At 32.9% G+C, this 138,496-nt stretch overlaps 19 protein-coding genes and 1 pseudogene across 39 annotated transcripts; 15 read left to right on the top strand and 5 right to left on the bottom strand.

Moving 5' to 3' along the window:
* The first annotated feature begins 4,464 nt into the window (after positions 1-4,464).
* Positions 4,465-7,016, top strand: LOC105765393 (hypothetical protein). 2 transcript variants are annotated; one of them, XM_052624894.1, is made up of 3 exons: positions 4,465-4,622; positions 4,874-6,298; positions 6,401-7,016. In XM_052624894.1, the coding sequence occupies exon 2, from the start codon at positions 4,953-4,955 to the stop codon at positions 5,391-5,393; it is 441 nt and encodes a 146-aa protein (XP_052480854.1). In that variant the 5' UTR covers positions 4,465-4,622; positions 4,874-4,952; the 3' UTR covers positions 5,394-6,298; positions 6,401-7,016. The 2 variants fall into 2 exon arrangements, with proteins under 2 accessions (XP_052480854.1, XP_052480853.1); XM_052624893.1 differs by having other exon boundaries at positions 4,494-6,298.
* Positions 7,017-8,344: 1,328 nt separating this feature from the next.
* LOC105765392 (chloroplastic import inner membrane translocase subunit HP30-2) lies at positions 8,345-10,619 on the top strand. The gene is made up of 6 exons (XM_012584462.2): positions 8,345-8,755; positions 8,973-9,088; positions 9,543-9,669; positions 9,920-10,068; positions 10,171-10,233; positions 10,316-10,619. Exons 1-6 carry the CDS (start codon positions 8,474-8,476, stop codon positions 10,353-10,355), a joined length of 777 nt encoding a protein of 258 aa, XP_012439916.1. The 5' UTR covers positions 8,345-8,473; the 3' UTR covers positions 10,356-10,619.
* Positions 10,620-11,335: 716 nt separating this feature from the next.
* LOC105765391 (autophagy-related protein 13a) lies at positions 11,336-14,734 on the top strand. Its single transcript, XM_012584459.2, has 5 exons — positions 11,336-11,476; positions 11,564-11,583; positions 11,689-13,213; positions 13,317-13,495; positions 14,138-14,734. The coding sequence occupies exons 3-5, from the start codon at positions 11,840-11,842 to the stop codon at positions 14,451-14,453; spliced, it is 1,869 nt and encodes a 622-aa protein (XP_012439913.1). The 5' UTR covers positions 11,336-11,476; positions 11,564-11,583; positions 11,689-11,839; the 3' UTR covers positions 14,454-14,734.
* Positions 14,735-20,576: 5,842 nt separating this feature from the next.
* Positions 20,577-25,951, top strand: LOC105765389 (membrane protein of ER body-like protein). Of its 5 annotated transcripts, none has more exons than XM_012584451.2 (8): positions 20,577-21,075; positions 21,752-21,901; positions 22,448-23,083; positions 23,351-24,025; positions 24,257-24,478; positions 24,685-24,918; positions 25,081-25,142; positions 25,292-25,951. In XM_012584451.2, the coding sequence occupies exons 1-8, from the start codon at positions 20,748-20,750 to the stop codon at positions 25,745-25,747; spliced, it is 2,763 nt and encodes a 920-aa protein (XP_012439905.1). In that variant the 5' UTR covers positions 20,577-20,747; the 3' UTR covers positions 25,748-25,951. The 5 variants fall into 5 exon arrangements, with proteins under 5 accessions (XP_012439905.1, XP_012439906.1, XP_012439909.1 ...); XM_012584452.2 differs by having other exon boundaries at positions 20,579-21,075; positions 24,688-24,918; XM_012584455.2 differs by lacking the exon at positions 21,752-21,901 and having other exon boundaries at positions 20,584-21,075.
* Positions 25,952-27,558: 1,607 nt separating this feature from the next.
* Positions 27,559-29,388, bottom strand: LOC105765388 (probable receptor-like protein kinase At4g10390). The gene is made up of 2 exons (XM_012584450.2): positions 28,598-29,388; positions 27,559-28,496 (listed from the first exon to the last, which is right to left on the bottom strand). The coding sequence occupies exons 1-2, from the start codon at positions 29,262-29,264 to the stop codon at positions 27,790-27,792; spliced, it is 1,374 nt and encodes a 457-aa protein (XP_012439904.1). The 5' UTR covers positions 29,265-29,388; the 3' UTR covers positions 27,559-27,789.
* A 10,000-nt stretch (positions 29,389-39,388) lies between these two features.
* On the top strand, positions 39,389-42,082 carry LOC105765387 (hypothetical protein). The gene is made up of 3 exons (XM_012584449.2): positions 39,389-40,883; positions 40,967-41,518; positions 41,608-42,082. The coding sequence occupies exons 1-3, from the start codon at positions 39,936-39,938 to the stop codon at positions 41,716-41,718; spliced, it is 1,611 nt and encodes a 536-aa protein (XP_012439903.1). The 5' UTR covers positions 39,389-39,935; the 3' UTR covers positions 41,719-42,082.
* Positions 42,083-50,398: 8,316 nt separating this feature from the next.
* LOC105765386 (trihelix transcription factor GTL1) lies at positions 50,399-55,024 on the top strand. Of its 2 annotated transcripts, none has more exons than XM_012584448.2 (3): positions 50,399-51,573; positions 52,298-53,990; positions 54,099-54,244. In XM_012584448.2, the coding sequence occupies exons 1-3, from the start codon at positions 51,191-51,193 to the stop codon at positions 54,108-54,110; spliced, it is 2,088 nt and encodes a 695-aa protein (XP_012439902.1). In that variant the 5' UTR covers positions 50,399-51,190; the 3' UTR covers positions 54,111-54,244. The 2 variants fall into 2 exon arrangements, with proteins under 2 accessions (XP_012439902.1, XP_012439901.1); XM_012584447.2 differs by having other exon boundaries at positions 50,403-51,573; positions 54,095-55,024.
* Positions 55,025-60,312: 5,288 nt separating this feature from the next.
* Positions 60,313-64,792, bottom strand: LOC105765385 (uncharacterized; annotated as a pseudogene).
* A 2,209-nt stretch (positions 64,793-67,001) lies between these two features.
* LOC105765384 (hypothetical protein) lies at positions 67,002-68,717 on the top strand. Its single transcript, XM_012584446.2, has 2 exons — positions 67,002-67,335; positions 68,211-68,717. Exons 1-2 carry the CDS (start codon positions 67,117-67,119, stop codon positions 68,442-68,444), a joined length of 453 nt encoding a protein of 150 aa, XP_012439900.1. The 5' UTR covers positions 67,002-67,116; the 3' UTR covers positions 68,445-68,717.
* Positions 68,718-73,981: 5,264 nt separating this feature from the next.
* On the top strand, positions 73,982-76,467 carry LOC105765383 (probable cinnamyl alcohol dehydrogenase 1). Of its 3 annotated transcripts, none has more exons than XM_012584443.2 (7): positions 73,982-74,131; positions 74,461-74,557; positions 74,665-74,778; positions 74,869-75,099; positions 75,364-75,649; positions 75,744-75,894; positions 75,965-76,467. In XM_012584443.2, exons 2-7 carry the CDS (start codon positions 74,469-74,471, stop codon positions 76,159-76,161), a joined length of 1,068 nt encoding a protein of 355 aa, XP_012439897.1. In that variant the 5' UTR covers positions 73,982-74,131; positions 74,461-74,468; the 3' UTR covers positions 76,162-76,467. The 3 variants fall into 3 exon arrangements, with proteins under 3 accessions (XP_012439897.1, XP_012439899.1, XP_012439896.1); XM_012584445.2 differs by having other exon boundaries at positions 74,013-74,131; positions 74,465-74,557; XM_012584442.2 differs by lacking the exon at positions 73,982-74,131 and having other exon boundaries at positions 74,161-74,557.
* Positions 76,468-76,844: 377 nt separating this feature from the next.
* LOC105765382 (60S ribosomal protein L9-1) lies at positions 76,845-78,473 on the bottom strand. Its single transcript, XM_012584441.2, has 3 exons — positions 78,003-78,473; positions 77,259-77,381; positions 76,845-77,163 (listed from the first exon to the last, which is right to left on the bottom strand). The coding sequence occupies exons 1-3, from the start codon at positions 78,375-78,377 to the stop codon at positions 77,077-77,079; spliced, it is 585 nt and encodes a 194-aa protein (XP_012439895.1). The 5' UTR covers positions 78,378-78,473; the 3' UTR covers positions 76,845-77,076.
* A 2,414-nt stretch (positions 78,474-80,887) lies between these two features.
* On the bottom strand, positions 80,888-87,763 carry LOC105765380 (nuclear pore complex protein NUP98A). 3 transcript variants are annotated; one of them, XM_052625668.1, is made up of 11 exons: positions 87,628-87,763; positions 87,180-87,244; positions 86,811-86,843; positions 86,233-86,517; positions 85,533-86,063; positions 85,173-85,376; positions 84,642-85,079; positions 82,701-82,883; positions 82,168-82,605; positions 81,808-82,011; positions 80,888-81,712 (listed from the first exon to the last, which is right to left on the bottom strand). In XM_052625668.1, the coding sequence occupies exons 2-11, from the start codon at positions 87,196-87,198 to the stop codon at positions 81,057-81,059; spliced, it is 2,991 nt and encodes a 996-aa protein (XP_052481628.1). In that variant the 5' UTR covers positions 87,199-87,244; positions 87,628-87,763; the 3' UTR covers positions 80,888-81,056. The 3 variants fall into 3 exon arrangements, with proteins under 3 accessions (XP_052481628.1, XP_052481629.1, XP_052481630.1); XM_052625669.1 differs by lacking the exon at positions 86,811-86,843; XM_052625670.1 differs by lacking the exon at positions 86,811-86,843 and having other exon boundaries at positions 86,233-86,409.
* Positions 87,764-93,860: 6,097 nt separating this feature from the next.
* LOC128035531 (ethylene-responsive transcription factor ERN1-like) lies at positions 93,861-94,344 on the top strand. Its single transcript, XM_052625316.1, has 2 exons — positions 93,861-94,248; positions 94,301-94,344. Exons 1-2 carry the CDS (start codon positions 93,861-93,863, stop codon positions 94,342-94,344), a joined length of 432 nt encoding a protein of 143 aa, XP_052481276.1.
* On the top strand, positions 94,336-95,597 carry LOC105762544 (ethylene-responsive transcription factor WIN1-like). The gene is made up of 3 exons (XM_012580301.2): positions 94,336-94,814; positions 94,909-95,010; positions 95,133-95,597. Exons 1-3 carry the CDS (start codon positions 94,356-94,358, stop codon positions 95,538-95,540), a joined length of 969 nt encoding a protein of 322 aa, XP_012435755.2. The 5' UTR covers positions 94,336-94,355; the 3' UTR covers positions 95,541-95,597.
* A 5,343-nt stretch (positions 95,598-100,940) lies between these two features.
* On the top strand, positions 100,941-103,177 carry LOC105765377 (WAT1-related protein At3g30340). The gene is made up of 6 exons (XM_012584433.2): positions 100,941-101,227; positions 101,352-101,414; positions 101,494-101,610; positions 101,696-102,110; positions 102,590-102,741; positions 102,850-103,177. The coding sequence occupies exons 1-6, from the start codon at positions 101,037-101,039 to the stop codon at positions 103,025-103,027; spliced, it is 1,116 nt and encodes a 371-aa protein (XP_012439887.1). The 5' UTR covers positions 100,941-101,036; the 3' UTR covers positions 103,028-103,177.
* A 641-nt stretch (positions 103,178-103,818) lies between these two features.
* Positions 103,819-104,307, bottom strand: LOC105765378 (hypothetical protein). Its single transcript, XM_012584436.2, has one exon. It carries the CDS (start codon positions 104,305-104,307, stop codon positions 103,819-103,821), a length of 489 nt encoding a protein of 162 aa, XP_012439890.1.
* Positions 104,308-106,925: 2,618 nt separating this feature from the next.
* On the top strand, positions 106,926-110,378 carry LOC105765374 (uncharacterized). 2 transcript variants are annotated; one of them, XM_012584429.2, is made up of 8 exons: positions 106,926-107,193; positions 107,551-107,949; positions 108,698-108,832; positions 108,917-108,959; positions 109,419-109,475; positions 109,580-109,694; positions 109,807-109,933; positions 110,205-110,378. In XM_012584429.2, the coding sequence occupies exons 2-8, from the start codon at positions 107,633-107,635 to the stop codon at positions 110,218-110,220; spliced, it is 810 nt and encodes a 269-aa protein (XP_012439883.1). In that variant the 5' UTR covers positions 106,926-107,193; positions 107,551-107,632; the 3' UTR covers positions 110,221-110,378. The 2 variants fall into 2 exon arrangements, with proteins under 2 accessions (XP_012439883.1, XP_012439885.1); XM_012584431.2 differs by having other exon boundaries at positions 106,928-107,193; positions 109,807-109,937.
* A 6,939-nt stretch (positions 110,379-117,317) lies between these two features.
* Positions 117,318-121,665, top strand: LOC105765373 (NAC domain-containing protein 14). Of its 4 annotated transcripts, XM_012584425.2 has the most exons (9): positions 117,321-117,729; positions 118,033-118,310; positions 118,490-118,771; positions 118,882-119,280; positions 119,463-119,999; positions 120,075-120,281; positions 120,416-120,622; positions 120,757-120,957; positions 121,115-121,665. In XM_012584425.2, exons 1-9 carry the CDS (start codon positions 117,564-117,566, stop codon positions 121,415-121,417), a joined length of 2,580 nt encoding a protein of 859 aa, XP_012439879.1. In that variant the 5' UTR covers positions 117,321-117,563; the 3' UTR covers positions 121,418-121,665. The 4 variants fall into 4 exon arrangements, with proteins under 4 accessions (XP_052480947.1, XP_052480946.1, XP_012439881.1 ...); XM_052624986.1 differs by lacking the exon at positions 120,075-120,281 and having other exon boundaries at positions 117,319-117,729; XM_012584427.2 differs by lacking the exon at positions 120,416-120,622 and having other exon boundaries at positions 117,319-117,729.
* Positions 121,666-121,807: 142 nt separating this feature from the next.
* Positions 121,808-125,589, top strand: LOC105765376 (heavy metal-associated isoprenylated plant protein 30). Of its 2 annotated transcripts, XM_052624988.1 has the most exons (4): positions 121,808-122,346; positions 123,858-123,926; positions 124,975-125,050; positions 125,126-125,589. In XM_052624988.1, the coding sequence occupies exons 2-4, from the start codon at positions 123,897-123,899 to the stop codon at positions 125,446-125,448; spliced, it is 429 nt and encodes a 142-aa protein (XP_052480948.1). In that variant the 5' UTR covers positions 121,808-122,346; positions 123,858-123,896; the 3' UTR covers positions 125,449-125,589. The 2 variants fall into 2 exon arrangements, with proteins under 2 accessions (XP_052480948.1, XP_012439886.1); XM_012584432.2 differs by having other exon boundaries at positions 121,808-123,926.
* Positions 125,590-127,581: 1,992 nt separating this feature from the next.
* Positions 127,582-131,907, top strand: LOC105765372 (uncharacterized). Of its 6 annotated transcripts, XM_052625641.1 has the most exons (6): positions 127,592-127,713; positions 127,935-128,408; positions 128,778-128,960; positions 129,096-130,405; positions 131,049-131,200; positions 131,324-131,907. In XM_052625641.1, exons 2-5 carry the CDS (start codon positions 127,985-127,987, stop codon positions 131,187-131,189), a joined length of 2,058 nt encoding a protein of 685 aa, XP_052481601.1. In that variant the 5' UTR covers positions 127,592-127,713; positions 127,935-127,984; the 3' UTR covers positions 131,190-131,200; positions 131,324-131,907. The 6 variants fall into 6 exon arrangements, with proteins under 6 accessions (XP_052481599.1, XP_052481601.1, XP_052481603.1 ...); XM_052625639.1 differs by having other exon boundaries at positions 127,582-127,713; positions 127,960-128,408; positions 128,778-130,405; XM_052625643.1 differs by lacking the exon at positions 128,778-128,960 and having other exon boundaries at positions 128,961-130,405.
* The last annotated feature ends 6,589 nt before the right edge of the window (positions 131,908-138,496 follow it).

Raw genomic sequence — 138,496 nt, 5'->3', positions numbered from 1 at the left:
TGCATATTGAAAGTTCAATTTTATAGCATAAATTCTACCTTTAAGATAATGGTGTTAGGATGCATTCAACTTAATTCTGTATCAATGTTTTTTCCAGTACAAAATTATAATTTCTCCACTCAATTTTATATCATAAATTCCACCTTTTTAAGATAAGGAAGTTAAAGAAGGATTTTGAGGTGAATTCGGCTGTGTCTGATTAAGGCTTAATTCACAATTTGATTTTTATTTTATATATATATTTATTATATTTTTAGTACATTTTTGATAGATGTTAAAAATAATTTATAACTAATCATAAATTCCCACGTGGTGGCTTTATGTCAAAAACATATATATATATTTATTTTATAAAAAATATATATACACATTAAAATATGAAAATACAAATGAAAATATAAAAATTCATAATAATATATACAAAATCTAGAAATATATATATATATATATATATAAATTATAAAAATTATAAAATAAAATTTACAAAAACATGATAATTGAAAATAAATTAATTTAAATTAATAATACTATTACAAAAATGTAAAAAATTGTAAAATTATTTAAAAAAGTTTAAAAACACTTTTTTTATAAAATTCTAAAAAGTATTTAAATTTTTTTTTGCAATTACTTGAAATTTAAATATATTTTTTTAATTTCATATATTATATGTGATTTTTTTACATTTTTAATCGATATAACATATAATATTTTTTTAAATGACACGTGGCGTATTCTAATAGTGCCACGTGGTAGGTCAATGCGGATCAATGGTTAGTCAACGATTGGTCAATGTCAAATTTTTTATAATATTTAAAATTATAAATTTATTTTTTTAATTTTATTTTAATATTCATATTTTAAATAAATTTAATTGCTACGTGGCATTTTTTGTTAGCAAAAAACAAGTCACATGACACATTTCCATTGGCCAAAGTGGCCTAACAGATTTTGTTTAACCGTCATTACAAAATGGACCAAAAATAGAGGAAATTGATACTTTAGGTATCAAATTGAGACAAAAAAAAAGTTTAAGTACCAAAGTGGAAAAATGAGTATACTTTAGGGGCGAAGTCATGAATTAAGCCATTGGTTAATTTTAGAAAAGATAAATTTGTCATATGTTCTTGTACTCTTCAAGATTTTAGAATTTAGTCTCTATATTTTTATTTCTATGGATTTAGCCCCCTACTTTCAGCTTTTAAAATTCAGGTCAAACTGTTAACACTTTTTTTTTGTGTTAAATTCAGGTTAATTACAACTCATTTTTTAATTACATTGCTACAAAGTAGTAATTTTTATTTTAAAATGTCATACCAATAAATTTAACAAAAAATCTAATAATATTAACAGTTAAACATAAATTTAAAAATTTAAAAATAAAAATAAAATAAAATAAATAAATTCTAAATTTTGGAAAATAGATAAACTTCCAGCGTTTTCTGAACTTAGGATGGATTTAGATGGTGGTGTGTTTACCTGTGGTTAGTGTAAAAACAGTGGTGACGGTAAAATTAAATACTATAGCAATACTGTAATATAAGACTAAAGATAAACTAAACATATCACGTACCTAACCGTCCATCTAAACTCACCCTTATAGAAAAAAAATTATACAACCAGGCCTTTGTGACATTGATAAATAAAATTGAATATATAATATTTATCATCATTTTCATAAACAAATTGGTGTTCAAAGGTCAACGTAAAGAAAGTGAACGTTAGGTTAGCACTTTAACCAATGGTTTTCCTTTTTTATATTATAAAATATCTAAAAAAGGGGAAGATTCCATTAATTATCAAATCCAAGTTAAAAAGAAAAGAAAAGCAACGTCAATATTTAATTATCATAAAAGAATATGCTTTAGTTAAAGGGTTTTGTTGGTTTAATTAAAAATGTATATATATTGCACGGATATAAAACTATATTTTTGAAAGATTAATATTTTAATAATCGAGCTGTCTTATTTCATATTCTATTCATAGCTTAAATGCTAAGTATAAATATTTAAGTTCGAGTCTTATTTTTTGTAGGACTGACAAAATAATCACCAAATTAAAAAATCAATATAATTAAATGAGAGACTAGCGACCAAACACCGAACAATTATTGAAGTAGTCGAAAGATTAAATATAGATACCCAAATACGAGTCTTATTTTGCACATGGTCACTTTTTTCTCTTTTACAACTTTAAGCCATTTTACCTCCATCAAACCTAACTAAACCCATCACATGAAGATACATTGATTTAAATATCTGTACTTAAAAAATTATTTAAATAAGGAAGTTAATTACCAAATACAAAATTATTCATCCAAGTGTACCCAATCTAGTACTTTAATAATTAGATTGGATGAACATGAAATATCGAACAATTTGTTTATTCAATAATTGATTTACAAAGTCTACTTTATAAATATCTTATTTATACACAAAAGATTTTATATTATTACCCTTATAACCACATCTAAAATGTTTTATTAATTTAGGAAATAAAAGTAAATTCTGCAGATCATTGAACAGATTTAGGTGGATGGTGGGGCAAACAAAGTACTGAAGTAGCCTACCTAATCATTAACTAAACCGTTGATGCTAGTGGGAGTGGACAATGTCTCCTTTGCTTAAATTTTCTATGAAAAATGATCCCTCATTATTATAAAACTAAAGCCAATCTCTGGTTGGTGGACAGTGGAGTAGTTTAAGTTTTGGGTATAAAGACAACACCCTAAATTTTATTGAAATCAAGTATAACTAGTAAATGATCCGAGAATCTTGGAGAAACTGTTAATTTAATTTTGGTCACCCAGTTTGGTGACTGAATTCAATTTGGTACAACCCCCTCTTATTGCTGATTGATTTTGGCAACTTTTTTGAATTTGGATTTATAAAAGTACGATGAGAGGACATTATGTTATCAACTGATTTTAAAAGAAAATTGTTGATACATGAGTGTCGACGAGAGTGGAGAAAGAGGAGAAGGGGTGGTGTTGAGGAAGGTTAGTTCACTCATGCCAGGGTCGATAGCCCAATGACCTAAATGAAAATTTTCGAACAGTTCAATGACCATTTTGTAACTTATTGAAGTTGAGTGAGTAAAATACAAACTTACTAATAGTTTAGTGAACTTGGTGTGGTATCTATACTATTAATAAAACCCTTGACGGAGTTAGAGTCACGAGTCAACCGAGCACCAACTTAGTTAAGGAAATTACAAAAATGACCTATCGTAATTAAAATAAATTATATTATTTGAGGGTACTTTAGTATTTTTTATTTTAAAAAACCAATAAAGATATACATATGATGAGATTTGAATTCATGCCAATTGGATTAGCAAAGTCTCAAAATTTATACTCAAGTTATATTTTAATATTTTTTATAGATTTTAATTTTATTATGTATACTTTATTACCTCCATAAACTATATATATATTTACTTACTATTTATAAAGCCATTTCTTGAGTCGTTGTCATCCATCAATTGAGTATTAACTCGCTTAGGAAATTACTCTAGTGTCCTTTTGCATTTAAAATAAATTATATTATTTGAGGTGAACTAAAAAATGCATATGATAATATTTGAACCTATACCAATTAAATTAGCAAAATTTCAAATTTATCATTCAACTAAAATTTTATTTTGATATTTTTATACATTTTAATTTTATTATGCACATTTTTCTACATACATCAATTGTATATATCTATACAATATATAAAGTGGTTATTGAGTTGGTGTAAGTCATGGAATTACTAAAATACTCTTACTTTGAATATTATATTGTAAAAATATTTTTATCTTTTATACTTTTATATAATCTTTAAATAAAACAACTGAAAAACATTATTTGAGAATTAAACACAAGACCAACAAATTCATATAAAAAACCTTTGCCACCCTCTACTTTTATCTATTTATTTATATATGTTTAGTATGAAAATATTTTCACACGCAGGTACGATAAAATCTAGTTATAATTTACCTAAATTATATTAACCCGAAAAATAATAAAAATAAAATTTGAAAAAAGAACAAGGGAAAACTGCGAGGAAACCGGAATGAAAAGTCAATGGAGAATAAGGAACAGAAGGCGACAAAAAGTGGGACAAAGAAGCGTTAGACACGTGATAGTAGTGAAGTGAACAGTGGAAATTTAAACGGGTCTTTCTTTTGAGTCTTCTTGGTTCCCATAGAAATTTCATTTACATTTGACATGTGAATTTGTGAGGCATTTGAATTTCATGCACCCCCACCCCGACCCCCACCCACACCTATAACCTAACGTTAATAAAACACCATTTCAATTTGCTTGCGTGTTGTGTCACCAATAAAATCCTCTTTTTTAAACTTATTTTAACCAAGGGTGCGCCGCGTCAACTCAACCTCACTCTTCGCCCCTTCTTGCTGCGACCCATCTATCTTCCACTTATCCCCCCCTCCTTTTTTTGTATATATACCCCCCACCCTTCCCTTCTTTCCCCCATTTTTTTTCTTACCCTTTCTCTTTCTTTTTTAGGTTGTTGCAGCTTCTTCTTCAAGAGACAGCTCTTTTTTTTTTTTTCCTTTTCTTTTCTTGTCTTTCTGGGTTTTCGTTTTTGTTCCTTTCACTGTCCCCTCGCCAGGCGAGTTTTCTTTTTCCCCATCTCTTCTTGTTCTTTCCTGTTAAAGTTTTGTTCTTTTCAGATCTGTTTACAATTTTATTATGTATTTTCGTGTCACTGCTTTAAATCTTTGATCCTTAGCTGGGTTGGTTCGTTTTGACCAAAAAAAAAAAAAAAAGAAGAAGCCATATTAGCAGTAGGTAGTAGCTAGCAAGAGAAGAGAACCCTTAGGTGTATGAAGAATTTGACCCTATTTCTGTTGGGATCTGCAGAAGGCCGGTTGAGTTATTTACACGGTTGGGAGCTTTTGGAGGATTCTTCATCATCTTTAAGGCTTTTTGTTTTCGGTCAATGGAGGTATACGGCAAAACCATGGCTGTTGCCCCTGCAAATGTTATTTATTTGTCTACTATTCTGGGCCGTGATGGTCCTATCCCTGTTCACAAATGCGATTGGAAATGTCAAAACGAACATGTTTGTGGCAACATGTATCGCTGCAAACTAACTGGAATTACACACATCTGTGACAAGAACTGTAACCAGCGAATCTTGTATGATAACCATAGTTCCCTCTGCCGGGCGAGCGGCCAGGTCTTTCCCCTCACTCAAGCCGAGGAACAGGCGGTCAGAGGCGTCCGGAGGAAGTTTGATGCCGACAATTCCCCGTCCTCTGATAGCTGTGGTTTTAAGCGCAGACGCGATGCACAGTTCCACCCTTCTCCGTTCGAAAGATCTTTCTCTGCTGTGAGTCCGATCTACAGCCGAGTCGGAGATGGCATGGATACTAGCTAGATTAGAAATTTACGTTACGTATAATTATAGTATCCTATTATTAACCATAAAAAGACTCCTATATTTCCCTTTAAGTTTTCGATTTTCTCATGGGACAAATATGGATAATTTGACTTTGATGTTCATCGACGGTGGACCGATGGGGTTCTACCTGCCTGTAGGAAAAAAACAGAACACTTTTATTGCTTAATGCTATGTAGTTCCTCCTAGCTTCGTTGTGAAACTTAAGTTCAATTCTGTTTCTTTCTAACTCTTCTTATGTTATTAACTTTGACAGCTACAGGGTTCTTGTAGGTTCTTAAATTAGGAGTTGAAATGTTACCATGTTTTCGTTTCGTAGTTTCTGATTTATATATGTTCATTCTTCTTTATTTATTTGTGGATGTATGGTGCTTTAATTCATTGCCAGCCTTGCTCTGAATTGTATTTATAGCCTGGAACCATATCTAGTTTCATGGTTTTTTGGCATATTTTAATGTGATTCTATTTGTTGTTTTTTTGTTTGCCTAGTTGAATGCAGGTTGAAGAGGGATGTCATGTTTTCCATATATATATTCTAGTTTATTTTATCCTCTTCTTGTCCCTGTTTAATTTCCTAAAGATCCTGAAGTATATGTTGATTTTGCAGGGCTTGAAAGTGTCCAATTCAGGAAGTTTAAATATGCTTTTGCAATATTGAATGAATCTCTTCTTTTCCATTTCTAGGTTTTGTGAATTTAAATGCCTGACTTATTTTCAATCATTCTCATGCAGGTAATTTTGTCATTGCTTGCGATGGATAGCGGAACCAATGTGAAGGTGCCATCTTATGCTTGTTTCCTACTAGGGATTTCCCATAGGTTGCAAAGTGGTTCAACCATACTCGAGTAGAACATGTATCATTGCTGACTTCAGACGGCAACCAGGTAGAACTATTGCTACTGCCGTATGTAAAGATGTACTGTTTGAGCTTTGCTTGTGGAAGAACTGCTACATGCTGATGCATGTGAGTTGCCATGTTCTTGCAGCTTTGATGGGGTGAAGAAACCAATGGGGAACATCCTTCTGTCTGGCTGGTTGCAGAAATGAGTTAATGATGTCGACTTTCTCAACGGTAATAGACATTTATGAACTGAAAATGGAGTTAATAGGCAAGTTGGTTGATCCTCCTACTGTTTAATTGCTTGATCAAGTAGCTTGCTGTCATCTCTATCCTTAGAAAATAGTAACATACTGTCTGAATTGTACTGAATCAGCTGCCCAAAACCATGAAGAACTGAGATGGCCAGTTATGGACCTGTGAGAATCAGATACTGCTTACCAAAAGGCTTATTTGTCTGGCTAACAATTATGGGGAGTTCAGTTTAGCCGGTGAAGTGGATCTTGTTTAGCTGAATTGAAACATTCATGTTCTGGTCCCACAATGGTGTCTGTTCCATTGTTTGCTCATACATGTTGATCATTGCCAACAAGTTCTTGTCTTGGCTTAATGACAAAATTGCAATTCTGGTTCAGGTTTGAGTCTCATTTGCGGGTTCTTGTTTAGGTTAATTTTGATCATAGACTGGAAATCTGTTGGTTATGTTTTTTGTAATGTTTGATTTATTTTTATTATTAAAAATATTGATTATCATTTAAAGTTAAGCTGGGGATATTTGTATTTTTGGCCCTTTGCTAAAGAAGCAAAATTATGCTATTCACTTTGTGTAACTGATTTCACATATTTTGTGGAAAGTGCTAATCGTGTATGCTAAATAGGGACTCGTTCGGAATTAAACGTCAACATTTTACTTCTATTTTTATCAAAAAATAAAAGAAAATTACCTCCCAAAAGTAAATAGGTGTAAGTTTTTGTTGTGTTATTAAATCAAAAGAGAGATTTATACTAGGACTGGTACCATTCAACGCCGCCCTCCCATTCTGCATCGCCGGCTAATGTTCTTTGGCCAATCGTATCCGTTACCTCGGGTTTTTTAGCCATCGATATAGGTTTCTCCATCCACAATCGACTAGTTTATAATTTATGCTCTTTTCCCCTTTTGTGGCTTCGTTTCTCAGCATCGTCTCCGATCTTGAAAGGCTCAGGTAGACTTGCCTCACCTTCCCCTTCCCCTTCGCCTCCTTCAGCTCTACCCTTGTATCAACTCTTTCTTCGGTTGCTGACTTCAATAGTTAGATTGCTAGCATCCCTCTCGACTAAACAAGTTTTTACAGTTCAGATCTCTATGGCAAGAGATTTCAAACAATGAGGATGGGTTTACGGCGACCAACTGTTTGGTTTTTGAGCATCTCCCACCGTCCTTGGAGATACATCTTTGATGTTGGTCATCGGCCATTTTCTAACATGTTATGACAATCCCCTCGAAATAATAAAATTTGTCAATGGGTTGGGGTATGATCTGGCATCACAATTGCTACTTGTAGCTCTTTTGAGTTCTTTGATACGTATTTTTAATTGGGGATCAGTGTATCTGTTGTTTTGGGTCAAAAGGTTTTTTCACTACCAAGATGACAAGAATTTGCATAAAAACTCACCGTATAAATGAAGAGTGTGGTGATGATCACTACGGTCTCTCCACATTCCCGTTCTACTAATATGGGAAGCTTGATTCGAATAATAGGAGCTCGTTTCTGTTTCATAGAGCAATAGATTTTAGTTTTAAGAAGCAGATCTTCTATTACTTTTCCCATTCCGTGTAGCCGAGCATGTAACTTTTTTTGGGCCTATGTTTGTATGGGATATTAATCATGGTTTACTGTAATACCTTCTTTATGAAAAAAGAAACTAGGGCTGGCATCAGGCAAAAAATATTAAATGGGCTGAAAGAGGTGTGGGCCAAATTCCCATTCAAGAATTAAACCTAATCCAAAAGAAAATTGAATTACCAGATTGAGCTTTGTCGATAAAAGATTCTTCACTCGATTTCAATTTTTTAGATAAAAATACGGATTGATTCGGGTGGAAAAATATTAGGGTCGACCCAGTCCGTGCCAAAATCTGATATATCTATATCCATTTCCAGCGGCAGCACACCCAGCATTCAAGCATCTCTTAAGCCTCCCTCTCCTATCCTTTGAGCATAAGAAAATTATACACAAAAATGGAGCGAGGAAAAGAGCAGGGAATGGTGGTGATGCCTCAGCAAAACCCTTTGGAACAGTTGCAAGCTAAGTTCAAGGAAGTGGAGACCAGTTTCAGAGGATGGCTAGCCAAGCAGTCCTTGCCCGTCGAGGCGGCTGTTGTAACCACCACCAGCGCTGCTCAGGGTGCTGCTATCGGTGCTTTCATGGGTACCCTCACCAACGATGTCTCCTCCTCTCTTCCAACTCCCCCTCAGGCTTCCCTCGATCCTCAAGCCATGGCTTCTCTCAAGCAAGCCCAGGTCTTGTCCCCCTTTTTTTTACTTGCTTTCGTTCTCATCTACCACCTCTCGATATTTGTAGAGAGCTGTAATCCTCCTTTTTTTTTCCATTGCGTTGACTGCAATTGCTGGTTTTAGTTAGAATTTACAACTGGTGAAGGGTTTTTGAAACAGTATCGAATCATTCATTGGTAAATGGAATTTATTGATGTATGGTAGGTGTTTTACTTTATTACAGGCTCTATCAGGAGGCCCCCTGATACAAGCTCGGAATTTTGCTGTGATGACGGGTGTGAATGCAGGCATATCTTGTGTTATGAAAAGATTGAGAGGAAAGGAGGATGTCCAATCTAGGTGAACCTTTTTATCTCCGTTGATCTCCTTATGTTGTTTTATAGCTAGAGGAGATTGCTAGTAGTCATAGCTCTCAATAAACCCATAAAAGATACCAATTGATAATTGCTATAAGGGACTTGTTTTAATTGGTAACAGTTGAAAGGGTGATTAACTCATTATATCTCATGTTGAGTAGCAAAACAGAGAACAATTTTTGCTTATTTCCCCGTCATTTTTGAAGCTTGGAGCTACTTTTACATCCTGCTCTCAAGGGGGCAATCTATTTTCTGTACCTCCACTGAGCCTGTCGTAAATTAGAATTGCTATATTATATGTGGAGAACATTGTATGGATAATTCAAGCTTGTTTCTGACTAAGGAATTCTAGACTTCATTATTTATCTTTTTTGTATTAGTTGACCTTTATACTTTAGGTTTGCACTATTGTTTAAGATAAATACTGTATGTTGCAGCATGGTGGCGGCTTTCGGCTCTGGGGCAATGTTTTCTTTAGTGAGTGGTATGGGTGGCCCAAATCAGATTGCAAATGCAGCTACATCTGGTCTTTTTTTCGCCCTTGTTCAAGGTGGCCTTTTCCAGGTGATATATTATCTCATTAACCTCTCCAAAGTCACTGTTCTATATAATATCTGGTTATTGACTGGTTCGGTAGCTATATGTACATGATGCAACTAGCGTAACTGCAAATGGTGTGCTAAAGTTTTAGAATCAATTCCACGAGTTTCTCGATTGAATTTCCCCTTCCAACAGTTGAATATTCTGAATGCATAAAATATTGCTCTACTGGCCTGTAGTTTCATATCTGACAACCCTTATTTTGTGATTACAGCTAGGTCAAAAGTTTTCTCAACCACCTGCCGAGGATATATACTATTCCAGAACAAGATCCATGTTAAGTAGTCTTGGCTTGCAGAACTACGAGAAAAACTTCAAGAAAGGCTTGTTAACGGACAACACATTGCCTTTGCTCACTGATAGGCAAGCAATTTGATTTTATCTTCAATTCAACTTCCAAACTAATAGTTTACGAACTGTTTAGTTATAATCTGATGACCTTTAAATCGAAACGATGTGTTTCAGTGCTCTTAGAGATGTGAAAATACCACCCGGACCCAGGCTCCTTATTCTCGATCATATTCAGAGGTTTGATTCAATCTTCCATATAGGATAATCATACATTGCCAGTTTCTACCATCTCACCTTCTGGTTTAATATTTGTCTTTAGGGACCCAGAATTGAAAGAGAAGCAAGGGCGACGCCGGTGAGCTTCTACTATCAAGCTGTTTCTCCATTAAGGGGCATTTTCCTATCCATCTGAAACTAAAGAACAGGAGCCAGCTTGTATCATTTCCATTGGAAATGAATTTCTTTTCTTTATTTCATGCTGTCATTAGGATCCAATTTGGATAAACATGGTTGTTTAGGATTCTTTAAACAAGTTTTCCTTCTAGCTTTAATTTGTTAAGTAGTTTCAGTTGGTGTTATACTAAATATCTTTATAAAAATCCCATATGCATGAGGTTAAGGCATGAGTGCAGTTATTTTGGTATTTTTGCCTGTGCTTTTGTAGCCAAAGCATTAAAGATTACCAGCCAATGTGTTCTTTTGGTAGCATCTAAATGCAGATTGATAGCTGTAGACTGCTATATCGGGAAATTGGATATAGGCGGCCTTTTGAGATTAAAAACGACACGGTGGGGATGAGGTTAATTACTAGTAGTGAGAGTGGGCAGCGAGTTGAGTTCAAAATTAGGCGATGTTGTTTTTTTAAATTTTGTTTATTGGTCTGATTTCATTATTTATTTAATATTAAAAAAGTTAAAAAAGAAGATTTATATATTTTTAGAACTCTGTTTAAGTTGATATCTATACTAATTATAACTTTCAATCACCAAATATTGTTTTTAAATAAAATAATTGTACTTTGATGATACTTTTCTAAAAAATTTATAATGTTAAGATCAATTAAAAAAATTATACTTATTTACGTAATTAATATAAAAGAGAAAATTATCGGATCAACCAAAAGAAACAAAACCTTGTCGTTTGGTCCACGTCTGAATTCCATTCATTATCAATCATTTTCATAAAATTTTATACGCTATAATGAATAATGCTACAAAAAATTTAAAATTTAAACTTAAAGAACAACTTTTTATTACCACATATATATAATATTTTTACCACAGATCTGTTTTATCTTTTTATTTTTCATTCTCAGTCAAATCATATTCTAAAGTCTAATAATCCTTTAATTAATTATTTGCGTTGTACGCCATTGTTGATGTTTATGATTTTCACGTCTCTTTTAGCTTTGACTGCATATCTCACGACACCCAGTTTTTGGCCCATAGTCAATCATCTTCCCCACTCTTCTCCTGTCAAAGTAAGTTGATCTATTTTCTTATACTACTTATCTCCTTTTTCTTTGATTTTTTTTTTGTTAACTTTTGCCTTTTGTCCGATTGTCCAGCTCCTATTACAGATCTGCAGGTAAGGTTTTTTTTTTTTTTTTTTTGAATTCTTGAATCCTTAGATTTACCGCCTGATTAAATTATTTAGTAACGGATATTATATGAATGTTTTTTTTATCATCAGTAATAGGTAATGATCAGTGAAATCGTTGGTGGGTTAGATTTGAGAGGGAGATTCCTTTCTCCAATTCCATTGTTGTTGATTAATTATAGCCATTTTCGTTATACATCCCAATAATTGTCTGTTTGTTTTGGGGATGGACTGATTGCTTGCCATGGAAATGGATCGAGAATCGGGGAAATTGGAGCAAATTGTTTCCCAATTTCGTTCCAAGATCTTGCACGTTATTTTGGACTCTAGGGTCCCTTCTCTTCACCACCACCACCACCAGCAACAGCAAGAATCGCTTTCTCATTCTCGGGTGAGAAAGACTGACAAATGGTTCAATTTAGTATTAGGAGACCGTCCCCCAGCTCTGGAGAATCTCAATTTCTCCCTTAGGAATCTCTTTGATCCTATGGTAATAGACATAATATTGGTTCACCGTGGTTCTTGTTCCTCATCGGTGGACAATCTTTATAGTCCTTCAGCTCCAGCTGCGGGACCTGCTGATGAGACTGTTATCGAAAGATGGGTTGTTCAATATGATTGCCCACGGTTTATTGCTACTCCAAGCGGTGCTGATGCTTCTGTTTCTTATAAGAAGATTTACAAGAAGTCAATCATACTTTTGAGATCACTTTACACACAAATGAGGCTTCTCCCTGCATACAGAATCTTTAAGCAGCTAAGTTCGTTGAGCCAAACATATAATTTCGATCTTGTTTACAAGGTTTCATCATTTAGTCATCCCTTCTCTCGGGAAGAGGAGAGTGGAATGAAAGAATATATTTTTGCACCTGTTGAGGCTCTTTCAGGTTGCCTTTCTGTGTCGGTGACCTACCGTGCAACTCTATCTGATTTCAACCTTGAGCCTTTGGTATCTTTGCCACCGAAAATTATAACAGACTATGTTGGCAGCCCTACGACGGACCCTATGAGATCCTTTCCTTCATCAGATAAGGGTGCTCATGCTACATCCTTTCCTTTAAGAGGAGCACGACCTCCATCTTCGTCTCCATTTCAACGTCCGCACAGCTGGTCTAGTGGTTTTCACAGAGGATTCCCTTCTACAAAAACTCAATCTCTTGCAGGATCTCCACCTGTTTATCGTACATCTCCCAAGCCGTATGATATTGCATCTCCACCTACTGATTTATATGGTAATAGAATTCAAAATCAAAGAGTGTCAACTCTACAACAGGTTACTGCTTATGATGAATATAAGTCATCACCCCCGTTCTCACCATCTGCTTCTCCATCAACTCCATCATACTTATCTGGTACTAATCCTTTGCTTACTCGTCATTGTTCTGAGACGGCTCCAGTAACCATTCCACTTCCACTAACTGGCAGAAGTACTAGATATCTTTCTCCTAACTCTTCTGATCCAAGTAGGCATTCCCTTCCACCTTTGTCTCCTAGAAGCTCAAAGCACGATGCCTCATCTCAGGAATCTCCTTCTGGGATTCGGTCATACAGGAAAATAGAAGCTCTAAGGGCAGGAGAGTCTCCTTCTGGCTTATCGAATAATTATTCTGCACAGAAGGTAGTCTTAAATTTCTGTTCCTTTAAAAGTTCTGCGCTCCAACAAAACCTTGTATCTTTATTTATATGCCAGCTGATGAGGCCAATACTCATCTGTTTCACAGGTGGTTAGAGATAGTAAAGATGACTCGGGTCGATTCTCTGCATTGTTGTCTTCTAGTGGATCACCTCGTATTGGATTCTCTAGAAGCTCTAGTAGATTATCTTTCCAGGATGACATGGATGATTGTGAATTCTCTTGCCCTTTTGATGTTGATGATGTCGATGTATCTGATTCATCCAGGTACATACCTTATTCCTTTTTTCAGTCTCTCTGCCTGTACTGCTTTCCTTAAAGAAATATCTAGAATTGGTTCTGATGTCTGTTATTTTTTCATTGAACTAGTGCTTATTTTTGAATCGCTTCTCTTGTGTGGCAAGACCTTGCATGATATGAAAGACTGGACCTGAACTGATATCTTAATGCTGCATTCATCTACTATGTCTAATTCTGCCTCAAGTCTGTCTTACATAGAGTACATCTCGGTTTTGTTAGTTACTTGTCATGGAGGCAACTACTAGTTAAAAGTTTTAGATGCTTATGTTGAGCCATTTGATACCCTTGTTCCTAAGCTGAGAATATTATATTGATAAAGATAAAGGTTTAATTTCTAAAGTATGGCCCTGCTTAAAACAAGAAGGAAACTGAAAGTGTAGAATTAGGTTAAGGTTCAGAAGCTGTGAGCCTGATTAATATATTAATTTGGCTTATAGGCCATTTTTGTCATTAGAAGGAAGAATCCTTGGAGAGCAATGAAAATGAGAAAAATGTTTTTTGGATTCTCACACGAACTTACCCTTTTACGGATTTAAATCAATTCATTATGGGACTTGCAATTTGTGTTTATCTTTGCATTCTTTTCATGCTTGCAATGTGTGTTTACAGTCAAAACACAGAGGGGAAAAAGGCTTCAGAATTCACTGCACAGTCAAATCTGGTTGGTAAAAAATCACAAGATGCTGCTGTTGGCATTCTTGTTCACATGCTTAGAACAGCACCGCCTCTCCGACAAGACTCGAGTTGCTATTCGACACATTCATTAAGGACTGAATATGAGGGAGGTGTCAGTATCGCTTCTGGATTTTTTATGCCGCGTAAAACGGCAGATGCGCTCGAAGAGCTCAACAGCTACAGAGAAATGAAGGATCTACTACTATCGAAGAGTGGAACTCGGGTTGTTCGGAAAGAGGAAATGAAGTAGCTCTGGGTTGAAGATGATCATATGACTGTCAACTGTTGTTAAATACAGCAGCAGCTAATGCATTTTAGCTTTAAAATAGAACACATTTAAAAAAAAGAAAAGAAAGGATTAACAGTTTATGTACATATTTATATTAGTTACTAAGATTGAATCAGTCACTAAAATTTGCTAATGCAAAGAAAATATCTCACATGTAGATACTGCTTGTATGTTTTTGGGAGTTCCCTTGTGAAATCAATTCAATATAAAAAATGTACCTGGGCTAACCAAAATTCAATTTACGATAACTATTTCATTCATAGCTATTCAATGTTACAGTTTTCTTTTCATTACTCAAAGAAAATTATACAGTAGTCGCTTAAATGGCACTTGTTGTAGTCTAGAAGGATGTAGATTTTAAGTGAATAAATTAGATTAGTGTTGGGAATTAAGAGTTAAAATTGGAATTTAAAAAGAAATATTGGGAGTAAATTAAAATTTTCAATAAGCAAAAAGAAATTTTGAAATTGCAAATTCGTATGTAATATTTTGAAGTGAATCGAGGCAATAAACTAGACAAGGTATTAGAGTTAAAAGGGTAAATTAGAATTCTTAAAAATAAATTTTGATTTACGAGAGAATAAAAAAATAAAAGATAGGAAATTATATAACACTATTAAAATTATTAAAATAAACTTTTATTACGAATACATGATAATTTAATTTATTTGAAAAGTTGTATCATAGTCAACTATGTTCAAGATTACTAAACCATTAGTAATTTATATGTTGATCATTCAACTTCAAAAAGTTATAAAAAGGTTATTGAATTATTCGAAAATTTTCATTCAAGTTATTAGGCTGTTATAACCACTGTTATGTAGCCTTCACAAATTTGTCAACCAAAATCCAAACAATTTTCTTCGTCGATATCTGACACTAACCATCAGATTGACTTGACTCCGAGATATGTTCTACTCGTCGATGAGTATTAACTGATCCACCATAACAATCGCCTAATCGTTGTTGGAGCTCGCTAACCGGACTTAAGAAAAAAATTTTAATAACTTAGTGACCTAAACAAAAACTTTCAAAGAGTTTAATGACTTGAATTAAAAACTTTCAAATAATTCAACAGCTATTTTATAACTTTTTAAAATTAAATAACTAAAACATAAACTTATTAATAATATAATCAACTTACCGAAATGATTATAAATAAGGGTGTCAGCAGATGAGTTAAAAATAATTTAAAATAGATTGGCGTGCAAATAAAATGTTGCAAGAATCATGATGATGAAATGTGTTACAAATATTTCATTTTCATCATCACGGTTGCCTTCCTATTCTCAACAATCTCTTTTATATAAAAGCCATCACATCTTATGGTGATTCTGAAAATGATTGACCAATTTTTTAACATCAACACAACGTGGATATAAATATTTAGTTAAATTTTATTATTAGGTACAAGCTTTTATAATTTGTATTCTAATTCAATTAAGTTTAATTTATAATATTTAAATTGGTTTAATCAAATTTTGCAATTAGTTTTGTGTAATGTTATTCTAGAATTTTTTCTATCAAAATAAATAAAAATAGTTAAATTTTTCTAAAATAAAACAACCCACAAGATGGTTTGAGTTTCCCCCAAACCAATTTCATCGTTTCTCAATAAATTCACCGATCTCAAAAGAATTTTTGTAGGAGACAAAAAATTGTAACAGGTGTCAGAAATTCATATAAGAAAATATGTTTGGGGTAGTCCTTACTTTTTTTTAAATTTAAAATTTAATCCAAATTCTTTAAATAAAGCTATTTTTTATTATTTTTTATATTCTAAATAAAATATAAAAATTATAATTTTTTAAAAATAAATAAATTCATACTTTTTAAAATTAAAAACTATTAAAAAATAAAAACTCTTTAAAATTTTAAAAATGAAAATGATTTTAAAATATAAAAAATCTAAAATTCAATGTATTTTAAACTGGACCAAACCGATCAACTGGACGGAGAATCGAATCGGTGAGAGGTAAAAAATCAGCTGACCTGCAAGCCGGTATGGATTGATTGAATCGAGCTAAAACAAAAATAATTTTAAAATATAAATGTGTTACTATACCAATTAGAAAAAAAAATTTCGTTATCAAATTAACAGAAAATGACCAAAATAAGAATGAATTCAAGCGTTAGTGTCCAAGTTAAAAATTTTTAAAGTTTGGTGACCCGCAAACAGGAACGCACCTAATGACTATAACTCCAAGATCAATCAAACTAGGATCTTTTCCTACCGCTTGGATTCACAAAATTTTCTATGATGATATTCGAAATTCTGATACTCATTATAGAGAGATTTAGAAATTCATTTGCCAATTTAACAAGGTCATTCCATTTGAAGTATGGCCTCTTACAGATGTCACTGCTCCATGGGATACTTGGTCAGTTCAGCATAAACCTTATCATGAAGAAATTCTAAAGGCCATTCAAGAATATTATGAGAGTATTCCAGATCCAATGGAATGGTCACAAGACTATCCTTGGTACTGCAGCCAAATCAATCTTGACAGGATAAGGATTCAAGATTCTCAGTCACAATATGAAGATAAGGATGAAGATTTTAATCCAGATGCATACCATGATGCTCTCCAGCTAGAAATTTATCAAAAAAGAAGGAAAAGCAGGATCGTATCATTGATCTTAACCTCACATCAGATGAGTCCACCGACTATGATTAAAGGAGGAATCTTACTGTTTGTTTTCAATAAAGATGTCCTGTACTATTCTTTTGATGTAAAATATTTGTACTATAGGTTTGTTTGTGTGTAAGCCTCTTCATCTATATAAGAAGAAGCTATCTCCTATTGTAAGATAGATCGGAAAAATTCAAAAAAAAAATAGTGTGTTTGCTATCTAAGGCTTTCTAAATTCTCCTACTTTCTCTCTGAATTTCCTTCTAAGATAAGTTCAAATTATGAGTTACCAATGAGTTTTAATAGAGTATGCTCTGTGCTTGCCATACATATGGATCCTGCACATCAGAAATATTAAACTCTAACCAAAGATGTTAATGCTGTTGAAGATTTAGGAAATTTTTTGGATTAAGGCTTTGTAGCTGAAAGGTAGTGTCTATTTTAATATTAAATATTGTAAAAAAAGTCAAAAGTGTCTAATTTTATTATTGTTTTATTGTTCAATTAATTATATTTGATTGTTGATTTTTATGCAGATAACATATATATATTTATTTAATTACTTAATTGCTACCATATGACTTTTTTTCATATTTATAAATATTTCTCCATATTATTTTATCATCACATTTAGCTCTGGTTGATTTACTTCCTAGGTAGGCTCCTATATATATCAACATGTATCCTATCTTAAGATTAACACATGTTTTCTAAGTCTAAATTCACTTGTATGATAATGCAAACTCACCATGTGTGAACTCATATTGACGAACTATTTAATCCATCATTATAGGAGCAAAGGAGATCAAGTCAATCCCAGTTGGATAATCGAGTAGCAGGTTGATAATGGCAAACACCATAACAAGTATAAACATAAAATGTTGATGTTAATTTATACCATTACTTTTTTTATTAAATAAATATGTTACAAGTTAATTACACACTTAGGTTAGTTTAATTTTGTATTTATAATTTCGTCCTTTGCAAGTTGTATAAATTTATCTTTTAGCCCTTAATATTTTAATTTTGATTCAATAATGTTTACTATAAAAAAATCTGTAAAAGAAATTGTAATTGACGTTAATCAATGTTTGAAATACTAAGGTAGGAATATTACCTCTTTAAAGATTTCCATATATTTATAGTGATTAAAGGGATGTTTTTGAATAAATAATTTAAAGAATGTCTCTAAATAATATAAGTATATATAATGGTGAGTTTATTATATGGACATAACTACTAATAATTAGCTAGGACAATTATGTTTTTTTAGAAAAAGAAAACTATGTTATAAATACAATTTTATTTTATTTAATATTATTGAAATATTTAACACAAAATTTATGGTAAAAGCTAATTTTGTGTCATTTATTCCGCAATTCATATTGTAAAATACATTTCTAAATTGTTTATAAACATTTTCTTTAAATTTATTTATTGCTTAATATTTAATATAACTTTTGTATTGCATCTTTCTTTGTACATATATATTTAAAATTTTTATGTATTTAATTATATTGTAAGTAATTATCAAAAACAAAAATAATATCGTAATTTTATTTCAATCTTCTCATGACGTATGCTTTCTTTTTTTTTGTGAAAATATAAATAAATAATTACATCAAAATACTATGAAAAACGAAATCAATTTACTAAATCAAACTTTTAAAGCTATGAGCTCCTCGAGAGCTTCGTTGAAAACCTGAACACTTCCCCTACAAAAGCAATGCCAACACCCGACTTAACCGCTCCATCGATATTCAAGTGATACCAAGTACCTGTATAGGAATGGCCTGAATCGGTTACATGCTGTCCAGATGGGTTTTTCATATAAGCCAAAGCATATTATTTCGCCCAACTAATAGAGACTTTTACAATCTCACGAAAATTCCAAATTATTTATTTTTCTAGATGCGCCAAGTAATCAACCCAAATAAACAAAGATTAACTAATCCCTACAGTAAGGAGAGGAGAGGGAATGCTCACAATTCTTAAGATTCTATGTGTCCTCTGCTGTAACCATTTCATTAAGCCGACAATCTGATATAATATTTCCATGATAAGGTATTTATTTAAACAAATACCTTAAGTGTGGAATCCAAGAATCCTTCCAACACCAAATAGAGCGACCATCTCCTACAGACCCATTAAGTTTTCACAAAGTAGAGGCCATACATTAGAAAGGACTCTCCAAATTAACTTAAATATAATATACCATAACATACAATCACCACTACAATATGGATTACAATTGATCCGTGTATCGCACGAGAATGCACAAAAGTTAAAGTTTTCAGAGTTTATCATACTAAAATATTTTTTTCCTCTTATTTTGCTTTGAAAGAGTTTTCGAAAATATATGGTTTCAAATTTATATGCTCTAACTCATTCAATTTAATTCAACTCGAATTTCATTTTACTCGACTTGATTTGAAAAAATTTCAAATCAAGTCAGGATGATAAAATGAGACTCGTCGACTTGGTTAACTTAAAATTTTTTTACTCGATTCGATCGAACACTCACCCAAATAGAGAGTATTTAAATTTTTTTTTGGTTATTAACAAATATGTAACTAATAAAAGGTAACTACTGTTTTTTTTTTAAGTTAACTTATTTTCAATAAAGACAAATAATTTATTTATTTTAAACAAAATATTGTTTTCTATTTACAAGTAAAAAATCTGGCTTCTCAGTTCTCACCCACATAAACGAATGGAAATCTAGTTATATATAATAATCTTAAAAGTACATTATTGATATAATAATTAAAAAATAAAACATTCCTGGTCAAAAGACACTACCATGTGAACAAGGCAACAATTAATCACCTCACAATTACTACGAATTAATTTTTCAAAATTGGGAATTTCATTTTGTATTTATATTTTCAGAAATTTAATTTCTTTAATTTAAAATTTTTAAAATTTAGATTAATTAAATATCTTTTCTAATTAGATGGTTATTAAGTGAGTAATTTCTTTTAAAATATTATAACAATAAATTTAACAAAAACAATTAAAAGGGATAATAATTACACTTGAATTTTGGAATTTGAAAGGTATAAAAATAGGTACCAAATTCTTAATTTTTGAAACGTACCTAGAATTTATTAGCAGGAAAATCATAATGAAGGCAGAGACAGAAGAAAATGGTGGATTGAAAGGCTGGCAATATCCAGTGAGATGGGACCCTACTAGATAGGGTTTTCAATAATCCAACGGCTCATAATTTAGGATCTAGATCAAGTTCATTATGAAATAAAAAAGTAGGTGAGTGTGGCTTTTGCAAAAATGGCTGCCATCTTATGTCACGGTTATAAATATAAGCAAATAAATAAATAAGACACGCGATCCAGGTGGGTGAAAGACCAGTTAAGTACCCCCCCCCCCAACCGTAGACTTTTCTTAAAGTCATCTTCCAATAGCCTCAATCTAGCTTACCCCACTTTAATTAATTTCTTTAATATAATGTATTAGGATTAACTGTTTTTCTTTGGCTATATAAGTCGTAGAGATAAGTATTTTGTTTTTCACAAGTACCAACTGAGGAAATTACTAGGTGAGGTGAATACTGTGTGTGAGTTGTGGTGGGCTGTACCATTGATCACTTGGAAGTGAAAACATGGACATGGTGGTGGAACCACAACAGCAACTTGACACAGAGTTAGTCAATAAGAGTTCGTGGCTAAACCAAGAGGATGAAGAAGAAGAAGAGGTGGGTGTGAACCTGTTAACAAGGCACTCTAGCTCAAGCCATCCACCGCTCAATGGAGTCGGAGCTGGGGATGAGTTTGAGCCTGAGCCTGAGCCTGTCCCTGTCTCCGCCCCTACCAGTGGAACCACAAGTGAAAGCTCTGACCAAGAGGAGGAAGACAAAGGCGGTGTTCGAAATGAAGAGATGCGTGGTGAGAAGGGAGATGGAAACAGCATTTACTATGACAAAATTGAAGGTACCCCATTTTCCTCATAACCATTCTCTGTGACCATGAATATTTGTTGGTCTCATATACATAATCATTCTCATGCTTATTCCAACATTGGGTTCATCTCTTCTCCTTCCCCTGTTTAATTTTTAAGTTCTTCAATTGTTGTCATCCTTTTTGTTCGTTGATTGTTGTATGCCCACAATTAATAAAGGTTACCTTGCCATTTTACTAGCAACCTGTTGTTCACTGGTCAAGTTGGTTTTGGTTTCTTTTGCCTCCTCCTACACGTCACTAATACTGACGCTCAACCTTCACATTTATTCACCATTCACGGTTAAATTTTCATTTTCAATTTATCACTTCATTTCCCAGAGGAAGTAAAGGAACTAGTTCTCAGTATCATTGGAAATTTGCATAAAGGTCATTGAAAGGTAGTTAATTGTTATAAGTCTTTGATTGGTGATTGAAGAGCTTCACTATAACATATTGCTACCATTTCTCTTTGTTTCTTCTAGACTCTGATGATAAAAACAAAAGAACTTACCTTTTACTAGCCATCTTATTCTCTTTGAGTTCACTTCAATTGGATTTTTTCTCTTTTTGTATTTATCTTATTCCGCCACTTGTTTCACCATCGTTATCCTCTCTTATATCTGTTATTAGTGAGAATGCAATTGGTTTTCATTGTTTGTGGCTGAAGGAACATGGAAATGTCGCCATTGCAATTGGACCCATCAAAATGGAAGTCCTTCTATAGTTGATATCGAGAGTCATGAGGGGTACTTCCACAAGGCAATGAATACAAAAACGTTAAACCAGTGGGGACCCTGTTTTAGTTTAGAAACTAAAGGTCAGTAGACTGTAGATGCCAAGATTAATGCAGGGATTGTGACTGGTAGCTGCTGGTCAAGATTCCATAGACTGAACTGAACCTCGTCAATTGGGTTATTGTAGTGATTTGTGGTTAGATATTTTCTTTCATTATAGCTTAAAACTGGACCAGTTGCTTTAATTTTCCTGATGTTGGGTATCTCTTGTTAGATAATATTCCCGGATTAAGTTTATCCGACAACAAATGTCGAGCTTCAGTTTATAATGTTGTGCTGATTCTGTGTGTTCTGCTGTGTATGAGTTTTTTGTTTTTGTCATTGCTGGCTGGTAAATTCCTTTGCACTTTTGTTGTGTGTAGATATATTTACATACTTCACTTTGCATCTATAAAATGTGACTTTTGGTGCACATTCTAATAGTCCAATTATCAGTTGCAAGTTTAGAAATTTAACTAGATCATGGCTTATTATCTGGACATTTTTGTTCAAACTGAATTGTTTCTTTATATAGAAGGTGCTTGACTGGAGTTGCATAACAAAGTGTTCATCTGCTTTCATGTTTGCAGGCGCTGAATCCATCAATGAAACTTATGAAATGCAATCTGAAATTACAAAAACCTTGACCATGGAAGTCAGTCATCAAACGGTGAGAAATGTAGAGGATCAGAAAGGCTTTGGTTTGAGCCCTGCCCCGGTTGAACATTTACATGAAGAAGCAAATGGAAGCTTCAAGCATTTTGAAAAAGAGGCCAAAGTAGATGCCAATGTTGACTTAAATGGAGAAATCAGAGAGGATTTGTACTGTCCAAATGGAAGTTTCAAGAACATTGAGGAAGAGACCAAAGATGCTAACATTGACTTAATCGGAGAAATCGAAGAGGATTTGATGGACTTAGATGTTGAAGGGGTTTTAGAGAAACAAAATACACATGATTTGTACTGTCCAAAATGCAATTCTTGTATTACAAAAAGGGTGATCCTTGTTAGAAGAAAACCTAAAGTTTCAATACGCCACAAACCAAAGCGTGGCAAAAAGCCGGATCTGATTCCTACTTCTGCAGGTTTTATTGTCAGTGGTGACACGCCTGAAATACATTCAGATCCTAGTCCAGCAGCAGCACCTGACGAGCAAGATGCCAGTAGAGAACAAGAACAAGAAGCATTCAGCTGCTTATCATGCTTCAGCCTTTTCATTCCTATAGGTATTACATTACTTATGTCACATAATCATCTAAGTATCTTACTGATCATTAGAGTAGAAACAACCAACGAAGGTGTAGATGCATTCAATGGTAACCTCACATGTGTGCAATTTCTATTTTCACGCATGCTTGTATGTTACTTGTTAGTTCCTTGGTATGAGTTTCGAATCAAATAAATTTAACTTTTTAACTTGACAAATTTTAGATCATTACCATGTAGGGTGTTTTATGTGCATGAAACCTAATTCCATTCTTTAAATCTTGAAGGAAATGGTTGTTTCAAGATCTTTCAGTTCTTCAGAGGGGGGAGACAGACTGAACACACCCAAAGTCCACAAGAGATAAGGCAGAGGGAACACTCAGAAAGTACCGAAGGAACCAACCTGAGTGAAAACAATCTAAGTCCACAAGGAACAAACCTGAGTGAGAACACACCAAGTCCTTCAGAGATTAACTCGGAGGGAAAAACACAAAGTCCTCTAGAGATAAGCCCAGAGGGGAAAACACAAAGTCCTCAAGGTATTAGCCAGAACGAGTACCCAGAAACTCCTCAACTGATAAGCGGCAATGATGACACACAAAGTCCTCAGAAGAGAAGCCATGATGCAAACATGAGTAGTCCTCAATGTATAAACAATAATGAAGATGCACAAAAACCTCAAGATATAATCTGGAATGGAGGTACACAAAGTCCTCAAAAGAAAAACCGCGATGCAAACATGAGTAGTCCTCAACATATAAATCCTAATGAAGATGCACAGAAAGCTCGAGATATAAACCGGAATGAAGATACACAGAGTCCTCAAAAGATAAGCCGCAATGAAAATGCACAGAATCCACAAGATGTAAACCAGAATGACAGCAAGCAAAGACCTCAAAAGATACCTACAGAGAAAACAAATTGGATTTTATCGATTTTTGGATATTATAAGAGCAAAGGAGGTATGGTTAACTTTACAATCATTAAAAGATGAAAATCTGTTATGTCTATTTGCTATTGCTGTCTTTGTATGTTTATTGTTTACCTCTTTCTCTTTGCTTGGAGTTCATAGTTACTTTCAAGGTTTTAGATTGCCTTGGAACGGTTTAGATGAAAGCCTTGACCATCTTGGCTATCACCATCTTATCATTCTTACTAAGAGTGGTCTATTTGTGCTTGATATGGAATATTAGAATATCCACCTGTTCAAGCTGGTCATGCTGTATCAGTGCAAAGTGCTGCAGTGCCAACCCCATCAGTTATCAACGGTGAACATATAGATGCGACAGCTATAAAACTCAAAGAACCTGGAATAAGTGACATATTTTCTTCGACAGACAGCTCTCTACTTGGCAAGCTGAAAGGTGAATCTACTGTGCAGAAGCCAGATGCTGACTTGTTTCAGAGAAATATTGGTATGTGCATGTTTGGGTGTATTTTACTGCTAAACCATCCTTTTCACATTTGATTTTAACTCCTTAAATTGTTTCTTTTAAACTGGAAAAGGATTGATTTCTCACTTGTATCGACTCATATACTTGATTGTCGTGGTGCAATGTATTGCATGTTAGATTCGCTGAAGTTTCTAATTTTCTGCATCTTCTGCCATTGCAATATGAAGCAGGTGAGAATGACATAAAGGATATTGAAACTGGGTTACTCGAGCCATTATTACATCCCAGTGTGGAAGTGCCACCTTCGTCTCAAACAATAACAGAAACTGAATATAGAGGTACTGATGCTGGTGAAGTTCGTGAATGGGAAATTCTGAAAAGTATCGTCTATGGTGGATTAATTGAATCAATCACAAGTTTAGGGGTTGTGTCTTCTGCAGCCGGTGCTGGTGCCGGTACATGTAAGTTTTCTCTCTTTTTCCCCTCTCCAGATTATATCAAATAGTTCGAGTAGATGCATGTTTTGTCATATTCTCTCATCCCTTATCATCACATATATATATAATGTAGAATATTTCCTTGCATGGAACATACTAGACCCAGTTTTTGCTTTGATATTGCAGTGAATGTTTTGGCTTTGGGAGTGGCAAATCTGATTGGAGGACTTATCGTCATTTGTCATAATGTGAGTATTTTTTCCCTTATGAATAACATTCCTTGTTTACAATGATGCTTGATAAAAGTTGTCTATTAATATGTACATTGTAATCTGTAATAAATGCCTTTTAATTAATATATTGTTCTGCAAATCTCCTTTCACTTATAACTTTACAGCTTAGGGAACTGAAAAATGACCAACCTCGAGCTTCTGATGTTGAGGAAGATCGGTACCAAGTGCTGTTAGGACGGAGACAGAATTTCAAACTGCATGCATTTGTAGCTATTTTATCATTCCTCATATTTGGCTTGGTTCCTCCTGTCGTCTATGGCTTCTCGTTTCGCAATAGCGATGATAAAGACTTCAAGCTAGCAGCAATGGCCGGTGCTTCTCTAATATGCATCATTTTGCTTGCACTAGGGAAAGGTCATGTTAGAAAACCAAACCGAGCTTATTTCCGAACTGTATTTTATTACGTCAGCCTTGGGATAACGGCGTCTGGCATCTCATACGTAGTTGGTCAACTGTTGAAAAAACTCGCCGAGCAGCTCGGTTTGTTTGACTCGAGTTCAACTGTCAGCATGCCGTTTTTGGAGACGATACCAATGGAGATGGGAAGGGCATCCTATTGAAAGTTATGGGATTGGATTCCGAAGGAATTTTGAAGAGAATGATGGCATGAGAGCATCAATTCTCAGTGAGTCACATAGCATGTTTTTAGCTTTTTTCTTTTTTGTTGGTACATTTTATATTCTCTTCAGCGACTTGCATTTTTAGCTTTGTGGCGACGAACAAACTTATTGAAGAAATAAGTAAAATTTCCCGAAAGTTCTTCACGCCATTTTTTGCACTCTATTTTTTTTGGTAACATGGCTTATATTATTCGTTAATAAATTATAATAAATACTTATTTTTCTTTTAATTTGCTATTAGGTCCTTTTAAATTTGGGTACAATAGACTGATATAATAACTCTTAAATTTTAAAATACATTTTCATTTCTTTTTTAACAGTTAATGTTTTTACACGGCATCACGCATTTCACTTTCAGTGATTTATAATATAAGTTTTTCTTATATTTCTAATAAAGTTATATATTAGAAAAATTTATTGACATACATATTGTTGTCGAGGGAGTGAGTTCGAATGCGTTGAAATGTATTTTACTTCTATTAATATACTGAAGAGTAGTAATTTTAGATATTTTATAAAAAAATAGATATGAAATTATTAAAAATTTTATTTGATTAAAATCGATCAAATCTTTTCCTTATCTTCGGATAAATAGGCACGCATTCCCGTAAGGATTAAGGACCGTAACGTCCCAATCTCTGTACAGCCAAACACTAAAAAATTAAATGTTTAATATATAATCTGGTATTTGAGTTTTTGACATTTTTTTTAATATGGTACATATAATTTTTTAATCAATGTGGTACTTATATTTGACAAAAGTTACACGTATTGATACTTGGAGATAATGATGTTAATTTTTAATATTTAATTAGGGTTTTAGAGTTGATTTGATAAAATTTACAATTAACTTTCATTAAATCAACTTTAAAATTTGAATTGAATCACATCCATTAGACCGCATTTGACAAATTAAATACAAATTTAAATAAATTCATAATTGACATTAAATTTATTCTATTATCAAAATCATGATAATTTCAAATTTAATAATATTAGCAAATAATTTTATCAAATTAACTTTAAAACTTGATTAAACAATTTAAAAAGTTAACACTGTTATCTTTGAGTATCAAAATATGTAATTTTATCAAGTATAAGTACCAGGCCAAAAATAACACAAGTATTATGTTAGAAAAAAGTGTTAAGCTCGAGTACCAAATCATATATTAAGCTAAAATGATATCATTTATACCAATAAATTAAATAATAATTTTAAAAATTAAATAAATAAGATACATGATAAATTTGTTTCAATTTTGCTTATGGAAATAAAAATTTTCACTACTAATATATTAAATAAAAGCGTTTACAACCATATAATTAGATAATATGGCAAATGTTTCTCCTACTTTAACCAATGGTCGAGAGTCCTTCCTCGTTTTGAGCATAAAGTAACTTTAAAACTCATTTTCTATAAAATGTAGAAAATAATAAGTACATAAGTGTTACTTATCATTTACTATTAGAATTTTGATTTAGATTTAGATTACGATGAAATATTTAAAATTAAAAATAAAATGTAAAACATTTTTAAAATTTAAAATATACATTTATCAATAATATAATTATATTTAGTAATTAAATTTAAATAATATATTAAATAATTTTAATTTTCAATATTTAATTTTTCAATTTATCACATAACTTAATTAAATTCGATAATTTTAAACAAAATTTAACACTTAGAATTATACCAAATGGATTTCAAATTTAGTAGGGATTGAACAAAAATAAAAAATTTAGAAAAATAAAAAAAATAGTTTCCAGTTGCAGTAAAATTAGTGATATGAAAATTTGAACCATCTTACATTTACTACAATAAAATAGTTTTTTGGTCTAATTTAGGGGCACACATTCCAGACCAGGACAGGCCCTAATTATCCTTTTTACCTACGCAAATTTACTTACAATAAAAAAAGACCAAAGTATAAACAATTTTCACTTTGAACCCAATCGACAACTATGTTTGTCACCATCAATTAGTTTTTATGGCGGCAATCTTTGGCCGGCGACAAGAGTAAGTCAATGGAACCCATTTTCTCCTTCATTATTTGCATGATTTGCGAAGCTGATGGCCTAACAGTCGGCGACTGGTGAAGGCAAAGTCCAGCAATTGAAACCATAGCCTTAGCTTCATCCAAGTCAAATTCTGCACCCAAACGTGGATCCACCAGCTCCGCCACGTCCACCGCCGTCCCAACTTCACTAATGGCTTTTAAATTGGGCGCCATTATCGACGTCAATAATTGTCCCCTTTCGGGACAAAAAGCTTCCATCCCAGTAACAAGCTCTAAAATAATAACACCCAAGCTGTAAACGTCGTTCTTTTTGGAAGCCAACCCGGTTCTCAAGTAATGAGGGTCGGTATAACCCGGTGACCCTATCATCACTTGCTTCGTCGTCCTGGAACACGACGGTGGCATCACCGTCGACGAAAAACCCATCTTCGCCGAACCGAAATCACAGAGCTTACAATTAAAACGCTCGTCCAACAAGATGTTTGAAGCTTTAATATCGCCGTGAATGATTTGGAGGGTACATTTTTCGTGTAAATATTCGATTGCTTGAGCGAGTTGATAAGCTATGGCCGTGCGGGTCTTCCATGGAAGTACTTCGTTATTCCTTTCGTGTAACTTTTCTTGTAAGTTTCCATTAGGAATGTACTCAAACACCATGGCCCCTTCTTCTGAAAAAATATTAAAAAGTTTTCAATTAATCCAAAAAAAAAAAAAGAGACTTGTCCTCTTATCTTTTTGAAGAGTAAAGCAAAAGACTCACGCAACGCACCTAGATCATTGCAGTAACCAAGAAGTTTAACGATGTTGTCGTGTCGGAGCCGGAGCAAAATATCCAGTTCTTGTTTAAACACTTGGTTAAGTCGATCACCGCCGATGTGGACTTTAACTGCACCTTGTCTTGAATTACCAGACAAGTTAGCCAGGTAGACATTGCTAAACCCTCCTTGACCAATCACAAGTGAGAAATCTTCAGTAACATTCTTAATCTCATCCCAACTGAATTTCCTAACAAACCCTTCACCGCCGCCGCCGCCGCCGACCGAATCTTTTCCCTTGCTTTCGGTTTCTTCAGGTTGAGCGGCTGATGTGGGTTTACTTCGTCGGAGTTTCCTGAGTTTAAGGAATCTGAACAAGAACCCCATGGCAAACAACAAGGCTAGAACCAAGACAAGAGAAACGGTGATGAGGATGTCGATTTGAGGGTGAGAGTGGGGTTGGGTTGTTTTAAAAGAGGGTGTGGGTGGGTCAGTGCCGGAAGTGTGGGGAAGAGTGGAAGCGACGCAGAAAGTGAGTGGAGAAGATGAAAGGAACAATGGTAGTAATAAGAAAATGGATGGGAAGAGACAAGAACGGTAGTACCAGCAGACAAAATTTGGAACACATAAAATCCATGTCCTTATAACCTTAGATTTGTCAGTAGTCAAAGATGTAGCCATGGAGACGTGCACAATCCGACAAAGCTCGATCTAATATTCCGATCTAGGACGAGGGAAAGAGAAGAGAAAGAAACAAAGGATGAAACCCAGAGAGAGGTTCTTCTTTTTCTGCCTAATAAACCATTTGAGTTTGACCGACCGCCTATAAACATATTTTTTTAATTAAAAAAACACAATTTTTTTCCAATATTTTTAAAGATTGAGAATTCCTTTTTCTTTCATTGGTTTAATTTATAATTTCAAAAAGTTAATCTTTTATTTAAACATTTAAATTAAAGTGTTGATTTTGCTAATTTATCGTTTCTTGACATACAATTTAATAATAGCATTTAAAGTTTTTATAGTATTCTTATTATTACTCATAACCCTAAACTATTAAATAGGAAGACGATTTATGTTGAATTTTTTTTATGAGCACAACAACACTATCAACTCAGATTAAGGTAATTAGATTAAATTTTCAAGTATTTATAATTTTTAATTTCTTTTTTACATTATTAATTAAATAATTAAGAAGAAAATGGCATACCAATCAAAGTAGTCAGGATTGCATCGATAGGTATACCGTCTTCTCTACTAAAATTGGTACGTATCGATATCGGTCTATTTTGGTGTACCATTTTAGACTTATCGATATTTTTAAAAAATATTTAATATATTCAAATAAATTAGATTAAATAATTTTAAATATAAAATATTAATTTATTATATAAAATACTCATCAATAAATTTCACAAATAAAATTTCATCATTTAATAAATCTAAAATAAATAAAGAAAAAAACAACCCACACATTAAATAACAAAATTATACACAACATTATTTAAAAAACCTACGATAAAATCACCTCATACTAAATATATAAAATGAAAACTTAATAAAAAGATAAACACAGAGTTATGTTCGAAAGTTTTAGAATTTTTCTTTCTTGAGTTTATTTGTTTTAAATTTTTTTACTAAGTAATTTTCGTTAACCTTAGTTAAAATTAAAGTTTAATATTTAAATTTTAAATTTGTTTAATAAAAAGGCTTTAAAGTTGGTAAGAAATATTTTTTTAGTATTATTTATGCATTAGTCGGTGTGAAATGTTTTAGTCAGCGTTAACTATAGGAATTAAAATTTAAATCGGTGTAAGAAAAAATTTTAGTTATTCTAATTTATTATTCAAACAGCGTCTACCAAGAAATGCAACCAAAACCAATGTACAACCTACTACATTAAGACCAAGGGCTAAAGATGATTCCCGCGTTGCCGCGGATTAAGAATTAAAACGTTAACAAACCAAAATATTCAATCCATTAAAGCAAGATTTATCAAAATATAATTAATTTCTTTTTAAATTAAATGAAAGGATAATTAAATATAGAATAAAAAGAATCTTATATGTTTGTCTAACGGTTAAAGTGTCTATCGTGTTAAGTATAATTTAAATTCAAATCGTACCAATCGTGTTGCTGTATAATTTATAAAAAGAACCTTGTTAAAATGAAATTCAAATAATCATTTAATCTATTAATTCACGTAAAATTAACATTAAATCTTTTATTTTAATTAATTGAAAATGGAAACCAACCCCTCTACTCCGTGTATTGTTGTAATCCTCAATCAGAACAAAACGTGTTCGATTAATAAAATTTTGTACACCTAACCAAAAAAAATCAAATCAAAGCTTGCTTAGGAAAACAACTTTTGAAGGGTTTGTGTTAGACACTATAACTCATTTTTCATGTGTGTATGTATGTGTGTCTATGTTTTTTCTTTTTTCTTTTTCATTTAATTGGTATTTTAAACTCAAACTTGTTGAAAAAAATTAACTATAAATGTTGTTCATGCTTGGTTATTGTGTCGTATGATATAAAATAATAGAATCAATGTTAAATCAGTTGTTACGAAAATTAATTTAATCAAAGATTTCACATAAGTGTCCTTATCAATCTAACAACCCAAGCCTTTATTTATTTTTTAAATAATATCATAGTGTACGCATTATTTATGATGTCAATGGTCGCACGGGGGAATTGGTCATATTGTTTTCCCTCAATCATTTGGTTGTTGTCTTTTATAATGAAAACGCAATTAGAAGTCACTATTTTCCCAGCAGCCGTCCATAAGAGCTAATTCCAATAAATGTCCTTTATTTATGATTCCCATTCTAAATTCATCCTTAATTTTCAAAACATTTTAATTACATGTATAAGCTATGACCATTTAGGTCCAGAATCTCTCTTTTTGCTTTGTTTTTAGTAGTTTTAAAAGTTTTTTTTAATTATTTCATTTTAAATTATGTGCATAAGATTTGATGTGTTGTTTAATTGTTAAATTGAAGATTTTAATGATGGAAGGACTTAATTCATGTAACCTTAATAATTTTAAGATGTAATTAAAATGTTTTTGAAGTTCGGGGGTAAATTTAAAATAAAGGTTGTAGTTTGAGAATGCTAAATGCAATTAACAACTTCTTCTTTTTTTTGGACAAATCACCACTTTAAAAATTCTTATAATTATTAAACATATTAGGTACCAGCAAGTGTTGGGTGTAATGGTAAGATACATTGCACTCTCAATGAGAAAATACAATTTCAAACTTTAGAGACAACATTACTAAAAATAACAACCTCGAACATAAACAATAAAAAATATTTTTAAGAAAAACATACTAATAAAAATAAGTATTAATCGTTGCAAGATTCAAATATGGTATAAAGCTCATAATAAAAATGACATTTATTTTGAAAATAAAAAGAGAGCATAAAATAAAATAATGGATAATTTAATAACAAAAATTTCGTCAATCAATGATTACCATGTTCAATTTATTCCATAACAATATCATATAATTTTATTAAAAGTAATTGGTTGGATAAAAAGAAGGATAAACTATAAAAATAGTCACTTTTGTTTGTTTTATATTATATTTTAGTTGTTTACGTTTTAGTCACTTACGTTATTGTTTTGTTACTAAATAGTCACTCTACCATTAAACTCCCTAACGTAGTCCTACGTGGCAGTCTAAATGGATTTTAAATACCAACTTGGATGTCCAGTTTCTGGGATGAAAATAGGTTTTTAATTTGGACTGCTACGTAGGACATCCAAGTTAACATTTAAAACCCATTTGAACTGTCACATAGAACCGTTATTAGGGAGGTAACGAAGCTTAACAGTAGATTGACCACTTCATAACAAAACGATAACATAAATGACTAAAACGTAACATTTCAAACATAAGTAAATAAAATATAATTTGAGGCAAATAAAAGTGACTATTTTATAATTTACCTTAAAGAGAAACATATGATAGAAACCTAATAAAATGGTTGAAATATTTCAAAAAAGCAATAACATGGTTGAAAAAGTTACTCTCTATCTCAATTCTCAAGCATTTATTTTCTCCCTTTTAAATTAAAGAAAATTATTCCTTCCTGTTTAAATTTAAAAAAATGTAATAAGCCTTTTTTTTTTCTTTAAAAAAGAAGCAAAAAGATAAAAGCTCTCTATTAAAATAATATTATCACAAATAAAGTTAAACCTTGAATTGTTCAAATTAAAATATCGCTTATGTATTTTGATGGTGACCTAATACCATACACTTCCGAAAGGCGCAATACGGCAACGTTTACGTTTACCAACCAAATCCCTACGAAGAGATAGCTGTTTGGCTTCCCACTATCCTATAAGACCACCAACAGACAATAAATAAGGCAGGGCGCAAGGGACCCTTTTCTTTATAATTCCCCCATTTACTTGAAAATGTTCAATGTACGTAATTAATAATAATTAATTTAGAAATTATCCCCAAATCCATGGGATAGCTCCATTTAGAAATAAAAGACGTCGATGGGATTTTGCTAATATAACGAAAGGTCGAGGTTCTACGAATTTAGATACCTCGATTAAAATCGTAACACCCATAAATATTATATCTAAATTATCTCATATTATTTTAAATTTAAGATTGATCATGTCACCATCATTCCCGGTGTTCATCTTTATTGCTTAAGTTTTGTTGTTGTTTTCCTTTTAATTGTGGATAATTAAGCATATGAATATGAGCACTTAGTTTCTCCATGATGTTCTGCTAATCATTGTCTTTTAAATGTTCCATTGTGGATTTAGGTGGTTAAGTGTTTTCTTAAACAGTATGATATTGCTATTATCATTTTGCATTAATCCAGTGATGCGCATCACTCTAATTGGACTACGATATTGTTCCATTATTTCATTTTATTATTTGTGTTTTTACGCAATTAAAGTTTATCATATCAAAAGTGTATCTTAACCCTCTACTATAAAAAGAAAATTAGTCCTTACATGTTAATTTTAACTTTATTGTTAATGAAGTGACATGACTTAACCGTAACTAACTCGATAGTAAATTAATGATTAAAATCAATTAAAAAGCTAAGCAACAGTTTTGATTCAAAATATTCTGTTTTCGATTCAAATTTTTATACATAATTGTTTGTACTTTGGCAATCATTTGTTAAACCATGTTATATAATTAATGGTAAAATTAACGTGCAATGAATAAAATATCGTTATTTCAAACGTAGAAGGACTAGAATGAATTTTATAATATTATATAAGTACTTGTATTAAACTTTAATCATTCTTATGTTGTTTTAACTTGCAATTATCTAGGTAATTCAAAATTTAATTAGAATTATTTTTATTGAAATATATAAAGTTAAAGGTGTCGGCCCATTAAAATATTAGGTCGTTTGATCCTGATGACAAGCGTTTAAGCTTAGATTTTCTTCTTTGGGTCTCGGCCCATTAATATTAGGCTATGGTTTACCATATAGATCGTGTATAATCGAGATCATCTAGCAAGAAATTTAACATTCAGTCCAACAACTTCTTATTTAGTAATAAGAGTAAAATATAAAATTCTGGGTTGAAACAAAAAAAGAAAACCAACATTTAGATTTGTGCAAAAAAAGAAGAAGATAGAAGTAATGACTTGGAGAAAAAAATTGTCATTCAACTTGTTAAATTATTTTATAAAAGTAACCCATTTGAAACCGCATTCCATTCTCAAATTAATTGGATTTGTAAAATTTAAAATATACCAATCGAATACTAATTTAATTGATATGGTTGCTATTACAGTATCAATTCTCTCTGTAACAATCACATGTTATAATAGCATTTCGTTATAACACTTAAGTTTCTAGAAAAACCAGTTTTTTATGTTTTATTTTAACATCCATAATTATGAAGTGTGTTCTTTATTAAATTGGTTTTCTATAACAACATATGCTCTAAAATTTTAAGTAAAATTATAGTTATTATTTATTAAATAAAAATTATCTTAATTAAAATATTATTTCAATAAAATGGTTAAATTTCATGTGAAGAAATATATTAATCATATTTCATTAATTGAAAACAATCTACAATCAGTGAAATTAAAGATATCAATTCAAGAAACTATTAAGTTCTCTAATTAAATATTTTACCATGAATTTGGAAACTTATAAATTAATTACTTGACTTTACTAATTCACTATAAATTAATTAATTTAATTTGATAACTCATATTCATTAATTAAACTTATTAGATTTATGAACTTTATAATTAATCACGTGAAAGAACGTAAAATAAAATATGCATAAAAGCAATAATACATGCGCATGATATGCATCTTTGAATTTTGTTGATTTGATTCTTACTTCTTCTTTTTAACATAATTCTTACATTCTTTATTTGATGAAGATTCACGAAATGAATTCTATAATAAACTGACTACGATTATCTTTTTATTATGCCATTATATGTGTATAACAACTACATTTTTTATAATAGGTAAAATCTGAACAAATAAATGAAACTGTTAGAGAAAATTTTTTTTGAAGGACAAGGATTGAAATCTGCTTTAATGAACGATAAAAGATTGGATTAATGAAATAAAAACAAACTCATTATTACTTGTTTTTTAATAAATTATTTTTCAAATCTAATTAAGTTTTATAAGAGAGACAAGTAACATTTTAGGATAGGGCTGGCAGACTTGCGGGCCTTGTCATAAAAGATGATGGGCTTTGGAACCATGCATATATATTAGGGCTTTGGGCGACACAATCCCTAGCACGTGACTCTACCGAGAAAAGGAGTAAAAGGCCACGGGGAGCAGCACTGACCACTGACTCAGCCTCATGCTTCAGTAAGTTTATCTTTTCTATTTTTTTTGTTTGGGTAAATTCCAGTTCCAGTCATTTAATTATGTGAAGGTTATGAAATAATCCCCAAAATTTTCTTTGTTAATTCGAAGTAGTTTTTGTGACACAAGCTGTGTGTTTGGAAGGAGTGCTTAAGGGAGTGAACACCTTGTTCAAGTGCTGCGATAAATAGAAATAAAATAAGAACACAAACGGAGCCTAGTTCAATGAGATATAATCTATCTTGAACACTTACGACAAGTCCTGAATTTATCACCCGTGGCAATTTCTTCACTTTTGCACTTTTAAGATGGATACTTTCACCACTAAATTTACCCCATGAACTTGACAAGTAAAATTACAACACAAAATGTTTTACCATCAAAATGCAGTCATAAAATGAAGTTCATCACAAAAACAATTAATGCTCTATATACATTTTCAAAACATTATCTATTGATTATATAGAATATTTCAAGACTTGCTAACATAAGAGGATTTATCACAATACCTATAAAGCAATAATAAAAAAAGATCTATCACAGCCCGTATAAAATAACAATAAGATAACATCTATCACAATCAATATTAAACAACAATAAAATAAGTTGAATATAATAAAATAATAATAAACAAGCTAAATATGGATTCTTGGCAGCTAAGAATGTAACGTTTCAATTCAATCCAATATCCACAATTCAAGAGATTAGATAAGGGTGATATATTTTTTTTCTGATCGGGCCCAAAATGGACTTTAGCTCAATAGGAAATATATTTTTTTTCTCAGCAAATATACAAAATTTGATTTAAAAAGACATATATCTCGATTTTATTTGATTCCAAACAATTTGATTTAATTACTCATTATTTAGAGATATTTTCAAATCGAATCAAATCAATTTGAATAAAATAAAATCATATTGTTTGGAATCAAATAAAATCAAGATATATGTCTTTTTAAATCAAATTTTGTATATTTGCTGAGAAAAAAAAAATATTTCCTATTGAGCTAAAGTCCATTTTGGGCCTGATCAGAAAAAAATATATCTCGTCCTAGTTATACATCCAAGTTAGTATTTAAAATCCATTTGGATTGCCACGTAAAATTGTCGTTAGGGAGGTAACAGAGCTTAACGGTAGAGTGACCACTTTGTAACAAAACGATAATGGAAATGACTAAAGCGTAGCATTTCAAACATAAATGACTAAGATATAATCTGAGGCAAACAAAAGTGACTATTTTTATAGTTTACCCATATTTTTTTATATAATTCACGCATTTTATTTCTATAAAAATCAGAGTCAAATCATGGGAAAATTTACATGTGAGCATAAAATTAACAGCGGAATTTGCATTCCGTAAGGAAATATTTCATTTTCATGGGGAAAAAAAGAAGAGCAAATTGCAAAATTTTCCGATCAAAGCATGCAAAATGCATATAAATATATTGAAGGGATTTCTAGTACTGTATTGCTCTAAATGCTCGACTTTAGTATGGATTATTTTATTAATAAAATGGAATTTACGAATATTAAAAAATCTATGGGATAATGATAAAATTTATCCTTGTACTTTAATAAATCTTTCAATGTGGCACCTCTATTTCTAAAATGTTCGATCTTGAATTCCGTCTATTAAACTAGTACCTCACTCTAACGGTGCTAAAATCTTATTTCATTTGGCATGCGATACTAGGTCAAGTATTAAGCCTCTTCTTTGCATGACATGTGAGATTTTATTAGGTCCACTCAAGTGATTTAATCGTTACCTGGTTGTCAGATCCAACAATCCAATCGTCGTTTGGCTAAGAAATCTTTACATACACATGTTAAGACTTTGGGGGTGATAGAAAGCATTATAAGAAGTATGTTGAATGATTGAAAGAGGAGGCAAGCTAGTAACCTAACAACCTAGCTTTCAAGAAACGAAATTGTAAAGAGACAATAAAGATAGTTGAATGGTAGAAGAGAAAAGATGTATGATAATAACAAGGTTGAATCGTAGAAGAAGAAGAAAAAATGGAAGAAAATGAGAAGCAAGGAATCTCTAATGGAACTACTGATTGGTAAGAGCAGTTTCTTTGTTATTTTCATCTATAAATGCACCAAATAGACAAGGTTTAAGAATAAGCTCAAATAATAATATCAGAAAGACATCCTTTCTTTCATTATTTCTTCAAAAATTCATTATCATGGATGAATTCTCACATGAGGACACTTTATCTATAAATATCCCCTCTTTCGTCATAAGAGACAATACCTTTTTTTTATGCCAAAAACACTGCTCAACTGTCTCAAATAAGTCTGACTTTCTGCATTATCACTTCTCTTCGCCATGTGATCTGTTGTTCTCTCATTCTTTGCCTCAATAGTAACAAATTTAAAACCATTGCTTTACTAGGATTAAATTAATGAAAAAGAACTAAAAATACTCTTGAATAACAAAATAAGGAAACCCATATGTTAATTTCCTACCTAAAGAAAGACAGGCCTAAAAAAAAAACAGTACCTTTGAAGGTCCTTACATGCTTAGCTAAAAATATGGTTAAATGGTTCAAACATAAAATATAATGATAATACCATAAATGGACCATTTCGAAACATTAACAAGTTCTTAAGAGATTTTTCTCGAAATCAAAGCAAGTAGCGAGAAGTAGAGGAAAGGGGAGAGACGTTGCGGGGAACAATGACGGGAGAGCAAAATTGATAAGAAAAGGAATGATTTTGTTTTTAATTTTTATATTTTTCTTTTTCAAAAAAATGATAAATATATGTAAGGTATAAATGCTGAGTGTTGTTTTTTATAATTAAAATTGGATCGATATAATATGTAAATATTAATAGTTAAATTTACTATTATATTAATTAAAAGCAAGTCATGTTTCAAAATATGGATTGAGTTATAAAATAGATAAAATTGAGAAGATGAACAAACATTTCATAATTATATAATTTAAAAAATATTAATAATTGAGGGACTATTTATGTAATTTGTTTTTCGATAAATTAGGCCATTAGATACTTAGTAATTTACACTTTAGTCACTTAATTTAAAAAAATTACAAAATGATTCTTGAACTATTAAGATTTTTATTTAAGTATGAGGATTGTTATGTTTTTCTTTTTAAAGTTTGATTGGTAAGTTTCAAGTAACGATTTGATGATTAGTACGATAGAACAATACCCACTAACAAATAGATAAATATACCTTAGGTTAAAGTCAATATGACGATCGACATTGAAAACGGGATAAGGAAAAAGTCTTTCAGAGTTTGGTTAATAGATTTGTGACGTTTAAGATTGTTTCATAAAAAAAAAAAACTAAACCGTAAAAATGGAGTGAAGTAGAGCTTCCAATGGTGCCAACAATGCAAACAGAGAAAACCATATGATAATAATTTTAACAATTTAATAATTTAAATAGAAACTTTCAAATAATTTAATAATATTTCATATCTTTTTAAAATTAACCAAAATGTAAATTTATAGTAACGTTAGATGTAATTTATTATTTATTATTGAAAAAATCTTTGATAACAAGTAGGATTTAGATGATGACAAATATATTATAAAAAAAATTAAAACACATTATAATTTTTTAACTCTTTTCTCGTGTTAGTACCAAATATATATATATATTTTTTCTATTATAAATCTTAAAGAAAAGTTTAAGAAAAAAAGCTTGTCACAACAACCGAGACCAAACTAGGGTATTGGGGGATATATTGTAGACGCGTGTCTTGGCTGCGGTCAGGGGTGGGGCCCATTTCTCGCAGTTATCCCGTTGAAAAATTCGAATTTGCATGGGTGGGAACTGTTTTTCCCAACTAAGAATTCCGGAAAGAAACCAAGTCCCTCGATATGCTTTGCTAAAGACAAAATGAATCACACAAATTTCTTGTTTACCATTGTACAAGAATTGGTTCTTTGGTAATTACAAATATTTTTATACATAAAAGAGCCAGCTACACCCAGATAAGATCGAGGAAAATAAGCTTGGATTCCAAGAAGAATATTTGGAAAATGATTTCCTATTCCTAAAGAACAACAATGGACAGCCAAACCAACAGAGTGTAAAGCTAAGCAAAGAAGCTTTAACTTCCAGTATAAATTAAAGCTTACAAATACGCAACGGCTCTTTCCTAACTATTTTTTGTTCGACGGTCCATTTCCCTTTGTGCGTTTTTGTTTTTGTTTTTGTTTTCGTTTCAGATTTTCAAATTAGCGTAGAACGGACTCTAATAATTATTTTCAAAAAAAAAAGAGAGAGTAAAGTGCGGAGGAGAGAGAAGAAAACCCTTAATTGGGGATTTGGATTTACCTTTTAGATTCAAGTTCAATTACGCCCCCTTTCAACTGGTCTGCGGCATCTTTTACCAAATCTTAAACCCTTTCAAGTACGTAACACTATTGCTTTCCCGCTGCCGTTTTACTCTTTTTTGGTCTTGCCGTTTTGGATTAGGCGGTGGCGGAAATGAGCGTTGAAGGTGAGGCAACTCAACTTCGCGATGCTGCCTTGCCATAATAATATCTCAGTAACCAATGAACGATCTACACGTCTCCCTCGAAGTCGATGTCGTCGTTGGCGTCAGAGCCGTGCCGGTATTGCCTTCGTTGCGGTTGCCGCGTTGCTTATCTCTACTGTCGCTTGGCTTTCTCTTGTTTTCTCCGGCACTACCACTCATCGGTGGCGTCGTTTGAAGTACTGGGAAGGGAGTCCACATTCCCTTTCAGGTTCCATACCCTGGTCTTCTTTTCCTGATCGGTTACCGATTCCTCCTCTTCCTCCTTGGTTTGATTCGTCGCAAGACACTCCTCGTAACCGCAGTCTCTCTGAGCGTGGAAACGGAAAACGAGAGATTTCGTTAAACGACATCGTATTCGGTATAGCGGGATCCTCGCATCTATGGAAGCGACGGAGAGAGATAGTTCGGCTTTGGTGGCGACCTTTGGAAATGCGAGGTCACATTTGGTTAGAAGAGCAGGTCCCTACAGAAGAAGCCGACGATTCGCTTCCTCCGGTCATGGTTTCTGAGGACATCTCGCGTTTCCGTTATACTAACCCGACGGGCCACCCCTCCGGTCTCCGAATCTCCCGCATTTTAACGGAATCCTTCCGCCTCGGTCTGCCCAATGTCCGGTGGTTTGTTTTGGGAGATGACGACACGGTTTTCAATGTAGACAATTTGGTGGCAGTCTTGAACAAATATGATCATTCGGAGATGATGTACATTGGATCGCCCTCGGAAAGTCACTCCGCTAACGCGTACTTCAGTCACTCCATGGCGTTTGGCGGCGGTGGCATTGCCATCAGTTATCCTCTCGCGGAGGCGCTCTCTAATTTCCACGACGAATGCATTGAGAGGTATCCGAAGCTTTATGGAAGCGATGATCGTCTACACGCCTGCATTACTGAACTCGGTGTTCCTTTAACTAGAGAACATGGTTTTCACCAGGTAATCGGAGGATAAATTTTTAGAAATTCTCCTAATTGATCTACTTAAATATGATAGACTAATTGCTTTACTTGTTTTGATAGTGGGATATTAGAGGAAATGCGCATGGTCTTTTATCTTCTCATCCAATTGCACCATTCATTTCAATTCACCATGTGGAATATGTGGATCCATTTTATCCTGGATTAAGTTCGTTGGACAGTTTAAAGCTTTTTACGAAAGCTATGAAAACTGAACCCAGGAGCTTTCTACAACGATCAATCTGTTACGATCGTGAAAGGCATCTCACCTTTTCGGTTTCTCTTGGTTATGTTGTTCAAGTGTTCCCAAATATCGTGTTACCTCGTGAGCTAGAACGTTCAGAGCATACCTATGTTGCCTGGAATAAATTAGGACATCCCCAAGAATTTGATCACGACACTAGGAAGTCGTACAAATCTGTTTGCAAAAAGCCAGTTCTGTTTTTTCTCAAAGATGTAATGAAAGATGGTAATGCTACATTGGGTTCGTATTCCCGGGCCAAAGCCAAAGATGATCTGAAAAGGAAGGTTTTCTGCTTTCCGCATCCGCCTCCATTGCAGTATGTGCAGAACATCCAGGTTTTAGGGTATCCTCTTGGAAAGAATTGGCATCAGGTGTGCTATATTCTCATACATGTTTTCTAAGTTTTCCCCCCTTTAGGTAGCCTTTTCGGTTTCATGATGCTTTGTATGTACTCTGGCAGGTGCCGCGTCGGTTATGTTGCAAGGTAAACAATACTGGTGATGAAGCCTTTCAGTTGACGGTTGGGCAGTGTGAAAAGGGAGCACTCAGTTCTTTTACTGATTCTCTGTGAATGATTGAGTTATGCTGTTGATTATGTATATTCAGGCTTCAAGATGGGACCTCAAGCTATCTTGTGCATTATGCCTTTTAGCTGCATTGAAGTTTTGGGCTGTGCCTTGAGATCAACATTTGGCTTTTTTCTTATTTCTTACCTCCTATATCAACTATTGGAGTGGTTTGTTGTACACACTACACAGTTGATAGAGTTGAAGATTTAGGTTGCAACTTCAACTCAGTCATTCAATTCTTGCCTTCATTTTTGTTCAGAAGGTAATTCATCCTATACTGATAGCTAACATTGTGAGCTTGTTGATGTAGTGAAACTGGTAGTTATTTGTGGATAACAAAGATTAAAGTAGTTAATTTTATTTCCAGTGTGCCTCAAGATCCTCGGTGTTGTGTACAACTTCATTAATTTTTATTGTTTTTGGTTGAACTTGCATGAATTGAAAAGAGTTGTTAGTCTGGAATAAACCTAATCGCCCCATCTAGGTGATTGGTCTTGTAAACTAATTATGATGGCAGAATGACTAGCTCTGAAAGTGAGGAATATTCCATTCAAAATGATCAATCTTATACCAAAACAGAATGAACAAAATTTATCAGTAAAATAGTTTTGATTTCCTTGTCTATTTTAAATTGTACGCTTATGGATCTCGAGCTCGACTTTGCTAAGAGCATTCTCTGTTTGTGGTTAGCTGCACATCTCTGTTAAGTTACTCCTAGTTTACCATTTAAGGCAATTGTATTGAACTAATACTTAGGTATATCCTATGAGCTTTTTGTCTCTCCACCAAGCAATTCCTTTCCTTTCTCTATTTCCATTGTTTATTGTTTTACCATGACCAGATATTTCCATTTTATTTTATATCGCTGTTGCAGTGCTTTTTCAAATATGAATTCTGCATTGCTAGTATTTGGACTGTGAAATCCTAGATTCTGTTAATTTCTTCGTTATCGTATTACGAAGTTGCATGTTGAGAGGAGGTTAAGAAAGGTACAAAAAAGTGTTTTTAAATTAAAATTGGAAATATGTAGCAACTAGGATCAGGGCATTCTATATACTCGTCATTTATCAAGGTGAGCCTTTTAGTTGATCATGATTGATTCTATGTGACTGAACTAATGCTTCGTTTACTTGAATTACATATCATATCCATAGTTGCATAATCCCTAGCCCTGTGGTTGCATATTGAGAGGAGGTTAAGAAAGGTAGAAAAATATGATTCGTGAACCATCTTAACTTTTTAAGCTGCGCATGTATGATTTCTGTGGATCTATTTGTTTGCCTTTTCTTCTAGTGATGTCAAGTTCTCTTTTAAAGACATTCCACTTGATCTACTATTTTCTTCTAGTGCTGTGTGATTTTCAAAACTGTAAGAAACATTTTTCCATTTCACTTTTCTATTTTCTCAATCAACGGTTGTTATAAATAGTTGAAATGAGGACCATGGGTGGAAATGAAACTGCAATGTCTATCACTAATATTATGCCATGAAATGTACACCAACGGACAATCAGTTTCTCTGTGCTGAGATCATCTTGCTTGGTACAACGCATTCCTTTTTCACTATTTTCTTCTAGTGCTGTGTGATTTTCAAAACTGTAAGAAACATTTTTCCATTTCACTTTTCTATTTTCACTGCAGTTCTATACTTTCCTGTGGTCTGTGATATGCATGATCTGGCATTCTAATGAAAGAAACCTTTTGAAAATGTGGCATTAGTCAAAATATTCTCCTTTTTCCTGTATCTTTTTTTCTTTGTATTATATATCTCGTTGATACACTGTTTGGTTGAAAAACAAGATTAGCATATACAATATATGAAGGTAATAGAACAAGTATAGCATATTATCGACCTTACTGCATCAACCCCTCTAAACAGTAGGAGTTTATCCTTCTCAGATTAGTAACTCTATCAAAGTTAACTGATGGTGACGACTTGTGTGTGTGAAGATGGGTGAAACTAGGATTTAAGAAGTCAAGCTATCTAATCATTGCACTCGATCGCACATTTGTGAAACTATAGGTGTGTAACTTGGTCACTAGCTAGAAACACTAACAACTGCATATTAGATGCACCCTGTTATGTTTGTCTCTTGGATCATAGTTCCTTATGCTTTTGTTATGAACATTTTAGGACATGCTGAGAATTTTGATTGCATCAAAATAGGATTTTTTTATTTTATTTCCTTGTTAGAAAGAAATATGCCTGTTTTTGATCTTATGGTGACTAAAAGGAGCGAGTCTTTGATAGCTAGGATTGCATTTCTCACCTTTATTTTAAGGAAAAGATTGAGTTTGACTCACTGTATCTGCTACTTCTCTTTGTCAATGCATATAGAAGGCAGAAAATTTTGGAAAAAGATAGAAGTATAGAAATATTAGTTATTGTAAGGAAAGCTCTGATATCCTATGTTGCTTCGACTCTTTTTTTTTTTTTTTAAATACATTTTTGCACTCATTCCCAACACATGCAGACACATAGGTACAGGAATTTAAACTTGTATGTAAAACATACTTGCATCCGATATTCACACCCGTACTTGACATCTGAAATTTTCTGATCTTAACCAACCCTTGAAAACATTCTTTCAATGACCCCCCCCCCGGAAAGAATTGTACCCTCCATTTTACAGAAGTCACAGGGAAGCAGCCATTATAAAGGTGTACTTTTAGCTGATATCATTTCCTTTAAACACTTGTTAGATCCTCTGGAGGAAGTGTTCCAATATTCCTTCCTCTCCACATTCCACCAAGGTATCAAATTTTCTTTGAAACATAACTTGGTTTGACATATGGTCCTACTACTCTGCCTGTAAATGTTGACTTCAAAAGTTGTTGCTTAACGTTGAGGCAATTATTTAAAATTTGGGATTTTTGACCAAAGGAACCGCCCATCTCATTTCTTTCCCGGTTGCCAAATATTACTATGATTGATTTAAATTTCAAGTGTTTTTTCTTCCTTTTGCTTATTATTACTATCACGCGGTTATCTATTGGCCAACCATGTGATTATCATGGAATGAAAATAACCCCCCCCCTTGCCCCCCTTTTTTTGAAAAATATGAAAAATAAGATAAATATATATATTTATAGTTGGTACTTGGTATATACACTGACAAGTCAAATATTATTTTTATTGTATAGCATAAATATATAAAAAAATATTTGGTACATTATCTCGTAAAATCAAAATTCAACAAAATTAATGTTTACTGTTTAAAAATATTATTTATTATTTAATATACTTTTTAGAAAGCATTTTATGATTTTATAAATAAAATATTTTATTCGGAGTTGAAATATAATTATAAATTTTAAAAATAATAAATGTTAACTCTATTATAATTTAATTTTATTTGAGTTTTAATAATTAATGATTAAATTGATTTTTTTAATAATAGAAGATTTAATTTACTGCGGTGCATATAATTTATTCAAAATTTCATAATTAAGTAATTATTTTATTCAAATAAATAATATGTGACTAATAATAATAGATGTAATTTTAAAAGTGAAATTCATAAATATGTTACTGATTTTTTTCCGTTGTGTGGTTTATAATTGCGTTTGAGACGTTGAAAGCACTCACACTGTTTACAGTTCACGCCACCTTTTGATGTTTAAAGTATTAGTGACATGCACCTTGGTTTTTATGATATTTATTTTTTTGCCATACCATTTTTTTTTAAACTGTTGCTTTCTTTAAACTTGTTTCAATACCTTACAAAATTCCCACTAATGGTTTTATCTTTCTCTTTCAACAAAAAAGAAAAATAAAAAAAAGAGGAGGAAATTTTAGTGCAATTATTCTAAATTCCCAACTGACTATTTCAACCCTACCTTGTATCAGAGAGCCAATGGCTAGGGAAAATACCTGTTTTCAAGTGGCGGGCCAAAGTCAAAAGTTTTTTTCAACATTAAGTTATATATTTTTAAGAGAGTTAAAATATAATACTTTTTTAATGGATTGATATATGTATTTATAGTTTTAAAAATATGAGATCAAAATTTTATCATTTTAGAGAGGTCAAATTATTATTTTATTATTTATTTACTTAAAATTTTATAAATCTTGTAAAATACAATTTTTATTTTAAGGAGGTAAAGGACATATAAGTCAGACGAGGCAACATAACGATTTAATTAAAAAAGTTTAGATTTAAATTTAGTAAGATATGAATGGGATAAACTTATTTATCAGTTTATATATTAACAAAATATTAGAAACATATTTGATATTAATGATTATATGTTTTTATGATTAAATTTAAATTTAAATTGAGATATTTCTAATTATTTAAATCAAATTCGAGCAACACCTAACTGTTTGAGATGAAATTTTTTTCACCTGAACTTATCTGAATGGAATTGAAACTCCAATCCATGAATAAATCTAGGGTGTATTTGGAAAATCACCAATTAACTCGATTTGAGTGTAATTACTTGTAATTATATGTTCGTGGTATATTCTTTGGCAACCATTGTAATTAGTTGAAAAACTTCAATTACGCTTTCCAATTAATAGCGGTTAGAGTAAGAATTGAAGTAATTATGCAAATAATTACAAATAATAATACTTAAATCCAATTGCCCTATATTTTTTCAAACATGACGTACATGATTTAAGGGTCTGTTTGATTGAAGGAATTGATTTTCCGGAAAATCATTTCCAACTTTTCCAGCGTTTGATTGGCAGAAAACATTTTCCATTTGGAAAATGAACTCCAAAACAAGGGAAAATGAGTTACATTTAGGAAAATGTCTTACCCTTTCAATTTCAGTAAGACATTTTGGTGCTCTCCTCTCTATCGCCTCCTTCATTCCTTCCTTCATTTCCGTAGAAAATTGCTTCATTTATCGATTTTCCAAGAACTTGTTTTTTAATTATTCAATACTTGTTTTTTAACACAATTACAAACAATTTATTTGATATTAGTTTTTTCAATTTATAACGATTAATATTGTAGCTTAATAATTGAGTATTATTATAAATAAATCATTGCAATACATGTAAAAATAATTTAAAATATAAAATTTATTAATATATATCAATATATGTAAAAACAATTTTTCGGAAAATATTTCAGAAATCTTCCAAACAATGAAAATATTTTACAGATTCAATCAAACACCGTAAAATATTTTCCAAGAAATCATTTTACGAGAAAAGTAAAACATTTTCCGAAATCATTTTACGGAAAATATTTTCTGGCAATCAAACAGACCCTAAATAAAACTTATTTTTATACAATAATAGTATTTTAATTTTAAGACATGTTTTTATTTTCAGAATATAATTATTAGTTATTTTACTGATATTATTTAAATAATCTAAAAATTTTAATGACGACAAATAATTTACTATACATTTTAACTAAATCAAATAATATTTATGATTAAATGATACATATAGTTTTTAACCCGAAAAATATGAAATGCTCGAATAACTAAATTATATAGAATATTTATTTTTGTTGCTAGTTTATTATAATTGAATGCTTTCTTCTACTAATGTATTATGTACGATGATTTAACCGATTTAATTCAATTGTAGAAAAAAATAAAAAATTATATTTTCATTGTTGAAGCACATTAGTAGTTTTATAATTGTATTTAGTGTGGGTTTGGATGGGCGATTGGGTGCGGTGCGGTGTGTTTAGCTTACTTTTTGTCTCACGCTACAGTATCGCTACAGTATCTAGTCTCACCGCCACCGCTGTTTTTACACTAACCACAAGTAAACGCACCGCCCATCAAAACTCACCCTTAATTTCTTCAGTGGCTGGCAAGAAGTTACTAGAAGAAATCAACAGTCTACATTTGGAACACATTTGATTTCACATTGCTTTCAGGCTATCCCTAATTTAAACAATAAAAATAATAATTAAAAAAAGAAAAGAAAAGGGAGACACCATCTGATTCAGATGTACTGGCATCAATAAAACTTTAAATAAAGTCTAAAAAACTCACCACTTCCCACTTGGAATCTATGATATAATAAACCCCTTGAATAAATTACTTCTATACATGTACATATACATTATTTGCAAACTACGGCTACCATTTTAATTAATTTTTTAAGAAAAAAAGTGGACATATACCATTACCAACAAGCAAAGAATAATTATTGTTATTATCATAAATCAGAAACCCAAAGTGTGTACTTTCTTCATCACCTGTCTTTTCTTTGTTTCAGTGTGAGTGGAAATTGAGCTGCAATTTAACTAATGACAAAGAAAGATCAAATTTCAGGGTTTAAATCCCAAATTTTTTTTAAAAAAAATTTAAAATTTTAGTATCTATAATTATTATTTCAATTTATGATTTTTTTTCATAAGAATTTTATATATATGAAATGATTGGGTTAGTGTGAGACGCAAGTAACTACATGTGAAAGTGAAGAATGTGTGAAGGGATGAAAATGAAAAAAAGAAAAAGAAAGAGAGGCGAGGGGCATGTGCGACTGTTTGGGCATAATATAACGGGGGTGGATCAAAGGATTAATTGCAGCCGACTTTCCTCCTAATTTTTTATTTGGTTTTTAAATTTTGAAATATTTTAATTCAATTTCTAAAATTATCGTTTTTTCATTCTCTTAATTCAGTCTTCATCTTTAACCTTAATTATATAATTATTGGTTTGTATAATAATAATTCGTATAATTTTTTTTATAAAAAAAAACTAACATTAAATCTAGAAGTGCACAATGGGTAAAATGGGATAATTTTATGCTTACCCGACTTTGATCCGTACTCCGAACTTTATATACTATTTTCATCTCTGACTAAGAAATGATTTACCCAAACTCATCCTGAAATTCTAAATATTATTTTGTGATATACTAATCTTTAAAACTTTAAATCAAATATATATTATAAAAGTAGACAATATAACAAAATATATAAATATTTTTATAAAATTAAAATATATATATATATATATATAGATTATAGATTATTATAAAATAAAAGAACTAATTTAAATGTATAAAAATAGTTATGAAATTATTATAAGAGTATTTTTGTAAATATATCAGGTAGGTGGGTTAATATCACCTAAATTCGACCTCAAAAATCTTAATAGAAAAACCACATTGCATTATTTCAGAACTCGATTTCTAGAAGAAAAAAAAAAGCTGCCTCTAACAAGTTGGGGTAGATTAGAATTCATTGGGTTCGGTCTTTCTTTTACCATCCCTAAGTCAGAGGCTGGGTCATACATGGTATCAGTACCATATATAGTTGCCCAAGCACTCAACCCAACTTGAAATATGGATTTTAAATTTTACCTTAACTTGACAATATATTTTAAATGACTAACTTAAGCTTATTTTGGTTTGCCCATACTATAATTTTTATTTAATATTTTTAATTATATATTTTACTATCATTATATATGTTTTTATTAAATTTCTAAACATGAACATCTTAACCTACTTTTAATATTTACATTATAATGTAACATAATTAATTTTCATATAAAATTAAAAACGAGTTGGGCTGGATTGTGCTTGGGTTTGAATTTTACTTACTACTCAAGTTTGCCCATACAATGAAAAAATATTTTTTTGCCCGAACCCCTCTTTCGAGTCTAATATTATTCTCCAAACCTTCCCATATTTCTATAATCCTTGAATCAGTCTAATCATATCCAAGCTAGCATTTAACGATAAACCCGATTAGACTGATAGCTTAGCTTAAGGATTTAATTGGACCGTTTTGAAATTTAAGGATGAATTAAAAATCAAAGTCATTGTTTGGGGAGGTATAGTGGAGTTAAGCCGAAAAACGAAAGATGGATGGGTGGTGGGCTAATGGGATTGGCTGGCAGATGGGGGAAAAACGCCACGCACGTTCTTACCTTAGCACCTCATATGTATTGGGGCCTTTGACAGCTGTGTCAATGTGATCCTGTCCTGTACCTTATTATCCTCACTTGTAACTTCATATCAATATATTCAAATTATTACATTATACTCTTCGCTTACTATTTTTATGTAATAAAAAATCTAATTAATTAATTTAAAGAAAAGATAGGTAGCTTAAAGATGGAGATTAGTATCTTACCAGCAAATATTACACAGATATTTGAGGTTCATGTACTTAAAAAAATAAAATGAAACAGAGTGGGAGGCGATCCTTCAGGGTGATTCTTAATATTTTAATTAATAATAAAACCAATGGCCCCAATCACATGCAACTTACTAACACCGGACCCACGCCTTTGTTTAACTAAAGTAAATATTGTCTTTTTATTACCATTTGCCCACAAGGTAGATCTATTGCTTTCCTTCCATTTTTCTTTTTAATTAATTAATTTTTTTAATCAAAATTAAAGTAGCAATTAACCCAAATTTAAAAGCGCAGCACTAACAGAAGCCAAATGAACGTAGAAAGCATGCAGACTCTGCTTTAACAACTTCAAAAACCTAATTTTTCTGTTTTCTTTTTAAAAAAATATTAATTATAAATTCAAAGAAGGGATACTTCGGAGTGTATTATTATTTTAAAATAATACATGAATTAATGAAAAAAAACCTAGAGTAATAATTTTTTTAATTTAATAAAAGACATATTGGGGAGGGCGGGGGGGCAAAAAGTGGTTTTTAACAATTATTAGCTGTTACTCAAAAAAAAAAAAAAAACAATTATTAGCTGCAAAGTGAAAGCGGCTGACAACACAGCTCTCGCCTTTGTTTTATCATTTCATATTTTTTCATCTCACCATCTTTCTTTTCTTTCTTCTTCTTCTTCTTCTTCTTCTTCTTCTTCATATCTTATTCTCCCTCTCTCTTAATCATCATCATCATCATCATCATAATCCTCAAATCTCCATCCATTTTTTTATCTATAATTCTCTCTCTCTCTCCTTCAATCCCCTTTGCTTTATTCTGTGTAAAATTTATGCAGAGGGGTACTGCAGCTGTTTTTGTTGATAATGATTATGCCCTTCTGTTATTTGTTTAATTTTCTCAGAGGAAAAAAAAAAGCTTTTACTTTATAAAGAAATGGAGAAAACAATAAAAATCTAAGCACTAACTCGTAGGAATTCTCTTTCTGGCTTTCAGTCTTTCCAGTTGTCCTTCTCTTTCTCCCTCTCTCTCTTTCAGTTCCTTCTTTCTTTTTCTTTTGATTTATTTTTCAAAAGAACAAAGAATTCTTCAATCGTATTTAACATCAACCCATATTTCACCAAACTTTCTCGAACTTACTGTTTTTGTTTAATTTCTCAATTATTAGTCTCCATTTTCTTTGTTTTTTTTTTCAACATACCCATCACCCCCAAAAAGAACACCACCGATCCCTCCCTCTCGGTGTGCGGGAAGGACGAAATACAATTCAGCTGAATTGTGTACTAACCATTGATGAGGAGGAGGAGAAGAAGATCTTGATACACCATTGATCAAAGAAAATTAAATCGAAAGATCATTGTTCTTCAGCTTTATCGACATCACAATTAAATTATTGAAGGGGAGATGCAGCAGGAAGGTGGTGGTGGTGGTGGTGGAGGAGGAGGAGGAGGGCAGCAATCTCAATACGGTGAGATGACGACTGGTCCTCCAACGACTGGTGCAGTAAGCGAGGCGTCGGAGCAGTTAGTGGAAGCGGCGTCGCCTATAAGCAGTAGACCACCAGCTGGGAATTTAGATGAGTTCATGAGGTTAGCAAGTGTTGGCGGTGGAGACGAATTAGGATTAGGGGACCGACATGGTAGTGGCGGCGGCGGAGGAGCCGGTGTAGCAAGTGGCAATCGGTGGCCACGTCAAGAGACTCTTGCTCTCCTCAAGATTAGATCAGATATGGATGCTACTTTCCGTGATGCCACCGTCAAGGGCCCCCTTTGGGAAGATGTTTCCAGGTAAATTGAATTAACTAAAACCCATAGATCATTTCTTCTTCTTCTTCTCCAATTCAACAACAAATAAAAATCATATAATCATTATCACAGATTCATAACAAGCATTGCTTGCTGCTCCCACTGAAATATTAATGGGAATAGTTATTTTTTTCTCTCTCAATCTGAAATCTGAACTCCAAACAAACAAACGCACGCACGCCCATGGTTTCTATCTGTTTCCATCACGAATCACGAGTTGGGGGCATCTTCTTTCTTACAATTAAGAAATGGCCCAGATCCACTGCAACTACTCTCTAGCCAATCCTATCTTTTCATTTTTCCCCCTTTTTTTAGACATCTTATTCTCCTTTATTTATTATTTACTACTACTGTACCCATCTAAGTGATTTAAATGCCTATCTTATTTTATCACTTTGAAAATCCCGAGAGGAATTCTTTTTTTTCCCCTCTACTTATTAAACTTATCAGTCGCCATGGAAGAAAGGGCCTCCCACACTCTCCCGTTTCACCCCATCAACCATTTTTAATTTTATTCCTTCTTTTCTTTTTTGGGTTTTTTTTTTCAATCAATAATAAAGGTTACCATTGATTATTACTATGGAAAGTATAGATGAGGTCAGTTGGTAACTGTGTGAGAGCATTTTCATATTATATATATAACTTGTTCCATTGAGAGTAGATGAATTATATGAAAAAATAAATAACGACGGGCCTGGTTTTGCAGGAAGCTGGCGGAGCTGGGTTACAAAAGGAGTGCTAAAAAGTGTAGGGAAAAATTCGAGAACGTCCACAAATACTACAAGCGAACGAAAGAAACTCGTGCTGGGCGTCAAGATGGTAAGAGTTATAAGTTTTTCAGCCAGCTAGAGGCGCTTCAAACAACTTCCGGTGCCGCTCCTGCCAACGTGTCAATACCGGTGATTCCTGCTACTGTCGCCGTTACCGCCACCAGCTTGGACGTGGCTCCTGTTTCGGTTGGGATCCCAATGCCTATTTCTTCTGCTGCCAGAATTGTTCCACCTACAACAGCTGTACCAATGTCTTCTTCCTCTTTCTTAGCCATGCCTGGATCTGCTCTTGCTCCAGTACCTGTAGCAGTGCCAGAGCCAGCGACGGCCCCAGCGCCAGCGCCTCCTGCTGCCACCACGGCGGCTCCATTTGGAATTAGCTTCTCTTCTAATAGCTCTACCTTCTCTCAAGGCTTTGACGATGATGAGGAGGACGAAGATGAAGTTGGAGTTGGAGGAGAACCGTCAAGCATGGCTGGCACTAGCCGTAAACGTAAAAGGTCGTCGTCAAGAGGAGGGGGTGGTAGTTCGACGAGGAGGATGATGGAGTTCTTTGAGGGTTTAATGAAACAAGTCATGCAGAAACAAGAAGCCATGCAACAAAGGTTTTTAGAAGCCATGGAGAAGAGGGAGCAAGATAGGACGATAAGAGAAGAAGCTTGGAAAAGACAAGAGATGGCAAGGTTAACTCGTGAACATGAACTCATGGCTCAAGAACGAGCCATTGCTGCTTCAAGGGATGCTGCTATTGTTTCCTTTTTGCAAAAGATTACTGGCCAGACCATACAATTACCCACCACCGCAACTGTTATTGTACCCGCAGCACCACCACCACCTCCACCGACACAACCGACCGTCTCCGTTGTTCCACCAGAGGTCCCTATTGCTCCACCATCGCATCAAACACCGACATTACCACAACAAAAGCAACAAGAACAACAACAGACGCATATATCTCACCATCAACCACCACCACCACAACAGCAGCCACAGGTTGTTCAACAGCAGCAGCAGCTTCAACATATGGAACTTGTGAGGCATCAACAACAGCCCATTACTACAGAAATAGTAATGGCAATCCCGGAACAACAGGTCCCACCACAAGAGATTGGTGGGAGTGGGAGCTTGGCGGAGCCAGCCTCGTCTAGATGGCCTAAAACTGAAGTTCTTGCACTTATAAACCTGAGGAGTGGGCTTGAATCCAGGTACCAAGAAGCTGGGCCTAAAGGTCCTCTTTGGGAAGAAATCTCTGCTGGTATGTCCAGGTTGGGTTACAAGCGAAGCGCCAAACGATGTAAGGAAAAGTGGGAGAACATCAACAAGTACTTCAAAAAGGTCAAAGAAAGCAACAAAAAACGTCCCGAAGATGCCAAAACTTGTCCCTATTTTCACCAGCTCGATGCCCTTTACCGTAAGAAAATACTTGGTGGTGGGACTAGCAGTGGCAGCTTTAGTGACCATAATAGACCCGATGAAGAAACGTCACGGCAGCATCATGACCCCACACTAAGCACGGCAGCACCGCAACCATCCCAAAACGAAAGCGGAGCTACTGCTGATGTGGTGACAAGCAAAGAAGGCTTACCTAGTCATCCCTTTGGAGAAGGATACGGTGGAGCTGCAAAGAAGGTAAATTCATCTTCACATTGTTCATTAATTAATAATTATCATTGCATTTTGATTAGCAATCATTGTATGATGCGTATTGATTAATTGTTGGGTTGGTATTGAAGCCAGGAAGTACCGTGAGGGAGCTGATGGAGGAGCAGAGGGAAGGGTTACACCACCAACAACATCACCATCGAGGACAATCCTTGTTGGTAGATGGGTATGGTAGGATCGATGAACCTGATAGCGATATTATGGATCAGGAGGTTGATGAAGATGACGATGAGGAAGACAACGATGACGATGATGATGAAGAATTGGAAGAAGAACGAAAGATGGGTTATAAGATAGAATTCCAGAGACAGAATTCAAACACTCCCAATGGGGGAGGGAATGGGGCACCCTCCTTTTTCACCATGGTTCAATAACAATGGCAAGCAGTGATCAGTGTTCACCCCATCACAACAAAAAAAAAAAATGTACCATATGTACCCCCGCGAATGCAGAAGCTCAACCAAAATACCCTAACAAATGTGTCCTTTTTCCCCATTTCTCAGTCCTTTACCTCGTATACCCTTTCTTTTCAAACCATTTCATTTCAATAATTCAGTATCACCTTCTTCGTGAATCTCCTCATTGTTTTCAAATTAGCTCCAGTCCCATTAGCTGACATTGGCAGAGACGCAGTTCCGCTTTTGCATTTATTGATTTGTTGGTGAATAAGGAAAATCCCGTTTTCAAAGGAAAAAAAGGGGATCAGAGATTGAATTGAGCAGCGAGAACAAAAACAAAATAAGCTTGGGTAAATTACCAGCAACACCACCAAAAAGAAAAAGGCACAAACAAAGCATAGAGAGAAAGAAAAGATATTAAAAAAAAAAGAAGAAGATATTTTTATACATTTCTCTCTTACTTTGTTTAGTTCAATTTAAGAGTTTCATGTAAGAATATGAGTTTGTTTCCTTCAAAAGTTTCCTAGAAAATTCTTTCTTTTTCCATCAACTCTGTACTGACTTGTTTCTCCTTTGTTATCAAATTCTTGATTTATAATTTTATATCCAGGTGGTAAGGTTTTAGCAGTTTCAGATTTTCTTTTTCTTTTTTGGTTTCTCAAAAGAGAATCTCACAGAACAAGTACCGATGGAATCAGTTAAATAGTTACTACTTATAGGAGAAAGGGTTGTAGTTTTCATCCATCGTCATCAATCCCTTTTTTTCTCCCACTTTTTTCTTCCATAATTTATACATAAAAGTCTTTGCTGTGTCAAGGTATTAAGTGTTCGTCTTCGTGACCATGGAATTCAGTGACTGGTCGCCCCTCGCCACCTTGTCATTTCGCTACTGTGACTGTCAACTAATATTATGCTCGCGTTTTATTAATTTTTTTTATTTTTTAATCGAAAAATCCCTAAATCAAATCCGATATTAATGTTATAGTAACAACTTTAAAATTTATGGTAAATATTTATTTTCTTAATAAACTTATAAAATACGAAAAATTAATTATGGTACTCGAAATGATAAACTCTTCCAGAAATAAAAAAAATTTAAAAAGACAAACGTAACAAACTGAAAGAAACATGACTAACTGTATTGGTATTTGGTAATCATAAATAATTCTTTCCAAAAGAAAATCATAAATTATTTGGGAAATGGGACCACTCGCCGCTGCTCTGTGCTCACCACTCACCAGTCGTTTGAAGAGAAATTACAAATAATAACAGAAAAAGATGTCATTTATAGCCGTTAGATATACATTTCAATCGTATCTATAATATTTGATTGTCAATGAATAATATCATTAAATTAACATAATTAAACATTAAATATATCTATTATAAATAAGTATTAATAAATTTCATATTCAATATCTTGAATAAGGGTTTAGGGTCTAGAGCCTTAACATTTTTATAATTAATTACTATTTAATTATGTTCAAATAAAGTTATTAGTATTTATTTATAAATTCTCTATTATTTTTTATTTTATTTAATGATGATGTGTGATGTCATTATTCATCGATAGTGTATGGAACTTCGATCGACAACGCATCAAATATTCTCGCATATATTAAATTCATTGTTGAATTATTGTTACAAGCTAATCTAATACCAACTTGATTAAATAAATTTATTTTTATATATTTATATTTATATAAAATAATAAAAAATATGGAATTTGAACATAAAATATTATATTTTTCAAGTTTTTAACTTTGCCATTTTAAACTGAATTCTATTTTGTTTCTATGTAATTTCTTTTTTCAACCATAAGTCGATGTCACGCTCTAAGCTTTGGGAATGTTATTTTGTAATTAAAATATGTAATATATTTTAAGAATATTATAGTATTTTCATTTTAAAAAATTAATAAAATATTCATAAGGTACAATTTAAACCCACGCCAATTACATTATAATAAAACCTTAAATTTACCATTTAAGTAAAGCTATTTTTATATGTTTTTATACATTTTAATTTTATTATCCACACTTTATTACCTACATAAGTTGTATATATATTATATTAATAATGTATCTGATTGAGTTGGCGTCACAAGTTAACTTGGCACCGCCTCAAGATTGATGACAATACCATAATAAACAATTTAATATAATATTTTTTTATTTTAATAGTGTACATATTCCAGATGTTATTACTAAATAGTTTCAAACCATACGTTTTATTATTTATTATATATAATTTTTAAATAAAATATATTTATATCCAATTTGTAATTTTCACACTCATATATATATACATATATTAATACGATGTCTAGTATTGTACTGTACATCTCAAAAGGAAAAGGAAATTTCTTTATTATTGGTATTAGTTGCCATTTATTTTATTCTATTTTTGTATTTAGATTTTTCGTCTAATAAAAACAAGTTTCATTATAATTTAAAAAAACTTAGGGTAAATTAACAATATTATTTAATTTGTATCAAACTCAATAAATTAAAGTTTTAAATAATTTAAAAAATTCTAATTTTTTAAGTTTAGATCAACTAGCACTTACCAAAATTAAATTTAAACCTAATTCCTTTTCCAACTAAAACCCCATTTGAAACCCTAATCTACCCCCAAAAACCTCAACATATGCCCCCCCTAACCATGTGCATGTAATTTTACTACCACCACGAACTCCCCCCTCCCACTTGTTTTCATTTTTTTATTTGCTTTTTTTTTTTTTAATTTCCATCTTTATTTATCAACTTACTAGTAATCCTATCATGTGCCTCTGTTTCTATAAAGGAAAGTATTATTATATATAAATAATATTAACATGCAAGTATATGTATGTGTATAGTATTAATGGAAATGCGTGGCCCAGCAGTGCTAAGTGAGTGACCAATAAGAATACGTATATCATGAATTAATAATAATAATCATATGATTATTGATAGAAGCTACAGCGTAACAGTAGTTCCATGTGGGTGTGGGTGCCTTTTTGGTTGGTGATGGTAAAAAGAGAAGGGGAATACACATTGGGCTGACGCCAATGCCAGCAAATATACTCTTTACTCCAACCCGAATTATATAATGAATACGAATAAAAATCGAGAAAATTGGACATAAATATTTATATGGAAAATTTTTTCCGGAAAAGATAAAAAATCACGGGTAAGGATAACTTCATTAAACCGGCAAAAATCGAAAATGGGAGTACAAGTTGGAGAAACAAATAAACCCTAAACTCCGAAATATAAAATTTTCTCGAGATTCTCACAAACCCTCCTAATTCTGTTGTTATTATTCTAAACTATCTAGGGTTGCTAAGAGCCCTATTTATAGGTTGAATTTCTTGTACAAATATGACTAAAACATCCCTCGAATCATTATAGTTAGACTAGGAAAAGGTAACAGAGTTTAACTAGGAGAAGAAACCCGGTTGAGTAAGGAACAAGTCGCCACGCCGCTATCGACTCATTAGGACATTGTGGTCGCATCATCGGAATAACGACTCTTCCTCGGTATGACATCAACTCTGTTTCGACCAAAATGTGAGACACACTCCATATATATTGCAATTTACGCTCTTAAATTCATATTTTACAGTTATATATCGAGAATTTACATGTATAAATATCCAAACGATGCACAAAAAGACAAATAAAAAAGTGGACAATTTTTTTTTTCACGATAATTATGTATAATCAGACTAAAATTATACATACGTCGATTTTATATGGTATTACTCAAATTTAAATACTTACAAAATTTAAGATTTCAACCATTATAGAATGTGGTTAGGAGGGGACATAAATTGATGCAGCCATCAAATCTCCCACTAAATAATTATATCTTATTCTCTTTTTATTTTATCCTTCTTTCACTTAGCTTTTGAATTTGGGATTGGGAAATGAGAATCAAAAGCAAATATAACACTGAGCACATGGGGAGCGGACAATGGGAGGACATGACGCATGTGCAATGCGCTACTGCCCTTATAATGCGATTGTGAATGAATGAAAGACACACACCCTTCAATTATACCTATCCATCCTTCTTCCTTTTTCTTTTTTTTTCCTATAATTAATATTATAAGTAAAACCTCTATTTTACATTCTAACTCGCTAAAATTTAATTCACTCAAGTCTAAAATAATATAATCTTAAAACAAATCGAAATAATCCAATTTCAAAATAACAATTGAAATTAGTCTAAATATTACTCTACCGACTTGATTCAAATTAACTTAAACCTTAAACTGATTCGATCTTTGTCACGAGTTAATTAAAACAAATATAACTCTATAAGTCTACACAATAATATTTAATCTTTCAATTGAGTTGATGTTATGGGTTAATTAAAATTAATTTAATTAGAAAATATAAAAGATCTATTTTTAGATAAAATAATAAATATTTTTTTTGGATTTTTATAGTTTATATATTTTAAAAAATCAATTTATAATTAATTTAGAAATATAAGTACATATGTGAATATGAAAACCATAAATTTTAAAGTTCAATTGTAACTATATTTAAATTTTATATAATTAATTAATATAAACTAATCAAACCAAAGTGGAAAATCTTAATCTCAATTAACCCAATCAAAAAAAAAAAACATTCACAGATTTTATTCCTCTATAATAATTTTCACCCACCACCACTTCCCTGTCGATTTTAATACCAGTTTTATATCGATGTTTATGATCTCCACTCATGTATTTTCTTTTATCTCCTCTAAACATTATGTTTCATAATGTCTAATTATTTAAATGATTTTCTCTTATCTTATACATTATAAAAGCTGCATTTGCATACCAACTAAAACCCAGCTCTACAATAATATTGATTTAACCTCCAACAAACAAAAACCTTCAAATTTCTAAACTTATTCTTTAATTTAATCAACCAATAAAGACAATCTCAAAAATAACTTACATCAAGGTAATTTGATCTTAAATATCATATACAATAAAAGAAAAAGTAGACCTAAAATTTAAATGCACCTAATTATAATCGAAAACACGTCTGTCAATTCATCACATTCATAACAACTATGGACCAAAAAAATATATAGAAAAGAAAACAGTAGAGAAGTACTGGCAAAAAGAAAAATGTAGAAGACAACTCAAAAGGGGTTGATTAAGTTGCCCCACCTCTAAACAGTTGTGTATTAATTAATGTATGATGTCCATATACTATTGTAATAATAATAATTCATCTCCATATGATGAATCTGGGGATCCAACATTTAATAATGGAACAGTGACGTGTGAGTTAATGATTAACACCACCCTTTTAAGGTACCCAGTAATTGCTACAGTTACCCAATTTTACAGATCGGATTAAATTAAACTTCACGCTTCTCTCTTTCGAGTAATTATACTTATTTCCAATTAATTTAACACGATTTAAATTATGCATTAATATATATATATATTTAATCCACTTTTTTTTTACTCCAAACATGTGAATAACAATTAGAATTGTTGAAAATCAGGCCGATCGCGAAATTGTTGAAAATCTGTGAGTCATCTCTGTTCATTCCATAGAATAGGATTGTTTAGTTAAAATTTATTAAATATATTATTTTGATAATTAGATAGAGTACTTAGTTAATAAAAAGTATGGATTTGACTTAATGGTATTATTTTTAGCATATAGATAATTAAGGATAAAATATTAAAATTTCAAATTTCATCATTAACTTTTAATAATAATAAAAAACAATACAAAGCAATGTTTTTGTTTCATGGTTTGATAAATTGTAATAACGATATGACATTATTTTATACATTGGACACATTTTTTTATCTATCTTTTTATTGATTGGACAACTTTTCAACCAATTTTATGTATGCATTAGCCTAAACTCTGAACCAGTCCTAACACATAATCAATGTTTTATTTTATGCCCTTAAAATCCTCATTAACAAAACTCATGAAAATTAGTTGCATTACAAGCCAATTATTTGTGCCCAAAACAGAAGCCAATCCTTGGACTTGGCAATATCTTATAGAGTTACAAAATGGTGAAGAACTTCAAGCCCAATAAGGGAAAAAAAAAAAAAGAGGAAATGCCAACAAATATGGACTGACCTTCATCATTTTTGGGTCCAGGAAGCTCCCAGATTTGAGATTCCCTTCCTGCCTTTTCGCAAATTTAAGTGAGAGTTCTAGGCATTGCCCGTTTCCATTTACAAAGGTGAACTGGCCATTGCCTCATTTAAACAAACATGTTCAAGACACCGTAAAACATTAGAAACAAAATGAGATCATAAACGCTATGTTAGGATTGAGCTAACAATTACAAACACCCCCTCTACAACTCTTGCTTGCCCTTTGTTTTTTCCATCTTTGCCTTAAACCTTGACTTGGCAATGAGTGTCTGTACCGTGTTTATAAAGTTCCCAACAGCTATAACAACCAAAAGTACGCCACAAAAAATTATCTACCGAAACCCACAGTTTTCTACCACTGATTACATTATTTTCTAGCATATATACAGCAGTACTACTTGTTTTCTGATTTTGATATGTGTTTTTTAACAGCATAAATGAATGAAGAGAGAAGCTTTGAGAAGTGAACCTACCTGCCATTCAGGAACAACCCAAAAAAATGCTGTCTTGAGCAATAGTACTCCAACATATGCCTCGAAACCCTAAAATTATGTTCACAAGCACACAAGAAAATGATAAGGTTTGATTGATCCAAAACTGATCAATTTATGAAATGCATAGAAGGCAAGAACGTACTCCACCTCAAAGTTGTATGGCCACTTCAAATAAGTTATACAGATTACTTATTAGTCAAAATACCGACTTATTTGTTGACTTGAACCATATTAATTTATGGAAATCATAAGGACAGTTTCTGAAGGTTTTAGACCCTTTTAGTAGAACTACATAAAATGGAAAATTTCCCATCTAGACATTCTTACCAATTAGTCAAAAGTTTGCTCATATTACCTGCATAAGGAAAAGTACTGGACATAAAACCCACAATTGACCATCTACACCAGCCGTTTCTCCCCAGACAACATCCATTCTCTTAGCCTGAAATCAACAATGTTAAAGATTAGAACCCAGAATCGGCTCTCCATATTGCAAGGATCTGACGGAGGGATAATAGCTACTACTCATGGCCAAGATTTTGTAACATGTAAAAACAAAAGAGGATTCAGACCAAGGTTATAACTAGTATGCAAAAACAATTAATGTTGATGAAGGGGAAAAAGATGTTCTTGATGCAGAAAGAGCAATAGCACCTTTCCTAGGGCAATACGAGTATAAAGTCTTTGGCGCTGATATCTATTTTGAAGAAGCATGGCAACCCCTTGCATCATAGCCCATTGAAGGAAAAGTTCTACACCCCTCTGCACAGGATTGAACAGTTCGTTAATCGATGACACAAAATATAATTACTGAAAAATAGTACAAGAAGGACCTGCTTCTGAGTACAATTAGGCTGTCCTTTAACCTCCCAAGCGATACTAACTACGGCCATAGCAATGGCACAATAGTGATGGTATATCTACCTGGGAACGTGTCACAGTCAACAATTCAATTGCAAGACTAACCAGGAAAATATGATTCACAAACACAAATTACAGATAATAATCGAAAATGAACTTTAGACGTTCTAGAATTGATAACTAACACATGGGAACTTCATAATGTAGGTAATAAATTTAACTGCAAGCTGTCATAAGCCACAATCCAAGAAACACGTATCCGCACAAAACTGAGAACATATTAAATCTAGACTAGATAAGTAATTTCCAAAAAATCATAAAATCATACTGATAGAGAAGATTCCACAAGGTACTGGAGGCTTCATGGCTAGACCCAGTTACTGAGTGGATTCAAACAACTTCAAATAACCCAGATAAAACCATCATGGACAAAACCTCTTTCCCACTGATTTTGACATGTTGAAGTTGTAATTAATGCAATTCAGCCCAATCTAGAAGGGTTTATATAGCCAAGCAAAATGCACGCACACAATCACAAGCAAGTCTACACACTCTCACAGACAGATCATGCAATGTAACCAAGACAATAAATCAAGAGGTTTACAGGAAGAGCAATAAGAGACTGTTCCAAGCACTAACAGCAATCGATCTAAAACCAATTACCTACTTGAAGGTCTAAATATTTGATTCCAACCAGGCAAGGAGTAAGATATAGATAAACCATCTACAGCACAAGAAATGGTTACAAGTTACAGCCAGTACATAGCATCAGTTCTGATGAAGTAAACAAAGGAGAAATTTAACATTGAAATAGGCACCATCCATCTATGTCCTAACACAAACAAATAAGAAAATCCCACCCCATACTGGTGACCTCTCACCATCAAACTCTCCTGTGACGATCTTAGGACATCTTATTCTCCCTGATGCATTTTACTCACTAATTTCTACTTCTCCATTCACCCAGGTACTCACACACAAGCAGGAACTCTGTAGAAAGCAAATATCTCATCCAAGTGGTCCTATACAATAGCACAAGTTCACCAACCTAAGCATGGGAGAGAATTACAACATGAATTTGATTACTCCAGAATGAAAATGTGATACGGCAGGACGATTGGTGTTAGTGCATAAACATGAACCAGAACAATGACACCAATTGCTTAAATCTTTCAAGCATCGTACCTTAGATAGCATTACATCAAAACTACTAAGATTTACTTAAAAGCTTGTTAGTCACCCTTAAATGGGAAACAGGAAAAAGAGAACCATCTGATAGCTAGGAAATGAGCTTATCTTCAAATATAATCTTGGCCACAAGTCGCCATTTGCCTGAACTTAAACTCACCTCCCAGGTTATTTTAATCTCAAAAGTACTGCATATCACAATCACATTTTTCATGACAAAGTCCCATTTTGACAAACAAAATAAACACTAGAGAGCAAACAAGCTTTGCTTTGAGGAAACTCTAGAAAGAAGATGACATGCAATTACCATGGACGAATATCACTTCCATTTGACCGCAATATGTTCTCTCGTAAAGCCAAACCAGTGTAAAGGAACAACTACCATGCCTGACAAAGCCTACACTTGGCATTAAATCACAGAAAATAAAAAGGAACTTGGATTAGAAGCAAGAAATGAACAAAATCCCTGAGAACAAATCAACAACCTAAGGAAAAACATGTATAATACCCGGTACAGCTGAACTGGAAATGCAGGCAAGCATCATTCCCAGATCCAAGATCTTGAAATAAGCAAAATTAATGGGAAGAGAAGAAACAGAAAGGCAGTCCTATCCTGTTGAAGGAAATAGTACTTGGTAAGTAGAAATACTTAAATTTCAAATATTCCCAAGTTTTTTCCCTTCAAAAAGCAATAAAGAAACCATGAATCCAGGAAATGCTACTACTAAATTTTGAAGTGTAAATATAAAGTGGTAGGCGGTGACTGAAATGTAAAATCCGCATGCATGTGCATATCGGGGTAATGACATGCGATTGTGAAATTGAAGAACATATCGAATGCCAAGCAAAACACAATCAAATAAAAGAACTTCTTTAAAAAAGAAAAAGAAAAAAAAGAGTTCAAGAGCAGGATGCTTACTCTGTAGCTGTTATATTCCTCTTTAACTTTCAACTGGACGTCTTTGCGAGATGCACGCACATTTATTGGTCCCAGAAACGTCTTCAAAAATTCTCCTGTCATCCCCAACTACAAATTCATAACATCAGGAACTTCAAATTACTTCATTCAAAGTACAAAAAAAGAAAAAGAAATTACAATACCCTGATATTTGGCAGGTAGAAAAGCAGCGGCGTCTCCATCGGTTACAAAGCATCTGGCTCTCTCTAAATCCTCTTCGAGCTGTTTCAAATCCAAAATTTAATTAATTTTATTAAAAGATGAAACAATAAAAAGGAAGGTGCAAGCAATGTAGGGAGTTTCTTTTAACCTTGTCGGCGAGCTTGAGATCCAAAAGCTTTTGAGAGAGTAGGGAAGTGATCAAGGAACGGAGGCGGCGAATAGAGGATTCGAGTGAATTAGCTCTTTGACGAAGGGATTGCTCCTCATTGGATAGCCTCCATAAAAGCGAAGCGCCTGATTCTTGCAACTCCCTCGCTTGCTCCAGCACTTGCCCTACTTCTTCTTCCACGTTACTCGCCGATTCCTCCACCTTCTCCATTTTTTAAAAACTTATTTTCTTCTCAGATTTTCAATGTAAAAGAACAAACACATATATATATACACACACACACGAATAAATAGTTGGATGCTTTACTCACTACTGTACTATGATATCACTCCCCACTTCTCTGTTTTTTTTTCCTTTAAGCTTTTATTGAGGAGAACGAAAGAAAAGAAGAAGATACACTATGATAGGTAATAAATCTCTTAATCTAATATTGTTAGAATATGCTATATTAACTCCCTCAACTCTTTAAATATTTGGAATTCGTCTTTATATTTTTATTTTTAAAATTTTATCTTTCTATTTTTTAATTTCAAAAAGAAAAAATCTAATCTACCAATTACACTGAATTAATAAGTATTCTTACACCAAATTATTCAACTAAATAAATAAATAATAATTTTGAAACTGAAAATACATGTTTAAAAAATTTAAATTATTAATTTATAATAAAATTCAAATTTTATAATAATTTTTATTGAGTTAAACCATTATTTAGGGTCTCAACTTAACTATTCTTACATTAGAGTTTAATTTTTTTAAGTTAGACCTTGATTTTAGTAATTGTTCTCATATTGGGACCTATACTAGACAACTATTTACACGTAGGGTGAGCAAATTTTGATTTGAATCGAAAAGCTCAATAAAAAAATTTAAATTTTAAATTAAATAGTTCAATTATTCAGATCAACTCAAATAAAAATTAATTTTTTATTTAACTCGAACATGAATTACAAAATTGAGTTATCGAAAACTGAATAAGAAAAGGTAAAACTACATCGTTTTGATAAATGATTATCTTTTCTAAGGTTAAAAGTCAAAGCAATTAAGTTAAAAGGGAAAACTACGTCGTTTTCATAAATGTTTACCCATATTGTTTATGTAGTTAAATAATATTGTACTTTATCTACTAGTTAAGTAATCGGTTTATGTAAGCGCAATAATGAGTATAAATAATAGGATTAATTAACTCGACTCGATTCGAAAAAATTCAAATTGAACTCAATTGTCAAAATAGGATTCGTCAACTCGACTAACTCAAAATTTTTTAACTCAATTTGGCTCGATCGAATATTCGCCCCCAGTTTTCACATTAGGGCTTGAATACTTTTTTGTCTAAGTTAATCCCTAAACTTGGTAATTGTTCTTATATTGGGGCTTGAACTTGACAATTGTTCCCACATTAGGGTCTATACCATGCAACAAATCTCACAACAGGGCTTGAACTTTTTTGGGGTTCAAATTAATCCCTGAACTTGGTATTTTTTTTTCCATATTGGGGCATGAACTTAACAATTATTCTCACATTGGGGCATGAGCTTAAACAAAAGAAATTTAAACCCCAATATGAGAACAACTGTCAAATTCAAAGCCTAATTTGGACAAAATAAAATTCAAATCCCATAAATAAATTCATGATTTAACTTTAAAAAAAAAGTTTAGACGCAAAAAATAATTTAACCCTTTCTATATAGTTGAATCATTGTTCACTATAGTGGCGTCCTGTGCTTTCGTTGTCTTTTCGAAAACATATTCTTTTGAGAGTGGGGGCCTTTTTTCTATTAACGGTATTGTTATACGGATCACATAAATGCAATATGAAACATCATACGAGAAAATGATGAAAGTATACAGAATTATAGAATATTTTTCTAATTTATCAAAATTTATATATGATCTTATAAATATAATGTAAATACATAATATTTTAATGTTCAACATCGCACAGATCATTTTTTTTTTGTATTTATTAATTTATAGATGATAATAACAAATATTTTGTATTGTTTTTGTTGACATGAGTTTAAATTTGGACCATCTCTTTAGTTATTATTGGTAAAAGTATGATTGAGAGAGGGGCAAGGACCACCTAAACTTTCCCAGGTTTTCCAATTGCCAATTCACATTTATATAAACAAACAAATGCTTTACTGGGTGTAGATTTTACGTATTTTCAATTTTGTTACTATTATTAGTTTTTGGGTTGGGGGCAAATGCAATAAATGGAAGGTAGAAACTAGTCGAACTTGATTATCATGTATTCACAACGGAATAAGATAAAGTCGAGTGAATCAGAATCAATTGAGGTATTGATTTGATAAAAGATCAATTGAATCGGATTAAAGCATTGATTACATTGATTGAATTAAAAAAAACGATAATTTAATATGGTGTGATTTCAAAAATATTGCAGACAGTAACCTTATATCCTCACCCAATGCCAACAACCTGCATAAAGTGAGTTTCGTTGAGGGATAAAATTGATTTCGATGAGATTAATGACGATAGAATATATATTTAAAACATTGCTGGTCTCTAATAACCCACAAGTGTGTAGAAATTTTCAAGTTGATAAAGCCCATTTAAATTAACACCCAAAGGCCCACTAGTTCCACGTAACAACACTGCCGTCTTCTCTCTGGGTTTCCTAAAACCCTTAAAATCAAATTGGGGAAGGACAGAGAAAAGAAGACTTTGGGGAAGAAAGTTAAGCTTTGAATACCCAGAAACAGAGTGGAGAATATGTGGTTAGCGGGGTTGGTGAAGAACAGCGTAAAGGGAGGGAATGGCGGCGTTGGGAGTCTACTGGTTCGATACATGTCGAGAACTAGGGCAGTAAATGTGAGAAAGATCAATCCAAAAGTACCCATTCCGGAAGCTAAATCCATCGCCAGTTCCCTTTATGACCTCATCAAGCAACGTGGTCCTCTCACCGTTCCCAACACTTGGACTCTCGCCCAGGTCTTCTTATTCTTGATTGTAATTTTTTTTTTTTGTGATTATCATTTTTTAAAAATGCCGATCGCCTTCACTAATTTGTATTATTTCTCCTTTATTCTCATTTGTTTCTGAATACATAAGTAAAGGTCTTAGCTTTTCCTTCAATTTCATCTTGCATTTGTTGCCTTGTTCTTACAGTATTGTCTTGTAGGTTTAGTTTATGAACTTAAAATCTGTTTTTAAATTATCATTTCATTTATTGATATGTCAAAGATTTATAGAATTATGTGTACAATTCCATAGGGTTTTGAATTAAAGAGGAAAAAAAACCACTTTAATTTGTTAAAATGGATTATCAAAGCTAGATTAGATCACTGCATTCATTTTCTCAATATCTCTTTGCCATTTAGTTGCATTTTGTTTCCGATGAATCTAAATGAATTGCCATAGTATTTTTTACACCTATTACTAATAAAGATGTAATTTTCCTTTTTTTTTTAGCTCTAATTTGCATTCTGTTCTATCGATCAAATGGGTTATGTCTCTGAACATTTTAGCATGAATATACTGGTAAAAACAGTGAGAGCTCTTTAGATAGTCAATATCCTTTAATGCCTTCTACATGCTGAAAAGGCTTACTATATGTGCTCCACAATGCCAAGCAACACGCACCAACTCGACAATTAGACATGTATCATGATGCAGTACTACGCATACTATAAGTAGTTGTCTTCATTTGGATGTCATGCTATAGTTGATGGTTTCTACTTAGGCGTTCTTTGTGCTGGTTTACTCAGATTCTGCATTGCATGGCATTTTTTTTTGTCAACTTCAATCTTGGTGTATTTATACTACATTCTTGTTTCTAACTTTGGTGCTTTTCATTCAAATGAAAGGAAGCTGGAATTGGTGGATTAAACAGCAGAACACACATGAAGATAATGCTCAAATGGATGAGGGGAAGAAAATTGTTAAAGTTGTTCTGCAACCACGTTGGGTCCAACAAGAAATTTTTGCACTGTACGCTTCCAGAAGAACCTCAAACTGAACAATTAGAAAGCCTTCCAGAGCCTGTACTGCAAACAAAGAAGAAGCCTTCTGCTAAGAGAAAGAAGAAAACTAAAAAATGATTTATAATGGTTCTTTTGCATGCAATCAAATTTGCTGCTATACAAAGATCCTGTGGGAATTCGAGTCTTACGTTTTGGCTGAATGCCTCTATCGTATTTTATCTGCTCCTTTACCTTACTTAGGCATTTATTTTGCAGGTTCCTTCTTCCTTTTTCTCATTAGAATCATCTGAAAACAACCATGATGAGTTTAATCGGATCTGATGGACTGAAAGATGTTAAAGCATGTTTGCCTGGTTAATAATGTTTATGTGCCTGCTGACTGTTATTTGATATTGGGTTGCCTATGTTGTCTTTAAACATTAACTGTATTTTATGACAGGTTTGTAGCTGGAGGTTTTAGACAACAATTTGATCAGACAACATGCTGAAAATTGTGTTGTGTTGTTAAGAAGGATACTAAGAATCTCAACTAGGAATTTGTTATCAACTTTGGTTGATTTGTGAAGATATTTGTATTCCAACACTTGATGATGCTTAATTAGAGTGCAAGAAACGATGCCAAAGTTAGTACATAATTATATTAACCTTAATTCCCACGGTTGTCTGCGTTTAGTTCAATGGTCTAAAGGGCAATTTATTTTTATTTTTAGGGGGCGGGGTGTTGAAGAGAACTGGTTAGTTGAATCAGGAACCGATATTCCGAAATAATTAGAATTGTTTCGAGCTAGTAAGAAATCAAAATTAAGAACTGGGAAATTTTGTTTAAAAAAAGTGATTGTTTAATTTTTAATATTTTATTTGTGAATATTTCATTGGATTGAAGTGAAAGCTGGAAGTTAGAATTGATTTGATTTTCATTGCAATTCCTAAAAAGGGTCAATGTATTTGCAACAACTCCAAAGCAGTAAAACATGATTTTCCATCTCTGAATCGAGCTCTTTGGCTAGCTTTATTTATTTATCATTATATCTTTAAACTATTTTCTCATACATATTTTTCACGATAATTTGTTTTTTGGATTCGATTACTTTTCAATGACTTGCGTCATAAATATACTGTATATAATGTGCATACAGATCTTAATATGCTACAAAGATCACTCAAATGTGCATCAAGTTCTTTTAGAAGGGGAAGGATTCTGCAGCAACTGGTGCTAGAGTTTGTTGGCAATTGATCTGTTCACCAAAGGCAAAAGGAGGCTTGGGATTGAGAAATCTGGTTGACTGGGATAAGACTTGTATATTACATAAAATCAGAGCCATTCTTGTTGGAGAAGGCTCCCTTTGAATTTCATCACTCAGAGTATATGTTTTGAAGGGAAGGAGCCACTGAGATGCTACTTGTCATTCCATAAGCAATTGGAATTGGAGGAGATTTCTTAAGCTAAAGGAAATTGTTGCTAGGTCGTCAGTTGGTAATATCATCACTTCAAAGATTTTAGAGGACATTGGAGTCAAGAATAGCAAAATTTCTTGGCACAAACTGGTTTGCTTCACCTTACATATCCTAAACACTACATCATTGCTTGGTTGGTTGTGTTAAATCGGCTTCCAACTAAAGATAGACTTATTTCTCAGGGGCTCAACGATGATGCAACATGTTTGTTTTGCGACAAGGATGATGAAACGAAGGATCATATCTTTTTTGAATGCAGCTATTCTAAAAAGATCTTAGAGATGGTTTTACAACTTTGCAACATTGGTAAAGTTGTTGGATCTTGGAGTCCAGAACTGGCGTGGGCATTTTTACAGTTGAATGATAAGTCTCTTATGGTTGCTATACCCAATCTTGTTTGGAATGCTTATATCTACACTTTATGGAGAGAGCTAGGGGGAATAGAGTTGTTAATGAAGTAAAAGATTTAGGCCCACGGTAACAACCCCATACCCGGTCCAACTATATGGATCCAGTATATGACTATTACATTTGGTGCCAAAGCGATTTTGGCTAGATACTTTATAATTCAATCATTCATACATTGTGTTTTAACTTATTTAACTAAAAAAATTTTATTAATATAAATATCCAAGGTTATTAATGAATTTGTTTGCGTTTGGAAATTATTTAAAATTTTGTTTTTCCTCAAAACAGGGGCAAAATATCTGTACCTCTAAACAAAAACGATACCAAAACTACTCTCTATTTCTCAAAAAAAAAAAATTTAGATCAATGTATCGATACCTTTTTCCTCAAGTATCAATAACTTGGGTTATGATGACACAAAAACAGTTTAGAAAAATTGCTAAAAAGCCCCTTGCACCAATTCAAAGCATTCAAACACTTCCAAACCAATTCAATTACCCTCAAACTCATTAAAATTCCTCACAAAATCTATATAATAACATCATATATGCGTGCATATGTTAAGCTATTATAAATTACTTTCAAACGCTAACAAAATATACCATTAGATCACCAAAATAAAAAGGTTTCCAAAATTTGCATTTTAGTCCATCTAACATTCACCTATACCAAAAACCTATGTACATGCTATACTAACCCCAAAATTCATACATACAATCTTGCATCTTGGAATGGTGATGAGATGAGATTCACACGACCTCAATATTAGCCGAAACGGATCTACCTCACCTACGCGTTAGAGAATTAACGCGGTAAGTCTGTGAAGACTTAGTAAGTACTTCAAGATTTTTAAAATCTACTGTTATTAATAATATAAAATAAATTTTTTTCCATTTTATATACATATAATTCTCATCAAATTAGTCCCTAAAGTTTAATATATTTTTCTTAAAAATCACACTTAGCATTACTTACAGTAACCCATTAATTGATAATAGCAGAAGTACGACACTGTAGCCCAATGTAGACTAGCTAAACACTTAGGATATCCGGAAATAAATCGATAATGCATTATTAATGCATGTCACATATTACTAAGTACGAAGTGCAAATAACGATAAGCACCAAAGTGCATATTTTACAACAATAAGCACTGAAGTGCGAAATAATATGATAAACGCGCTATTTTTCCTTAATGACATGCCATCAATATCCCAATAGTTCGGGACTCGTCTATATGAGCTTTTCTTATTATTAAATCTTTTTATTCATTCACTTGACAGAAAATAATATAACTTTGTATTTTTTACAATTTAGTCCTTATCATTATAATAACACTAAAACTTGTAAATTCTCTTCATTTTTACCACATACAATACTATAATATTTTACATCACTTCATTTAAACTCACTATCTATATATTCATAATATCATAACATATTTTAATTTCTTTCAATTTAGTCCTTTTCATTACCACCACAATACATCATATAATGGTACACTAAAATCAAAATTGTAACATTTACATTACTTACCCTACTAAATACTTATTATGATATCATTAATTTAATAATTAAACTACTTAATTAACATAATTATTTAATTAACATAACTTAAACAAAATTACTACTTGAAGTACTTACAACCAATATTTAGATGATGAGTTTTCTTCTCTTCTACTCATTGGCCACTTCTTTTCCTTTCCCTTCACTTTTGTCCTCAAACTTTTCTCTTTTCTTCAATTTCATAACAACATATAACATTTATAAGTTAAAATTAAAAATCAAATAACTTTTCTATGCTAGATTATGATAATAAACATGTATCTTATGAGAATTTCCATCATCCTTACTTTGACTTTTTGAAAACCCAAAACCCTAACTCATGTATTTATCTCTTTTAACCCATCTATGTAAGTTCCCTCATGGAATAAAGTTGCTCACTAGTCTTCTTTTTAGCTTTACTAAAGAAATTTCAAAGAAAATAAAAGTTTGGAGCTTGGATGGTTTAACAATGGAGGAAGGACATAGAAGGAAATAAAAGAAAAGTTGGATGGATTTGGGGGGAAAGTGAATGACGGTTGGTGTGTTGGGAAAATATGATATCTTTCGATCTTTTCTCCACTTTTCTACACATTTCCATTAAAAATATCTCACTTTTTTTATTAAATGGTCAATTTGCTAATAAGTCATCAAGCCATCCATCTTTACACTTTTACCCATCATCATTACACCTTAAAATATCTACTTGACTATTTATCATTTTATCCCAACTCATCTTTTATAATTCCTAGGATGACTCACATTTCACTTTGGTTAAATTTCTTTTTAATCCTTCATTCCTTTTTACTACCACTATGTATCTCCTAACTTTCTAAATTCCTACTTCCACCACAACAATTCTTATACCATTTCAATTTAGTCTAAGCTTCTATTTAAATCTTTTCTATTTCAGAAATATTTTCTAATCTCCTATCGGGTCTAAATACTTCCTAATTTAATACTAAAATCTCTATTTAGTAAATTTCAAAATTTATCTACTATTTCCTGACCCTGTCCATCACTATACCTAACTCCAAGCCAAAATGTGGTCGTTACACCGGTTTTCTCGACCTGAACCTGAAAAATGAGCCTAGAATTTTACCCAAATTTAGTCGAGATAAAAAATAAAACCCGAGCCCGACCCAACCTATCTGTATTAAATTTTTTTATATTATTATTTTATATAAAATTAAAATTAAAAAATATAATACATTAAACAAATTAAAATAAATATTTTCAACAAACAAAAAAATTTGCTGGTGTCATTTTTTATCTTTAATTTTCGATGCAAGATAATTGAGTTTTCTAAGAAAATAATAAGAACACGATGAAAGATAGCAAAAGGAAATAGAATATAATTCAATCATCGATAAAAAAAAGTAAATCGCGTTTTTTTATTTATTTAATGTATTCATTTCATATGAGTTTAGTATTACGATTTCTAATTTTTTTATACAATGTTTAAAATTATCCATAGCTCTTCCCTAATCATTAAATAAAATGATAATACGCTTCAGCGCACTCGAATACAGGTCTTCTTGTATTGAAATATTAAAAAGGTATAACTTTTTCCAAGTCCCTCTGTTTAAATAGTTGATTTTTTTTCGATTATGACATGTGGTAATTCATGATCGAGTCACGGGACAAATAAGGCCAAAATTTAACACCATTAGTCAAAAGCATCATATTGATAAAATTTACACTTATCCCTACAGATATTTTGACTGTTCTCCGAAGATTTGATAATTTGATGACAGTGACGATGATAGATAAGAGCACCTTAGCAAATATCTGCATGAGTCATGCTTACGAGAGTATAGTTTTGGTTTAATGGAATTAAGGATAGAAAGAGTCAACATACATTAGATTACAATATACTTATTTATATATATTTATGAAAATTTTATGTAAAAATAATGAGGTTGAGTTTAAATATATATGTATATCTATATATTATTATTGTGTTTATAACTTAAATATATATGATATTATTTAAATTATTGGTTAAGTTAATTTTACGAGTCATTTGATTAGAAAAATAATAAAATATTTTTTGCAATTAAATTAATATATATTATTCAAGAAAACTGTAATCTTTTTATTAGGGTGTATACGTTATTATTAATTAATTAATTTCAAATCATATTTATTATTATTTATTATTTTTAAAGACATATGTATATTTTAAACACTTAATTTTGATAAAATAAAATTTTAGTTGTTAAAATAAAATTTTTAAACACGGAAAGGTTATTTATAAAAGGTTATTATCACTGCGATTTTGGTGGAGAAGAAACAAACGGGTTACAGATTTAAAAAGAAACCAGTGGAGGAGATTTTCTCCTTGGTCTTTGCTCTTTGGACTTTCTACACTCAGATTTATTCTTGGAAATAAAAGGGTAAGCTGCTTCTTCTTTGTTCTTTTCCTTAAACAATCCATTCATAGTTCATATGTCTGTACGCTGAATCCCCACACGAATTATCCATTGTTTCACTTTGTAACCCAAAACCATAAACTTCATGTTCTCCACCCATCATCATTCCTTTTTCTGAATGTCAAAATGGAAACTAAATTAATTCATCCATCCATGGATGCGCCCACCTGGAATCTGGGTTTTGGATTCTGATCGAGCACCATCTAACACAAGATTTGTTCCCTTTTTTGTTTCTTTTGTCATTTCATTGGGGAATAGAATACTGAGTTTGTATTTGTTCTATGATGGATTAGTTAGACCAATGGATTCCCAGACCAAAACAGAGAATTGCCTTGGATGGGCTGCTACAGATCCAACTGGTGTTCTATCACCATACAAATTCAGTCGCAGGTGCGTTTGGATTCTTTTTTTTTTCTTTTACCCATTCCACCGCACCATTCATTCATTGGACTATCTTCAATATCATCTTTTTCTTGTTGCTGGTAAACTGTATTCAGGCCTCTAGGAAGTGATGATGTTTCCATAAAAATTACTCATTGTGGAGTTTGTTATGCTGATGTTATTTGGTCGAGGAATATGTTTGGAGATTCAATATATCCTTTGGTGCCTGGGTATGATTTTTCTTTCATTGTGAATTTATGAATGCTTTCTTAAACTTGATCTTATACTGATTTGGTTATTATAATTTCCTTCTGTATCAGTCATGAGATTGCTGGTATTGTGAAGGAGGTCGGTTCCAATGTTCAACGCATCAACGTCGGCGATCCTGTCGGAGTGGGAACTTATGTCAACTCATGTAGAAATTGTGAGTATTGCAACGATGGCGTTGAAGTTCAATGTGTAAAAGGGCCGGTTCTCACCTTTAATCATATTGATATCGATGGAACAGTCACAAAAGGCGGATATTCTAGCCATATTGTTGTCCACGAAAGGTAAGCATTTCTTGATGCATAAACCATATGGCCTCTAAACCCTTGTAAAACCCTTGTGTGATAGCTTTTAAGGATAGTACTTGCAATGTATACCCTTGTAATTTGGAGGCTTTTGCACCTTTACATGATAGTGAAGTTGAAACTTAAATGTAATCATCTTATAATTGCTAAGTAAAAGATGCTATAAAACCAATGCTGGATTTGATGGTGTATGATAGTTTGGTTTCTTCTTTTTTTTTTCCTGCAATTTTGATGTTTCAACAGATACTGCTTCAAAATACCAGACAACTATCCATTGGCTTCAGCAGCACCTCTGCTTTGTGCTGGGATCACTGTTTATACACCAATGATGCGCTATAACATGAACCAACCTGGCAAATCTTTAGGGGTAATTGGGCTCGGCGGTCTTGGTCACATGGCAGTGAAGTTTGGGAAGGCTTTCGGGTTGTCAGTAACAGTTCTTAGCACGAGCATCTCTAAGAAAGAGGAAGCTCTGAGTCTGCTCGGTGCAGACAATTTTGTTGTCACATCTGACCAAGAGCAGATGAAGGTATAGACCTTAAGGAATCTCAGCATCTTAGAAGCTAATATTTATAATAATTCTGATCATTGACCTTGTTCTGGGGCTGATGTTTTCGGTGCAGGGCCTATCAAAATCATTGGACTTTATAATCGACACTGCATCTGGTGATCATCCATTTGATCCCTACTTGTCTCTCCTCAAGTCTTCTGGTGTTTATGCCCTCGTTGGGTTCCCGAGTGAAATCAAATTTAGCCCTGCAAGCCTTAATCCGGGTACGTAACAGTATTCAAACCTGTCAAAGCGTAAACTAAGTTGCTTGAAAATGACCATTTGGCTTGGCAGGTATGAAAACATTCGCAGGAAGTGTAACAGGGGGAACAAAAATGATTCAAGAAATGATAGGTTTTTGTGCTGCTCGTAAAATATACCCACAGATTGAGGTAATCCCTATCCAATACGCCAATGAAGCTTTGGAAAGGCTGGTAAAGAAAGATGTTAAGTACCGATTTGTGATCGACATCGAGAACACCCTGAAATGAGATCATGCCAAGAGAAAATGAATTTGTTTTCTACGATACATAGCTTTTAGTTCCGCCTATTGAAGAACATACCATGACTAGCATAGATCTTGGATGGTGGGCAATGCACTTATTATACAAATATTAAGGCATATTTGTTGAAATTTTAGACCTTTTCCTTTACGTTCTTTGTTGCTCTTTGTACTAGTCTTTCTGGTGGTAATAATTAGTAAAATAAGTTGAAATTTTAGACCTTTTCCTTTACGTTCTTTGTAGTAGTCTTTTTGGTGGTAATAATTAGTAAAATAAGTTGATTTACTTTCTCAATGTATCGTCTTTCTTGTTACAGTTTGTTTAACCACTCTTAATTATTTAAATTTTTCTGTTTTGATTACTGACTATTAAATTACCAAGGAAAAGATAATTTGACAGATTTTAAAGTTTGCATAATAATTTTAGTTCTTACCCTTTATACATGGGTTATAATTTAATTATTTCTCTTTATAGATTATTTATATATCAATTTTAAAAGAATAATAAATTATAAAAAATATTATTTTAGATTTTTGGGAGTTCATTTTTGGCTTTTTTTATATTTGGTTGGAAGGATAGATATATAATGTTGAAGCTTAGTTTTTCTAAAATCAAGATTAAATTGATACAATATATATAGATGTTGAGGGCTAAAGTGACTATTATACCAATTTTAAAAGCAAACATATTTGATAAAAAAAATTAAATAGTTGGGTGACTACAAATGTAATTTACCTACCAAGCTAGACAAAATTTTCCAACACAACAAATAAAGATAAACATCCTTCTACTCAGCAGCTGTAATCCAAATAAAGAGGTAAAACAACAAAAAACCATGGTACCAAAGAAATTACCATGACAGAAAAATAACATGGCACCCATAACTATGACTTGAGATAACAATCATTCCTCTTCGGCGATCCTGCCCTTTTCGCTAACATAGATACCGTCGAGAAACTTTCTAATATCCTTGTTCTTCACATGACATTTCTGTTCAATAATGAAAGGTCAGACAGTCAGGTCATAAAACATACACATTGGTTAAATGTTAGCATAAGGTGGGCAAGAAGAATGTTTAAACACACCTGGTTTATCAAAGCTGCTGAACGAGACACGAGTTCAATATCATTACCATCCAAAACGATCTCATCCTTGACCTTCTCGGATCGAGTAATGGCAACCCCTTCCAACATATCCACCTTACGCACCTGATGTTTGTCAACAAGAGAATGGAGCAACATAAATATAATGTTAAAGAAATATCAGAAACATCTTGACCTTCTTAAATAACAACAGGCATACAAATCAAGAGTGAACATGGTTCCTTTTAACCCCTAAACAAGAACAATTTGGTTGAAAACACAATACCTGACAATTTCTATACATCACTAAATCAAAATCGTGAAGAATTTCGAGTTTTCTTAGCAAGTTCTATACTAAAATTAAAGCAAACTTGAACGAAAAAGATACTACCTTCTTAGTTCATTTGTTTGAGCATAAGAATGTTCTATATAAGTTACATTAGGCATCCAAAATGATAAGTTTCTAGTGGAATTCATTGGAATTTGTCATTTTTCAACAATTTTCTAAACTATTATACAACGTCATACACAAGCAGAAGAAACTTTAAACCCTAATACCGAAGCATCATCCAACAATCATTTAACAAATGGAGATCAGATGTTCATACCGTAACAAAAAAAAGTACATTCCTTAAATCAAATGGAAAAAAAAGATGAAACGAGTCGGTAACAATCAGAGTTAGATTCACTAAAAATATGCAGCAAAATATATTAAACAAAGCAAGGAACGAGATAAAGATGGGGGACCTTCTTCTCGCCAAGGAAGTTACGGATCTCGATGGACTTGTTGCCGCTAGTGATAGAGGCGTTGATCGGAAAGTGAGCGTAGACGAACCTCATCTTGTACCGGTAACCTTTGGTGACACCGGTGATGAGATTCTCGATGTGGCTGAGGGCGGTACGGATGGCAGCACTGGTCTTCCTGGTACCGAACCAGGCCTCGATCCTGAGCTTACCCTTGCCGGTCTCCTCGTCCTTGGTGAGGTGGAAATCGAGGTTGAGGTGCTTGAAGTTACGAGTGAGCTTACCCCTGGGACCTTCAACCTCGATCATTTTAGCCTTCACTTTGATATTGACCCCATCGGGGATATCCATGGTCTCTGATGAGAGTATGGTCTTCATTTTCTCTTGCTCTCTGTTTCCCTTTCTCGACTCTCTCTTCGGCGGCTTCGAGGGGAGGAAGAATCGAATGCTCTGTAACCCTTACTTAACCTAAATGCCTCCCTATAGATACGCACGTGTAGTTGGAGTCCTGAATCTAGGGTTTTGGTTGGGCTTCTCCTTGGGCTTAAAAATAAAAAGAAAATGGACCTCAAGATATAGTGAAATGTTAATTAATAATTAATATTACTTTTTTAGGCTATCAATATATATTTCATGTATATAAATAGGGTTAATTTAATCAAACGAATTATGATTTATACTTTAAATTCGTGTGTAAATTTTATAATATTGTAATTGATTTTGTAAAATACCAATATTATTATTATATCAATTAGGTCATTTTATCAACTTAACACCGTTTGGACATTAAATGCTTACTCGAACATGATATACAATATATTTAAAATACGTGATTAAAATTTAAACAAATTTATATTTACTCAAACAATTTAAATCTAACATGTTAAAAAATATGATTTTATTAAAGTTTAAAAGGGTTCTTTCTTCTAGATTTTAACAAGTAAAATTGTACATACGATAAATACAAATGTGTTTAAAACTTCAGCAATATGATTTATGCTCAGTCCAATTCTAGCTAAAATCTGATACTTGAACCGATAGCTTAGCTAATAAATTTTTTATTGATATGATACTAATACTTTAAGGATTCAATTAAAATTTCAAAGTATTATAACCGATTTGAATATCAATATGAGTTAACCTCTATAACTATTTATTAATTTTAAAAATCCAATTTTGAATAAAAATGACTGGTAATAAATATATACAAATGCAGCATTTAAACTTTTCTCTCCCAATATCAAGTGTATTGCAATTTTTTTAATTAAAACTCTCAACTATTTATTTTCCCTAAAAAAATCCATATAAAAACTTAATGAATTTTAAAACCTAAATTTTTATTGGATCCTTGAATATAAGTTTATGGATGATAATAAGTCGATGGAAGACGAGAATTTTGTACTGTCAATGGGAAATATCATGCATAATGCAGTATTAAATTATGAACAATGTAAAAAGACAATAACATCCGATCTCCCCACCGGCAGGGACTTTCCCATTACAAAATGATATATATGCCAATTCAGAAGTTACATGTCCAAGGAGTAAAAGAGAATACTGATATTCAGCAAGAGAGAAAAATAAGTAAAACCACGAGGCATTAAACAGAATGATGATCATCATGAACTCCTTAGCTTTTTGGTGACCTCTGACTGGATGAATTCGTTCTATCGTATCACCATTTTCAGCTGGATTTTCCGCAACGGCCATATCGATAAAAAGAAATTAAACAGTGGAAGAGATGCTGCCCACAAGCCGATTTAAAATGATCCTAAGTTGAGCTGGTAGTTGTAACCAGATTTTATCTTCTATAAAAATCACAAAAGAAAAGGAACAGATAACAGGCTACCATGTTTCTGTTTCTGATTGCCTAGCAGAGAGTTATAGAAAAAATTAAACTTCACAAGCTATAAATAGTTCCTAAATGGCTAAGACAAGAAATAACTCTTATTTAACTGATTCAATTTTCACTAAGCAATACTGGTGATATAAATTAATTGAATGCCAAGACGAGAAACTTCAGGTAATGATAAGTTCTTGTAAAAGATGGTAGTTTCTATCTTTATCCTTGGCGTTGGAACCATCACCTGAAGTTTTGCCTAAATGAAAAGGTTGTTCCAAAGAGTCAGCTACGAGCAATCAAAAAACAAATGCAATCAGACCATTCAAAAAACTAAATAAGTACAGAACTCATATATTTGAAAATAAAAATCATCACAGCATTTTCCCAATGCAATATTACAATTGCACCAGAAAAGTGACTTCCCATGAGATGGCAATAATAATCACAGCATTTCCTTGCAGGCAATCTGATCCACCTTTGGGAAAGGTATTGAGAAGTCAATAAGGGTGACATTCTAACAAGAGGAGGTTTGTCAACGACCTGATATATTTATTACCAGTCACCCAATTAAAACTATTATGTCTTAAATTACAACAAATCATTGAAGATACTAGCATGAAGAGAGAGATCTAAGTAAAAAACAGCTAATCAAACTCGAAACAAGGTAAGATAGTTACAGGTATGCTAGAAATCCCATAATGAAGTGATGGTGCAGTCCCAGCTCAACCAATCGACATTTGAGGCATTGCAGGGAGTTTTCCATAAGGGTTTGTAATAGATGGGTTGTACTACAGCAGCACTCTGTATAGCAGACCTGTCAAACACATTTTTCATAAAGCAATGCATTTTTTTTTCATTAAATATCTGAAACACATTTCAATCAACTAGTTTCCAACCTTGACATTTGAATATGCAAAAAGCTATCCTCGTAGAAATATCAATTATGATTGGCATCTAAATCCAAGAATAGAAAAAAAAAACTCTTATCCGGATTTTAATAATCAAATGATAGAGTCTACTTCTCAATCAATCATGGGCTCAGAAGTGAACAATTAGCTTGAATTCTCGATTTAATAAAAGAAAGAAAAAAAATGCAATTCAGCATCCCTGCAGCAGCATATGATGAAAATGTACAGAAATAGCGATCAAAGTTGAAGGCTAAAGAAACAAACATAATATCCATCATTCTATAAACAAATTACATGAACAAATGGTCATAAGTATGATAAAAAGGAAGAATGATAGTAAAGATTTCCAGAGCGACTTGCAGTTGCCGGGCCAAAGGCAGCTGGGTTGTTAGCTGGAGCCAACAGTAGAGGGCTAGAAAACATATTCCCACAAAACCTAGTTGAAGATGTGTTTAAAATGCTTGTTTGGTCAAAGCTACCAGTATTCTGTCCAAATGTAGAGGTCACCTGCCCAATTGCAGGGGTAGAATTGAACAAAGGGGATGCTTGGCTGCTGCTAAAATTTAAACCGGTAGCAAATGCTGGAGTTGTTGCAGGAACTGCAGCAGTACCAAAAATGGATGGTGAAGATGGAAATGGAGGAGTGACAGATGAACTAAAAAGAGATGAACCAGTTCCAAATGTAGGAGTCAAAGATGAAATAGATATTAAAGTTGTTGAGGAAATTGGGTCAAAAAGGCTTGATGATGTTGATTGGGAAGAGTTTGAGGTAGTAGTCGAGGTTGCAAAGCCTACACTGCTGAAGGATGGAGATTTTAGACTAAATGGATTGGTACTTGTGATGGAATGAGGATTTACAGATGTTTGGCCAAATGTTGGAGAAGAACCACAAGGACTTGTAGGTGCAGTTGACACACCAGAGCAAATCTCTCCAGAAGGCTGAGAGGTTGGCTGCAGTCCAACTGACAGTCAAATTATTACAGCAAGTTAGTCGATAATGAACATGGGAAAGAATAATGAATAACTTCCAGGTTTTCTTAATATTTTACAAAGGTACCTTTATCTCCTAATTGATAATCCTCCCATCTCAGCTCCTCATGACTTTTATCTTTGTAAACAGGCATAGCTGAAATTGACTCGAACATCTGTGTACCAATGCTACTATCAGCGTCAATTGTAGGCATGTAAGAAGCAACTCTTCTTCCCCCACGTTGAGCCCCAAAAGTTGACTGTCCAAATGCTGGTGCAGAAGATCGGGGTCCTACATGAGAACTCAAAGAATTTTAAATAATATATATATGTATACGTATACGAACTCCCTTGACCTTAAATCATGTAAGGCCCATGAAAATATATATTTCTGCCTAACTGTACAGGTAGTTTCGAAGTCTATGATCAAGTAGGCTTGGTTACTCACCAAAAGAACTCTGTGCTCCAATTGTAGTTGTTCCAAAAGGACTACTGGCAAATGCTGGTGTTGATTGGCCAAAAGCAGCGCTAGACCCAGAGCTGAATGAAGGAGTAGAAGATGATCCAAAAGTAGGAGTGTCGGAAACGCCAAAAGCAGAATTTGACACTCCAAAAGCAGGAGTCTTGGAAGTGCCAAAAGCAGAATTTGATGCTCCAAAAGCATGAGTGAGAGAAGTGCCAAAAGCTGGTGCGCTTGATGCTCCAAATGTGCCTACTGTTCCAAATACCGGGGAATTAGACACACCAAATGGATTGGTACTTGTGATGGAATGAGGATTTACAGATGTTTGGCCAAATGTTGGAGAAGAACCACAAGGACTTGTAGGTGCAGTTGACACACCAGAGCAAATCTCTCCAGAAGGCTGAGCGGTTGGCTGCAGTCCAACTGACAGTCAAATTATTACAGCAAGTTAGTAGATAATGAACATGGGAAAGAATAATGAATAACTTCCAGGTTTTCTTAATATTTTACAAAGGTACCTTTATCTCCTAATTGATAATCCTCCCATCTCAGCTCCTCATGACTTTTATCTTTGTAAACAGGCATAGCTGAAATTGACTCGAACATCTGTGTACCAATGCTACTATCAGCGTCAATTGTAGGCGTGTAAGAAGCAACTCTTCTTCCCCCACGTTGAGCCCCAAAAGTTGACTGTCCAAATGCTGGTGCAGAAGATCAGGGTCCTACATGAGAACTCAAAGAATTTTAAATAATATATATACGTATATATGAACTCCCTTGACCTTAAATCATGTAAGGCCCATGAAAATATATATTTCTGCCTAACTGTACAAGTAGTTTCGAAGTCTATGATCAAGTAGGCTTGGTTACTCACCAAAAGAACTCTGTGCTCCAATTGTAGTTGTTCCAAAAGGACTACTGGCAAATGCTGGTGTTGATTGGTCAAAAGCAGGGCTAGACCCAGAGCTGAATGAAGGATTAGACTAAATGGATTGGTACTTGTGATGGAATGAGGATTTACAGATGTTTGGCCAAATGTTGGAGAAGAACCACAAGGACTTGTAGGTGCAGTTGACACACCAGAGCAAATCTCTCCAGAAGGCTGAGAGGTTGGCTGCAGTCCAACTGACAGTCAAATTATTACAGCAAGTTAGTCGATAATGAACATGGGAAAGAATAATGAATAACTTCCAGGTTTTCTTAATATTTTACAAAGGTACCTTTATCTCCTAATTGATAATCCTCCCATCTCAGCTCCTCATGACTTTTATCTTTGTAAACAGGCATAGCTGAAATTGACTCAACATCTGTGTACCAATGCTACTATCAGCGTCAATTGTAGGCATGTAAGAAGCAACTCTTCTTCCCCACGTTGAGCCCCAAAAGTTGACTGTCCAAATGCTGGTGCAGAAGATTGGGGTCCTACATGAGAACTCAAAGAATTTTAAATAATATATATATGTATACGATACGAACTCCCTTGACCTTAAATCATGTAAGGCCCATGAAAATATATATTTCTGCCTAACTGTACAGGTAGTTTCAAGTCTATGATCAAGTAGGCTTGGTTACTCACCAAAAGAACTCTGTGCTCCAATTGTAGTTGTTCCAAAAGGACTACTGGCAAATGCTGGTGTTGATTGGCCAAAAGCAGGGCTAGACCCAGAGCTGAATGAAGGAGTAGAAGATGATCCAAAAGTAGGAGTGTCGGAACGCCAAAGCAGAATTTGACACTCCAAAAGCAGGAGTCTTGGAAGTGCCAAAAGCAGAATTTGATGCTCCAAAAGCATGAGTGAGAGAAGTGCCAAAAGCTGGTGCGCTTGATGCTCCAAATGTGCCTACTGTTCCAAATACCGGGGAATTAGACACACCAAATGGATTGGTACTTGTGATGGAATGAGGATTTACAGATGTTTGGCCAAATGTTGGAGAAGAACCACAAGGACTTGTAGGTGCAGTTGACACACCAGAGCAAATCTCTCCAGAAGGCTGAGCGGTTGGCTGCAGTCCAACTGACAGTCAAATTATTACAGCAAGTTAGTAGATAATGAACATGGGAAAGAATAATGAATAACTTCCAGGTTTTCTTAATATTTTACAAAGGTACCTTTATCTCCTAATTGATAATCCTCCCATCTCAGCTCCTCATGACTTTTATCTTTGTAAACAGGCATAGCTGAAATTGACTCAACATCTGTGTACCAATGCTACTATCAGCGCCAATTGTAGGCGTAAGAAGCAACTCTTCTTCCCCACGTTGAGCCCCAAAAGTTGACTGTCCAAATGCTGGTGCAGAAGATCAGGGTCCTACATGAGAACTCAAAGAATTTTAAATAATATATATACGTATATATGAACTCCCTTGACCTTAAATCATGTAAGGCCCATGAAAATATATATTTCTGCCTAACTGTACAAGTAGTTTCGAAGTCTATGATCAAGTAGGCTTGGTTACTCACCAAAAGAACTCTGTGCTCCAATTGTAGTTGTTCCAAAAGGACTACTGGCAAATGCTGGTGTTGATTGGTCAAAAGCAGGGCTAGACCCAGAGCTGAATGAAGGAGTAGAAGATGATCCAAAAGTAGGAGTGTCGGAAACGCCAAAACCAGAATTTGACACTCCAAAAACAGGAGTCTTGGAAGTGCCAAAAGCAGAATTCGATGCTCCAACAGCATGAGTGAGAGAAGTGCCAAAAGCTGGTGCGCTTGATGCTCCAAATGTGCCTACTGTTCCAAATACCGGGGAATTAGATACACCAAATGGATTGGTACTTGTGATGGAATGAGGATTTACAGATGTTTGGCCAAATGTTGGAGAAGAGCCACAAGGACTTGTAGGTGCAGTTGACACACCAGAGCAAATCTCTCCAGAAGGCTGAGCGGTTGGCTGCAGTCCAACTGACAGTCAAATTATTACAGCAAGTTAGTCGATAATGAATGGGAAAGAATAATGAATAACTTCCAGGTTTTCTTAATATTTTACAAAGGTACCTTTGTCTCCTAATTGATAATCCTCCCATCTCAGCTCCTCATGACTTTTATCTTTGTAAACAGGCATAGCTGAAATTGACTCGAACATCTGTGTACCAATGCTACTATCAGCGTCAATTGTAGGCGTGTAAGAAGCAACTCTTCTTCCCCCACGTTGAGCCCCAAAAGTTGACTGTCCAAATGCTGGTGCAGAAGATTGGGGTCCTACATGAGAACTCAAAGAATTTTAAATAATATATATATGTATACGTATACGAACTCCCTTGACCTTAAATCATGTAAGGCCCATGAAAATATATATTTCTGCCTAACTGTACAAGTAGTTTCAAAGTCTATGATCAAGTAGGCTTGGTTACTCACCAAAAGAACTCTGTGCTCCAATTGTAGTTGTTCCAAAAGGACTACTGGAAAATGCTGGTGTTGATTGGCCAAAAGCAGGGCTAGACCCAGAGCTGAATAAAGGAGTAGAAGATGATCCAAAAGTAGGAGTGTCGGAAACGCCAAAAGCAGAATTTGACACTCCAAAAACAGGAGTCTTGGAAGTGCCAAAAGCAGAATTTGATGCTCCAAATGCATGAGTGAGAGAAGTGCCAAAAGCTGGTGCGCTTGATGCTCCAAATGTGCCTACTGTTCCAAATACCGGAGAATTAGACACACCAAATGCAGTTCCAGTGCTCCCAAATGCTGAACTTCCAGTTGAACCGAAGGCAGGAGTGCTTGTGACACCGAAAGCAGGAGTGCTTGCAGCACCGAAGGCAGAAGTACTGGAACCGAATGCAGACTGGGAAATGGTATCGGGGAACCAAATGCAGGCTGTGATTCCAAAAGGACTTGATTGAGTGGGGGTAGACCCAAAGCCAAATGCCGGCTTCTGACCAAAAACAGAAGATCCTATCCAAAAAAAATAAAAAGGAGTCATCGATTTAAAACCAAGGAAAAGACACCAAGTTGCCCAAGAATAAATGGATAGAAAGTCAAGACAAGCATACAATTAAAAAAAGAGAAGGCTACCAAAACCTAGCAACTTCAACAAGAGTAGAAGTAGAAGAAGAACAATTACCACCAAAAGATGCTGATGAACTGCCAAAAGCAGGAGAAGAAGAAGATCCAAAAGCAGGCACAGAACTTCCAAAAGCCGGAGATGAAGAGGCACCGAAGGCTGTGGTTGACAAAAAGGGAGAAGAAGACTGGGCTGCACCAAACGCTTCAGTAGAAGAACCCCCAAATATTGAACTCCCTGTTTGGGAAGCAAAAGAGGGTTGGACTACCAAAGGAAGGTTTAGGTGCAAACTGATTGCTACTTGCATTGTTGGTCTCCCCAAAAACAGACTGGGATGCAAATGGGCTGTTTGATGATTGCCCACAAGTTGTTTTAAGAGTTTCCAATAGTTAATTTAATTTTCCAAAAAATTCAGCAATGACAAAAAATTTATTCTCAAGAAAGGACAACATGCAATATGTATGTTAAAGATAACAAAAATCTGAAACACGAATGAAAAGATTTCAAGCATATATATCAGAAAAAAAAAGGAAGAAAAAAAAACACCAATCTTTGACCAGTAACAAGCACAGCTAATTAAAACTATTGTAACTAATAGCATATCAAGAAGGTAAACTATTATAACTAATAACAATTACCACAGAACAAAGCATTATCAGGATGCACTTTTTCTGCGACCAAATACAAGGCAAGCAAAAAAGTAAAAAAAAAAAAATTTTATTAACTTTAGAAGGATACTGCCATACTGGTAAAAACTCAAAAAAGAAGAAGAAGAAGATAGCAATAATTCATTGGTATCAAGGCATGCAAATTATGAAACCTTTTTGAAAACTGAAGTCATTCTTCGATATAAAATACCAACCAGAAACTCGGAATTTCACAATGCCTATATACAAGTAATAGCACCAACCGCAAGCTTCCAGTTTCAGACAGGACTGGAAGCAATTATGCATTCATGGAACCGAATCAAAATATGATTTCCAGTAAAGTGTAAGAAAAAGACTTACGGCTAGTTGCACCAAACATCTTCGTTTAAGTAGTTGTTCTAGCACCACAACTCTTTGATCTCAAACTGAGGCGGAAAACAAAAATGAACCGAAAGTAAATTAAACAAACGAGGAAACTAAAAAGAAAGTAACAATGCAAAATAAAATAAAACAACGTAAACATGATGCCATGGACCAAACTTAGTGTCCATTTTATGATTTATTTGCGCACCAAACAAGCAATTACTCAGTAGCGATCAAAGCCTTTTTCCTTCCGATGCATTTACTTAAAAACTTAAAAAAAAAGTTACGCAAAGAGAAAAAAAAAACATCGAATATTTCAACCTAGATATTACATGTACTTGAAATTTTGATGCCTAAAAAAGAAGAAAGCACTAGCAAGTGCTATAGAGCAGCGAAGCAGTGGGAGTGCCAGAGAAAAGTTAAATAAAGAGATGAGAGTTCGAACCTTTTCGGACCGATCTGAATCGGGAGGGGGAGAAATAATGGAAGCTTACTGGTTCGGAAAAATTCAAATTCGTAAAAGGGGAAAGAGAGAAAGACCTCCTGCTGGAGAAAAAAGAGTCCCAAACAGTAACGGTAGCGCAAAATGGAGCGAACGGACGGCTTTGTAGGGTCGGGTGAGATCCGCGTAGCGTTGTTTTAACTTTACGGGCTAGTAGTGTTTGATGGGTGACTTCGAAAAGTTTGGTTTAAAATTTGTCTGTTTAATATTATTATTTTTGAGAAATAAAATATTTATTTTAAATATATTATTATTAAGTAATAAATATGTATTTAAATAATATTTAAATTAGTTAATATTATTATATTTTAGTAAGAATATAAAAATTATTACTTGTTTTTAATATTTTAATATATAAAATATAAATTTTAAATATTTTTAAGCAATAAATATTAATTATTTATAAATTTTAATTAAAATATATAAACTATATTTTAAATATTTAAATATAACCATTAAATATTTTTAATTAGTATTTTAAAAATAATTTTTTATTTTTAATTAATGATTTTAATATATTTGTAATTAAGCATGTCGAAACTATTTTTTTTATAAAAGGGGTTGACTTTTACTTTGAAAACGAAAATGAAAATAGAAGTCGCCTCTAATCTTTTTTTTTATGAGGTGTGATCGGATCACCTCGTAATATGATCATTTTAATAAGAGTTTTAATTTACTAAAAAAATGATTTTTGGTCTACGAAATTCGAGAAAAACGGGTTCGGGAGTCGATTACGTGTGAGGAATGATTAGCACTCTCGTCACGCCCAAAATTGGTACCTAATTGATTAATTAATGTCTTAAAGTTGAATGTCGAAAATTCGAAAATATTAAAAGTGATTTCCCCATTTTATTAATGTCATATTTTAAAATAATGTTTGGATAGATTTGAACGAATATAAAAGGGTTTCTCATCCCGAGGCAACAAAATGTCGTATCCCGTAAGTTAGGATGCAACGTTTGAATTCCCGAGCATAAGCTAACCTTTAAAAATTTTTATTGTGTATTCAAACTAAATGTTTGGCCGTTTTAGTTTGACGAGAAAATAGAAACCCCGTAAGTTAGGGCACGATTTCTTGAAGTTCCAAAGACGACATACAACTTGCTTTTAATCTTATTAAAAGGAACCATATGTTTTGAAAATTAAAAAACTGGTCATTTTGGATTAACGAGAAAATCGAAACCCCGTAAGTTAGGGTATGATTTCTCGAAGCTTCGAAACGTGAAATATGACTTTATTTTAAGAAGATTTCAAATAAGAGTGATTATAAAACTGCCTTAAAATACATTTATTTGGTTTGTTTGAAGAAAAAAGAAGCAACAACTAATATCGATTATCTACATTGGAATTTGATTCACGATACGATAACAAGAAACAAGAATATATTTGCAAGCATGACACAATAATACATGGAAATAAAATTATATAGATGAATGACAATAATGTGAAAACACAAAGAACAAATTAAAATACACATAATAGCAATAGTTTCATATCATATATTATGCAAATACTAAAATTAATATTCAAGGCTAATGAATTAAAAGCCAATTTTGAAAGAAATACGAAGCAAATTAACACAAATAAAATGTAACAAGTTTTAAAATAACCAAAAAAACATGGAAAAGAAGAAATTTGGAATTACCAATGTACCAAAAATAAATTATATGTATAAACATTTTAGAAAGAAGTAATTAATATGAAACTTGGAATAGTTTAAAAAGTAGAATTAAAAATAAATACTATATGAAGTAGTATAAATGAATTTTAAAGCAAATATTGAATAAGAAGAAGATCCAAATAAGTAGTATACAAGATAATATATATATATTAATCTAAATAAATAATACATGAAAACTTAATATAAATAATAATGTATGCATATAATAACATATATAAAAAGTTGAGATAAACAAAGTATATAATAAAATAGGGTTTAAAAGAAATAAATTATATATATAAATAGATTTAAAAGAAGATATATAAACATATTTAAAAGAGAATTTAAACGTAATAACTAGAATAATATGAAATCAATAGTATAGAATAAAAATAATTTAGTATAAATTATGTATGTATATATAAAATAATAAAGTCTAAGGGTATTATCCTATAAATCTTTAAAACATAGAAATATATAAAAGTAAATTTTAAAAATATATTATAAAATAAAACCATAAAATGTGTATAAATTATATTGAATTTACATAGGAAATATATAAAATAAATACACAATAAATCTAAATAATCATAGACGATAAATTTTAAAATAATAATACATGATGAATTTAAATAAAAAATAAATGATAAATTTAAAATAATAATATATTATAAATTAAAATAATATCGATGATAAGTTTAAAAATATATTAAGCTGAAACATAAAATAATGTTAGATGTAAAATTAAATATATTTAAAACAGAATAATGAAATAAATTTAAAAAAAGAAATAAATAAAAAAACCAAGCATATTAAATAGGCAAGCATTAAATTAAATTAACAACAAAATTAAAGGAAAAAATGAAAATAAAATAAAGCAAAGAGGCCAAAAAACCAAGCATATTAAATAGGTAAGGATTAAATTAAACTAACAACAAAATTAAAGGAAAAAATGAAAATAAAATAAAGCAAAGAGGCCAAATGTAATACGTGAATAACTTGGGGGACCAAGTGAGAAATAATCCCCGTCCCTCCAAAACGCAACGTTTCAACCTGGGCCGAAATGAAACACAAACAAAATGCAGAGCGAAATTTAAAAAAAAAAGAAAAAAACTGATTTGAACATGCCACAAAAGAAGGAGGACCAAATGCGAAATTGACCCTTGAGACAAAATAGGCGGATCCTTCTCTCGGGTCGGGACACCTCGCAGATCAGTGCCAAAACGGCGCCGTTTTGAGGCCACTGAAACAGACCCCAAACGACGTCGTTTAGAGGACATATAAAAGAGAAATAAAATTTAAACCTTCATTTTTACTGTTTTGTTTTAAAAAAAACAGAAAAGAGAGGGCTCTTTTCTCTGCTAGGCTTCCTTCTCTGGCCACAGATCCACTCATCGGACTGCAGTCGTCTGCCGCCAACGACCGCTGTGCGTGGCGATCGAACCTTTCCTAGATTAGTTTTTTTTTCTTTTTACTCTATTTTAATACATATATTAAAAATAAAACAAATATCTTTATATATATATATATATATATAAGCAATTTCGAAGAGGAAAACAGAAAGAAAAATAAGAAAATGAAAGAAACCTTTGTTGATTTTCTCTCTGATTTTTTTGTATTCCTTTGAATTTTTTCATCCCCCTCATTTAGAATACAAAAATAGAGTTTTTATAGCCCCAAAAATCATATTTTACAAACTATTTTTCCTTCTATTTTTTTGCTTTTAGATTCTTCTAGGATATTTTGCAAGTATAGACGTGACGTACGGAGCGGCGTGCACGGGGGAGGCGGCCGCAATTAGGGCGGCGCGGCGCGCTAGGGAGATTGGAGGCAGCGGCTGAAGCTTCTAGGGTTTCTGTTTGCTGTTTTTTCTTTTGTTTTGGGCTTGTTTGGGTTATTGGGTATTTGGTTTAGTTGGGTTTGGGCTGATTTGAGTTTTATGTTTAGGCCTGCTATTTTATTGGGTTTGTAATTGGACTTTTAAAATTTGATTTTAATTGAATTTGGGTTTTTTAGCTTTGGTGTTTATTGATTTAATTGGGCCCAGGCAAATTGGGCCAATTACAAAGCAAAAAGAAAAAAAAGGAAAATACTATGTTATTAGATGGGTGAAAAAGTAATTAAGCACCAAAAGTGCTTTTGGGAGAGGGAAAAGCTAAAATTTTTAACTTCTCCTTTTCAGAAGTGCTGTTGAAACACTCCTGAAAAGCTAAAAATTTCAGCCAAAAGCAGCTTGTTCTGCACAACTTTTCTTCTAAAAGTGTTTTTGGAGTCAGAAGTGCTTTTTTTAAGCAATGAAGAATAAGTAGTGTTTTCCTTCTGGTCGTTATAGCGTAGCTTTATTTTGCAGGCTTAACAATAGTAATTGCAAGACTTAAATTTTAAGGGTAAATTACACCTTTAGTCACTGAACTATGAGTAATTTTTTATTTTGATCACATAACTAAAAAAGGTTACAATTTAGTCACTAATGTTTTCGAAATTATTTTTTGGTCACCCGACTGTTAAGTGACACATTTTTAGTTGGTATAATAATTTTAGATATCAATTTTTATACTTTTATGTTATATTGACCTTGATTATATATAAAATGATAAAATTTTAAAATTCTTTTTTTTAATTTAGAAATAAAATAGATAAAGTGAGAAAAAGAGGAAATTTATTTTAAACCTTTCAAGTTTCTCTATAATATTTGTATAGAAATATCCAATACCCATTCTTTAAAAACATAAAAAATAAAAACATTAAACAAAATTCTTGGTTTTCGCTTTTTTTTCTTTTTATGTTTCTTGATATAGCTTTTTCGTTGTAAGAAAAGAAAAAAAATCATATATAATTTACTTTTACAATTTGGGTTTTGGAAAATAATTTAAATGAATTAAAATTTTGAATTGAGTATGGAAAAGAAATTTTGGTGGTATATTTTTCTATATTTTTTGTTAGAAAATGCACCGAGTCTATTTCACAAGTATCTGTAATATCAATTATGGATGTTCTTCAATGGCATGAAACTCGACTAAAAAATATTGCAATTTTGGGTTTTTCAAATTTTATATTTTAAGTAATTTTGATTTTTAAAATAATTTTTATATAGAATCGGGTCAAATTGACAAAAAATGTAAAATTTGAAGACTAAAATTATTAACATACCAACTAAAAAGTGTCACTTAACAATTGGGTGACAAAAAATAAAAATATTAGTGACTAAATTGTAACTTTTTAATTAAGTGACCAAAACGAAAATTTACCCATAATTGAGTGAGTAATAGTGTGTCGTTTACCCTTATTTTAATTAAATATACAATGCATCCAATTTTTCTTCAATAAAATTAGACACTAAACTATGGTAAGTTTTCTTTTTGGTTACTTAACTAAAAAAATTACAATTTGGTCACTGAACTATTCAAAAAAATTCATTTAAGTCATTGAGTTGTAAAATCGATGCTTTATAGCTTTCTCCATTTGCACTCTTTGCACCAATCAAAAGGTCTTTTTCCTCTTCACTTCTATAGTTCAATTTTTTTATGAAACAATTTTAGACATCACGAATTTAAATAATCTTTTTTTCTCATCTCCGACATTGACTATCAGATCGACTTGGATTTGAGATGTGTTTTTCTACTCATCAATGTGTATTGATCCAACGTATTGATTAATCGTTGATTGAGAATCATTGGTAGAACTTTTTAAAAAAAGAAAAAGGAAAAACTTAACAACTCAGTGACTTAAATAAAAATTTTTTGAATAGTTCAATGCCTTAAATAAAAACTTCGAATAATTTAGTGATAAAATTGTAACTTTTTTAGTTAAGTGACCAAAGCTTACCCATAATCACTAAACTAATTGTGTTATTTAACCATATATTTTATATGTGTGTCAAACAGTATTTTAACGGCCAGACAAGCAATTGGTTAGGAAGTTAATAATCCAGTGACTAAAAGATAATTTTAGAATAGTTTAGTAATATTTTATAAATTTTAAAGTTAAATGACTAAAATGAAATTTTCTTAATAAATTAATGAATAGTTCACCCAAGTACTTAACATAAAAAAGGTAGAATAATCGGCATATCCTACAGAATGTCTATTTATGGTTTTTTTCAACTGGATGCATACAGCAAATAAAACCAAAAAAAAAAAAAGAAAAGAGAAAGAAGAAGAAGAAGAAAGAATGGGTTTTGTGCGATTGTGTGTGTTGTCTGTTTGATTTCTTAATTTCTCAGAAGGCAATTTATGAAAAGCGGGACTTGCTTAAATGTAGCTTTCGGGCTTATATTTCAACCTTTAGTGAACTATTTATATATTTGTAAAATGCAATTGAAGATAATCTCTGATTAGTTGATATTTTGTTTTAGTAATTGCGTCGATATAAACAACTGGCCTGCAATTTTAAGACCAGGTTTTGCAGTTTTTTTTGTTGTCGACTAGTGGTATATCAAATGTACCCGTGGCCGTGCCTTTATAAGCAACCTGAATCTCTGCTACTCAAAGATACGATAAAGAGGAAGATATTAACTATGGCATCAGGAGCTTCCACCGGTGCTGATAAATTGGGCGGTAGAATGAAGCCGTCGTCTAGAGGACACCATAGATTCGTGGGAGTTAGGCAAAGACCATCAGGGAGGTGGGTGGCTGAGATCAAAGACTCTTCGCAAAAAGTCAGGCTTTGGCTTGGAACTTATGATACCGCCGAGGAAGCATCTCGAGCTTACGACTGTGCTGCTCGGGCGTTGCGTGGGGCTAATGCCCGTACCAACTTCGAACTACCTGGTCCTCAGTTGGCTTCTAGCTCGTCTACCAACCGTTTAATCTTTGATAATCTGCAGCCTTTCTCATCTGAGAAAACCTGTGGGAGTGATGCTGGTGGGCTTCTTGTTGGTGCACTTCCCAAGTTGCTTGATGCTGGTAAAGGGAATGGAGTCCTTTCAACTGCTAATTCTGCTGGTTTGCAACTTAGCGTTGCTTCTGACCCTCCTCTCAGCAACAAGAACTTATGCCTAGAATCAGGAAACATGAACCTTGTTCAGGGTTTTAGCAAGCCTGAGCTTGCCATAAATCATGATCAAGCATGTGATGGTCAATCGGCAGTTGGTCAAATAGAGGTTCAATGGCATCAACTCCAAAGTCAACCGACATCTATGGCAAGCTCTAAGTGGTCCAATGAACCGTCATTTGAGGCATTATGGGATTCACAGATGACCCTTTCCCCTCTGAATGGCTTGTTTAATATCTCAACTTCGATCACTGCTACATCAACATCAAGAGGACACCAAAGATGGGTGGCTGAGATTGATGACTCTTTGCAAAAAGTTGGGCTCTGGCTTGGAACTTTTAATACTGCTGAGGAGGCAGCTCGAGCATACGATGAGACTGCTCGGATATTGCATGGAGCTAATGCCGACACCAACTTCGAGCTGCCTCAGTCAGCTTCAAATTCGTCTGTGAATCGTGTCTCGTTTGATAACATTCAAGTTAAAATTTATTTTATGCAAATATTAATTAAATTACATTTTAGAATTTTAAAATTTTTTTTAATATAATTTTGAAATTTTATTTTTTATATAGTCACGAGACTTGCACCCTGAATCGACAATCGCGAAACTTTCCAATAAACGTGTTAGGGGTTCTGGTGATTACATGAACAAGAAAAAGCTTAAAGCTATCAAAGTAAGTCTTTAATTTTATCATTATTTTATGTTTTCTGATCTTTTAACTATATCAATAATTGTTTATCTTCGTGTCCTCTAACTATATATATTATCGGAAAATTATTTTCTTCTTTTTTGCAGAAAACTTGTAGGGACAATGCGTACAAGTTTTGGCATATTGACGCTGGGTTTTGGTCTCAAGCTATTGGGTGTGGTGCAAGACCAAGACCACGTGTTTCACCTTCGACCAGCAATTCACACTGCCATTCAGATGCAGCGAGCTGCACTCCTTATGTTCCTAGTACTGTTTCCCAACAGGGGTCGTCGACGACACAACAATTTCCTGAAGAAGTGCAAACATTGAAGTCTAATGTTTCCAACATCATGACGCAGATGGCGCAAATGAATCAGACACTGTGTAACATTCAGCGGATGTTGGAACCCATGATGCAGTTACAACAGCGGTCCCAACGGCAGTTCCAATTTGTTGGTGGCGGAGGCAGTCATGTAGGAGCCGGTGGTGGCAAAGAGAATAGCCCTCCTCAGTGATGCACTTATGATCCATCCCATTTCCTATTATAATATGAATGTTTGAATATTTTATTTTAAAATGCTATTTTTTGTAATTTAAATGCTTTGTTATATTGTGTAATTAAAATGTTTTGTTTTTTAATATTAATTAATTTCTTTTGGTTTGATTATTTCATTTTTGAGATTTGCTTGTTTGATCTTTTCTCTCTAGAATTTTATCTTAAAGATTTTAGGCCTTGGTTCAATAACTATGAAGCAAGAATATACTTTTGTGGTTGTGAAGACACAAATTAAGTAGATTTTTGTTATAAGAAATTATTGTTGTTTGATAGTTTGTAGAATCCATACTATTGTATGTACTTTGCATGCCTTTGTCCATTCAATAAGATTGAAATGAATGAAATATTCACCATTAACATTTTAAATGACCATTTTATAAAAATAGTTAAATTATTTTTTATGAAAATACTGATAACATTAAAGTTTTAAATATGACAATTTTATACGATAATTCAGTAAATTCATACTTTATTTCTTTTAAAATTTTAATAACTTTTCTTATATTTTTATTCAAACACGTGGGCTATCACGCATGTTGCGTCTTATTTAAATGGGATAAATATCAAATTTATACATGAGCTTTCATTTAATGTGTAATTTTGATAAATAAACTTTAAACTGGTACAATTATAACTTGAATTGCGATTTATATGTATACATGAAATTGTGATTTTGATTCAATTATGCACATTTAAAGAAATGAATACATACATTATTTTCATATTGGATTAATATTTTATTTGTGTATGCAATATATCAACGTAAAATGGTGTTAATTTAATAATATTGTTAGTGATTTGTGAAAATTGAATCAAATTAAAATTTTACGTATAAAATCATACAAAATCAAAGTTCATATATGATATTGCACATTAAATAAAAGTTCATGTTAAGTTTTGATATTTTTCCCTTTTTAAATTGAATTAAAATATTACCTTAACTTAATTCGAGGTGTAGCAAACTCTAATGATTGAGTTGGTATCACCCTCAACCGGGTCACCAACTCATTAGAAAGTTCAGAGAGTGTCCTTTCATAATTAAAATAAATAATATTATTCGAGAGTATTTTAATCTTTTCACTTTATAAAAAAAACTAATAAAAATATGCATAGCGTGAAATTTGAACCCACACCAATTATATTAGTAAAATCTTTAATTTACCACTCAGTTAAAGTTTTACTTTAATATTTTGTATATATTTTAATTTTATTATGCACACTTTAATAGCTCTATCAGTTGTATATCTATACCGTTGATTGGGTTGTTGTCACCTTCAACCAGTTCACCAACTCGTTAGAAAGTTACGAGAATGTCCTTTCGTAATTAAAATAAGTAATATTTTAGTCTTTTCACTTTATAAAAAACCAATAAAATTATGATTAATTAGTTTCAATCCATACATTTCATTAGTTATTTTTTATCATATCTGATCTTTTGACACAATATCTAGAGTTAGGTATAACCCCTCCTAAACTCATAAATAGGAGGATAATGCGTTTTAACGCACTTGAAACCATATTCTCCTGCATTATTGGCAACAATATCCATACCAATCGAGTTAAGACCCAATCGACTATTATATGTCATTTTTAAACACACATACATCTTTTAAATCTACAAGATTTTTAGTTTGAAAAAAATGAGGTGAAACGTTAAATGGTAATTAAAAATGGTAAAATAATTGGAAAGAATATAGATCGCGTAGCTAACCCGTTAATCTTATCTAATGTTCTGTCGTCTACAAGTATATAGCAAATAAAATTATAATATACAAACTAAAAACAAATCACAAAAACAAATAAATCATTAAAAGGAAATCATAGTCACTTCCTATGGTGGTTAACACCTAAAAGATAAAGTGATTTAAGAAAAATAGGTTTCATCATCCTTTCATTTTTCATGTCTCTAAAAGCTATATAACAATGGAGTGTCTACGTGGATATATCCTTTTTCTTATTGAAATCTGCTCAATACATCATTTTAAATTTACTGATATTTAAAAAATATTTAACATATATAAATATTTACAAAAACAGGATCAATGAAATTAAATAAATTTAAAACATAAAATATTATCAATTAATTTCAAAATGAAAATAAATGATTCAATAAATTTACCAAAAAAAGTTGCCCCATAAATTTTTTTAATATATATTAGCCTCAAATTTAATATATATAATTACTTTAAAATTGTATATTCAAGCTTGGTATTAATTTCGACAACACCTACTTCTAACCCTTATAAAAAAATAATCCCAATTTTTACTGCTCTATTTTAAAATTGGAGTTGCTAACTTGATTCTACTTGTAACAAGAATAAAATACAACAAATTCATGTTTTAATTACTGGCTACTGTATTTTTAGTAATTGCCTCGATATAAACTAGGCCTGCCGCAATTGACATCCCAATATTTTAAGCCTCGGGTTTTGCCATTTTCTTTGTTGTCGGCTGATGGCATACCAAAGATTCCCGTTCGAAACCCGCCGTTATAAGAAATCTAAACCTCGGCTACTCAGAGGTTCGATAAAAGGAAGAAATTAACTATGTCAGTTCCTATCCGTGCTGATGTAGTGGGTGGTAAAAAGAAGTCATCGTCTAGAGGACACCATAGATTCGTGGGAGTTAGGCAAAGACCATCAGGGAGGTGGGTGGCTGAGATCAAAGACTCTTTGCAAAAAGTCAGGCTTTGGCTGGGAACTTTTGATACCGCCGAGGAAGCAGCTCGAGCTTACGACGATGCTGCTCGGGCGTTGCGTGGGGCTAATGCCCGTACCAACTTCGAACTACCTGGTCCTCAGTTGGCTTCTAGCTCGTCTACCAACCGCTTTTCATTTGATAAACTTCAGCCTTTCTCGTTTGAAGAAGCCTGTGGGAAGGGGGGAAGTGATGATGGTGATGGGTTTATTGGTGCACTCAAGGCCAAGTTGCTTGATGGTAAAGGGCTTAAAGTCCTTTCACTTGCTAATCCTGCTGTGGTTCCTCCTCCTCAAAGAATTGGAAACATGAACCTCGTTCAGGGTCCTACCAGCAAGCCTGACCGTGAGCGTGATGGTGAAGTTGCAGTAGGTCATATTGAGGCACAATGGCATCAACCTGTTCAAAGCCAAACACCATCTATGACAAGCATGATTTGGTCCAATGAACCTTCATTTGAAGCTGCAACATGGGGTGCACAGATGAACCAAGTCCCTCCCAATGGCTTGTTCGATATCTCTACTTTGACTGCTGCTACATCAACATGGCCACTACCAGGGACAGCTGTATCGACGATGGACTTGTCGTTTCCAAACCGGTGCCAAATAGAGTTTCCGGTGAACATGCCGATCTCCCAAATCGATGGAACAACGACGGAAGGTGTTTGGTCATCGGAACAGCAGTTTCTTCAATGTGACAATAACACTTTGAGTGGTCCTATTGGCTCTTGGGGGGATCCCTACTTGTATGTTTCGTCTGTGCTTGATTGATGTCAATCCAGTCACAGATTCATCATGCATGATTAATACAATTCTTTCATTCTCTATTTCTTTATAAATTGTTGTACAACAACATTCACCAACTAATCATTCTTTGCTTTGTGCTAATTGAATCTCAATTAAGCTGCAATTTGAATGCTTCTTTTCATGGAAAAAACACAGAATATGAAAAATCAAATACTAATAAGACATCTTTCATTTCAGAAAAAACCCTCCTCTAATTTACATGCAATTATTGAAAAAATACATGTGCAGAATTACATGACTCTACTAAACTTGTTGATATCTATCGGGTGAACTAAAAGGTGCCAAAACTTATACTTCGAGACACTTTCCTTAATAATGAAAGGTATGGATGAAACTATCAAAAGGGTCACTAACAGTCATCAAATTCTTTCTTAAACGTGGCTGAGGGAACTAATGCTAGATTTAGAGGCATAACCAGAGGGAAAAAGAAACAGAATATTGAAATACTTTTGCCAATATTTTAGGAACAAATATAGTCAAAATCTTCCTTTAGATTTCTAAGTTGCTTGAGAATGTGTAAGGGTACTGAATGAGTGGACCAAGGAGTTTTTGCTATTTCCTTAAACATTTTATATTTTTTCATGTTATTCCATGGCATAAAAAGGTCAAAAAGAGAGATAGGTGGGTCCAATTTAGCTGCCATTCTAAGATAGGCAGTACGGTGTGGTGAGTCACAAAAGTTGACAAACGAATGGTCGTGGTCACAGCAAAGTTGTTTTCTTGGCATCTAGAATCATAATCTCTTTCTCAATGCCTGCATAATTTAAGGAAAGTAGGAAGGGTGGAGAAATTCAGTAGAAAATGTTATCCGAGTTTTTCATTTTTTTTTTAAAATACTCGTGTTAGACATGTACCTAAATCCAGGTAATATCGGTTAAAAGCCGAAACCCGAAAGCATCCCTTGCATGATCTTTTACATGTAAACCACCAAATCTGCAGAATAACACCAGTTTTCTAACATGAAGGCTTGATGGCTACTTTAATTTTTTGATTCTGGGATAACTTTAACCCAATTAACTTATGATCCATGTGGAATATGTGCAGAATGATTAAATACTAAATGCAGGGATGAATTCTTTTTTTTAGAGCATTTTACCTGGAATAAATGCCAACTATCCAAAATATACAAAGATGGAAAATTAGTTAAAGACTCGGTGGGAACAATTTGTTGAGATTGGACTATAAAAGTTAAAGATGTTTAGCCTTTATTGGATAAAAGAACATTTAAAAGTAAACGTGTAAAAGTTGAAAAAACACTCAGCACTTGGATTGAAATTGAAGAAAGGTTCAAAGAGCAAATAGTTAGATTTATTTCACTTCAATAAAAAATCAAAGATGAGGGGAGGGGGGGTGCATCCAGTTCTTGGATATCACCATCTCTTCCAACTATCAGTGGGTACAAAAGATTTGACACATTGTTCTTGCGTCCCACGTTGTAGGGTCTCTTCTCCTGTTTCAAAGATCAAGTATTTGATGCCATGCATGAGAGTATAAATTTTTTTCTCCTACACCCCTAATCAGAATTTCAGAATATGCCCCCCTATATGATGAAATATGATGAAATATTATCGTAAAAACTTGACTAGTATGAAGATCAGGAAGAGCTAGTCGACATGCATCGATGCTTTTTTTTCGATATATCTCGCCAGGGGCCTGGCAAAGGAGGATTCCAAACTAATCTCCATTAGGATCATTCAAACAAAAGTGATAAAAAAGAAAGAAAGATGAGAATAATTTTATTAAACTATTGCTAAAGTTGGTTGCTTAAAGCATTGATGTGATTTGAAGAATTTTAATCTTGCTTTCTTCCCACTTATTCCAGACTCCGTCTATTTAGAGCTCTATAGATTTTCTATTTGTCTCTCAGTTCATACACAAAAACAGTCAAAGAGAGAGGTAGCACCTGTTGCTCTTAGCTTTAGTTCTCTTGATCGCTGGTGTTGTTTGATTCAATGGCTGAATTGAAAAGCTGTAATGAATGGAACCCTTTTTTCCTAATGATAGCAATAGATTTTTCTTTTGCTGTGGTGAATATTCTTCTTAAGAAAGTCCTTGATGATGGGATGAACCATTTGGTTCTCATAACATTCCGGTTGTCAATCTCTACAATTTTCTTGGCCCCCATTGGTTACTTTTGGGAAAGGTATATGAAGCTCTCTCACTCTCCATTATTCCCTTTACCTTTCCGTTTCATAAATTTTCACAAAATTTTTCCAACTTTTTTTCATTAATTTCAGCAGCTGATTAAGCACTGAGATTGCTTGCAGGAACACCAGGCCAAAGCTCACACCGCGCATTTTATGTTACCTCTTTTGCAGTGCAATCGTCGGGTTAGTTTATATTTCATTATTCAACTATAGATTCATGGATATCATAACAGGAAAATCTAACTTAGTAATTTCCTTGTAGGGCCTCACTAACGCAGTACTTCTTTCTCCTTGGAATTCAATACACATCCGCTACATTCGCATGCGCTTTCGTCAACATGGTACCGGTTGTCACGTTTATAATGGCATTACCATTCCGGTATCGATGCGAATTTATCCCTTGTTTTAAACCGGTACTATGTTCTTCTGCAAAACTTGGCTACCAATCCTCTCTTGTACTGCAGGATCGAAACTGTGAACCTCAAAAGCAACAGTGGGAGAGCCAAAATACTCGGTTCGGTGATTTGTGTCGGAGGAGGCTTGCTACTAACACTTTATAAAGGAAGGCCTTTGTTCAAACACCAACACTCACACGCTGTGGCTCAAACTGTGGCGAATGTCGTCAAGCTGAGCCCTTCTAGAAGGGCACAGAGGTGGACTATTGGTTGCTTAGCGCTGGTAGTGGGAACCCTGTTGTGGTCTTCTTGGTTTATCATTCAATCATTTGTTGGAAGAAGATACCCTTGCCAATTCTCCAGCACTGCAATCATGTCTTTCTTTGGTGCCATTCAATCGGCTGCCTTAAGCTTGTTTACAAGCAGGGACCTTTCCATGTGGGTACTGAAGGGAAAAGTGGAAATCATAACTGTCCTCTATGCAGTAAGTTTTAACCTATGCTATCCAAACTCAGTAAGTTTTAACCACATACTCGTGTTTGAATATATGCCGAACATGAGTACTTTTGGTAAAATAAAGAGTCCGAGAAACAGAGGTTTTAACCCAACCACGGGTTTTGGGTCGAGGAGTAGACGAAAGGCTGGCCTAGGTATATGCTGTCTTGTAGGTTAGGCTAGCTTTCTTCACCACATCTTTTTCCATGTTACCATTCAACCAAAAGTATAAAAAAGAGAGGCATAGATTCCAACTTCAATTCTACGTATCCAAGCTTCAATTCTACGCATCTTTTTTTTTTTTTTGTAATTTTGTATTTCCTGGTTGCAGTACAGATAACATTAGTGTCTCTCCAGTCCCTGAATAAACTATCCAAATAGATTCCATTGACCAAAAATGGAGAACATTACAAACAAAATCAGTACTTTCCATTCCCCGATTTTCATGCTATTGTTTTGTTTTTGCAGGGAATGATCGGGTCTGGCTTGTCGTACGTCGGAATGGCATGGTGTGTCAAGAAGAGGGGTCCGGTCTTCACAGCAGCCTTTAGTCCACTTGTCCAGATAATGGCAGCCATGTTTGACATCCCCTTACTCCATGAGCAACTAAATCTTGGGAGGTAATTAACTATCTCATGTCCCAATTAATCAGTATATTTGCTTATGTACTTGCAAGCTGATGAATGCTCGACTGCTAATTTTCTTCCCTGCTACACTCCAATGAACAGTTTGTTGGGTTCGATCATTGTCATTCTCGGATTGTATATTCTTCTTTGGGGCAAGAACAGAGAGATGCAGAACTGTGCTTTGAAAATTGCACAAGAAGCCAAAGAGATTAGGGAACAAGAGGTTCAACTACCGGTCATCACAGTTGCTTGCGATTCAAGTTATCCCGAGACCAAGTAGCATTTTGCTGCCTCCTGTTCAAGTTCATTTCTTTGTGGTATTCAAATAACCCTCTTAATTAATACCACCAAATATGTTTTCAACTTCCCTTGTTCAATTGTTCCACAACAAGGAAATCAACATCAAAAAAAGTTTTACTTTTTTTAACAAGTTTGTGATGGATGATAAAGTTTATCAAGGAAATTTAAAAAAGACAATTCAAACATAACCCTGACCCTATGACTAACTTAATTTGATCCTCCAAGTTACATAGTGCTGTTTCACATGGAAAAACCATGCTTGAGCGATAAACCTTGTTATCAAATACAGTATCTCTGGCACTCGAGTAATATGCTTATCCATCGGTTTATGACTGCTACATATGTTGCATTAAGGTATATATGGTGGTAGCTTTTCCTTCAGAGCCTACACATTGTTATAATAAATTAACTGATATTGAAATGCACCATCTAGACTTGTTCATTCCTCAGTTCAACTGAATCCCGATTGCATACCGGGGGTTCATAGACTTTGCGGTCTCTGATATCTTTGTGCCGGAAATGTCAGTTTAGAAGGGCGATAAGAAACAAGTGATAGACCATTTTATTCATCACAACAGGCCTTCTTATTGCAATTAAAGACACAAGAGGACAAGTATGAACTTGAAAGTTCAAACACTCTATCATTATTTGGCTAACAATAATGCAGAAAACAGCCAAAATGGTATATAATCAAAGACATAATACGAGAAGAAGCATAGTAAAACAATACAAAGATTTATAGTATGCAAAGTATATTGGGACAAGACCATGTTAATCGGAATCGGTAAGTTCAGCTTTGGCGGAATCGTTTTCTATTTTCTTTCCCCTCCTATGCTTATCTGTTGACTTCTTGCCTTCACGTTCAGGAACATCCGAGACGTCCAAATGAACGCCGGGATCGTTGGCGTTATAGCTGCTCTCGAACATGATCGAATTGTTAACAGCTTGGAAATTGCTGTTAACATAGGTACTCCATTCATCAGGCTCCCCCCCAAGTGAAATCCCATGAGGACTGCTGGATTTCTCATCCACCTCGCTTCGCATTGTTGCCCCGGCATTGCTTCCTGCAAGCGTGATGATTCCAACACCATGCAGATCGTCATCACCATCATCTCCGACGTGGCTCGATCCCGGTTTATGAATACCGGCAACACGGCGAGTAATGGCGGAGACCATGTCTTTGACTTCTTTATCAAGTAATCTAGTATGCTTATCTCCTTCACCAGAGGAATGGTCAGGCTTGCATGTTTCCAGAGGCATTATTTAGCAAAACAAAGAAAAAAACAAAGCAGGGCAAATTATGATTTGGAGTTTGGAGCTGAAACTGAAATAAACATTTAAATATAAGAATAGGTGTAGGAACAAAAGGTCTGTTTGATAGGGAATAAAGAAGTGCCTTCCATGGCAATTCAAGGATATTTTTTTTTCAATTTATTCTCAGATTAAAGCAGAGAGATTTCTTGAGTATTGGTTAAACTGATACAGATTATATATACTTTTGTCACTCTTACGCTCTTCTGATATGATTTTATTTTTCATTGAAGAGATTTGAAGGGAAAGAATCGTAGTGGTAGAGGCACTTGTCAAAGCGTGCCATTCCATCCTAGTATTCATAATAACTCTAATGCCATGAACATGACACCGTTCTCTGCATTGAAGTTGTCTCTTTGAGCTTTGATTTTTCATTTTTTATATATATAAAAAATAAAAGATCGGCTTCGGGTAGGGCAGAGCTGTTTCCAATTAAATTTTTTGAATTTGGATCAGATAAAAGCATTAATTTGGTATTGGATATTTGGGTGGGTTATCGGTCATTGAACAATCCACACGGCTGCATCAAAAGCTTGTATTGATTCTTACGTCTCACCAGGACCTCAAAGAACTCCTTGGGCCTGCATTGGGCCCTTATGAATATATAATTATTTAAAATAAAAAAAATAGGTGGTTTTTCTAACTTGCTTGTAGAGTTTTTTTTTTAAGGTGCGAATAATGTAAGACAGTACAATTACAAGCACAGCAACAGTATAAAGTATAGCGAATGAAGAATAAAAAATAACTCACACATGGTACAAGCATAGACTTAATCATGAGTCGGGTCGGGTCAATGCAGAATTTTAGGTTCGAGTTTAACTCAAAAAATGGTTTAAAATTTTACTCCAAGTTCAGCCCAGGTTAAAAATGTTAAACCAGAGCTCGACCCATCCCACTCATTAATTTTTTTTAAGATTATTCTTTTATATGAAAACAAAATTAAAAACAAAAAATACACTAAAAATAATAAAATAAATGTTTTTCAATAAATTGAAAAGACATTACAAAAATACTTTATACTTAAGCAATAAGATAGTTGTAATTTAACCATCAAATCTCTCTAAAATAGTAGCAAAATTAACTGTAAAACAAAAGTTATACCATATTCAAACAATTACAAAATATTAACAATATAGTAGCGAAATAATAGCAAAAACAAATAGGAAGTTTATGTTGATTCGAGCTGAATCCGAGCCAAAAAAATTCTACTCGAGGCCCGGCCCATTTAAAAAATAAATCTTATTTTTTAGTCCAAGTCCATTTTCAGGATATAATTTTGTCCAAATCCTTCCACTTTTCAAGTAGGCCTTCAAGCCTGAACAAGTGACCCGACTTATGATCAGGTCTACACACTCACAAAATGAGATAAGACTCAAATATCACAAATGTGTATAATAAAACATGAATATGAGTTTACTAGAGACTCAAGAGTCAAGACCTTTGCTTTAACCAACAAGTTAAGGCCTCATTTATCTTTATTTATGCTAGTCCATAAAATAATAATGGTATCAATAATGTAACTATATATTAAATAAGTGTTTACATTATTAATTTTAGAATAATTATATGGTATGTTATATAATTTTAATTTTTTAAAAATATCATGTGTTTTAATTAACAATTAAAAATTTTAAAATAAAATAAAATAAGACTGTTTTTTATCAATAAAATTATGAAACGAATAATACATCTCACGTTAACAAGGACCGACATGATACCTATTAACTTAATGTTAGTATTGAACATCTACTTCTTTAATAAGGTGAGCAGTCATCCAAGAATACAGATAATTATTGGCTGTCCCAAATGCTAATTATGGATGATTAAAAAAGAGATGGAATACCACACAAATATCTTGCCTGTCTTAATGCCTTGACATGCCAAACATGCAATCTACATTTAATACTATATAATAAGCCAGATGAGATGGGGTTGATAGCTACCCTTCATTCCCCTTGTGTACCAAATTTGATTGCCCTTAACAATAAGTTAGAGTAACACCATTTTCACCGTCATTTTCGGGGTTTTTTTTTCCTTCTAAAAAAAGCCAGCTTTCCGCAAAATTTTTTAGCCACTGATATAAGTTAGCAAACAAACGTGGAAAGCTAAGTCAGTGATCTAAAATTAAAATCTCTTATATAAAAAAATTATTTATTAATCTTTTAAATTTCGGATTTAAATTTTAAAAATGTATCAAAATTTAATATGATTTATCAAAATCTCTAATTCGAGGTTGAATAGATTTTTAGAAGAGAAAAAAAAGAAAAAAAAAGGCTAAAATTTGCTTTTAGTCCATGTACTTGTATATAATTTGATATTTGATCCTTAGATCTTATTGCTTCAATTTAAAAATCTTTTTGCTAATCATATGCTTCCTCATATGAGAAGTGAAAACAAAGTAATTATAATTTTAAATTGATAAATTTTGATAGAAAATATTTACTATTTTAATGATTAGACTGAAATTTTCAAAAAACAAAAAAAGGATGAACTTAATTTTTTAACTTTTTAAGTATAGGGATTAAATATTTAATTTTTTCAAAGTTTAGAACAACACGAAAGGGAGGGAGTCGGTCCGGTCCACCTTACCCCGTGGCGTTGCGTTATTAAAAACGAAAGATTCTTCGTCTGTTGGTTAACCCAATTTGTAGTTATTAATTCGTAAATTTCTTAAAAAAAGAAGAAAAAAAACCGTCATCTCTATTTAATCAGTAACTTATAGTTTCTCTCTCCACTTTCTTCTATGGTTTCTTGTTCCTATTGTTGCTGTTGTTTGTTCAACTCTCGACTGTCAGCAAACTCATCAGTGATTCAAAGGAAACAAGCATTCTTTAGGTGCAGTCTCCTCACTTTTCTGTATAGAAATTTAAATGACACTTTTACTCCTTTTGTTTATGTTTTGTTTTTAATATTGAAATTTCAGTTTTTCTGAGCTAATTTTAAGGCTGAAATTTTAAGTAGTGCATCTTGTTATTGGGTTATCAATGATGGGTTGCTTTTGGTTTCATGGTATTTTATTTGAATTTTTTCTAGTTTAGAATCAAAGTAATGAAACTATGGAACTATCTGTTGCATTCTGTTTGAAGGGTTTAAGCCTGGTCTTTTGCAGTTTTTCTTGTTAAAACTGAGTTACCTCTAGGGTTTTGAATTGACTGGCAGTTTTGATGGGGTTTTATTTTTTGAAATTAACAGTGAGGGTGTTGTGGAAATTCACGACAATTGAATCTTTTAGAACCAAAAGGAGATAAGTGTATACTCTGTAAATTATAATCAGATGCTGAATGAAGGGTCAAATGAGACTAGCACCAGAGCTAGTTACCACTCCAGTAATTTACCTGAACCTGACCTTGAGAAGCAGGGAAACAACCAGGTGTTGCCTCAGGATGGAGGACTACCAGGCTCAGTTAGGGGTTCAGCCTGTGAGTCCAGTCCCACATTGTTAACCATCGTGGTAACAAAGGGTGAGTCTCATGTAACTCAGCAGCCGATAGCTCAATTAAAAGATACGGAATGCGTTTTGGAGGAATTGCCTCATGTGGCTCCTCAAAAGGGCTATTTTTTGAGGAACAGTAGTTCTGATGAGGAATGCAGGTATATCATTATTTTTTCATCTTCCACCAGTCTTACTTCATACATCCTGTATTCTCATTTATTATGCGCCTTTTGAAATTTTTTGTTTCCAATATTTGATTATTGTTGAATAGGATGGACTCCTCGTACGAGTGTAGATTGTCACATGGTCTTGAGTATCTGTTAGCTATGTTCACTGAAGCCTCATAGATTAAAATCTTTATATGTTCAGGTTAATCACTTAATTGCCCTAAGCATTTCACTTAGTCTGGTGGGAAGTCTTAATTCTCCTGTTTATACTTTCTTATCATGTTATGTGCTAATGGGTGTTTATTTATTGTACTGTTTTGTTATAATTTGCCAAAAGAATGAGCTGCATAAAGGTTTTGGTGAGGTTAGATCCCTAGGAATAGGAATAAAGATTAGGCTTGAGAAAAATAAAATGCTTCATTCCAGATCATCTTAATATATTGTGGTCAGTCAACAATCTTTTTCTTTGTTGAGTTTCCTAATTTACCCCTAACTCCACTAGAGGAGGACCTTACGTGCCTAAGCACTCTCCAATGCTCAATGCTCATCCTCCAAGTCTTTCAGTAGCAATATATATGCATGCCTGCCAACTGAGCTAGTACTCAATTGGCCGGTCTGTTAGCAATCTTAAATCTACCATCCCTTTCCTGGCCATCGACTTGTTTTTCTGAGATTAATCTTGAAAGCAATCTGTAGTATTGAATACTCTTTACTCATTATTATCTGTATTATCCTTCAGAGTTTGTCAACAGGAGAAGGAAGAAGGTCTTATAGATCTTGGGTGCCAATGTAAAGGTGGTCTTGCAAAAGCTCATCGATCTTGCATTGACACTTGGTTTCGTACAAAAGGATCCAACAAATGCGAAATATGCCAGTAAATTATTCAAAATATGATTTCATGTATTAAAATTAGCTTATTTGTAACCGATACATGATTCAGTTCACTGTTGTTGTGCAGAGCAGTAGCTGTAAATGTGTCAGCTCCAGAGTCCCAGCCCAGTGTAGGTATTCTGTGCTTAAGTGAAAGGGCTAGCAATAAAAACCTTAGGACAAGTTTGCTTGTTTTATTCAGTTATAGCCTACAAGGTGCTAGAAATTCAATATTATCATTTTTTTGAGTGGTGGCACTGGTGGTTTACTTCGCCAAAAAGAGAGGTTTCGTTGCCCAAATCAAATCTAAAGCTGGAAAATAAAACAAAGTCGAGGATAGAATGTGGTAGAGTTTGAGTATTATTTTGTTCCTTCGGCTACTATTATGCATGCCATGTGCAATTGTAGGCACAGAGAGAGATAAAAGAGCCATTATGGTCTCTGTGATTATGGGTTCTAGTATTTAAAAAGCATAAGTAATGTTATTGAGTTATAGTCCACAGCAGACATAGAAAACTATGTTTTTCGGTTTACTTGTAGCATCTCATAGTCATACCTATATTGATCCTAAAACACGTTTCATGGTGCAGACAAATTACTGGGTTTGGAGAGCTGATCCAAGCTTTACACCACATGAACTTCAACGGGTAAGTGGATAACTGCGCCTGTCTACTGGGATCTTACTTATTCTTGAAAAATTCTTCCTGGTTTTTTTTTTTTAAACTTCGCATCAAATCATTCTTTATGACAGGGTTGTTTTAGTCCTCTGTGGGTGGCATTTTCAATCCTTATTGGTGGTTTATTGTTGGATGTGTTAATATCCGTTACTCTTGGTGTCTCGGCACTACCTGTTAACATCATAATTGGTACGTACACCTCACTCATATTCTTCCCATACCTGTTTATAAAAAAAAATAACGTTCTTAGCAAATAGCTTTTATTCTTCATGATGTTGTAACTTGAAGAGACATTGTACAGGTGTTATTGTTGTCCTAGGACTTGGAACAGCCCTTCGACTTGCCCTCGAATTCTGCCATGAGTGGAGTATTAGGAGAGCCATGCAAAGGGTAGAAGTAAATGCGACTCTCCAGTATCATCCTGCTTTGTAGGTAAATCTGTATATAGTAAAATTCAAGCGTTATTTGTGTATATGACATTCAGCATGCTATTCAGGAGGGAACCCATTGTTTGTTACTGCTTACATCTGTACACCATGATAGAGTTTGTAACATTCCCCTTGAATAGTTTGAGAACTCTATATATTTCCTGTATTGCTCATCTTCAAATGTTGATAATTTGTATTGGAATGGGAAGCTAGAAAGTATGAAAATTCCATTTCCACTGCTTTTGATGGAGGCTGCATTCTTTTGACTTAGGTGGAGTGGAGCCTGATTATGTTGAACAAGGTTAGGTTGCTGCTATGAGGTAAGAATTGGCAGATTTAATAGTTTGTTTGGGTTCACTTCTTTATTCAATGAAGAAAATGGTTATTAGTAAATATTGTTGTGATTTTGGTGAATGGAATGGAGACATGCGGGGTTGCGAATAAAGGTTGTGTGGGTTTCCAAGGCTGATGGAATCTTTTTCGAGCATCGAAGTTATATTAATCATTGTCAACTTCAACCTACTATTATATAATATCCTGCATGGTTGAAATTATAATGGGAATAAATAAAATTATTAAATTATTATAAAATCAAGAGAATTTAATCAGTACTTAAACTATGATTTTTTTCAAGTTGGTAACTTTTTTTTTTATTTTCACAAGCTTGCAGTTAAATCTTTTTCACAAATGGTATTTCGTTGCTCAAAGTGATATTTAAATTTTTTTTCAAGTTTATATTTAAAGAATATTTTATTACCTTATCTAGAGTGATACTTAAACTAATTTTGTTACTCAAATTAACTCAATTGTTAAAAAAACATCTTTTAGCTAATCATATTATGATATAAAAAAATTTAACTAAAAACTTTAAAAAAGTAAATATTATATCCTTTAAACTTTTTTAAAAATTATGAACATATTCATATTTTTTTCTTTATTCAAGAATTTTTGGTGATGGAAAATTGAAGAAATCATTAAAATTCATCTAAAATTTATTTTAGAACACAAAAGCCAGATTTTGGTGACATTATTTTTAAAATCTTGATTTTGATTCTTTTTCACCTAATTCAAAACCTATGCATTACTTTTTTGAAAAATAATTTCATTCTTTTCTTTTCATATACTTGGCATCAAATAATTAATGTTGAGTGAACTTTTATAACAAAAACTTAAATAAAATATGAAATCTATTATGAATTTTTATTAAGTGGATGTCTATCATGATCAATATAAAGTTTTGATGTGCTTTAAATTCTAATAGTTATTAGAATTAGATATCTACTTCTTTTATATTCTCTATTGCTTTCATATTTTCTTTGTTTTTATTCTCCCCATCTCTCTTTATTTTGTAACATGTTATCGGCATGATCTTGCTCAAAGTGATAGTTTCTTTTATCGACGATCAAATTTATCCTCCGTGATTTTTAATATTTTTGACGGTAAAATGTAAAGTTTTTACAGGAAGTTTCTTTTATTTAATGTTTCATATTTGATTATTATTTTTCATTCTTCTTTCATTATATGTTATCATTATTTTGATTAACTTAGTTTACTTTTTGTTCTTAAGGATGGTGAAATATTTGATACCGTTATTTATATGAAATCAAGAATATTTTTGAACGATCTCATACCTTCTAGTGATGACGATGATGTTAAAAATCTTCAAATTTTGATTTGAAATCTCACGCATGTTTGCGATGGCGATTATGAAATAAAGAATCTATTGGGATGTTTATAAGTCCGTCCTATTAAATTTGTTGTATTCTCCGAAGTGAATGTAAACATAAAGAAAGTAAAAGATATTATCATAGACCACTAAAACTAGGAATATAGTAATAAATAAGAGCACAATGAAAGTTCTCAAGATAACTCTTCAAATGGTAAAGATAACTTATTTTATCAATGTGATATGAAATATTATTGGGTACATATGTGGCATATGGCCAAATATTTTATTTTGTTAATATTCTTTGAGGAAGAATATGAAAATGTAGTAATAAATTTTATCATTACGAGATAGAAAATATTTATCTTATGTAGTCTTGAAACAAACAAATATTTTAATATTTAATAGTACAAAATTAGTCGAAAGCTCTAGAAGAGCTAATATATTAATATTTTGTGATGGTTAATCCATTGGTTTTAAAATATATTTATAATGGATATTATATTAAGATTGTGAATAAGAAAAATATTATATTTCATATGAATCACTATTGTTATAAATATGTATTTTGAAAGGATGAAAAAATATGATTGGATTATTAATTTATATTTATTTTATAATCTTTGTGATATTCTTTTATCATCATCTCCATTAAGGGGTTGGAAGTAAAATATTTGACTGTGAAAGATTTACTTATGAATAATAGAATATGATAATTCTATCTAAAACTTATTATAGTTGGATGCACTTAAAGTTGCAAGTAGTTTTTTAAACTGTGAGTATAACTTACGGTATTCAAACTAAATTCTCAATTAAAATTACATGGTAAAATATTACCGATAAGAACTTACAAGAGAGAAAAATTATGTATGAAAAGTCATTGGTTATATACCTGTTGTACACTGAAAAATAAGATCCACTCTCAAAGTTTGCTATTAATAGATTTTTGGGCATTTGAATAATTTGGCATATTGCTTTATGCGAATACTACAATATAATTATTTAGAAATTATATTTATTGACTTAGTGGCATTATAGACTTCACATTGATTTAGACATTTCCAGTAGTAAATGTCACAATAGTACTTGTATGTGGATACAAATTAAAAGAATAATAATAAAATTATCAATTTGTTACAATTTAGTACAATTGAAACATATGTTAAAGTAAATCAAGTTTACTAATACAAATGCATGTATTACTTGACATGACTAGTTAGACCATTCGGATCATATATGATACGAAAATTTAATTAAGAATTCATATGAACATTTATTAAAGAATCGAAGATTCTTAAATTTAAAAGAATTCTCATATGTTGCTTATTCTCAATGAAAAATTGATTATTAGAAACTCACTAGTTAAAGTTGAGATTTAATGTCTTACATTTTTTAAATGAATATGGGCCTATTCATCCACCATGTGGATGGTTTTGATACTATATGATTTTGGTAGATGCATCTATAAAATAATCACATGCGTTATCAACTCGCAACTTGTCGTTTGAAAGATTGCTTATTTAAATGATTAATTTTAAATTATGCAATTAAAACAATTCATCTTGCTAATGTTGGTGAGTTTACATCCCAAGTTTTCAATGATTATTGCATGTCAATAGGGATAAAAGTTGAACATCTTGTAGCTCATGTTCACACAGAAAATGATTTAGCTGAATTGTTTATCAAATGCCGCTAACTAATAGTTAAATTATTACTTATGAAAACAAAACTTCCTATTTCAACATGAGATTGTATTGATTTACATATTGTTCACATCAAGCCATTAAATTACAAATACTCTCCATTACAGTTGATTTTTGGTCATAAGCTAAATATTTCCCATCTTACAATTTTTGGATATGCGGTATATGTTCCAACTGCTTCACCACAACACACAAAGATAGGTCATAATAAAATATTGGGAATGTATATTTATATGAGTCTCCTCATAATATTTGAGCTATTAATTCGAGATTTAATTATAACATGAGTTGTCAGTTTTCCCAACATTAGAGGGAGAGGTAAAAAGCTGGATTAATAAAGTACTTAAAATGAATTATCAATGTCTAAGATCCTTGTGCAAAGCAATGTGAACTAGAAGTTCAACAGATGATTTATTTTATAAATCAACTGTCAGATTCATTAAATTTCACATACCAATTGAAAATGCTCCAATACGAATTGATGTCCTAATAGGGCAAATTGTTAATGTAAAAAAAAGTAATTCATGCATGAAGCATGGAAAATCGGTTGGTTTCAAAGATAAAAATCCTTGTAAAAAAAAGGGGGAACAAACATTCAAGATGGTCATATAGTGGAGGTGGGAGTTCTTAAAGAGACTCGTGACATAACTAATTATAAAACGCAAGAAGAGATTCAGGTACCTAAAAGTGAAAATGGAAATGATGAAAATAAAGAGATCTTAATAAGTTATGTCAATACGAGAAAAAGATGGAACAAAAACAAAATGTAGTTGTCGAAAACAATTTTGCTTATAATGTCGCTATTGAAATAACAAAATAAAATGAGGATCATGAGCCTAAAACTACTAAGGAATGTAAAAAATAGAAAAGATTGGTCAAAATGGAAAAATGCAATTCAAGCATAATTAAATTCACTTTCTAAATATGAAGTTTTTGGACCATTAGTCCAAACACCTTTAGGTGTAAAGCCAGTAGGATATAAATGGGTATTTGTGTGAAAACAAAATGAAATTGATGAAGTCGTAAGATATAAAGCTCGCCTTGTAGCACAAGGATTTTCGCAAAGGTCCAGTATTGATTATGAGGAGACATTCTCTTGTGGTGGATGCAATCATGTTTAGATATCTTATTAGCTTGACAATACGTGAAAAACTTGACATGCATCTAATGGATGTTGTTACATCCTATTTATATGGTACACTTGATAGTGAAATTTATATGAAAATTCTTAAATGATTTAAAATTCCGAAAAGATATAAAGTTTTTTTGAGAAAATTGCTCGATCAGATTTAAAAAAAGTTTATATGGATTAAAACAATCTGGACATATGTGGTACAATTGTCTTACTGAATACTCGTTAAAAAAAAGTTACAAAAACTATCCAATTTGGCTATGTGTCTTTATAAAAAGGTTTGGATCAGATTTTGTGATAATTGCCGTTTATGTTGATGATCATAATATTATTGGAACTCCTGAAGAGGTTCAAAATACAGTAAATTATTTAAAGAAAGAATTTAAGATGAAAGATCTTGGAAAAATAAAGTTTTATCTTGGCTTACAAATCAAGCATTTAAAAGATGAAATTCATGTTCATTAATCAACTTATATGAAAAAGATATTAAAGAAATTTTACATGGATAAAACACACCCATTAAGTACTTCAATGGTTGTACGATTATTAGATGTGAATAAAGATCAATTTCGTCCTTACGAGGATGGTGAAGAGTTTTTTGGTCCTGAAGTTCCATATTTAAGTGCCATAGGGGGAGTGATGTATCTTGCAAACAACACAAGACTTGATATAACTTTCGCTGTAAATTTGTTAGTAAGATTTAGTTCTTCTCCAATATGTAGACATTGGAATGGAATTAAACATGTATTTAAATATCTTAGAAGGACTATTGATATGGGGTTATATTATTCAAATGATTCAAAATCCCTATTAGTTGGTAATGCTGATGCTGGATACTTATTAGATCCACATAAAAGTCGATCTCAAACAGTATATTTATTTATATGTGGGGATACTGCCATATCATGGCGTTCAACAAAGCAAACATTATTTGCTGCTTCTTCAATCATGCAAAAATAATTACAATGCATGAGGCAAGTCGAGAGTATGTTTGGCTAAGGTTGTTGACCCAATATATCCAGAAGATATGTAATTTGGCTTTACAATAAAAGATGTCAACTATCTTATATAAAGATAATGCAACATGTATAGCTTAATTGAAGGGTAGTTACATCAAATGTGATAGAACGAAACATATTTCATTAAAATTATTATTCACCCATGATCTTGAGAAAATAGGTGGTATAAATGTTCAACAAATTCATTATAGTGATAATTTAGCAGACATTTTACTAAGGCATTGTCAACTTCAACATTTGAAAGACTACTACACAAGATTGGAATGCGTCCACTCAAAGATGTAATGTAATGTTGCCATCAGGAGAAGTATAAAAACAAGTTGTACTATTTTCCTTTAACAAATGTTTTATCCCATTAGATTTTCCTAGTAAATGTTTTTAATGAGTCAGCTTGTAATAGAAATTTTGTACTATTTTTCTTTCATTAGTTTTTTTATTCCACAGGGTTTTTCCTAATAAGGTTTCAACGAGGCATATTATCTACCAATGGACATCCAATGGAGAGTGTTATGAATATCTTATTAAGTAAATACCCATTATGATCAAGATAAAATTTTGATGTACTTTAAATTCTAATAGTTACTAGAATTAGATACCTACTTCTTTTATACTTATAGTTTTTATTCTCCCCATCTCTCTTTATTTTATAACAAAATCTAAATATTAGGAAAAAATTAGTAAAAAATGGTAAAGAATTATAAATAAAATTATCTAACAGTTAAAATAGTGCATTAAAAAAAGAAAAATCATTGAGACAGAGAAAGTGTAAAATTTTGAAAAGTTATATTTTAGTTCAATTAGATTTTTTATAATTTGATTTCATTATATTTTTAATTTAAATTTAATTTTAAAATTACTACGTATCACAAAATGAACTAATTTTTTTAACATGATTAACTAATTTCTCTTTTAACAGTTGAAGTAACTTAGACAACAGAGTTAGTTTAAGTATTATTTATAACCAAAAATAGATCCAGGCACACCACTTTGAATAACAAAGTATAAATTAAATACCAATTAGCTAGAAAAATATATAATTTAACTATCATTTTATGATTTAAGCTTTTACCATTCAACAAAACCTCAAATATTATTTATATCAACTTCTCAAACTATTTTTTATTCATAAAGTAGGTATGCATTAATTTAATATATAAAATTATATTCAATTTAACATTTTATTAATGTGAAAATGTATGTTAATATAACGTAACTCATTTGATAGGCAAGCTCACACAAATTTGTATGCGCCTTGAAATTTTCTTTTTAGAAAATGAATTTCATTAATCAAAAGCGATTATTTATGATCTAACACAACAACAACAAAAAAAAAAAAAAATTGAACAAAAGGATTTGAAGCAAATATTAAAAAATAATAAGAAATACTAAAAATTCATAAACAGAGAGCAGTGGCGCTGGCGCACGAGTAAAGTGCTCTTTCAAAACCCAGAAAAAGAAAACAAAGGTAAAAAGCAAAAAGCGTAGCACTACTGAGATTACCTTTTTGACGGTTAGAAGAAGAGTCTTGTGGGAGAAGCTAAGTTCAGTGTTCTATTATTACAACCCCCACTAACTATTATCTCTCCTTTTGTCCATTAATTAAGGGCATTTCAGTAATTATACTATCTGGTACCACATTTTTACGCGGTGAACCAAAAGGGGAAACTCGCTGTCCACATTTGGTTATTATACTATACGCCGCAGCTCTTTCCCTTATTATATACGGGCGCTTAAATGATTAATCAATCCCACGAATGATAAAGCGACACCGAAGCTCCCAATATCACGTGAGAGTCACGTGATGTGCTTGGATTGGATCACCCCCGTAGTCCATTTGTACAAAAAGAACACAGTAAAATAAACAAAATTTAGCTGAGCAAGAAATATCAGTAGACGAATAGCCAATCAAAATAACGACAACAACAACAAAAAAGAACCCCACAAAAACAAATTAGCCTTCGTTAAGTAATCGAAGAAGACGACGAAGATAGACGATTGTACTTACAGTGGAAAAGGATTCGACGTTCTTTTTATGTTTTCTGGAATTATTTAAAGAAAAAGGTGTAGTTGTAAAAGAGTTTTCGAGGTTAGGGTTTCTCGGAAGGGAGTTATGGAAGTGTTGACGATGGGAACTTTACCTTTAGGATTTAGATTCAGGCCGACTGATGAAGAGCTTATCAATCACTACCTTAGGTTGAAGATCAACGGTCGTCATTCCGAAGTCGAGGTCATTCCTGAAATTGATGTCTGCAAATGGGAGCCCTGGGATTTGCCTGGTATTTTTTTTCTCTCTTTTTATTTTAGTTCTTGTTAGACAAAAAAGAAAAAACAAAGAAATTATTCGGTGCAGAATTTTTTTGAATCTTTGATACCGTGCGTCACCTTAAATTCCTTTATTCCCCTACACTTGAAAGACATATATAGTTCATAAATTTTATTCCTGTTTTCTATAACCGGAAATTTCTGGTAAACTTACTTATTTTCCTTTTTGAAATTCCTCTCACTATGCTGAAAATACTTTATATTGCGAAATTAGCCATTTTTAAATTAAAAAATTGGGATTTTTGAATTAAATTCAGGATTATCGGTAATAAAATCGGACGATCTGGAGTGGTTCTTTTTCTGCCCTCGTGATAGGAAGTACCCCAATGGCCACCGTTCCAACAGAGCAACGGATAAAGGTTATTGGAAAGCCACGGGGAAGGATCGAACCATCAAGTCCAAAAAGTCACTTATCGGCATGAAGAAGACCCTGGTATTCTACAAGGGCCGGGCTCCCAAGGGTGAGCGTACTAACTGGATCATGCACGAATACCGCCCCACTACCAAGGAACTTGATGGCACTGCTCCTGGCCAGGTTTTCTTTTTAGATTTTTACTTCTTTTTTTAGTTTAAGTTGCTGCAATTATTATCATGGTGTTAAAGTTTTGCCATTGTTAGCTTTATTTGTTTGATTGAAAAGCCAAGAAGAAAGAGAAGTTAAAAGGAAAGTAGGAATGGTTATATGACTTGGACCCTTTTTTGTGTGTGGTGCAGAGTGCTTTTGTTTTGTGTCGATTGTTTCATAAAGTAGAAGGGAGGAATGATATTGTGAAATATGATGAAGTGGAACAAACAGGATATTCCCCTGCCATGATAAAATCATCTCCCGATGATACTTCATCAGATCTTCTCCAAGATACTGTTTCATCCGATACGCAAGCTCAAAAGCCTGATAACTTAATGCAAAATGATCAAATAACAGGTGATACCAGCAGCTGCAATAGTCATATGACATCTAATGCTGATTATCATGCAACAGAAGAAACTATGATGGAGGTGTGAAGTGGATAATTTATCTATGATTTGGGATTTGTTGCATTAATTGTTATTTTATCTTGACTATATTGTGATTCTTGGCGAATGACTTATCTTGCTTTTTAATACAGAAATATCCGCTCCCGGGAAGCAATTCAAATTTGTATGAGCCCAATTATGGTGAAATTGACTCCAAAGTCTTTTCACCACTAATGAACTCGCAACTTTTTGAAGATCTGCCCTTCTTCGTGGATTCTCCTTATGCAAATGATTTTGGTCATGATCAAAATGGATTTCATTTCCAGGATGGGACTAGTGAACAAGATGTATCATTTGCTTTCTTGGATGACATCTTGAGTAACCATTATGACTCTTGTGAAGAGTCAAACACCCAAAAGAACTTGGTTGATGGAACAGAGATGCCCTTGTTTGGTGATTCATTCATCTCAAAGACACCACCACCAGAAATCTCATATCTCAAAGAAAATGGCAGACCTGCTGACACGGACACTGAAATGCCACAATTACAGGTAAAAAAATAACTTTCTACTAGCTTTTATGTTCCTATACATGTAGCCTATAGCCTTTTTTTCACTTTAGATTTCTGAGCTTTACTTTGGTTTGAGCCCTTTTTCTTTTGTATTAAATTTTCACTTGCAAGGCACTTAGATTTGGGTTTTAACTTCTTTTTATATTTTCAACTTCTTAACAGTTTGGTACTGAGGTTGGAGCTCGTAGGTGGCTTGGTGGGCCTATTGATAACAATCAATCACTGCAAATGCAAACTTCTTTCCAACCTACCCATACTCAACCAGCACTTTATAACCAAGAGTACAGAACCAGGAATATTGGTGGTCTTGGAAATTATTCTGTTGGCCAAGTAACTTTTACTGATTCTGCAATGGGTAATATCAATAATTTGCAACAGTTAACCAGTCTGAAAAATTATGTGAATAGTGGTGGTGATCTTGGTGGTGGTATTGGAATGAAGACTGGAACATGCCAGCCACTAAAACAGTCAAATTCAGAAAATTTTGGAACTCTTGGAACTGGAATCAAGATTAGGACCCGTGGATCTCAGCAACAACCGAATTCAGACATTGTAAATCAAGGCACTGCTCCCAGAAGAATACGCTTGATGAAACTTTCTAGTGGGCCAATGAAAGGTTCTGTAGGCTGTGTCGATGATGAAAAAATGATGAGCACTTGCCTTGTTGAAGAAGAAGAAGTTCAGTCTGCTCTAACTGAGGTAGAGTTACCAGTAAAAGTTAATTTTGAGCGCCGTTGATATACTGTTTATCTTACTTATCTTTTTCGTTTGCAGGTCACAGAAGCTGAAGCTGCAGAACAGACTTCTAGCTCTGATGAGTCAGAGAAGAATATTGTAAATCAAGGCACTGCACCAAGAAGAATACGCTTGCAAACGAAACTTTCTACTGGGGCAATGAAAGGTTCTGCAGGCTGTGACAATGGTGGGAACATGACTAGTCCTGGCCTCGTTGAAGAAGAAGTTCAATCTGCTCTTACTGAGGTAGAGTTACCAGGAAAAGCTAATTTTGAGCACTGTTGATATACTGTTTTTACTGCTAAAGGCCAAATTATAATATTAGTACACTGAAATACATTTCTGAAAGTGAACAATATCTTCCAATACTTTGAATGCAGGTCACAGAAGCTGAAGCTGCTGGACTGACTTCTAGCTCAGATGAGTTAGAGAAGAATATTGTAAATCAAGGCACTGCTCCAAGAAGAATACGCTTGCAAACTAATCTTTCTACTGGACCAATGAAAGGTTCTGCAGGCTGCGTCGATGGTGGGAGCATGACAAGTCCTGGTCTCGTTGAAGAAGAAGTTCAATCTGCTCTTACTGAGGTAGAGTTACCAGGAAAAGCTAATTTTGAGCACTGTTGATATACTGTTTTTACTGCCAAAGGCCAAATTATAATATTAGTACACTGACATACATTTCTCAAAGTGAACAATATCTTCCAATACTTTAAATGCAGGTCACAGAAGCTGAAGCTGCAGGACAGACTTCTAGCTCTGATGAGTCAGAGAAGAATATTGTAAACCAAGCCATTGCTCCAAGAAGAATACGTTTGCAACTTTCTACTGGGCCAATGAATGGTTCCGCAGGCTGTGTCGATGGTGGGAACATGACAAGTCCTGGCCTCGGTAAAGAAGAAGTTCAATCTGCTCTAACTGAGGTAGAGGAACTAGGAAAAGTTAATTTTAGCACTATTCGTATACTCTTCATCATACCTTCCATTTTGTTTTAGCAAAAGTCTAAAAGTATAATTTTAATATACTGAGGTACCAGGCCTTTCAAAATGTGAACAATATCTTTCAATGCTTTGAATGTAGGCCACAGAAGATGAAGCTACAGGACAGATTTCTAGCTCTTGCGAGACTTCTAGCTCTGATGAGTCAGAAGTAGAGAACCGGTTCCTCAAATTTGAAGGCAGCAGGGATGCTGATGAATCTTATTCAAAACCAAGGCTGCGGGTAAAACAGGTAGATGAGCAACATAGCTGCAGCCAAAAGGGTCCATCATTGCACTTAAAGGCAGCTCCTGCACTTCATCGCCCAAACTCCCTATTAGTTCCTGGTATCGCCATTTTCACTATTACTCTCTTGTTCGCTCTCTTCATGGGGATATGGTTATGACTTGGATTTTGACTTCTTGATGATGTTCAAACAGGCCATATGTAGGTAGGTAGACTGTTGCCCCCTTTTTTGTATCTTGTAGGAAATATGATCAAGTTATGTACATTGTGCCCCATGTGTATGCACATGCTTTGAAGAATACGTGAGAATACTTTGTATAATATGTTGCACAATGGCCTTTGGTTTTACTGCTGGCCTAGAGAGTTGTCTTAATGTGTAATATGTAGGGAAAAGAGTGTTCTTTTTTACCATCAATCTTCACCACAACAATGTCAAAACCTTATTGTAGATGAATTGGCTGGTAACATAACTGCTGGTAACATTAGCTGAAATCCGGATAAGCTGTACGGTTGAGTAATGAAGTTTCTAATCTCAAAAGAAAATGTTGGCAATTTTTTGTATTTTTTTTATCCATTCATGTATTTAATTGCGTTATAGTCATTTAAGATATATTTTTTATTTACATAAATACTCAACCCTCAACTGTTTCCCATCAAATGGCTTAATGGCCTGACCCCCACACCAATTGGCAAAGTAGGGCATACCCCACTGACGTAACGTGCTCGTTATGGATTCTGTTTGGATGCCTTTGAAACCAGAAACATTGGGAATGAAATTCTTCAAAATGCTCCGTGTTTCCCAATCACAAGCATGTGTGACATGGACCCTCAGCGTAAGAACCTCCATGTATATGCTTTGATGGTCCCTATATATATATATGCAAAACGTGTATGCTTTGATGGTATAAGTTCAAATTCTCCAACCAAGCAAATAGCTATCAAGATTTCAGCTGAAGTCCTCTGCAACCAGTAAGTAGCAGCGTTCCAGAAGGACCATCAAGTGATGCGGCATCTTCCAGAGTAATCGGAGCAAGGAGCACATGGGAGGCCATAGGCAAACTGAGAAGGAAAAAAATGTTTGCATAAAAGGTACCAGGGTTCATATCATGTCGTTCTAAATGTTGATATAATTGAATGTATTGGTACAAAACTACTAGCAATGTTGCTTCAGAACGTATCTTGGAAATCAAAGCAGCTGTGTCATCTTTTTTTTTTTCCAGATTTTTTAGAATTCTAATGAGATCACAGGCCTTTCTTCTTTGATAAAATGCCTGATCTTGTTAATGGGATCCTAAGTAGCAGATAGATGGTATCTAAATATGAGGTATGAGCAAATTATTAATTACAGAAAGATGAAAATTATGGTTCTAAAAGTACAATAGGTGCTATATTATAAATGCTAAATTAGTTATGGCCAATGGAACCTCTAAACATGCAGAATCAAAATGCAGAAAGCTAGCTCTTGATTCCAATTATAAATTCAAGGGACATTCTTCATGTTATACTGTTGTCTTTTTGCATCTCTAGAATTGTGAGTTAATGGCAGGAAAGAAAGTTGTTCTTTTTTTCTTTAAACAAATTATGCTTCCAATGATAATCACTGAATTGTCACTAACTTACAGAAATATAAAAAGAAAACATCGAATCCTGTGAGCAAATAAATTAGTAACCAAAAGTTGCTCAAGATAAACTACATTGGCACATAAATCTAAATGGATAACATTATTTTGTGTTAATAATACAAAATATATTACAAGTAGCCAGTAGGGTATGAGTAGCACAAACCCATAAAATTAAAACTATAGATATGATTACATCTAAGGTAGCCCTTCTTTTATCATATAATTAGGTATTTGTCCCCTTAGAAACCATAGTTAAGATCTTAATGGAAGCAATTTACCTTTCTTAAAAAACTCAGAGTTTAGTTCAGTTTATTCATATTTTCAAATTTTAAAAAATGATATCTAATAGATTCGGGATTCAAATTCCAGTAAACCCTTTTCTTATTTTCTTTAGGATTCCATGAAAACATACATAACTTGTAAGGTTTAACCAAAAAATAAAACCAATGTGTGGGGAATAAAACTCTGGTAACCTTTCTATATGGATCATTGTTGCAAGTATGTTGTATTGGGATTTTCGAAAAGATGGTGGAGGATCACTTTGCATCAAAACCTGGCTTTCCCTACTAATTAAACCCATCCTATTATCTCAAAGTCAGCCGACATTCTCTTCTGAGTGTATCACCAATAATCATGTTTAGCTTGACCCACATTTCAAGCATTAACATATGTTTTTTTCGATACCTTTCTCTCCCAAAAGGGTTTTATTTTATAAATTTCCATACCTATGTGTAAGCTCCAATGTGTTTATATGTATATTAAACATCTATAAGAAATGGTTTGTCACAACTCTGGGTTTATATGCAATAGAGGAATATCTTCTGGGGCTGGGAAGGGTTATTGGATTTGTCGTCTTTGATAAGTTTCGTCTTGTCTTTATAAACGGGAGCTGACTTGTCTCTAATGGCTACCTTAATAGCAAGAGCATTTTGTTCCATTAAATCAGCCATCGCTTACTGTTTCTTTGGTGATCGACAGAAAAGAAAAAGCATAATCACCAACATCAATTACTACAGCATGCCTAAGGCTCGACCACTTTCCTTGCAGGTTTCCCTTCATCCCCCCATAGTATATTTTGTTCTTCTTTTTTGAATCCATCTAGGTATCTTAATTGTTTGCCTTCGCCGACTTGTCATGACAATGAATGGAAAAAACAAATGGGTCTTATGAATGTATACATGACGGCTATTTATCTCTTGCATCTGATGCATATTTAGATATGATAACGAGAATATATTTTTGAATATACAACCTACATGCTTTTCTTCTTCAAAGAAAAAAGGGTTATATTGCTTGTTCAACATACTATGTTTGTTCCTTTGTTGTTTGGTTAAATTTTAAACGTCCAAATGAGGTTTTTCTATCACCAAAGTTCTTATATTTGAAAATAGATTGCATTTTATTTTATTTATTCAAAAATAAATAAATTGGTCTTTATACATTAGATCAAAGAGTAAATTTGTTATTCTACTAAAATTCCATTCATTTTACCATTAAAATTTGTCTTAGTACCTCAACATGAGGTAAGCATCTCACGCCAAGTGTAATTGTCTAATTATTTCATCAACTAAGCTAGTTTTTAACAGTAAAAATATTTTTAACAGAAAGGATCAAATTACTTTTTGATTTAAGTATAAAATTAATTTACCTATTTTTAAGTAAAGAGAGTAAAATATAATTTAACTCTTAATTTTTACCCATTTTTAATACATTTCAAGAAAATATTGTAAAAATTCCAATCTTAAACCCTGTTCATTCTATGTTTGGAAGTTATTAACTCTATAAAATCATGTGCTAAAATCTTTTTTTTTTTCTCTCTCTCAAAATTTACAAAAATAAAGCCTTAAACTTCAGTGAAATGTGCACTAAACTTTTAGTATATAGTTCTTGAACCAGCTTTAGGAATTTGTTTCCTGGCCTGATTGGGTTCAAGAACCTCCAAAAACCAATTAAGTTTAAACATGGTGAAGGGGTTTCTTAATCCCTCAAGTTTCCTATAACTACATAAAAGAACAAAGCATAAAGGGCCTTTTTGAACAAGGAAACCCAGAATAATCTATTCACTGTTAAAACTTATAAATCTTTGCTTTATTAGACGGTGGACCTCAAAGTCAGGATGTGCTGCACTGGTTGCGAAAGAGTAATCAAAAACGCCATTTACAAGCTTAGAGGTATATTTCATAACAGGTTCTCCTTTTCTTTAAGGGAATGATTCCTTTTCATAGGATCATTATTAATGATGTTAGGGATCGATTCGGTGGAAGTCGACATAGAGATGGAGAAGGTGACGGTGATCGGATACGTTGATCGGAACAAGGTTCTGAAACGAGTGAGGAGGGCAGGGAAAAGGGCTGAATTCTGGCCTTACCCTGATCCTCCTTTGTACTTCACCACAACCGCTGAATATTATAAAGACACGACCAATGAGTACAGAGAGAGTTATAATTATTACAGGCATGGGTACAACTTAGGACACAGGCATGGTAACATACCTGTAACGATTCGTGGAGACGACAAAGTCAGTAACTTGTTCAACGATGACAATGTGAATGCTTGCTCTCTCATGTAGCAAAAAGTGCAGATGTAAATTGAATTTGTGACATAAATTCACCATGATGGATCATGTAATATCATTTGAGAAAATAACTGAGTGTGAAAAGAATTTCATCATTGTGGATTTAATCATTAATATATGTAGCTTTTATTAAAAGTAATATATATATATATATATATATATATATTTCATCTTTTGGGGATTGTAAAGAGTGAATGTACTCGATTGGAATCTGCTCCCTTGCTTGCTGCGTTACTGTTTTCTTGGTCATGAAGGTATATTATCGTGTATGTGATAATTTGTGAATTTTTTTCCATTTTCAGACGTGTTATGGATAAATTTTGAATCAATCCATTTTAAATGAATTTTAGCAATTTTGATATTTATTTGTTTGCACGTTTTGTCCTGATAATTTGAAATTACTATATTACCTTTATGTGTTAAATTTTAAAAAGATATAAAAGTAAATTTCTTTTGTTAAAATCAAAGTGTGCTCTATTCCTAAGAACGTGGATCAAACCCTTAGCCTTAAAGGAAAAAGTGAATAACCACCACATTTAGTGGCGGAGTCAAGAAGGCAGGGGCCCCGACCCCTTAAAATAATTTTTTTTTATTTAGGCCCTTTATAATTTATAAAACTTTAAATTAGTAATGGTAAAATTACACTTTAGCCTCCTAAAAATAATAAAAAATTAATTTAATCTTTTAAAAATTATAAAGATATAATAAATTAAAATGATAAATTTATATTTTTACTATTGTAAAAATATACAATTTAATTCCGACCCCAAAAATTTTTTTCGACTCCACCACTGACCACAGCACACCTCATAACTTGATACAATTATAAGTATACATTATACTATAGGTCAAATGTACTTTTCTTTTTGTTTGATACAAATGGACCAACACTGAAACTTATAAACAAAGTAATCTTGGTGAATACAATTACTAGAGAATTTTTTTGTCTGGATAAATATGTATTTTTAATATAAATAATGCTTTTTACTAAAAAAATTGACAAATCTTATGCCAGCGTCAAATATTGACAAATAAAAGATGTAACTAAAGTTACAAAAAAAGGGCATTTACTAAAGTCTTTTCTACAAATGTCAAAATACCAATGATGTCACTTTGGATAATTTAAAATTTTACTTAGCTCCATTTTCCCTGAAATTAATCGAAGTTTCTTTTTGGTTCCTAGAAAGAATAAATTAATAAAATTGAACGATTTCTTTTTGTAAAAAAAAAGTGCCCTTTCTTCATCGAAAAGGTAGGAAACTCATTGAAATTGTTCTGGACCGTTTGATTGGTTTGGAATTTCCCAAAAAGAAAGATCCAACGGTTGAAGTTCTTACCAAGTTGCCAATGTCAAAAGCCGTGTTCCACGTGGCATTAGAAAATTATTAATTTCTTGGTATATTTATATTTTTAAAAATATTGTTAATACATAATAAAAGAAGAGACACAATAAATTAATTAACTTAATTTCAATTGATAAATTGGTAATTTCATTTTTCTCTTCGTGGTTGTTGGGTTCTTACTTCTTGCCAGTTTCCAAGAAACCCATCTATTTAATCCATTACCTAATAGGATATGCAACGTCACTCATTTTGTGTTAATTACAAATGAATCCCTCATCTCTTCATAATTTACAATTTTGACAGATTAATTAAATGCCAATTTGTTTTTGTCATGTTATATATTTATATTTTAGTTCTGAAAGCAAGCCTCATGTAATCAGAGGGGGCGGTGCCCCTAATTCATTTATTATCCTATTCATATAGCTTTGATCCTTTAACAAATTTTACTTACTAAATTTTGTAATTTGGAGTGATAAATTTAGCATTACTTTTAATTTAAACTTCTTTCGTATTGTTGGTTTAAATTTACATTAATTATTTATAAAAAATAAATTTAATTCGAACAAAGAGAACATGGTTTTAGCACGGTTACTATTAGAGTAATCGAGTTGCTATATGCGTAATTTAGTAATTGTATAAGAAAAAAGAAAATAAATGGAAAAGTTAAAGGGTTAAATCATAAATAGGAAAAAGAGCGAGGGGCGATCCTACGTGTTAGTGTAATATTGGTCAATGACTTATTAAGGAAGCTGTCATTAAGAAAAAAAAGTCCATGTTCAAATAAAAATCAAATAGAAGAGGAAGAGCTTCTCCGTGTTCTTCTTCCTACAGTATAAAACCAAACAAATTAAAATAAAAAGTTCAAACTCCCCCTCAAAAAAAAAAAAAAAAACAGCTTCAATAATTTCTTTTTCAGGTAAGAAATATGAAATAATTCATCCATTCATGTTATATTCAATATGCATTCTTCAATTATTCTTTTACCACTTCAATATCAAAACTGTTTCCTTTTTTCATCTACCACTGGAAAAAAAATCATGTTAAGAATAACAGCATGATGATCATGTCCACTTATCATTAGTTCTTGATTTTCTGTTCTGTTTTGTTTGTGTATATGAAATGTTGAAAATTTAACAGGTTTTTGTGTGTGTGTTTTTTTAAGTGGGTGTGGTTTGGTGTGGAGAACGATGAGTGAAAGAAGTAAAGCGGCCATGAATGTCTTTTCAATCCCTACACCCTCGTCTCGTTTGTCTCCTTTGGCTCGTCCGTTCACCATCACCAGCCCTTTCAATCGCCATGAATCTTTTGACCCTTTGCTTGACTCTACTTCCGGTCTTGATCAACCCTTTCCTTACCTGAATTTGGGTGGTCAACGTCAACAAGGCTACTGTGCTTACCACTCTGACTCTACTGCAATTACTGCTACCCCTTTTGTCAATGACCTTGACTTCGAGCCTAATTCTTGTTTTATAAACAACCCTTTCGTGGATCCTCTAGTTCAAACCAGTTTCACTCCTAGTTCTTCAAGCTTTAGCAATGTGGACCCAGAGAGTGGAGTGCTGGGAACTGCTACAAATCATCACGGGTTACAAGGGAACCTGCTTCAGCAAGGTACTTTCAGTTTCTTACAGGGTTTTTCATGGTCGTAGGGAACTAACTAGTTTGCTATAATTGATTCATTGGTGCTGATTTTGTTCTTACATTCTTGTATTCTGTCAATAGAAATAAACTACGACAATCTCATTACTGTCATTAGGTATTAGCAATTGTGAGTTTGTGACTTTCTAGTACTTGAAATTTAGTAGCTTCAAAGGATAAGTAGTTATATAAGTTTTGAATCTTAGGGTTTTATTCATCTTGGATTGACCGGAGATTAATTGTAGATGCAAAGATGAATAAATAGGAAACATATTTCAATCACTTTTTTCTTTTTCTAGTGTCCATGCAATAAGGGCTGAAACTGTTAATGATTTTGTTTAGGTACTACTATTGAAGTATCAAAACTTGTTAGTGAAACATCTTCTGTTTTGCATGAAAGAGATGATAGAATTAGACCAGAATACAAGGATAAAACACTTACAGAAAGCAGTGTTTTTCGAATGGCTAATTCCAAAGTAAATTTGTCGAATATATGTTTGACGAAGTCGTGTTCAATAGCATCAGGTTTGATCTCTTCTTCAAGACCTCAACATACTCAGAGTCAACTGTCGTACTCAGTGCCATTGCTGAGTACGAGTCATTGTGATTCAACTATTATTAACAATGAGAGATGCTTTCCCAATCTTGCCTCTTGTGCAGCTGAAACTCTGGTTTCATGTGCACCAAAGCATTTTGCTTATTCAGCTCAAACTTTCAAACCATCAAGTGCTAGTTACAATCCACCAATTGTTAATCCTGTTCCGTTAGAGAATGTGGCTTATGGTGGCATTGATGCACTCAGCAAAACGGATTCATATTTTGGCTATGTCGTGCCTGGCATGATTGGTAGTGATATGGTGCAGAGTCCCCTAGACAAGGTTGCTTGCCAAGACCTTTTATTGAGAACTATTGTTGAACCTGCCTGCAATGAGACTAAAAGCCCTTCTATTATGGCAAAATCCAAGCTTCAAATTGCTTGTCCCAATGTTCATGAAGACTTGGCTTTAGAACAACATGGTGCTAAAGCAGGTATAGCTGATGATAAATGTTCCAGCAACAGTGATGATTCGGATGTAGATTCACCTTGCTGGCCAGGAACACAGGCATATAAGTCTCTGTTTAGCTGTTCAGTGCCTGTGAATTCAGAAGATTCTAAGGGTCAATCTCCTTTCAGAGTTTCAGTGTCTCCGAAATTAGAACATTCTAAGAATGAAAAAGTGGCACGTAATAGTTTAAATCCTCTGGCACCTGTGTTTATTCCTGCAAATTCTAAACAAAAAGCTGATTATCATCAGAAGGATTGTCATGGAGATAATTCTCTCGCTTCTCAGAATATTGGAGCTTTAGCTGCTATTTCTTCAAGAGAAAATGAATTATTGGGTTCTGCTAGAGCAGGCACATGTCCTTCAGAAAGGATCGATGATATAGGATTCCATTTTTCTTTTGATGCCTATGACTCAAGACTCGAGTATGGCAGTCCTTGCTGTTTTCAACCTCCTGGGAAAGAGAGTGTTATCTCTGAAAGTCAGCTTGAAAATGTTACTGGCTGCATGGAGGGTATTGCTAATGCAACATATAATGCGTTAGACAGTGTTGCGGACATGGCACAGGCTGGGCAAAGTTCTAGCATCTCATTCCCTACAACAGAAATTTCCCTGACTTCACATTCAATTGGAGATGGTGTTTTTTCTGATTTAACTCAAAGATTTCAAGAGCCGCCCAAGTCTACACCTCCCAAACTTGATGTTAATTTAATGATTAATACAATCCAATTTTTGTCGGAGTTGCTTCTACAGAATTATTCATTTGCTTTAGGTTCAATGAGTGAGCATGAACATGATAAGATCCTTAATATAATTAATAACCTTTATGGTGTTATCAGACATTGGGCTGGTGAAAGAGGTGTAAGGCCCGAATCAAGTCACTTGAGCACTTTATATGGTAAGAGACAAGCAGCTGATCACCGTGAGGTACGGTACTTTTATATCTTTTTTCGCATTCTTGGTCTTATATGCGTCATTTTGCTTAATGTTTTAAAGATAACTGTTATTATGTTCCTATGATAATAATTGCAACCTTATTGCATCTGTTTGTTCGATTTACATTTCACCGGCCATGCCTAGATCAGAGTATAAACTATTATTCTCTTATATGCTGAGACTAAAAGCATTATACCTGAGATAGAATGATCTTAGACCCCCTTTCTGCCTCTGTATGAATAGTTGTTTTCTATTACAAGACATGTAAACAATCTCATACTAGGAGCTTTACCAGGATCTGAAAACCTTAAATAATGCATTGTCAGTGGATAATACAAATTTTCAAGTGTCAAAGGTGAGGGATAAAGCTGTTTTACATTATCAGAAAATACATGAAATATCTGTTCTTATGTTAAGTAGTAGGGCGCTATGACATGGGTTCAAACCCTGTTATCCCCCTTTCCCCTCCCCCAATATTGCAATGATTAAAAAAAAAAGTAGGTTGCTATGCTCTTTTTATCAAAGTAATGATGCTGAAGGTTGCAAGCAGGTCAATGAGCTGATAATTTGTTACTGAATTTGATGCTCTAATTAATTGGCAAGGTGCTCTTAACTTTTCTATTCTCGATACAAGATCCAGGTTATTAAGGAGCATGAAATTCCACCAGAAGCCTTATTTTATAGGAAACTGTGGCTTGAGGCTAAAGAAGCTTCTAACTTAATGAAGTATCGAGCGCATGGCTCGCACACGAAACCAGAGCTAGAGAAATGCTGATCAAAATAAAGGTATATTTCCTTTACCATTCTACACTGTTGTATTCTAGACTCTATATTGATGGTAGGAAGCTTTGGCTAGTAGGCATGTATTTGTAGGACTGTTTACATAACCAATTTTCACTATATTGGCAGCTGAATAGAGGGTTATTTAGTGCTTGAGCCCGAATATAAAATGTGGGGTTGCTGAATCAACGTGCTGTTGGAAGCGTTGTATATTGTGCATGGGTGTTAAAATATAGAAAGTGAATACATTTCAGAATGTGGTGAAGCCTTCGGATGGAAGCTCCTGTCCTGGACTTGCAAGATTCAAGACCTGCAAGCTACCTGACCAGGTTGAATGATGGTTTTAAAGTCATTTATACACCAAATCTCTGAGCTCCTGGGATCAATATGGGGCAGAAAAGTTGGTTAACAGAGCATAACGAAAGAACCCCCAAGGTTCACCATTCTAGAGGATATACACTTTTCAGCTTGTAGCTAAATCCCGGCAGAATTGTAACATACTTCAGTTCATGGTTGGTGTACTAATATTAAACTGGCTGTATCCTCGACTAGGCCCATTTTATCCGAGTAAGCGTCTTGGGCTGCTTACCTGATGGGTTTTATACCATCAAATGCGTTGTTGTACTGTCTATGCCTTGGTTTTGTTATTTTCGTAACTGTCCACGGATGTAAAAATTTAAGGATTGAGCTAAATTCCTAGTTTTGCCCACAAATACTTTACAATTGAAATTATAAAGTAGGACAAGAGATGTAAACACAATGATGAAATCAGGAATTATGTGATGGGGGCTTGAGGTAAAATTAAAAAACTTTAGGGCAGTCAAAGCTGCATATTTTGTATTAAAATGGCTTTGAGTGAAATTTGAACTTTTGATAGGGTCAAAATTACAATTTTTCCATTAAAAGGTTGAAAGGGATTAAATTGACTAATTCACACTTGAAGAGGTACCATTCAGCCAAGAGGGCCCTTGGTTACGCATTGCTCGACAATTAGGCATGGTAGGACCTAAATTTAGATTATCAAGGACCCAGAACTAAAACAAATAAGGCGCCATTGACTCTAGTTAGAAAAATGGGCTAATATTATTACTAGTCAAAATTGTGTACATTATAACCATTTTCTCTATTGGTCAGGACCAGAATCTCAGCAGATTCAGTTAATAATCTGAACAGAAGTTCAAGGCTTTTGAAATAAATCCATCATTACAACTAATCATTTCAACAACTGACTAAATTCATCAACAGTTTTTATCAAAATCCGTCATTACAACTAATCATTTCACCAACTGACTAAATTGAAACTAAATAACTATAATTAAAATGAATTTGGAAAATAACATATTTACAAGACTCGAATTTGAGATTCAAAATTTATTAAAATCTAAATCTTATCATTCTTTTTTTGTTGTAATCAGGGTGTTCATCGTTGATAACAATAATTCATTTTTACTACGGATACTCTTTAAAAAAATAAACGGTTAGTCATAAAATGGGATCAAACCTCGACCATATAATTAAAGTATGAGTGAGCACCACAAAATATCTCATGATTTCAATCGTACGATTTAGATGTACCATAGTGAAGGAAGTTAGGAGTGATTATATCTGGCAGGACAGAGGTGAAACATAAGCAACCTTTATAATCTATTGTTGTCAGCTTTTATTTCCACAACCGTACTTAAGATGTTCTACAATTTGATTGATCAGTGTAAGGCTTGAATGAGAGAAAAATGAACAACTGAAGCTGCAGCAAATTCATTGTTTCTTTTTCTTCTTCTTTTGTTCCCATTGTAAGCGTGAGTGGGTAAATCTTAATTAGCATCCCCCCATGGCATTTATCTCACGGTAGGGTTTACGGTGTACTAGTGATATTGGTTCAATTGAATGATTTGTTTTTTTTAAAAATTAAATACAATGATCATCATTATTCATTAAACATGTAATAATAATGGAAAGAAAATAGGAAGCAAAAACTTAGATACTATAATCTATTCCGTGTATCCCAGCCATAAGGCAATATATACATACAAATGAATAGTTGAAAACAAAGTAAATGGTTATTTGATTGCCTTGTAGTTTGGTTGGAGAAGGAGGAAAAAAGGGGTCATTAAATTCTCATTTACTGCGTCGACAGTGGGTTACCACGAAAGGCTTAGGTTTTTGGAATACCCATCAGAGACAGCCCACGTAACACCCATCATCTCAGCAAGCCTAAACTGACCACTCATCCAGGTTGGGGACCCCTACCTATTTCCCAACCTATTTTATGCCAATGGTATTTGTAAAAATATAAATAAAATCAAACGAAAATTCCATGCTCACCTTCCTCTCCCACAAAAATCATCCCATCCCATCTTGCATGAAAATCAGAATAATGGTGTCTTTTTTCTCATTACAAAAAAAAAGGTAAAAACCCTAACAGCAGAAGATATCAAGATATAGAATAAGAGAAGGGAGACCATAACATAAACCTTAGCAACAATCTGGGGACCCTTTGATTAAATTGAGGGAGAAAAGAAAATCAGGCATCACAGGTGGGTCAGAAAATTCCGCAGTCAGCTCAGCCCCAGCTTCCCCTTCGTAAACTATTTACAAGCATAAAAGTTTTAGATTATATATTCATAAAAACATTTAGTATATAACATTGGAGTCTCTGATGTTCTTAGCCTTTACGGCTGTTATGGAAGTTGTATGTGTGCAGCAGCAGCCTGCGCCTCCCCCATTGAGTTGTTACTGTCTGTCAGTCACCTTCCTCTCTATAATTGCGGTTGTTTTATGGGATCGGCTGCCAGTTTGCTGCCACCCTCACCCTCCTTTTTCATTGTCATTGTTAATGCTTTGTCATGGATAAAGAGAATGCTTTATTATTAGTATTATGAAATGTAAGCAGTAGTAGTTGTGTTGTTATTATAATTTAGGCCCCCACACCCCCCATCCCTCCCTCTTTTTGTTATTGCAGGCTTTCTACTTCTTTTTCGGCCTCTTTTGCACTTTATTCTTTATATATATATATATATATATATTTCACTTGCTTTCTGCATGATAATAGCGTCATTCCATCATGTAATAAATTACTACATAATAAAACCAAGAAAAAGCTTGAACTTGTGCTTTAATTTTTGTTGGTTTATGAAGTAACATTGAATGAGTTTGTGATTCTATGTTTGTAACATGCATATATATATTCCTTTTATTCTCATACTACGATCTCGAGAGAGTTAATCAGAGCCGTCCATGGTTTGACATTTTCGATGACAAAAACATTGAGAAATGAGAAGAGGATGATACAAATCCATTGTCCACATCCACTTTTTTTTTTTAGAGACAAAGGAATGTTGAGTGATAGAATTGGGGCAAAAGAAGGGAAGGGAAACGTGCTGGTGCTGCTTCTCTTTCTTTTTTTTTTCTTTTTAACTTTTAGTATTTACATATCACCCATCAAAGGAGACTTGAAACCTAATGTTTACGAGAGTGTTAATGAGTGAAACAACGAATTCATTAGTTTTCACCGTTGAAAAAAATCGTCCAAAATAGAGCACATGCCAAGCCAAAGCAAAGACGAAAGGGTTATAGTGAAAGGGCATCACGGGAACGAGGTACATTAAACCTAAAGGAAATATCAATATAAAAAAAATAAAAATTACAAAACGTGGTCCATGCATGCAGTCTAGGGAGTGGGAGTAGTTTGCACGCTGTCCTCATGTGTTTGGCAAAGTTTTTGGGATTCATTTACATCAAATCAAAGCCAAAACATGAAAATAATAAGAACTAGTTTTATTATATTTTTCTTCTTTCTGTATATATATTTCATTCTCTATTGTCGTCATTGATTACGCCTATTATCTTTTTAACCCTATAATCCTATTCACCAACACTATCTTTCAGTAGGGTCGGAACTTGGTTTTGTCCCTGATCCGTCAGGTTCGCTCCTAAGTATCTGGTTATAAGGTGGTATTTGAATGGTGGAACCCTCTTCTGACTGGCTGCCTGTAAGGAAGGAAAAGAGAGTAAAAAATCCCTGAAACCCAGAAGGGTATAGAGTATAGAAAAGGGTTAAAACTTAGAAGGGGTCATGAGGTCATTTCAAGCAAAAGTTATACGTATGGGGGAGGACATAAAATAATGGTAAAAATAGGGTGAAAAGACTAGATTCTACGTTACTTTGAAAAAAAAGAGGGGGGGCGGATAAATTGGCATTTACACGAGATATCGTTACGGGTGTCTGTTCTGTGTTTGCTGTATCAGCAGCATCCAAAAACAGCCGCAGCAGCCCTACAAATAAACGCCATTCATTGAAGGGTCTCTCTCTTTACTGCTATACTGTGCCTGTCTGTTTGGATTGCCACTTGCAAGCTATACCACCAGCCTATCACCATAGATTCTAGATGCTATTTCTTTTTCTTCTTTTTTCTATGGTTGTTTTTTCCTTTCACATACTTATGAAAGGGGCCCAATCTAACATATACACGTAAACATGTGAATAGTAGTGAAGAGAGTGTCTGTCTTGTCCTAAATATAATCCATAATTCATGTACATAGCTTATATATATATATGAAAAAGAAAAGAAGATGAGTGAGGTCGATTGGCACTGGGAACATGGCAGTGGCTTGTCATTGTAAAAGCTTGACTGCCGAACCACAATCATGCTTTCTATGGTTAAACGACACCCTAACCCCATAATCTCTGCTCCTTTTACACAATCGAATTGGGATTTTGGGTTCACTTTTTCCCATAGCTTCTGCACTAAAACGGCAAATACTAGCCTTTCTCTACTCAGACCATCCAACTTTTCATGACAATATTGAAATTTAATATATTAATTCAAATTATAATATAAAAAAATGCGCAATTCCCAAATTCATATTTTACCCACTTCCTAATTTCCCACCTTTTTCTTTCCGTGGATGGTAACTTCGCCCAATATCAAATAAGTTCGTTTTTGTTATATTTTTTAGATTTAATCTTTATATTTTAATTTGATCAATTTTAGTCCGACTAAATTGGTAACAGATTAGATTCATTTGATTAAATTTAATTGTTAGTCATGTACTACGCATACAATTATAAATTTAGTTTATATTCTCTAATTGAAAGCATTCGAAATTTCTATACTTTTTGAATATTAAAATTTCTGTTTTAATGAATTGATAGTTTTAATCCATTAATTTGATTTTTAATGAGTCATATATGAAAATAATGAGCTAGCATTATATTATACGTATGATAATTTGTTTGTTCCATCATATTTTAAAAATAGCGAACTTAAAATGAATTTAACAGTTATTGTTTGAGGAAAACTGAAATTTTATAATTGAAAAATAAAAAATAAAAACAATCAAATTAAGTACAAGAATTAAATCCACAACTTTCATAAACTAATAACAAAAATTAAGATCTCTCCCGGATGAAATGATAATATAGTATCATTGCACTACTTGTAAATCAGCACATTTCACGATAAGACTATTTTTCGAGATACGGTGTAATTTTTACACATATTTCAATATACCTATGTATTTTGTTTTCAGATATAAGGATTAATTGAATAAAAACTGTTAAAATATTAATAGTTCATAGCTAAATAGGATTCTAATTAATTAAAGTGTAACAAAAATTGAGATCAATTCTTTATTTTACCTAGGTATAAAATATATAATATAGTGTATACCTATTGCGTACGAATATTAACCTTTATTTTTATTAACCTATACACCAATTAAACATTATGGATACTAAATTAATTAACTTCATAATATATATTCAGGTTAAATAAAAATCAACTTTATTAATAAAAAAGACATTCAATTTCATATCCCCAACAGTAGAATCTATCTGCTTTATATAAGATTAATTTAAGTGTCTAATATATTGAATTTGAAAATACTTCGTCCTAGGTTGAATCTACGTTATATAAATAACTTGATTTCATCAATAAATTAAGCCTTGGCTCAATTCACATCGTTTGTTGTTGCATATATATGTAAATTCACATTAAATTTTAACGATATAAGAATTCAAATCTCATCATAATAGATTAGCAACGAAACAAACTAATTTAATTACATATTTTTATTTTTATTTATTGAATCTTAGCTCGATTGGTATGGGCATTGTTGTCAATGCAAAACGAGGGTTCAAGTGTGTTGAAGCACATTATCCTCCTATTTATGGGTTGAGGAGGGACTTTGGACAGTTCTAAGCATTGTGTTAAAAAAATAAATATGATCAGAAGAATCAATCCATTATAAAAAAGTAAGAAAAATTCCCTCCTGATTAATCTATGAGCAATCTACCTTCAAAAATATAATATACATATATATATATATTCATAGATGATGAACTGGAGACAATTAAATATGGGCATTTCATTTCAATTACAGTTGATTTTACTGCTGTACATTTACTATTTCAAATAAATTTCCTTTGCAGTTGAAGACTATGATTTCCCTAGAAAAATTGTATGAAATAGTCATATCAACATATATCATTTTCATTCAAATCAAACTATATAATTAAATATAATTAAATTATGAAAAATATTTCAACAATGTAAAAAAATTTGGTTAATTTTTATATAATTTTAATTATATGATATGACTTGAGTAAAAATAATATATATTGATATGATATCACCATTTCCTACAAATTTTTTAGGACAGAATCATTTCTCTTCTCTTATTACTCTTCTACATTTCTTTCCATTTTTCATTTGAGAGATAATGGAAAAACCATGCATTATCAAGGATTGGGTTGTCAAAATATTATTGTTCCTCAAACCAATATGATTACGGTACCATGAAATAAGCTTCTATACTTAAATTCGAAGTGAATTCAGATAAGTTTTTTTTTTAAAAAATTAGATAGACAGAAGACTTTAATTACATTGCTTGAATGCTCATACCCATGGAAAAGTGTTGTGAAAAGGAAAATGTAATATATAACAAGATAATTAAACATCCAACATGTATATAAGTATGCATGCAAGCAACCATGCGTATGAACAGTGGTTAAAATTTTTTTTTTGAACACTCGAGATAATTAAACATCAACAGTATGACCTTCATCTTCAACTTCCAATATTATGTATAAAAGAAAACAATGACGCATATAAATCCAACTCTTATTAACATAACCACCTGTACAAGTATTCTGATCTATTCGTCGTTTAACCAAAAGTAAATATCAAGTAAAGCTTTCATCTAGGGCAAGTCCAAGCAAAAGTTTTCTACTCAGCTTCATACGAGGGAAAAAAAAAAAAGAAGCAAATGAAATTTGATGAAAGAGACAAAGTTGCAGCCAAT

Source organism: Gossypium raimondii, chromosome 12 (assembly GCF_025698545.1).
Source record: "Gossypium raimondii isolate GPD5lz chromosome 12, ASM2569854v1, whole genome shotgun sequence".
Lineage (NCBI taxonomy): Eukaryota > Viridiplantae > Streptophyta > Magnoliopsida > Malvales > Malvaceae > Gossypium > Gossypium raimondii.
The sequence above is the reverse complement of the archived record's forward strand: the minus strand, read 5'-3'. Positions and strand labels throughout refer to the sequence as shown.

Excerpts from the sequence above, each read along its gene's own strand:
- LOC105765393 (XM_052624894.1), top strand. The coding sequence starts at position 4,953 with ATGGAGGTATACGGCAAAACCATGGCTGTTGCCCCTGCAAATGTTATT.
- LOC105765392 (XM_012584462.2), top strand. The coding sequence starts at position 8,474 with ATGGAGCGAGGAAAAGAGCAGGGAATGGTGGTGATGCCTCAGCAAAAC. Across the intron at positions 9,670-9,919 it reads TTCAAGGTGGCCTTTTCCAG|CTAGGTCAAAAGTTTTCTCA; the intron begins GTGATATATTAT and ends TTGTGATTACAG. Across the intron at positions 10,069-10,170 it reads TTGCCTTTGCTCACTGATAG|TGCTCTTAGAGATGTGAAAA; the intron begins GCAAGCAATTTG and ends GATGTGTTTCAG.
- LOC105765391 (XM_012584459.2), top strand. The coding sequence starts at position 11,840 with ATGGAAATGGATCGAGAATCGGGGAAATTGGAGCAAATTGTTTCCCAA. Across the intron at positions 13,214-13,316 it reads ATAATTATTCTGCACAGAAG|GTGGTTAGAGATAGTAAAGA; the intron begins GTAGTCTTAAAT and ends TCTGTTTCACAG. Across the intron at positions 13,496-14,137 it reads GATGTATCTGATTCATCCAG|TCAAAACACAGAGGGGAAAA; the intron begins GTACATACCTTA and ends GTGTGTTTACAG.
- LOC105765389 (XM_012584451.2), top strand. The coding sequence starts at position 20,748 with ATGGACATGGTGGTGGAACCACAACAGCAACTTGACACAGAGTTAGTC. Across the intron at positions 21,076-21,751 it reads TTACTATGACAAAATTGAAG|GAACATGGAAATGTCGCCAT; the intron begins GTACCCCATTTT and ends TTGTGGCTGAAG. Across the intron at positions 24,919-25,080 it reads CGGTGCTGGTGCCGGTACAT|TGAATGTTTTGGCTTTGGGA; the intron begins GTAAGTTTTCTC and ends TTGATATTGCAG.
- LOC105765388 (XM_012584450.2), bottom strand. The coding sequence starts at position 29,264 with ATGGCTACATCTTTGACTACTGACAAATCTAAGGTTATAAGGACATGG. Across the intron at positions 28,497-28,597 it reads TGGTTACTGCAATGATCTAG|AAGAAGGGGCCATGGTGTTT; the intron begins GTGCGTTGCGTG and ends ATATTTTTTCAG.
- LOC105765387 (XM_012584449.2), top strand. The coding sequence starts at position 39,936 with ATGCTGCCTTGCCATAATAATATCTCAGTAACCAATGAACGATCTACA. Across the intron at positions 40,884-40,966 it reads GAGAACATGGTTTTCACCAG|TGGGATATTAGAGGAAATGC; the intron begins GTAATCGGAGGA and ends TTGTTTTGATAG. Across the intron at positions 41,519-41,607 it reads TTGGAAAGAATTGGCATCAG|GTGCCGCGTCGGTTATGTTG; the intron begins GTGTGCTATATT and ends GTACTCTGGCAG.
- LOC105765386 (XM_012584447.2), top strand. The coding sequence starts at position 51,191 with ATGCAGCAGGAAGGTGGTGGTGGTGGTGGTGGAGGAGGAGGAGGAGGG. Across the intron at positions 51,574-52,297 it reads CTTTGGGAAGATGTTTCCAG|GAAGCTGGCGGAGCTGGGTT; the intron begins GTAAATTGAATT and ends CTGGTTTTGCAG. Across the intron at positions 53,991-54,094 it reads ACGGTGGAGCTGCAAAGAAG|CCAGGAAGTACCGTGAGGGA; the intron begins GTAAATTCATCT and ends TTGGTATTGAAG.
- LOC105765384 (XM_012584446.2), top strand. The coding sequence starts at position 67,117 with ATGTGGTTAGCGGGGTTGGTGAAGAACAGCGTAAAGGGAGGGAATGGC. Across the intron at positions 67,336-68,210 it reads ACACTTGGACTCTCGCCCAG|GAAGCTGGAATTGGTGGATT; the intron begins GTCTTCTTATTC and ends TTCAAATGAAAG.
- LOC105765383 (XM_012584442.2), top strand. The coding sequence starts at position 74,325 with ATGCGCCCACCTGGAATCTGGGTTTTGGATTCTGATCGAGCACCATCT. Across the intron at positions 74,558-74,664 it reads CCATACAAATTCAGTCGCAG|GCCTCTAGGAAGTGATGATG; the intron begins GTGCGTTTGGAT and ends AACTGTATTCAG. Across the intron at positions 75,650-75,743 it reads CTGACCAAGAGCAGATGAAG|GGCCTATCAAAATCATTGGA; the intron begins GTATAGACCTTA and ends TTTTCGGTGCAG.
- LOC105765382 (XM_012584441.2), bottom strand. The coding sequence starts at position 78,377 with ATGAAGACCATACTCTCATCAGAGACCATGGATATCCCCGATGGGGTC. Across the intron at positions 77,382-78,002 it reads ACTTCCTTGGCGAGAAGAAG|GTGCGTAAGGTGGATATGTT; the intron begins GTCCCCCATCTT and ends GACAAACATCAG. Across the intron at positions 77,164-77,258 it reads CAGCAGCTTTGATAAACCAG|AAATGTCATGTGAAGAACAA; the intron begins GTGTGTTTAAAC and ends ATTATTGAACAG.
- LOC105765380 (XM_052625668.1), bottom strand. Across the intron at positions 86,518-86,810 it reads TGATAATGCTTTGTTCTGTG|CCCATTTGCATCCCAGTCTG; the intron begins GTAATTGTTATT and ends ATCATCAAACAG. Across the intron at positions 82,012-82,167 it reads TGGAGCACAGAGTTCTTTTG|GACCCCGATCTTCTGCACCA; the intron begins GTGAGTAACCAA and ends GTTCTCATGTAG.
- LOC128035531 (XM_052625316.1), top strand. The coding sequence starts at position 93,861 with ATGGCATCAGGAGCTTCCACCGGTGCTGATAAATTGGGCGGTAGAATG. Across the intron at positions 94,249-94,300 it reads TCCCAAGTTGCTTGATGCTG|CGTTGCTTCTGACCCTCCTC; the intron begins GTAAAGGGAATG and ends TTTGCAACTTAG.
- LOC105762544 (XM_012580301.2), top strand. The coding sequence starts at position 94,356 with ATGAACCTTGTTCAGGGTTTTAGCAAGCCTGAGCTTGCCATAAATCAT. Across the intron at positions 94,815-94,908 it reads TCTCGTTTGATAACATTCAA|TCACGAGACTTGCACCCTGA; the intron begins GTTAAAATTTAT and ends TTTTTTATATAG. Across the intron at positions 95,011-95,132 it reads AAAAGCTTAAAGCTATCAAA|AAAACTTGTAGGGACAATGC; the intron begins GTAAGTCTTTAA and ends TCTTTTTTGCAG.
- LOC105765377 (XM_012584433.2), top strand. The coding sequence starts at position 101,037 with ATGGCTGAATTGAAAAGCTGTAATGAATGGAACCCTTTTTTCCTAATG. Across the intron at positions 101,415-101,493 it reads TTTTGCAGTGCAATCGTCGG|GGCCTCACTAACGCAGTACT; the intron begins GTTAGTTTATAT and ends ATTTCCTTGTAG. Across the intron at positions 102,111-102,589 it reads TCATAACTGTCCTCTATGCA|GGAATGATCGGGTCTGGCTT; the intron begins GTAAGTTTTAAC and ends TTGTTTTTGCAG.
- LOC105765378 (XM_012584436.2), bottom strand. The coding sequence starts at position 104,307 with ATGCCTCTGGAAACATGCAAGCCTGACCATTCCTCTGGTGAAGGAGAT.
- LOC105765374 (XM_012584429.2), top strand. The coding sequence starts at position 107,633 with ATGCTGAATGAAGGGTCAAATGAGACTAGCACCAGAGCTAGTTACCAC. Across the intron at positions 107,950-108,697 it reads AGTTCTGATGAGGAATGCAG|AGTTTGTCAACAGGAGAAGG; the intron begins GTATATCATTAT and ends ATTATCCTTCAG. Across the intron at positions 108,960-109,418 it reads CTCCAGAGTCCCAGCCCAGT|ACAAATTACTGGGTTTGGAG; the intron begins GTAGGTATTCTG and ends TTCATGGTGCAG.
- LOC105765373 (XM_012584425.2), top strand. The coding sequence starts at position 117,564 with ATGGAAGTGTTGACGATGGGAACTTTACCTTTAGGATTTAGATTCAGG. Across the intron at positions 117,730-118,032 it reads GGAGCCCTGGGATTTGCCTG|GATTATCGGTAATAAAATCG; the intron begins GTATTTTTTTTC and ends AATTAAATTCAG. Across the intron at positions 119,281-119,462 it reads CTGAAATGCCACAATTACAG|TTTGGTACTGAGGTTGGAGC; the intron begins GTAAAAAAATAA and ends ACTTCTTAACAG.
- LOC105765376 (XM_012584432.2), top strand. The coding sequence starts at position 123,783 with ATGGCTACCTTAATAGCAAGAGCATTTTGTTCCATTAAATCAGCCATC. Across the intron at positions 123,927-124,974 it reads CTCGACCACTTTCCTTGCAG|ACGGTGGACCTCAAAGTCAG; the intron begins GTTTCCCTTCAT and ends TTGCTTTATTAG. Across the intron at positions 125,051-125,125 it reads CGCCATTTACAAGCTTAGAG|GGATCGATTCGGTGGAAGTC; the intron begins GTATATTTCATA and ends TAATGATGTTAG.
- LOC105765372 (XM_052625639.1), top strand. The coding sequence starts at position 127,985 with ATGAGTGAAAGAAGTAAAGCGGCCATGAATGTCTTTTCAATCCCTACA. Across the intron at positions 128,409-128,777 it reads AGGGAACCTGCTTCAGCAAG|GTACTACTATTGAAGTATCA; the intron begins GTACTTTCAGTT and ends GATTTTGTTTAG. Across the intron at positions 130,406-131,048 it reads AAGCAGCTGATCACCGTGAG|ATCCAGGTTATTAAGGAGCA; the intron begins GTACGGTACTTT and ends TCTCGATACAAG.